General features: G+C 43.3%; 8 protein-coding genes and 1 pseudogene across 11 annotated transcripts; 6 read left to right on the top strand and 3 right to left on the bottom strand.

The window, feature by feature from the left end:
- Positions 1 to 21,864: 21,864 nt before the first annotated feature.
- LOC133889235 (uncharacterized) lies at positions 21,865 to 25,267 on the bottom strand. Its single transcript, XM_062329729.1, has 3 exons — positions 24,327 to 25,267; positions 24,151 to 24,251; positions 21,865 to 22,741 (listed from the first exon to the last, which is right to left on the bottom strand). The coding sequence occupies exons 1-3, from the start codon at positions 24,980 to 24,982 to the stop codon at positions 22,017 to 22,019; spliced, it is 1,482 nt and encodes a 493-aa protein (XP_062185713.1). The 5' UTR covers positions 24,983 to 25,267; the 3' UTR covers positions 21,865 to 22,016.
- A 3,608-nt stretch (positions 25,268 to 28,875) lies between these two features.
- LOC133888489 (uncharacterized) lies at positions 28,876 to 39,930 on the bottom strand. 2 transcript variants are annotated; one of them, XM_062328761.1, is made up of 7 exons: positions 39,685 to 39,930; positions 39,355 to 39,589; positions 30,565 to 30,719; positions 30,186 to 30,329; positions 29,949 to 30,055; positions 29,681 to 29,831; positions 28,876 to 29,307 (listed from the first exon to the last, which is right to left on the bottom strand). In XM_062328761.1, exons 1-7 carry the CDS (start codon positions 39,685 to 39,687, stop codon positions 29,221 to 29,223), a joined length of 882 nt encoding a protein of 293 aa, XP_062184745.1. In that variant the 5' UTR covers positions 39,688 to 39,930; the 3' UTR covers positions 28,876 to 29,220. The 2 variants fall into 2 exon arrangements, with proteins under 2 accessions (XP_062184745.1, XP_062184744.1); XM_062328760.1 differs by having other exon boundaries at positions 39,355 to 39,586; positions 39,685 to 39,918.
- Positions 39,931 to 52,792: 12,862 nt separating this feature from the next.
- Positions 52,793 to 58,233, top strand: LOC133889295 (uncharacterized). The gene is made up of 13 exons (XM_062329811.1): positions 52,793 to 52,959; positions 53,061 to 53,185; positions 53,964 to 54,084; positions 54,192 to 54,273; positions 54,367 to 54,437; positions 55,147 to 55,188; positions 55,336 to 55,460; positions 55,933 to 56,026; positions 56,562 to 56,824; positions 56,904 to 57,009; positions 57,090 to 57,195; positions 57,441 to 57,527; positions 57,939 to 58,233. Exons 1-13 carry the CDS (start codon positions 52,847 to 52,849, stop codon positions 58,044 to 58,046), a joined length of 1,443 nt encoding a protein of 480 aa, XP_062185795.1. The 5' UTR covers positions 52,793 to 52,846; the 3' UTR covers positions 58,047 to 58,233.
- Positions 58,234 to 58,350: 117 nt separating this feature from the next.
- LOC133889296 (acyl transferase 15-like) lies at positions 58,351 to 60,276 on the top strand. Its single transcript, XM_062329812.1, has one exon. The coding sequence runs from the start codon at positions 58,384 to 58,386 to the stop codon at positions 59,647 to 59,649; it is 1,266 nt and encodes a 421-aa protein (XP_062185796.1). The 5' UTR covers positions 58,351 to 58,383; the 3' UTR covers positions 59,650 to 60,276.
- A 4,078-nt stretch (positions 60,277 to 64,354) lies between these two features.
- LOC133888359 (transcription factor E2FB-like) lies at positions 64,355 to 67,876 on the top strand (annotated as a pseudogene).
- A 16,140-nt stretch (positions 67,877 to 84,016) lies between these two features.
- Positions 84,017 to 89,599, top strand: LOC133889302 (ATP sulfurylase 2-like). 3 transcript variants are annotated; one of them, XM_062329820.1, is made up of 6 exons: positions 84,017 to 84,720; positions 87,002 to 87,407; positions 87,486 to 87,746; positions 88,481 to 88,567; positions 88,661 to 88,830; positions 88,929 to 89,599. In XM_062329820.1, the coding sequence occupies exons 1-5, from the start codon at positions 84,188 to 84,190 to the stop codon at positions 88,784 to 88,786; spliced, it is 1,413 nt and encodes a 470-aa protein (XP_062185804.1). In that variant the 5' UTR covers positions 84,017 to 84,187; the 3' UTR covers positions 88,787 to 88,830; positions 88,929 to 89,599. The 3 variants fall into 3 exon arrangements, 2 of the variants coding, with proteins under 2 accessions (XP_062185804.1, XP_062185803.1); XR_009903899.1 differs by having other exon boundaries at positions 84,018 to 84,720; positions 88,661 to 88,884; positions 88,976 to 89,598; XM_062329819.1 differs by lacking the exon at positions 88,929 to 89,599 and having other exon boundaries at positions 84,018 to 84,720; positions 88,661 to 88,927.
- A 19,455-nt stretch (positions 89,600 to 109,054) lies between these two features.
- Positions 109,055 to 111,983, top strand: LOC133888357 (disease resistance protein PIK6-NP-like). The gene is made up of 2 exons (XM_062328565.1): positions 109,055 to 109,472; positions 109,534 to 111,983. The coding sequence occupies exons 1-2, from the start codon at positions 109,055 to 109,057 to the stop codon at positions 111,981 to 111,983; spliced, it is 2,868 nt and encodes a 955-aa protein (XP_062184549.1).
- Positions 111,984 to 127,868: 15,885 nt separating this feature from the next.
- Positions 127,869 to 133,038, top strand: LOC133889303 (RNA-binding protein involved in heterochromatin assembly dri1-like). The gene is made up of 7 exons (XM_062329821.1): positions 127,869 to 128,148; positions 129,002 to 129,378; positions 129,633 to 129,711; positions 130,140 to 130,231; positions 130,326 to 130,468; positions 131,335 to 131,412; positions 132,605 to 133,038. The coding sequence occupies exons 1-7, from the start codon at positions 127,956 to 127,958 to the stop codon at positions 132,648 to 132,650; spliced, it is 1,008 nt and encodes a 335-aa protein (XP_062185805.1). The 5' UTR covers positions 127,869 to 127,955; the 3' UTR covers positions 132,651 to 133,038.
- A 1,734-nt stretch (positions 133,039 to 134,772) lies between these two features.
- Positions 134,773 to 138,026, bottom strand: LOC133889304 (probable carbohydrate esterase At4g34215). Its single transcript, XM_062329822.1, has 2 exons — positions 137,302 to 138,026; positions 134,773 to 135,279 (listed from the first exon to the last, which is right to left on the bottom strand). Exons 1-2 carry the CDS (start codon positions 137,968 to 137,970, stop codon positions 135,058 to 135,060), a joined length of 891 nt encoding a protein of 296 aa, XP_062185806.1. The 5' UTR covers positions 137,971 to 138,026; the 3' UTR covers positions 134,773 to 135,057.
- Between the last annotated feature and the right edge of the window lie 5,842 nt (positions 138,027 to 143,868).

The raw sequence follows: 143,868 nt of genomic DNA, 5'->3' as shown, positions 1-143,868 counted from the left end.
AGACCTCTATAGACCAAGGGAGAGGCAACGGGGTCGGGATTGGAGATATAAAACAAAAGTTTTTTATAGTCATTTTGCTAGGAGGAGATTAGAGCCACCGAGATATAGGAATTCTTCATTCCACGACCCCTGACACATTTATTTTTAGTATTCTTCTTCATATGGTAGGAATACTGAAAAAGATTCAAACTCAGTTTGATGCCAAGGAAGGCTTTGCAAAGATGAACAAAAACACTAAGCATGGTGATTGAGTTTGGGTTTAGGTGGTGAAGCTCGATTTGGTACTAATCGAGTACATTGAGAAGAAACTTAGAAGAGGGAATAGTGAAACCGCAGTGAAAAAAGGACAAAAAAACCACAATCTCATGGTCAAATTGGCAAGATGGGAATTTCTCAATCGATGCTGGCTTCCAGTTGGCTAAATCATGAGGAGGAATGATGCCTTCGCCTTCAAATTTTGAGCCTTGATTCTTGCATCAACAAGATTGCCTAGGCCTCCATTAGCAATCTCATCTCATCTAATTGCTTGGGGGGGGGGAGGGTGCGTCGGCAGCCTTTGAGTTGGAGTCTTTCTCCGGCAATGAAGGAGAGGTGGCATTCCCGGAAGGGCTAGAGGCCATGGGGCGGAGATTACTGTGTGGCAGCGCGCGTTTGGGTGAAGAAAGGAGAAGGCTTGAGTGAAAAAACTGGCAGCGCAAGGGTGAAGAATGGCTATAGTCTAGGTTTGTATGGATAAATATTTAGAGTTCAATGTTTTATTTAGTAACTGCTCCCATCGCTATGGCACCTCGTTCGGCGTGAAAGACGGGATGATGGCATCGTGTGAATCTCTGCATGCCCATCGTGTGAATCTATACCTAACATTTCAAATTTAGGAGATGTTCTTTTAAACTCTACTCAGAGACGGATATCAGGAAGTCAAGTTTTTTAAGCCTTTCTCAAGTCTCAAGTGCGGACAACGGCAGGACACTCGACCCAATAGTGTTTCCACCCGATACTTGGAATCGAGCTTTTTCTTGCTCAATTCTTTTGACTGTAGGCTTGATCTACCTTACTTGACCAGGTTCAGACTTGGCAGTACTCGAGTAGACGCTTCTGAAAATCCTCCTTGCTGAGAAGAGTTAGGGGGCTACTATCGAATATCTAACTATGTTGTATATACGCATAAGTAGTATATCATATATAGATAGGATACCTTGTTCGCATTTTTAACGACTTCAGATATTACGGACCCGAATCTACGGGACCCAGCACACTCACTGATCATGAAAGCCCATACTAGGAAGGTCTCGATCGGGTTAACCAACTCGAGTATGACTAGTATCCAAGGTGGATTCGGTTGCCTTGCCTTGATCGACAAGATGAAGGACTCCTCATCGATTACGAAAGGATTTAGGGCAGTGCCAAGGCCTATATAAGGCGGGGACCCAGACCCTTGAAAGGAGAACTTCTACAAACCCCACATCTTCGATGACCTAAAGCAGTTTAGATACTCGGCGACCTCAACTCTAGTTTAGTTTAGATCCGATCTGCTCCTTGTAATAGGTCTAGTTACCTTGCTTGTACTCGAGAGAATACATAGGTATCAACCTTCATACAGGATGTAGGGTATTACTCTATCTGAGGGCCCATACCTATCTACATTGCGTGTCCTTTGCTCGATCCCTGATCTCGAAGGTACCATAGTAATTATGGTACATCACTAAAGATAGTAGTGACGGGTCACCTTAAAGTCCGTCACTAATGATGTAGTCATTAGTGATGGATAGAGAAGACACACGTCACTAAATGTAGCATCGAACGGTTCACTACCGGGGCCACTCATTAGTTACGGGGTGTGATGAGACCTGCCACTAATGGCTCACTTATTAGTGACGGGTGTCCTTATCACACGTCACTAATGAGTGATATTTACTGTTATTTTCTGTTATGAGTTGCTTGACTAAATAGTGTATGTCCGCTCATTACCACATGACATGCCATCAGTGCAGGTTCAAAATCGCTATCAGTGCCAATTCTGATAGTCACCGACTATCAGTGCCAGTTCTAGAACTGGCAATGAAAGTGCTATCAGTGCTGGTTCTTAACTGGAACTGGCACTGATAGCCGGTTCCAAAAGTTGATGCTCAGAAGACCAAAAAAATGGATTTTTTTTTGCAACCAACCAGCGACTGAGGTCGGAGCTACCCCACACGCACACGCTGTCGTCGCATTTTTTCATGCATGTGCGTTCCATTGGATTCGACCTCCTCCCTCGCGCGTACGTTCTTTATCATCTCACCTATCTCTCATTGCTGATAGCACTACGATATATTTTCCTTTTAACCCCTCCTGCCGAAAGTTTGTCATGATTATTTCAGCATCTAAATTACTTTAAATGAAAAAGTTTTCAACTACAAAATTATAGGTCTCATCGAAAGCTATAACTTTCATATAAAGTTTATCTCCATCCAACACCGTATGAAAAAGTTATGAATTTTGGAAAATCGGTTGTCATCAACTATCAATGCCGATTCATGACACGAATCGGCATTGATAGTCCCTTCATTATCAGTGCCGGTTGTGGCACGAACCGACACGGATAGTGACTTTTCAGTGCCGGTTCTTAGCGCCTCTGCCATTATTCACCCGTGGGAGTTTAACAACCGGCACTGATATATCTTCAATAGTGGTTTTTGCACAACCGACACCGATAGGGCGCTACTTATGACACGTTCTGTAGTAGTGGCTGGCTGCTCGACATAGGGGCAATAATTCTGTTGAGCACCAACCAAATCTTGGTGATTTGAAGTTAGTATTGTCCCTTGGCTTTTGAAGGTTTGCCTCCCCTTTTCCTCCTCCTATTGCTCATATGTGGTGGATTCTAGGGTTTATGATGGAATCAATAATTTTGCTAATTCTCCCAAATCTTGATACATGTGGATTGTCCCCTTGGCTTTTGAAGGTTTGCATCCCCTTTCCTCCTCCTCTTGCTCCTATTTGCTAGATTCTAGGGTTTGAGATGGAGTTCACAATTTTTCCTTATTCTAAATCTTGATATGTATATGATGCAATTATGTTAATTATATTCGTAAAAGTGAATTTAGTTTGTGTAACCTACATCTCCCGTTCAGGTGCCTTATTGAACCCCATCACTAATGATTGTCTTTAGTGACGGGCATCTACACATAATTATCACTAATGATTATACAATAGTGATGTGTGTTTTGGCTACCCGTCACTAAAGTGACCGTCATTAGTGACATGTCTCAACTATGATCCGTCACTAATGAGTTCAAGTGACGGACCACGAGCTCCCACATGCCTTAGGAGATGCACATTAGTGACGGATCTCATCTGTGACCTGTCACTAATGGTCGTCATTAGTGACATATTCAGAGTGATGGGTATTAGATCTATCATCAATGATGGTTATCACTCATCACTAATATGTTGTTATTATGTAGTGAAACCTGACAGCTAAAAGAAGAACAGATAGATTGTGAGAGCTAAATTTTTGCCCATTGCAAAAAGGGCAAGACGAATCACCATACAACATCCTTTGAGTACATAATACGTTCTTTATTTGAACAAAGACTACTTTATGAAATCTGGCCACATTCGTAGAGTCAATATTTTTCTCTAAGAGAAAAAACACGACCACATTAATTATTTGAGTCCACAGTACTTTTAATTTGGAAAGAGCCTTTTTCTAATTAAAACTTATCTACATGATTTTTCATTCAAAAAAAGGTGACAACTAACCTACTAAAAAGATCCCAACAATACCTGCCTACCCCCAGTTTGCTCCATGCACACTTTATCCTCACCGAAAGAGAGCCCAAATTAAAATACATAAAGAAAGGAATAGAAACTTCCAAGCAATGCAGTAGTTAGGGACATGGTGTCAGTGAGTATAAAGATGCACACACCTCGCTAGCTCCAAAACAGCATCTTGTTGACAGGCAACATGGATCTGGTGAAACCATTATTCTGCAATCACGAAGTCAAGGCATTGGAAGCAGTGGCAGAAAACATATATAGTACTATACAGATACTACCAGCTGCTATTTTTGTTTTTGTGCTGCAAGTAGAACGACATCATATGGCAGCAAGCCTGGCAAAAGTACACTATCTGTAATTTTCTTATGGCCGGCTAAATAATTTAATCTAATCATAACAAACCCAGATACCATTTTAAACTTAGTATTGATCTTGTCTGCTAGCTGATATTTTCGGTTACGCAGATCTTCAAGGTCATCAACTGTGAAGGCTCAGAGAGGGTGAATTTAGCAGCCCATCAGCTCACTGGGTCCATAACGGAATGGTGGGAGAACTATTGTGAGACATCAGTGGATGCAGATACCATCACTTGGCAGGAATTCTACGGAGAATTCCGAAAGTATCATATACCAGAGGGTACTATGGAGATGAAGGCTGATGAATTCCGTGACCTAAAGTAGGGATCAATGACAGTGAATCAGTACATTCGAAAGTTCATCCGCCTGTTCCGATATGCCCCGGAAGATGTGTCAACTAACAAGAAGAAGCAAGATCGCTTTAAGAAAGGGCTGATTCGTAGCTTATATGTCCAGCTCGTGCCTGTCATCTACCCTGACTTTAATACTATGATGAACAAGACCCTCCTCTTGGAAGAGGCCCGTGCACCTATAGAGGCAGAAAGAAAGAGAAGGTTCTTTGACCAGAAGCAGCAGGGTAATAGGTTTCAAGGGGCAGGACCCAACCAACGCCAAAAAGTCCAGTATCGGTAGCAACAGACTATGCAATATCAGACTCCGGGATCCACATCTCGCACCACGGTATCAGCTCCTCACAGTTCCAACACCGGGCAATGCCAACAGAGTAGCGCTTAAACACCAGCAAATGCCCAAAGGGCATGTTTCATCTGCTATAAGACGGGCCATTTTATGAGAAACTGCCCTAATGCAAACTGGAGCAATGCTCCGGCTAATTCTACCCCAGCAACAAGAGCAGGGCGAGGAGGGAACCAGTCCACAGGTCAGCAAAAGAACTATGGACGGGGCCGCGTCAATCATGTTGACGCTCAGGAAGCCCAGGAAGCACCGGAAGTCCTGCTCGGTGAGTTTCCTGTCAACTCAACCCTTGCAACGGTCTTATTTGATTCTGGAGCTCCACATGCGTTTGTTTCTTCTAAGTTTGCTGCACAACATGAGTTGCCATCCATGGTTCTTAAGAAACCCAAGCTTGTCCGATCCCCCGCCAGAAATGTCTTGTGTTGTTTAGGATGCCCCCAGGTTAAACTTCGTTTAAGTGGGGTAGAATTCCTGACAAACCTAGTGGTTCTGAGTTCCCATGGGATAGATGTCATCCTTGGAATGGATTGGTTAATATAGCTTGTGCCAGTAGATAGGTCACCCTGGTCAATCAAAAGGGGATCCAAGTAGAGTTTGAACCTAAAAGACCTAAATCTAACCCAATGGTATGTAACTTATCTGCCTAGTTGTTAGAGGATGTGCCCATAACATGTGAATACCCAGATGTATTTCTGGATAAATTGTCTGGTATGCCACCAGATCGTGACATCGAATTTGTTATTGATCTCTTACCCGAAACAGCCCCGATTGCCAAGCGATCTTATAGGATGACGATTAATGAACTAGAATTATTAAAGGAACAGATCAGGGAATTATAAGCAAGTAGTTTCATCAGGCCTAGTTCTTCACCCTAGGGATCACCAGTCCTATTTGTAGAGAAGAAGGATGGGAGTCAAAGGATGTGTGTTGATTATCGTTCCTTACATGAGATGACTATCAAAAATAAGTACCTGTTACCCAGGATTGATGACCTATTTGATCAGCTAAGAGGAGCCACGTACTTCTCCAAAATAGATTTGAGATCAGGATACTACCAATTAAAAATTAGGAAAAGTGACATCCAAAAGACGGCCTTCGTGACAAGATATGGGTTATACAAGTTTACAGTCATATCGTTTGGACTGACAAATGCCCCAGCCTACTTCATGAACATGATGAATAAGATATTTATGATAGAACTAGACGGGTTTGTGATAGTGTTCATTGATGATATTCTCATCTACTCGAAGAGTGCCAAAGAGCACGAACAACATCTGAGGGTAGCCATAGAAAGGCTAAGGGCACACCAACTCTACACCAAATTTAGCAAGTGTGAGTTTTGGCTCCAAGAAGTGGCATTTCTTGGGCATGTTCTGACGGTTGAAGGAGTACTAGTGGACCCTTCAAAAGTTGAAGCAGTGGTCAATTGGATACAACCAATCAATGTCTCAGAAATCCGAAGCTTCCTAGGATTGGCGGGTTATTACCGCAAGTTTATAGAGGGATTTTCAAAGATTGCAAGGCCAATGACCAAGCTTCTCCAAAAGGACGCTAAATTCAAATGGGATGGGGCGTGTGAAGAGAGTTTCCCAGAACTCAAAAAGAGGCTGACCACTGCCCCAGTGCTGAAATTGCCAGATATCCAGAAGGACTTCGTGGTCTATTGTGATGTGTCACGCCAAGGTTTGGGCTGTGTGCTGATGCAAGAAGGCAAGGTAGTGGCTTATGCATCCAGGTAACCGAAGGACCATGAGCAGAATTACCCAACTCACGATCTGGAGTTAGTAGCGGTGGTACATGCACTTAAAATATGGAGACACTATCTCCTCGGGAATAAGTGCGAGATTTATACAGACCACAAGAGTCTGAAGTGCGAGATTCACCCAATCAGAATTGAATCTGAGGCAATGAAGATGGTTAGAGTTGATAAAGGATTACAACCTGAACATCCAATATCACCCAGGCAAGGCAAATGTTGTGGCTGACGCCCTTAGCAGGAAGGTTTACTGTAGTAATCTGCATGTGCAGGAGTTAATGCCAGAACTGTTCACAGAAATGCAACATTTAAATCTGCACATGACTCAATGACAAGCTCACACTCTGGTGATGCATCCGACACTGGAGGATAAAATTCGTGAGGCCCAGGCAGAAGATGAGGAAGTTCTAAAAGTCAAGAAGAATCTTCGGTTAAATAAAGCGCCAGGGTTCAGGATAGACTCAGAAGGAACTGTATGGTACAAAGATCGGTTATGTGTACTAGATCGGGAAAATCTTAGAGAATTGATCATGGATGAAGCCCACAACTCCCCCTATTCCGTCCATCCTGGATGCACCAAGATGTTCATGGATCTCAGGACCAAGTATTGGTGGACACGAATGAAAATTGACATAGCAGGGTTTGTCGCTCGATGTGACACCTGCCAAAGGGTCAAGGCAGAGCACCAAAGGCTAGCAGGACTGTTGCAACCATTACAGATCCCAACATGGAAATGGAATAAAATTGGTATGGATTTCATAGTGGGTTTACCTAGGACCAAGAAGGGTAACAACTCTATATGGGTCATAGTGGATCGTCTAACCAAAATAGCTCACTTCATACCAGTCAAGACAAACTATAGTGGAGACAAGTTGACTGGCTTGTATATTGACAACATCTTGAGACTGCACGGGATCCCAAGTAGGATCATCTCCGATAGAGGCCCCCAGTTCACATCGAGGTTCTGGAACAATTTGCATACGGCCCTGGGGACTACACTGGATTTTAGTTCTCCTTACCACCCACAAAATGATGGTCAGACTGAAAGAGTAAATCAGATCTTGGATGATCTCCTAAGGGCTTGCGTGATAACCTACGGAAAAGACTGGGAGAAAAGTGTATCGTATGCAGAGCTCTCTTACAATAACAGCTTTCAAGCTAGTTTAGGAATGTCGCCTTTTCAGGCATTATATAGGCGGAAATGCAGAACACCTCTACTATGGTCAGAAGTAGGAGAGCGATCACTCTTCGGGCCTGCGCTGATCAAGGACGCAGAAGATCAAGTTGCTAAAATCAGGGAAAATCTAAGAGCAGATTAAGGTAGACAAAAAAAGTTATACGGACAACCGAAGGAGGGATTTAACCTTCGAAGTGAGGGACTATGTCTACCTCAAGGTGTCCCCAATAAGAGGCACTCGGAGGTTCCAAGTTCATGGGAAGCTGGCACCAAGGTATGTGGGGCCATATAAAGTATTGAGAAGGGTTGGAGCAGTGGCATATAAGTTGGCACTTTCGGCGGAAATGTCCGACGTGCACGATGTGTCTCATGTCTCCCAATTAAAGAAATGCTTGAGAATTCCAGAGGAACATGTTCCTTTAGAAATCATGGATCTGCAGCAAGATCTACAATATGAAGAGAGGCCCATCCGAATCTTGGATGTGGCAACTCGTCAAACTAGAAGAACTGCAGTCAGGTTTTGCCGAGTACAATGGAGTAATCACACCGAAGCAGAAGCTACATGGGAGTGCGAAGAGAATCTGATGAAGGAGTTTCCAACTCTCTTCGGTGAGCTTTCCGAATGTCGGGGTCGAGATTTCGTTTAAGTGTGGTAGGTTTGTGACATACTGAATTTAGCGTATTAATTAAATAGCAAAATCTAGTGCAAATTTAAAAATTTTATAGTAAGTTAAAGCCAAATAAAATCATGGAAGTATGTGTGTGAGTATTGATACTGGTATTAAAAAATTTCCAATTGAATTGATCCTAGTCCAAAGTCAAATTCAAATTCAAATTCAAATCTCTCTTTTGAATTTAATCCCTTATCCTTTTCCTTTTTCTTTTTCACGCTGGGTCGATTCTTCCCTCTCTTTGCTTTCAACCCACCAGTGGCCCGCTCTTCTTTCCCCTCCCCTCCGTGCGCTTGGCCCAACAGCACGTCGGCCGGCCCAACCGAACGGCAGCGCGCGTGCTGGCAGCGTCCACGCCTTGCCCGCGCTGAGCCAACCACGTGTCGCGCATCCACGCCCCACCCGAGCGTTTGGTTTCTTCCTCCAGCGGGACGCCGCACTTCGCTGGCGCAGAGTGCCCATGCCAGCGAGCCACCTACCCCTTTCCTCATCCGCCGTCCTCCTCGTCCCCCCCCCCCTCGTCTCTCTCTTCCCCGTAGCCCAAGGGGATGGCTTTGCACAACTTTTGCACCCCACCCGCGCGTGGCCGGCGCAGAGCGCCCATGCCGCGGGAAAAATGGTGGGCACCACTCCGCCACCTCACCATCGCACTGCCCACCGATGACCGCCCGACGTCACGCACACACTGCCCCCTCCTGTGCTCTGTCTCCCGCTATAAATAGCGCCACCCTAGCCTCTCTTCCCCTCCTTTCCCCACACTCCATTGCCGTTGTTGCGCATTCACGCTCTCACACCTTGCTGCCATCGAACTTCCGACCATGTGCTGCTAGGAAGCTTCAGGGCCCTTCCGCCGTCCCTAGGCCGCCATTCGTTCGCCATAAGCTCGACGGGAGCCCGCTTGCGCCAGCAGCCGATCAGCGCCGCCATCACCTCTTCGACGAATCACCGGCCACCGTCCTGCTCCTCGCTGTCCTTGAGCTCGGTGAGCATCCCAAGCCCCTGACGCCCCTCCTAGATAGCATGTAGACGCCCCCAAGCTCCCTCTTGGCCGGTTGTCGTGCACCGCCATATGTGTGACTTCCGCCGCCGTGCTTTAGCACGCCACCAGTGTGTTAGTACCCCGTTCGCGTCACCGGTTGTCGTACTGTGATGTCTAGAAGCCGTAGGACCCTCCTTCAGCACGGACTGGTGCCTCCCAGTATAGGGGAGCGCTGCTCGGTTTTTGGCCACGCCGGTGCCCCCCTTTCGGCCACTGACTAGCACTGAATTCGTCGACGTGTTCCTCGCTGCATTCACCATTCTGCGAAGGAGCTCGGTGTCAATTTTCCCTCGTGAAATCCCGTCGGAATCCCACGCCGGTGAGCTTCCCTGAAGCGCGCCGTCGCGAGATTTCTCATCGCCGGCCGCTCCTACCCCTCCCCTCCGCCGCTCGCGCTGCAATAGCCAACGCTGCAACCAGCGCGCTCTTGTGGGCCAACCAATAGCCGCGACCAGGCCTGGCCGACTGGGCCACGGCTCGACCCGAGCGCCATCGGCCTACCAGGCTGGCCCAACATTTAAGGGCCGCACCCCAGCGGGCCAGCCCAACACTGTGCAGCCCAGTACTGTGCAACCCAATACTGTGTAGCCCAATACTGTACAGCCCGACCCAGACTCGGCCCAATGTAGTCCCATCTCGCCCCAACTAGTACTGTTCATGTGGTCCCAGGCACTGTTTAGTGGGCCTCACTAATGAATAGTGCTATTTAGTATTTCTCTGATTTAATTTGGATTAAAACTTCCAGGAGTCGTAACTTCTCTGTTCTGGCTCCGATTTCAGTGATTCTTTCGCCGAAATTCATCTCAAATTGAGATCTACTCATCTGTCACATTGTGTTGTCCATTGGGGCTCATTTGATTTTTCATTTGGTATTAACTAGTTCTTTTCTAGTATAGCCGTTATTGATCGTAGTCATAATTGCAGAGCAATCAGAGTTCTGCGAGTGTTGCGTAGGAAGCATTAGGAGGAAGAGGATCCAGACTACAACCAAGACTCTGAAGAGAACTTCAGAGAAGGCAAGTCCTATCTCCTTGATCATACTGAACTTATGGTTTTCAAATAATATACATGATCAACTAAAACCGGACTTATTATCACATGTGCTATATATTGCATTTTCTTTCAAACTACTTGTAATAGTTAATCCTATCAACACTGTCATGCCTTACATGTCATCATCTAGAATACATGTCACCCTAGGAATACATGTTGTTAAATATATTAACAATGGATGGCGCCTTGATATCTAGCATGCTTAGGATGGAATACGTCTCCTCGGAGACATCGTTTTTAAAACACTTCTCCTCTGAGATAAGATTTACCGTTATCAATGTTAACTCATATACCATGAATACTTGATGGTTATGAATTCCGTAATGGATGTGAACTCCTTGACATCGTGTGAGATATGGTGGGAGATGTGTAAAAATGGGTGAAAACTGCTTTGGCGGGGGCAGGTGGAGTAGTACTCTGGACGAGGATGCTCCTTGGGGCTTGAGTCACCTTTTTGATGTTCATTGCCAGAAGATACCTGTTCTGGCCGATTAAGGACCGAGTCATTGCACTGTCATGCTTAGCCACCCCCGTGCAACCATGCGTCCTAAATGGGCAGGACTTGACTCTTCTTTCACCGGACTGGGTTGGGCATAATAGTAGGCGGTTGGGGAGCAGCGAGAAACCAAGTGTCCATTTGGCCCTGTATTGAATATTTTGAGAGACGGCATAGCCAATCTGGTATTCTAAACATGGTCTCTGGTACTTGAGGTGTCTCGTAGAAAAACCCAGTAGGAAAGGTGTTTGGAGGATCTCGATATGATTTTTTCCTCCGCTTGCAACGGTTGGAGGCTGAGCATATCGCATGGGTAAAGTTGTACAACCTCTGCAGAGTGTAAATCTATTCGAATAGCCGTGTCCACGGTCATGGACATGCAAAGGCAGTAACCCTGATGACTAGACTCTGAGTGAGTGTGTGGACTAGATATCCGTGTGATGAGGTTTCTGGCTCATTCCGCCAGAAGTTGTATGATACTAGAGTTACACCAGATGTGATAATAGGAACTGCGGAGTGAGGTGTAGCCCCTCTCAGGACCGAAAAACCCCAAATAAAGCTTGTTAGCCGGTTTTAAACTAATTAATATCAATAATATGTGGTACAATACCTGCATAAACCGCTTTACGCATAAAACTAAACCATAAAGCCTTATCCTTGAATTACCCATTTATGCATCTATCAACAACTTTAAATAGTATAGGGCTTGTTGAGTGCCTTCCGTGCTCACTCTTGCTGTCATTCAGATGAAGATGCGGATCCCGCCAACGCCAAAGGCGAAGACGGAACTGATTAGTAGTCTCTAGAGTCGCGTTCGCACCCTTGCTGCCTGTGGTTTGGGTTCTGCTTTCCGCTGTGCTTTTGTTGGCCATTCAGCCAGATTTGTAATATACACACTATAGTTTGTAACCTTTTGTACTCTGTAACCTTAGTATTTATGTTCGAGGTTGACTATGATATTACAACTGTTATACTATGTGTATCAGCTACTTGATCCAGGAACTGATACAGGTAGCACAAGAGATCCTGAGATTCGGATCTTACAGGTATAGTGACATATATCACTAATATAGCACTTTCTGTATGATTTCATGCACTGTCTTACTAATCTACCCTCTTATTTTATTTATCCAGTCTCCTTCATCTATCTATCTATAACTTCATCGAATGACTAGACATGGAGCAAAATACGCACCAGAAGCGGTAGGTCGATATGATCATAGAGTAGATGAGGAAAGCGTAGGAATGTCAGGAGTATGAGCAACAGCAGGAGAAACTACGGCTCAAGTGTCAGGTAGAGGAGTGTACAAGGAAGGCAACCAAGGAGTGCGCCGTGGCTGAGGCACGCAAAGCAGAGAGGGGAAGTAAGCAGGAGAGGACCTATTGCGCTAAAGCGGAGGGCTCGATGCCCTATGAAAGGGCAAATATCCCAGGTGCATTCAGTAGATAGCATCTATTGTAACCTGGTCTATTTTTATTCCCTAAGACATATTTGGTTTAGAAGCGGTACGGTATTAAGTTAGTCTTTAGGCGTATCGTATATGTCAACGTTTGTTATCGTTATCTCATTATGGTTATGGTTCATTCGCGCAGTAACGAAAAATCTCATATCGCATGTAATGTTTATCAGCGTAGGTAATGTCTATACCGGGTTATATAATAATCATACTTTATAACTATTATTGTTCGATAAATTAGATTTTGTATCCATCTAATGTTACTTCCCTAAAAAGTACCTACATAAATACATTAAATAAATAATAAAATATCAATAAAATTACGTTGAAACAAATTTACACACACTCACTCATCCAGTTCCTTTCTTTATTTATTCGCTCATGTCCTGATAAAACTATATTGTGCTATAAAACCAACCCGCTCACATTTCATAGCGAAACACGGCAGTGCGTGTGTTAAAAAACGACTAAAGAGAAACAACACGACCGTCACACCGAAAGCACCGACCTGATGCGATGTGAGCGGGGCCAGTCTGTATTCGGCGCCTAAATACAGCTCTGTTCACCATATTTGGCACCTCACGTGAGGTGCCGAATATGATGAATAGTAGTGTATTCAAGACCTCAGGTACTGAATACAGGAACTTTTCGTCTTCTTAGGTGCCGAAATCAATTTTTTGATGTTTGATGAGCTAAATATATATGCTAGATTTGTAAATATATTTATATATTATCTATTTTACTAAATATGATTATATATATTACATATTTTTAGATTTTTGCCGGCAATATACTCACAGTGAGACATGGTGGCAGGAAGCAGCATGTTGACCATCGGTTTGGCGAAGCTGGTCATCAGGCTTGATTGTTGTCGTGCGGCCCTCTTGAGCGTCAACTTGTCCTCCCTCTCTCGCCGCGTCGCGTATGAGGTACGTCGGCATCTCCACGTCGCGTATAAGGTACGCGTCGGTGTACCCGATCCTCCTTTTATAGTCAGAGGCAGGCTTGAGATAGAGCCGTGAAGGCCTATTTAAATCAATTCCAGTTAGGGATGTAATTAGAGGGATCTATATATTCAGTCTAGTTCAATTATATAACTAATTTTATAGTACGAGATAGAAAAATTATCTAATTAGTTAATTAAATTAAATTGAAAATTTCATAAATATCTACTGGTGCTCTATCCTCATCCCTAATTCTAGTGTATCTCCGATAACGTTGGATTTTATCTCCAGCTTTTGTACGAGCAAGGAAACTCACCTGCCTGGCATATGCAAAATTTTATTTAGCAAAATTCTAAACGCACACGTGAGATGTACCAAGCAGTAGAGATGACTCCATGTCCTCTGGGCCGGAGACCCCATTCAAAGTACGCCTGCCTGTGTGCTGATTTTGTTGAGCTTCCTGTGTTAGCCGAGGAAGCTTTTGCATGCATGCATCTAGGGAGCTGACGTGAACACAAGGATTACTTGGTGTTCTTACTTATCTCTAATCTTTGTGAGTTTGTATATCTCAAACCAAGTTTTCCATTCAAGATCAAATTGAATCTGGGTACGTGCTCTTTTCCAGGAAAGCTATCTAAGTGTCTGACATCAGATTAATTTAGGATCTTCTAGAAACATTTCAGGATATGAGGCTCATCCATAGTGAATTTTGTAAATATGTGAGTGAATAAAAAATAATATACATCGAAGTAATATTATCCCGCACGTTAGTCTTGTCCAATCTCATTTTTTTTAATAAAAATATTCATCAAACACTTGGAACTAAATAGTCTTTAATCTTTACATATATAGTGATGAACATCCAAATAGTATTCTAATTAATTATAAATCGATTATTTTCTTAATCACGACTTCAACAATTAATTAGAATACCGCTCCAGTAGTCACGGCACGTGTTTTATACCTAAGATCGGAACAAATATCTTTCTAACATCGAACATCATAACAAAGTTTAAGAAAAACAAGTAAGTAAAAGCAAGTAATTAACATTATATTACAAGTTCTTAAGTATATACCAAGTTAAAACAGTTTACATCAAAAGAGGGTTAGGAGGAGACTAAAACATATTCAACTTCTAACAACAAAAGAAAATACGCGGAAATAAAAACTGAAGATAATAAAAGGTAGGGGAAACTATATGCCCTTAAAATTCACCCCGAAGGTACGACCTTCAAGAGTAGGATGCACTACTCATTCATGTCACTTGTATCAGTATGAGTGAAGTAGTCAAAAATCAACTCCTCCTCACCTACAAAACCTGCAGAGTAGCCGAGTATGAAGGTACTCATAAGACCTAATCCATAATGAGTACTTATAAATAGTCTGACTCTAAGGATGATGTATTTAGACGTTAGCAAGAATACGACCACATGGTTCAGTAAATTCATATACGAAAACAAACTTGACATAAACATGTGTGAGCATCTATACTTGACTAAAGTAACAAACTAGCCCATAAACATCAACTAAACATAATATAAAATGAACCATAACAGTAACATCTATAACGAACCATATCAACATCTCAACCATACCAAACTACATTTGTAACTTTACGATTACTACAAATGGACAGAAGCATGCTTATGATCGAAAGCGCGGTATTTTGAAATATTTTTACACCTTACAAGAGTACTCCTTTACCTATACGACTTAAAAATTATACAGCTTGCATGACCACACAAGTCCATACAATTGGTACTCATATCAACCTTTTACAATAAGCTTCGACCGTTTGATCATACGTCGATGGGTACGGGGCTCATCCAGAACTACTCCCGGAGCCAACTGGATACCCCAACCGGCCTCATGTCTGACACCATCGACCCGCACGCCAAAAAGCCACAGCTACAAAGGTAATCAGCTTATCGTTCTCATATATGACATGTAGTAAGCACGAAAAGTGCTAAAGCCAACTGCAACAACGATTGGTGCTTAAACGATGCAAGCGGTCTACGGTGTCCAGGCCCCTCTCCAGATCTACCCAGCGGAACTCCACATCCGGGCAGAAAAAACACCCCCAACACCACCCATATCTCGCCTCATCCACCTCACTCATCCAATCGACACCATCAACCCATCATTATGATCATTGTACAAGTGATTAAAGCCTATACTCGCGAACGATAAGATATTTCATCGCCTACCAAGGATCTAAGCACTTGCTAAGCATCACAAATAACATTTTAAGTTATACGACATCATATTAAACCTAGGCTATAAGAATATGGATCAACAATTATTCAAGATAGGAGAATTAGTGCATCAACATAGGTTCTACCCATCATACATCTGACATCGACTCGAACTCATGCATAACATATATAACATATTTATCACATCATATCATACGAGATCCAAAGTATTGGGAGAAATATGCTTAGATGCTTACCTTTCTGCTCATATGTTTGCCTTATGCTACCCGCGTAACACTCGCAAAACTCTGACAGACTGGTGTCACATTCAACAACGGTCGCGACATGCTCCGGTTCTTCATTCACTAAAGAAGAACGGATGCAATGATGAGCATGAATGAAATGCACAATATATGCTATAATATGCATAACAACAAGCTAAAGGTGTAAGACATATGGAGGAATAACGGAACTTGTGATCTAAATAATGCTGAAAAAGTAATAGGAGGCCAGAGACTCTAGGTTAAACTCAAAGTATCTGGGTTCGGGAACCTTCAGGTGAGGGCTCTCGGTTAGCTATTTTTTAAATAACCTGGAACCTCCGGGTAAGTCCAGATACTCTGGATTGGGCCGGACACTCTGGGCGAGGCTCCGAGTGAGTCTCTCGGCTATTTACTCGGACCCTCTGGGTCAAGTCCGAATACTTAGGATTAGGCCGGACACTCCGGGTTGATCCAAACTATCCGGGTTCTGGCAAAGTTGAGTTCTAAAGTGTTTTCCCTAGCCGATTCAACTTGCATGCTAAATCTATTCCACCAAAACATGTATATACACTATACAAAGGGTTCTAGACTCAAATTGCACCCTAAATCATCATAGTACCCGAGGACAATTCAATGAGGTTTTCTCCATGTTTACCTGGAGTATTCGGGTCAATCCGGGTTGTCCAGAGTGGCTGCTTCAAGGGGAAAATCTTGGCTGATTTGATTTACGAGCCTCTCCAAACCAAAAAGGAACATGTTTGAGAGAGTTTATAGAGTCTAGAACTCACTCACCAACCTAGCAATACGATTCCTAACTCAAAACTCACTCAAATTCTCATTTTAGCTCCAAAGCTCAAGAACTCAGAACTTTGCAACTGAAGCTTCAAATTCAAGATTCATCCAACCAAAACATGCATCTATGCCATGGGAGCCTAGGAGACTCACCCAAGATGCTTTGTCGAGCTTGGGGACCGTCGGTTGAAGGAGGAAAAGCTCGGAAAGAGGAAGAACATCGGTGCTCTTTGTGCTTCAACCAAGAACACCAAAAGACATCAAAACCGCCTCGAATCCTTCGGGAAAACGAAAATGAATTGGATGGATAGATAGCTCATGAGCTCGTGATCGCGTGAGTACCACATGCATACCTTAATTCCTTCTCTTGAGGTGGGATTTTGGGCGAGAAGGTGAGAGGGGGCTTGAGAGGGAGAGCTCCTTGCCTTGGCCAGTTGAGGAGCACGAGAGTGAGAGAGAGAGCACGGGGAGAGTGAGCGAGCTGAGAGAGTGGTTGGGATGCTGCCCCTTGATAGATGGGGTGGTTGGCCCACCTGGTGGAGCCCACGTGTTAGAGAACAGGGTCCATTTTAAATATGAATTTCATTCTTTTCTCTTGCGAAATTCTTTCTCTCGCCCGATTGACTTTAAAAAAAATCACTAGCGTTCCCAAAATAAATTACCTCAAAACTAATCATGACACTAATGACACATAATTAAACTTAATCGTGTGATTATGAATTTGGGACGTGACACATATCATTTGACAATCACCATGAACACCCATATAAAGGCCGAGACTACCCAAGGAACATCATCATGACCTAAGTTTCACTTTTCACTAAATAGTTCTTAATTTTCGCGCATATCTGAAGATTGCTCTAGTGAGAACCTCCATTCAACACTAGAACATCCGGTGACAATACTTCGGTGAAACCATCCATTGAGCACTGGATCTTCCGATATGCACATCAACCGAAACCCTTCCCAAACATGTTGTTTGCATAATCATTTCATTCAACCATCCAATGCAATCATCAAACCATCCGATGAGCATGACTTTAGAAAACAAGAAAACTATTCCTGCACATTCATTCGATGCAATCATCTGATTATCCCATGAACACATAAAAATACGGACTTTCTCAATTCAATTCAAACTTTATCCCATCTTCGATCTTGCTTCAACTGAGCTACCTAGCGCTGAACTTGACTAGTGTGCATAAAAACACCTCTCTAGCTCTAATTAGGTCAAGTTAATATCCTCAACCCCTTATAGTCCAAAGGAAAAATGTTAGATCGATCTACTCTAAATGTTAATTCCAACTCCACCTGACACTTATACCTAAATAGTCTTTAATTTTCGCTCATATCCTTTGACAATCATCATGAATACCCATATGAAGTCCGAGAATAACCGAGGAACATCATCATAACCTAACTTTCACTTTTACAAAAAAAAAAATGTTAGTCACGATGATGGCATTGCCGTTAATAATTAAAACTTGAATTAAGGACTTAGATGCTTTCACTCGGATAAAAACATGATTATATGAGGTGTACACAGGACCTGCGAGAATACATTATTATGCATGAATCTTGATCATGCATGCCATCTTTTGCTGGGAAATTTCAAGATTTGCCACCCTTATGGGGTGGGTGGCAAATTTTTTACCACCCTAACCTATCTGTTAGTGACTAAAACGATCTCACGGACGCTTCTTTAGGATGGTAAAAATTTTAATGGACTTCTTTTGCTGGCTCCCCATTTATGGTGTATGCCATTTATGGTGGTTCATTGCATGTCAGGCAGGGTTTGTGATGCCAAATTTGCACTGTAGAGTCACAGGCAGACATGAACCCATGATATTTACACTGCCACATTATATTGTGGAGGACCATTTGTACCTGCAGATATCTATGCCTACATGTATGCACGACAGCACGAGCTTATACTGATGTGCTGGACCATAGGCCCAAGTGACAAGGAGCAGGTGAGCCATTTGATGCGCGGGGCCCACGCTCCAGTGTCTTAGCTTCTTAACTGTCTGCATATTCTCATGGAATTAATATGCCTAGGTCTTCAGGTACCTTGATTTTTACTTTTTACTAGCAGTTACCTTGATTTACTGGATTGGAAAATTTGTTATAATACTTTTTTTTTTGACAATGTGATTGCCGAATTTACCAAATAAATTTTCACCTAGCCTCATTAGTTCTAGGTGCAAAAGCTCCACGATTTGCAAGCATTGTAAGCCTTGAAAATATACAATTTGGTTTAGCAATGTGTCTGAAATATATATCCAGAGATACCCTTGTCTAGTCAATGATATCAAGTTAGCATATGCGCAGCACGGCCATTTGACCAAGCATGCAAGCTACAAATTACCATATGACAAGTGTATTAATGATGCTAGTTACGCACATCTTTTATTTTATCATTATTTTATCATAAATGTTAACCCTATTTTGCGATATATTGTGTTTTGTGTTTGATTGTATAAAAATGCAGAAATTCAGGAGAAATTGATACAATGAAATAGATCGTGAAAGATTCGGAGCAAAGGGAGGGAATTTCGAAGGACCAACAGCACAAGGAAAGCATTATCATGACATATTCAGAAGACCTGGGCCCTGAGGCACAGAACAAGGAGTTGCCGCATGGCACCCCCTCTGTTGCGTGGCACTTGCACAAGGCAAGACCCACATGACCCATCTTCTTCCATAAGTCAGTTTGACAAGACTTAGGGTTTTTGTAACCCTTCACACGGCATTGGCGGCGCATCGACCCCCTTCTCTAAGAAAGATTTTCTCTGGACCCTTATATAAAGAACTAATCCAACAGTGAGATGTTCCAGTTTTTCATGGGAAAAAGGTCACATTAGGGTTAGAAATCTTGAGGGCATCATTCACAGTGAAACCCGAGGTGGGACCACGTAGCACAGGAGTGTGCCGCACGACATCCCCCTATGTCAAACGGCCCTGGCACCCTGGCAGCCAAGTGCTTGCTGTCTTCAACAAGCAGCCTTCAGATAGGCTCTATTTCATCTTAAGCCATGTATTCTCGATTAATTATGAGGTAATCTCTCTATTCTTCACCGGGATGTTGGGAATCTTGCATGTAACTCTGTAATGGTAATCGTGTTTATTTAAATTGTTTAATCTATGTGATGTGCACTTCATTACCTGTATCTTGAATTCATTCTTATAAAAGGATACTCTAGTAGATAAGTGTAAACGTGATGTTTAAGTTTATATACCGACATCATCATTATAGTGCATTTGTAGATGATCTTGGCATGCCCTGTCTACATGACACCCTGGACAAGACAACATCTTCATCTACAGTGTAACCATTGAGCAGTGATGGTAGACACTTTAATCTAATCTTTGCATGCTTGTGAACCTAAATCCTAGGGAAGACTACTTTATCTATCTATTTACAACCCTACAACCATCCACCATATTTTTTAGGATACAATCACTTTACAATCAACCTTTATTTATTTATATATTTCCTTTAGCTAAAGGATTGGTCCACTTGTTCCACGGGTTCGATAGATCTTGAAATACTCTAAGTGAATTGCTACATTAACCCACGTGCTTGCAGTTAATCTAATCCTGCGTATAGCCAGGGTCAACATGCATGCATCATCAAGTGGAGATACTGCACATGACACCATCCTGCAGCTTGGACATCAATTGTGATCCATCTGGTTGCCAAGCACTGTCTTCATGTTGTTGGCATTCTAATTTAGCCTAGACAGATGAATTAGTAGGTTAATAATATATGCCTAATTTTGGGACATATTTGGGCATCTCCTAAAACATTAGGCTGACATGTCCCATCTAAGTAATCCATCAAAGCAGATGCCTATATATACAATTACAACTAAACAAAACAACGGTTTGACATAGAACAACCTCACATGATCAACATATAGGTAGCCCATGTGAAAAAAAAAAACCATGATTTTTGGGGCTCAAGGTTTGGTCTCCCAGCTCTTGATCTCTTTTAAAACCACCACTAGGTTAGATGAACAGAGCAGACAAATAAGGTGTGTCTTTTTCTTGTCAGATTTTCCTTCCTGAAAAAAAAAGGATTTTCCTTCCTAGCTAGACAAATTGGGAAAAGAAAAGGATGAGGATTGAATGAATTATTTTTCGTTGGATCCACCGCATGTAGTTGACCTGTGAACTATGAAAAGATGGTAAAACGTGATGGAGCTAACCACCAGCCATCAACATGTTCCAAAAAGGCCAGTGAGATTCTGCCTGTCTGTGCATGGATCTGAACATGGGCTCATGGCATGCATGAGAGAGGAACAACCACTACAACATAATAGGTCATTGGAGCTAGGTCATCAGTGCTGACAAATGACCTAAGTTAGTGTCAGTTTATAACTTTTCGTGCTCCATCAATGATCGAATTGGGTTGAACCTGGTTGAATTATAAACCGGTATTGATAGTATAATGTCGGTTTATAATTTGAGCCGACACTGATACTATCTATCAATGCCAGTTTATAATTTGAGCCGACACTAATCCAAAATCTTTATACACCTTGATTTTAGCTCATGCCTTAGGTCCGATCTGACTCATCTCTCTCTTTCTCGCTCCCTTATCTGTTTAGGCTCCCTCACTAGCTCGATCTCATTCTTTCTCTCTCCCTTATCTCTTCACGGGCCTCTCTCCCCTCACCAGTCTCCCTCTCTCTCTCCCCTCACTAGCCTCCTCTCATCCTTCCCCACTAGCAACTCCGCCCCTTGCGAAATCCATGGCAGGATCTCTGGCCCTTTTTCTTTTTTATTTTCTAAAAAACATCAACAATGGTGTTATTAAGCCGGCATTGATAGCTCTCGACTATCAATGTCGATTATGCAGTGTCGGTTGTAAAACTGATATTGATAATAAATTATAATTGGCACTATTGACTCTTTTTGTTGTAGGGAGCTGCGGAGAAGGTCCACTGCAAGTCAACTCAATTGGTACTGTTGACCCTTTTTGTTGTTGGGAGCTGCAGAGAAGGTCCACCTGCAGCTGTTGACTTGAACAAGCATCACAGCAAACACACCAGGGGAGCTGCACTTCCAAACTTACCAAACACAACAAATCAGCATGTACGCTGGCAACGCTGCAATGACAATAAAAGCTAGAGATTATATTCAATCATTAGCTAAATTAGCAACTCGTCCTTTTTTCATAATATATATAAAATACATATGTGTAAAACAAAATATTAATTCCCAGCATTTATAATATCATTTTTAAGTAGTAGTTGTTCACATAAGAAAAAAGAAAAACAGACGTGACCTTGGGCACTCTTTTTAGTACAAACGTATACGAACTTAGAAGATGCATATACTCTATGTGGTTCACTCAAGATTGAAGCACGCGGTAGATGACGACGAAGCAAGGCAGGATGGCCCTCGGGTTGGCCACGAACAGCTCCTCGAGATTCCCGTACACGCTGCTGCTCGCCGCGTCCTCGCCGGCCTCCGAGTCGAACGGGCCCTCCTCTGCTGCCTCCGCGGCGTCGCCGTCGCGACGGACGCGGCCGGCGATGACGCGGCACACCAGCATGGCACGGCATCCCCCGTTAACGTTCGCGGCCTGCGCCGGCGCCGAGGCGCCGCAGTCGTGCGCGCGGCCGCTGCTGGCCGTGGTGCGCACGCCGAGCGGGTGCGCGCCCACCCACGGCGCGAACCCGTGCCGGATCGCCGTGCACACGCCGCACGCGGCCGCGGCGGCGTTCGCAGGAGGAGGCGTCGCCGACGACGACGGCGGCGGCTCATTGCCAGCGCCCGTGGTGGAGTCGGCGGCGCAGAGAGAGGTGGCGCCGTTGAGCCCCAGCGCGCACGCGAGCGGCGCGGAGTGGAACCGGAGCAGCTCGTTGCCGTCGGCGGCGGCGCGGGCCGCGACGGCGCGGCAGCGGGAGCGCACGGCGTCGCGGTAGGCCTCGAAGCGGGCGACGGTGCGCGGGGCGTTGTGCACCTTGAGGATGCGGTCGATCTGGCAGATGGGGCGCTCCCGCTTCTGCCAGCTAGACTTGAAGATGATCTCCACGATGTTGCGCCCGGAGTCCTCCGGCCCCAGCTCCGACACTGCATGCAAATCCAATGAAGATGTGATCAATTTTCACGCAGCACATCTACACAATCGGAGTGAGCTGGTGTTTGTACCCTCACACACTAGACAGTGCAATCAATGCACTGAAATCCATCAACTAGTGAACTAGACTAGACATGGCATTCCAATCAGGGCATTGAAGGGAGGAAGGCAATGGCTTTATTTTTTGTCCTGTGAATCTGTGATATAGAGGACACTTTTGTTGACCTAGAGCATGTCAAAAGCATGTATACAGTACAATAGTACACACATGTATCCAATGCAACTCATCACTCAACTTTTCATGCCAGTCCATCAACTTTTCGTGTTTGAGCTATTCATCACACAAGCAAGGTTTCGTGTTCTTCTTTTTCCTTTTCTTTTCCTAAAACGCAAAAAAAAAAAAAAAGTTTGCACGTCCAACCAGACAAGCAAGAGAAATGGATTCCTGAACCAAACTGCTACAGTAATGTGTCCATCAACTTTTCATCACACAACCAAGGTTTTGTTTTCTTCTTTTTCCTTTTCTTTTCCGAACACGCAAAAAGAAAAGTTTGCACGTCCGAACAGACAAGCAAGAGAAAAGGATCCCTGAATCAATCTGCTACAGTAATGTGCCAACCACTATAAAGAAGATTGTGGTGATGGATACCATGTCAACTGATGATGCTGATCAAATCATGTGAAGTAGTATCTTTCATGTGATTAGCTTAAAGGCACCATGGATGCATGATTAATGTAAGAGAGCTTCAGCTCATCTGCTATACTACCTTACCTTGTGCAAATGCGAGCAACTTGCATTTGTTTGTGTGATCCAGTTACAGATAAATATACTGTGATTTGGGAAGATGCACTGCTTGCACACAAGACATTAGCTTGTAACCCACAAAAGACAAAGGCAAAGATGAAAAGGAAGCTGGGGGTTAACTTTGATGAGCAGCATCTTGTAATCCTCTTTTCTGTTTGTCTCCTCTCGTCCTCTACCTCCACTCCACTCACATGGATGGATGTGCACACAGATTATAGTAGTACTATATAGGGAGTACTATGATAAACTAACCAACAACTGTTGTTAATAGAATATAGTATAACCTAGTGGTAGTGATTGCTTAGTTGGTGTTTAGGGGGGTTAATGCTATCATTTAACCATGATTAACTCATCATATTGACCAAGGATATAGATATTGGAGCCGACACAGATCTCTAGCTAAACACTGTTTTATCTTTTCGAAAAGAAAAAAGGTTTTACAGAACTATTTGGATCTTCATGTCAGAGAAAGGCAATTAAGTTTATTCACCATGAAAAAGAATCAATGAGGAGTGGAATTTAGATTTCTCGTTATGTGGTTGAGTGCAGAATATATCACAGAGCGACGAGTAGAGATCGAGTAGCTAGATGAGATACCGGCATGTCGAATGGCCTGGTGGTGCTCCAAGCTGTCGGCCTTGGTGAACACCTCCCGGCACTGCGGGCAAGCACGCAGCTCCCTCGGCCTCGGGTACCGCCTGATCATATTCATCATTAACACATGATTAGGAGCGAGCTCATGATTAATTATCTCAATCACAAATCAGGCATACCTCGACATTGGCTCGACGTTGATGGCGCGGCACTCGTAGCAGCCGGAGAGGCCCCTCAGGGAAGAGTGGTGGCCGCCGGCGACCGACGTGGAGGACGCGGCGCGGTGCGCGCGGCGACCGGTGAGCGGTGCGGTGTCGGAGGCGGCGGCGGAGGACGCGGCGGAGCTGGCGGCGTCGACCACGTCGCGGATGGCGCAGAGCGAGGCGCCGCACACCCCCGCGCCGCCGCCGCGGAGGCGCGTTAGCGCCGAGGGCGCCCCCGGGTCGTGCACGCGCGCCGCCGCCGTCGCGCTCCGGCAGCTCAGCAGACCCTTCAGCTGCTCCCACGACGACGACGACGGGGTTGCCGCCGCCTTCTTCGACGGCACGCGGTGCTGCTGGTACTGGGGGTTCTTTGCCGTGGCGAGCCTGGGGCTCTTCTTAAGCGACGCGGTCGGGGTCATAACGCGGTGGCTTCCGGCGCCTGGCGGGGTTCTTGGCGGCGGTGGGAACGATGCTTGCGGTGACGGAGGAAGCTTCTTCTTGCGCTTGCTACCTTGGTGGTGGTGGTGATGCCGTCGGCTGTCGGAGTGGTCGCCGGCCCCAGCGGCAGCCTTGGTGGCAGAAGAGGTCGAGGAGGCGGAGGGGGAAGGGAGCAGGAGAGTGGCGAGAGCCATGAAATCTTGTGATTAGTGTGTATCACTCTTACCAGTACTACCGATGCTAATTAGCCTTGTGATCTCTATATGCAGTGTGTGTGTCTTCTATGAGATGAGAGGAGGAAAGGTAGAGAAAGTTGGACCTGGTAGAGCTCAAACTCATGAGAAAGTCTAACCCTCCCTCCTGCATGTCTCTCTCTCAATCTCTCTCCCTCTCTCTCAAACAATCTCTCTCTCTCAAGGAGGAGAGAAGCAACATGGGAGAGAGGGTGACCTATATGAAGGCTCAACTGCTGTTTAAGGGAAAAGGGACAGAAGAAGCTAGGTAGGTATTTGGATCTGAGCAATTGTTTTTTTAAAAGAAAAAGGAAAAGGGTGAAATGCAACCTAGGGTACAGGGCAGTGTGCTTCCATTTATTCTGGTGCTGGGTGAAATAAGAGCAAGGAATCAACCTGGGAATCTAAAGTAGTTTTTTTATATGGGAGCAAAAATAATTGGGAAAGCAATATATTTGCACCCTTTTTGTGAACTAGTGTACACTTCTTACGAAAATTATACTTGTAAATCATGTTAAAATGTATAAACCGGAAAAAAGAAGTGGCATATGAATTAGAAAGAAGAGACCATGTTATCTTTGGTATTGAAAGAAACTAGTTTTTTTAGAGAGAAAGAAACTAGTTAGCTCTAGCGAAGTTTGTATGGAAAAGCAACCATAAGAAAATAGCTAAGCAAACAATTTGCAGTTAAAAGAAGGGACTGCGATCTTTCATATGTCTTAGTCACATTTCTGAGCGGAAAAACTCATCCCTTTAAACGTAAAATGTTATTGCTTTTTACGATCACGAATATTTCACTGCTCATGATCGTAAAAACTACGCCAGTGTTTATGGTTGCTAGGTGATTTTTATGGTCACATGTCTTTAACGTAAAAAATAATAAGATTTTACGGTTGCAGAGACAGGTTTTTACAGTTAAAAAGTGACTGAGATATAAGCAAAATCTCATGCGACTGAAAACTAGTCATTCTATTTAAAGAATTCTCCTATCCAATGGTCAATCCTTCCCTATTTTCTCTCATGTGAATCTTTGTGGGTTATTAACCCCCTTTTTGTGTTGTGGTTAGCAGCAGTGTCCAACTTTGTGTCATGTTTAGATTAAAAAATAGCTAAGCAAACACTAAACCGCCTGAAGGTTAGTAAATATACATGATCATACCGGACCAAGTTAGGATCACTAAGTATTAATCGTAATATTATATTTTGAACTGAAAATATCTTATGCAGATATCTGTTCATAAAATGGTGTTCTTAATAGGAGAATCGTGTTTTAGTTGTCCCCTCTAACAAAAATTGTGCATGATTTCTATAATTGCTATATGTGCAACTGGTAGGTAGAAACACGAGTCATCGGTCCAAAGTCCTCACATATGCATAATTAGCTGCCAACAGGTGAGAAAATAAGTTCGGCTATATGTGTATCTCTAGATGCAGAGGCTAGGATAACTTTTATTCCTTATTCTTAAAAAAAGGTGAGAAAATAAGTTACTTTCTCACTCTTACAACATGGGAGAGGAAGCACATCTGTTCATAAACCGGAAATTACGCAAACACTTAAATAATCGTCACGTTTTGAAGGAAAAATTGTTTTAAAAGTTTTTTCATTTTTTGTTCCACTTTTTGCAACATTTATAAATGAGCAAATTTTAAAAACCTACAACTATTCTAACATATGTTACAGAAAATTACTACTTCTGGTATCTATTTTAAAAATCTACAACTCTTTTGACACATGTTGTTGTAGTTTTTTGCAACAAGTGTCAAAATAGTTGTAGTTTTTTAAAATAAGCACTGGAAGTAGTGATTTTTTGCAATCTATGTCAAAATAATTATAGATTTCTAAAATTTACTCTTTATAAATGGTACTGGATGTCCATGTCTACAATGCTGATGTTGTTACACAAGCTCACAAGGAGCACTACCAATTTTGTCGCCATGCAGCCCTAAAACATCTGTTTGTTCAATCCATTATTGTTAGTAACATTTTGTTCCATTTTAATGGAAAAATGCACTTTTTCTTGCTTGACACTTCACCAATGAAGTGGCAAAAAAATTAACTATCGGAAACTGCATGCTTAAAAAAATTTGCTAAAAGAATATAAAATAAATACTTTTGCCTGGTAAACACAAAAATAAACTCGATCAGGCACTGAGGTGGAGCACAGACAATAAATTGTCAATTTTCCATGATGGATTCATCACGGCCAGATCTCAATGTTTTATGATTGATCCAAATTGTTTCTAGTGGTGGGACCGAGAGAGAGTAGTGGTTGTGCCTGGTCATGCATGGCAGGGTGTGCCTTGTTGTATTGTGGAGTAGCTAGTAGTAGAATTGACAGATACTGCTTACTGGGTAATCTCTTCTCATCTAATCTCGTCTCCCGTGAGTTAGTGGCTGAATATATACTAATTTGCTGTGCTATTCTCAGTTGCTTACCTATCTCCAGTTGCTTAACTACCCTCTCACTTCATCGTTGTCTCGTCTTGCTCACTTCTCTCTACGTATCCTGAGATTATTCTTATCTATTGATTTAAGATGATATCTCTGCAGGAAGAAAGTGTTGTTTCTCACTAGTAATTTCGATTGGCATCTAGAAAAAAAATTGGATTGGAAAAGCTGGATGTTGACAAGACACATGGCAACGGATTGGTATTTGGTAGTCCTCCTTGTGACCTTGTCCAGCAACATCAACAATATCGTTGACATGGACATCCAACCATCTATAAAATGTTGATTAGCATAATAATTTTGCAAAATAGCACAACTTGTAAGTGGAATTTTAGACGAAAATGCCTCGAGAATCCGTACGACAGTGAAAGTTTATGTTCGTACATGACATTATATTGTGATGATCAAACTTCAATATTCAGTTCAAGCAACCATCTCCCATTGAATGCTTATTTGGAAGACAATATGAGGATTAGTGATGACATGCAATAATTAACTACGCGGAAATTTGTTTCATCTTGCTTCATCATTTGTTAAGAAGAACTACGTGGTAGGTATGAGGCATCTTCAGGATGAGCTAGCAGCTGATTTGCATGGCACCATATTCCACAACAGATACCCAACCACAATGCAATGCAGGACCAGCTCTCAGAATACAGCTACAGAGAAAAGGAAACAAGAACAAAATAAAATTGCATCCCAGGGGCCACTGATAACCGACAATTTCAATCCGTAGATGATCAATCTGCTAATCTTGTCTACAATGGGGTTCAGAACCTGTTCTTTGAAAGGAAAACAACAACAAAACCAATAATTGAATTGGATTGGATTATTGTTCACTCCTACTTGGATGATGTACGTATCTCATCTGTATCCGGCATGCTTGCACTGCACGCACTGACTTGCTCTGTAGATGGTGATAAGAGAAGGCAGCACAGATCTGTGCTGTGGAATAACTCCTTGGTGTGAGGAGTAAAGGTGTATGCAGGTGATCCGCATGTATGTGACTAACTCTTGTATCTGAACAAGCCTGGTTACCTGTAAATGCATCCCTTCTATGCTGCTCATGGACCACAGCACAGGACAGCAGATCCAGCCAGCCAACTGCTCCCTCATGGGCTCCATCAACCGCCCATTTGCACTTTGATGGTCATCCATCTCGTTCATCGTGTAAAAAAATTTGTTCTTTTTTCTGAAGTGATTTGTGGCAGATTAGTATCAGTTTAAGAAATTTAGCTTCAACTAAAGCAGTGCTCCTCTGCCAACCTCTAAGTTGCCTTACATTGTTCACATCTGAAGGCAACCAGGTTAGCGGTGCTCCAAGAACAAGCTTAATAGGAATTTTGTAGGGCGTGCCTTGACAGAACAGTTGAGTGTAATGCAATGCCAACTTTGAATAGTGATGTGTAAAGCAATGCCAACTTTAATCCTCAAGAACAAAGGTGTTACATTAAAAGCCAACAATGGCAGTACAAGGGTGTGTCCCAAGGGCATTGTCTGATTGCAAGGACGAATGGTAATAATGTAGCAAGAACAATACAAAGTTGCTTGTACAATGTACCCTTGAGTTCATACAACTGACACTGTGAAAGTTCAAGTTCCTGTTTGTTCACATGAGATTGTCAAAGATGCCACCATCCGCCTCGGCCAGCAAGAAGAACAAGCACCACATACATGGCATATTGGCATCTCACATTCTCAAGGGCACTTACTGGAATCTGGAATCGCCACGACAGTTCGACTGCAAAGATCACGAGTCCTCATCACTCTCATTGCTGAAGACTGAAGAAACTTTTGTGGCAACCTTTGGTTTCTTGCTAATATTGCCAACTGGAGCCTGTACATGCAAATAAAAGGTGGTCAATTTCATAATTAGAGATTGCTGTAAAAAAATGAACAATTGATAACTGTTCCCGAAATGACTCATTTTGGAGCTACCATGACACAATAGTATTACAGGTTTAATGGAAGACAAAAGTGAAAGCCAGTATCAGCATGTAAAAGGGCAGTCATGAATCTGATTCTGTTTTCTCTATTTCTGAGGAATTAGGAGAAAAGGTCAAAACTGGAGTCTAAAACTTCAACCGGAATTTTTAGTATTTGCCACTCAATTCACCGGCACTGCAAGATTTGCCAGTTGACACTCAGTCTCGTGTTACAATCGGGAGGCAAATCCTGGAATGTAAACATATTGAATGGCAAAAGTTCACCTTGGAAGGAGCCATTCTGGAGAATCCAAACTTCAATGTTTTCCGCTGATCCTGATTAGCAGGGGCAGCCACAGTTTTTTGTGCAGCACTCTCTATTGGGGTCTCTGACATCTCTTGCTTTTGCTGCTGCTGTTTCCTATGAGCATCCGCCCTGAAGCTGCATTAAGGAAATTACAAGTTCCACGTACATCCTAAATTCCTAATGCATATCTTAAGAATAACTCAGTATATTCATGGACCAATCATTTAGTCAAGTATGAATGGATACAGTTGAGCAATTTTTGCCAGCTCCTTCTCTTCTCGTTGTTGTTCACGTTTCTGCCTGTCATCACGGCTACCACTGCTGCTCTGCATTTCTCTCATCTCTTTAAACCTCTGCACAACATAGATATTCAGAATGGTTCTGATGAGCATATATTGCAAAAAAAAAAAAAGGACATGCATCACAAAAGAGAAGTAAGCACAAGCATTATTCAATGCACCACGCATGCAAAAAATAGATTACCTTTCTATGATTGTGATCATATGAGCTCAAATGACTCTCAAATTCATACGCCAGCTTGTATTGCTTATTGCAGAGGTTGCAAAAGAACACCTTCTGTATCTCGTTGACCTCACTGCGGATTTTTTGCTCACGTTCTGCTATGACCTGGATTGTCATGATTTGCACCAAGGAGGGAAAAGAAGCAACCAAATAAAAAGTGCACGAAATGCTCAAGACTCTTGACTGGTGATGCTAGCCATTCCCACATCATGTAAGCACAGCTGCTTACAAGCTATATAGTGCTTCCAACTAGATATAGGTTTCCCTCATGTCAAGCATCAACGCAGAAGAATCTTGGAAAGAACATACGGAAATTAGCATAATGTATTTGATTGCATACCTCACGCTTCTTTATATGTTCCTCAGTCTCCTCAAGTTCAATATTCAGTTTCTTTCTTTGCACATTCTCTTCCGATGTGAAGAAGTCATCTTCCTCTTGCTTCCCAACACCTAATTTTGCATCTCTGATGTCAGCTCTTATTGGCTCTAGAATACCTGCATGACAACAAAGAAAGATATTTCAAGAGGTGTAGAAGCGTCATCATAGTTCGCTGAAAATTACAAGGTCAATCTTCGGCAATCAACACTGCTACGGGTGTAGAAAGTGACATATCCCAAAAGGAATTTCTATGCAACTAAAGCTCTAAGTGTAAGTAAAACAGAAATATAAGTAAATGCAAAAAGTATATCAGCATTTTTGCCTTCCCACTTTTCCAGAGGGCCTTTGTAGTAGAAGGAAACAGCAAATTTTGAATCGTGTCAAGTATTCAGATGGAAACATTACTCCCTATGCAGCAAGCTATAAGGCACATGTAAGGCTTAAGAAGGTTTTAACTGAAAAACAAGATAAGGACAACAGAAAATGGCCATTCTTTCCCTGCTACCGATAATTTTGGAAATGGGAGAGTGGATAGTGCCACTTATAAATAGGAGAGGTAATAAGATGAATGATGGTAAAAAAAAAGGTGGTTAAAACTAGTTGTCGATGTAAAGAGTATAGGGGTCGCCCACCAGGATGGCCCGCGACGACCGGTTTTGTCATTATACGCTTTCGTTCTCCAGCCCAGACCCACCACGCGACCAGTCGGCGCCAGTGTGACCACAGCACTGGCCTTCGAAGGATTTCCCGCAACGCGGGGCAGGTACTCGTCTAAGACAGTCAAATCTCATTTAATGTCGCTACTCACGTCATTTTCCTTCCCCAGACAGTTCACCCCGGCTGAGACAGCATGACCGGCGTAGGGCTACCATGTCCCGTCCCGCAACATTAATTGTTGCAGGACAGGCTCGCAGACACAACAGGGGGCGTGGAAGGCGCGTATGGGAAATCGGCGATGGGACTGTGCAGGCCGGATGACCCGGGCGCGACAAGCGAAGATGTGTCCGATGGATGGGACGGGCATTGCAGCGCTCCAAGGCAGACACAGCGCATACGTATCCTGTAATGATAACCTATGTAGATCGTCTAGGTAGGCATGGGTCTATTTGATGGGCCTACATGTAAGACTCCTTTCCTCCTGGGCTATAAGGGGACGGGAGTCCACCTTGGCAAGAAGAGACCCAAAAAAGAGAAAGAGGCAAAGGAGAAACCATACTCAATAAGAAGAATACACAGAATGTAAGGTTATTACCCAAGGGGGGCCTGAACCAGAATAAACTTTGGTGTTCTTAGATTAGCACAGCCACATCCCCCAGAATACAAATCACGTACCCGTCATCCGATACACCCCGAAATCACTGTTAGGGATTAACCCTCGACATTTGGCGCGCCATGTAGGGGGGCGCGTTTTCGAGTTCTGGTAAGTGCTGTTAAATTACTTTGAGCTACCCATGTTTGAATCCCCGACAACCGGTGAGTCCCGCTCTGAGGATCCGGGTCGCTACGAGGTGTTCTTCATGGAATACGACTCAGACAAACCCGATATGTTTCAGATTCAGAACATTGGATCAGGATCTGAAGGCTTTGGGATTCAACAAAGAGCATCAGAGGCACCCATGTTCTCAGCGCCGACAGGGGCTCACGGACCGCAAGCTCCGGGGGAACCGGCCTCATCGACGGCAGCCACACTCGGAAGAGCACTCACCGCGTCGGGACGACCAACAACCCATCCCTGTGGCGCAAACCAAAACCATTGATCAGGTATGATCCGATTAGGTAAAAGAGTACCCAGAAACTAATCGGGTGTGTTGTTTCTTCGAGCAGGTTCAACCCGAGGACCAACAGAAGGGTCCACACTTTACACTTCTGACATGGGTGACAATCACTTCCCGTTGGATACCAGGATCTTAGAAAGGTAACCCTCTCCTCCCCCAGGACTAACCACTCATCGATAGGAAGAGGGAATCCTTATCCTACCTTGCAGGATTTCAAAACGGTATTGGTCGCTAAACGACGCACGTTCCTCCGACCAAGAACGAACGAGCACAGGATCCTGCATAGGCAGGTACATGGTTCAATTCTGTTTTTCTAATTATTAAATGCATAGCGGAGTATGAGAGCCTCTTAACTGAAACACGAGCATCATCCGTGCGGGAGAAAAACGCTTGCTAGCGATGAGGGACTCGCTACTAGGTGTAACCTTGATACCAAGGGGTTTTCAGTACCCAGACCAGACGATGGCGACATACCACTCCGAAGTGAGAAAGCTAGAGCAACGCATCATCGACCAGGAAGTCAGGCACCTCCCTCGCAAGGACTACCTCCTTGGCCGATGAGCTGGTCCTGGCCTCTTCTTGCGAACCCACCCTGGTCGGAGTCTTTGAAAAAAGATTCACACGACCACCCACCGCGGTCTCGGACCAACGTGGAAGGGATGCTTTGTTTGGAAACGGAACACCAGAGGCAACACCTTTGGAGGCAACGCCTCCCTCGGTGTCGTCGCCCTCAGGTGGCCATCATGTGGTCACCCTGTCGATTCGGGTACGACCTGGATGGATCAGATCTCGGACTACTTTTAGAATCAAGCAACCCCTGACGACTTATCAGCAGAAAGGGTCACGCGGACAGACCACGAGAATCCTCCATGATAGAGGGACGCCTCTACCACCTAGGGAGCAACGACTCTTTACTGAAATACATCGCTTAGGATGGGGGGAGCACAGCGTTCCCTAACATCCTCGGAGGCACGCGTTGAGGCCAAACCTCGCACTGCCCTCCACAATGCTTGTGAGCAGGTGAAACGGTGCGAGTCGTGCCAGTACCACAACCGAAATACCAACCTACCAGCTCAGGCACTGCAACCCATACCACTCTCTCGACCTTTCGCTGTCTGGGGGCTTGACATCGTGGGACCGTTTCCTAAAGCCTCAGGCGATTCTAAATTCCTACGCGTGGCAATCGACAAAATTCACGAAGTGGATCGAAACCGAGCCCGTTAGGGAGATCACCGTCACAGCAGCGATTAAAATCCATACGAGCGCTAGTAATACAGCTTGGCATAGATACAGACAACGGAACCCGATTCGCCAGTCAGTGGTCGCACGATGGTCGTCTCGGATGGCCAGCCAGTTGAGCCCGACTAGATGGCCTGGTGAAGACAACGATGAAAACTCGAGCGAAGAGTTCTGCGAACGTGCTCTATGGCTCGAGCAGCCAGGTCCTAACAGGGCCTCGGGCGCGACCGCGACCACCAAGCGTGAGGCTGAACGCAGGTCGTTGGCGACCTTCAGTTTCCCGGCCTCACGGGATCGGACTTTGCTAGGGGGTCAGCCGCAAATTACACAACTCGCGAAGCGCCAATTCTGTGTATAAGGCTGCTCGACGACGAGCCTGTTTGTCTATTTTGCAAGACCTTCCGGACGAGTGTGGAACATGATTTGTAAGTGTTTCAAATCCAAAAAACCATGCTTTCTGTGTTGCAAGACTTCACGGACAAACACGATATCGCACCAAATTGTAAGCATTTTTGTTTCAAGAACTTGACTGCCTGGTCAGCCATTTCTTCCACCGACCAGACAATGAGGGGCTAGAACTATTAGGATATGTGATTTGTCTTCTTGCAGCCAGGTTTGAGCTCTGTTTAGCCCACTCACTCATATCGATGGGACGTGATCCAAAATTGACCACTCGCACGCTGCGAGGGGAAAAACGCTGAGGGTTAACGATCATGATGTCGCCGCCCAATCACAGAAAAATTCCACATAAAGACAAGCATCCTTCATTACAAAGCGACCACTCAAGTAAAGCTCGGGAGCTGTTTCCGAACGACCTCAGGACATTCCTCCTAGGACCCAAAAATACCCCTAAGCGGGTCGAACCAGACGGTCCAAAGGCAGAAACGAACGGCGTACAAAAATGAGTCGACACAGGCGTCGAGCTCCTCCGTGGTCATCCGAGTACCTTCAAAACCGGCACCGACTACCGGCAAGAGGTCCAGGTCAAGGAAGTGGTCGCGGACGCAGGCAAGGGCAAGGCAGGCGCTGGAAACTCCGACCTCAAAAAGGTGATCACCGACGGTCTCGCGAATCCTCTGCTCAAGGCCACGTGCCTCTTCGGAGGCCGCCAGAAACCACTCAATATGACCGGTCACGGTGTTCCTAAGTGTCGGGTGAACCTGAACACCGATGGACTGAAGCAATGAGTCGAAGGGGGTAAAGGCCCGACTGAGTTGGTTATAGAATGTCACTCGCCGCTCGTCGCTCTCCTTGGTCATCAGCTCTAGGTCCTTCCCGGCCGCGAACAAATCCTCCCGACAACAGCGAAGGCGATCATAGATTCCTCTCTATGCAGAACGCTTTCCCTAGTCACCTGCTCTAGATCCCTCTGCACCGCGAGTAGCTGCTCACGGCAGGCTAGTCAAGAAACAGGTAGTAAGTCACACAGGAGTTAGTTGGTCAAATCCTGCACAGGTAACTTGGACCAGCATGTGGCTTAGGTGGTCAGAAATAACACACCTTGAAGATCGCTCGGCGTACTTGCTCGCTCGATCGCAAACCCCAGCTCACATTCGGTCGCCACCGCTAAAATACGCCGGTCGACGGGATCATTGGTGGGGATGGTCGGGGGTCCACCGAGAGCTTGGGAGCTGGTCAGCGGAAATGGGGGCTCGGTACGAGCGGAAGTTCAGACACTCCAAGGACTCTACGACCACAAACGACAAACCCATCAAAGAGCGAAAAACGGGACGGGGGGCTTCATTCAAATATATTATAGAACAAAAGTTACAATTGGAGTTTTTACTCGGTGCCTTCCACCCGGAAGACAGACGTCACGTGATCCACCGCCCCTTGATACTCCCGCTGTAGTCTCTCCTTAGCCTCGGGTCCGGCGACCACGGCTCCCTCCCGGACAAGGTCCAGGTTGAAGTTTGGGAAACAGCTGCGGTAGCACCGGAAATGTACTCCGCAGTCGACCTCACCGCCTGCGCCACGTCCTTTGCACTCCTTAGCGCCAGGGTGGCAGGGAGCTCAGAAAAGTTTTCTGCCAGGACCCTGATGGCGTAGACCCAGGCCCGGGCGGTGCAGTTGTCCTTCGGCTCGGTGGTTCCCAGCCCGAGGCTCCCCAGGGGATCTGCCAACGTCTTGAAGGCGTCTTGGAGAATGCTGAGGGTTGTTTGTTCGTCCTCCTTGAGCCGAGAGTGCTCGACGGAAAGCGTGGAGTGCTCAGCGGAAAGTGCAGCCTTCTCCCGCTGGAGCTTGCCACATCGTTGCTGCAGCAAGCGCCCAGCCTCTCTTTCCTGGGCCAGCTGTTTTTCCAGCTCGGCACACATGCTGGCCAGCACTTCCTTCTCCTCGACCAGTCTGCGAACAGAAGAGGGGATACGGCTGACCAGAGCAAGCAAGTCAAGGGCCGGCACGGGCTCTTCGACCGGGGACGTGGGGACAGGAGCTGCCGCCGACGCTCCAAAGGACGAAACCAGAGCTGGTGGAGGGACTGGAACGTCCTGCGGGGCGCCGTCGGAGGAGTCGTGACAGGAGCCACAGTAGCTACCATGGGCATGCGGCAAACAACAGAGTTACTGAATCAGGAAGAAAAGGAAATTCAAGGTATCTATATCTGCCCAGAGAAACTTACCGCGACAGCGGGGAGCTAAGCACAAGTATGTTCCTCACGATGCCACCGGACCGACTGGTCGGGGGAGGCAACCCCGCTATGGGCGGCCAGTACTCGGGGTCCTGCGAGCGCGTTTGGACGACTCCGCGGTGGGCGAGTCCCCCGTCGGAGTAGATACTCGGTCCACGACGGTCTGGTCAGGGCGCATCTGGTCGGCGCGGGCCTGGTCGTGCGGCCTCGGGTCGAACCTAACCTGGTCGGGTCGCAGAGCCGCTGCCCGCGATCGCCCCCTGACCCTGAGTAGACTAGTCGCCTCCCTGACCTAACGAGTTGATGTCATGATCGGGTTGGTGGGTGTCGGGGAAACAATAGGCGACGGTAAGGGCTGGCGGCCCTCACATTCAATCTCCTGAAAGACCTCCTCGACCTCGTCAACTATCAGTCGCAAGACATCTACCTCGGGAAGACGCTGAAAATGACTTGAGCCATAAGACCCTGACCAAGGAAAAAGCTTGAGTAGGAAACTCTGAAAAATGCTAAACATACCAGTCTAATTCGAGCCCTCTCCGACGGGGGGAACTCACACAAGGGGACACACAGAGGGCCACCCTTCCTGGCAGCTGCCGCTATCAGCGACCTGACCTTCAAGTCGATGACCTTGTTGGGAAGATCTGATCAAAAGGAGTAAGACACCGCTCGACCAAACACCTAGTGGCAGGGGGGCAACTGTGATGTTACCTGCAAAGCTCTTCCGTGTTTCATCGTCACTCCCGGTGTACATATAGACCGCGTGTGCTCTCCGCCGTAAGGGACACAGTCGGCGCTTGATGAAGTCGCAGACGACATCCGACCCCGACAGGCTGGCTTCCGCGAGCGTTCTAACCCGGCCGGCAAGGGACAGTAGTTCGGCGGACGGCGTGGAAGAGCTCCCCCAGCTCTCTGCGAGGTGCGCCGGCGCTTCCGGCACGCGGAGGTTGTCAAAAGAATCGTCGGTCGTGAGGTAGAACCACTCCTCCCTTCATCCCGACCACGACGATTTGAGATTCATCTCTAGATAGGAGCTCGCGACACCATCACAGAGACGGAAGACGCAGCTCCCAGTGACCGGCCCGTGCTGCACCCTGGCCGTATAGAAAAACTAGAAGAGATCAAGGCACGGCTCGATCCCAATGAAGTTTTCACATATGAGCGAAGATGCTCAACATGATGATGTAGTTGGGGTTGAGATGGAGGTGGCAGATAACGTAGAATGAGATGACGGTGCAGAAAAACTCGGAAAAGGAGGGGACGAGACCCGCCAAGAAGAACGAGGCGAAGATTACGATCTCTCCTTGGCGGGGAGCAAGGACCTCCCCCCCGCCCCTAGGACATCCCGAAGATAGGCGGCGCGGAAGCAGGCAATTCTCATACATCTACTTCAGCTTCGCGGTGGTGCACTTGGACTTGGGGAAGTCAAGGCTCCTTTCCGGTGAGCGGTAACATGGGAGCACAGCGGTGGTTTTGGCCAAAAGAGACGGGAGGAGATCGGAGGCAATGGGCTTTGGCGCTATGACTTGGAGTGCGAAGGGGTTTCCAGGGGGTTCCGCCTTTCGAGTTATAAGATCGACTCGGTTCCGCCGCCTCAAATTTGAGGGCCGTTTGGGGAACCGAAATTCCCTCGAAGTCTCGCGGCCGTCAAGGTTTCTCTCTCCCACGATCCTCTCTATGGACGGTTAACCTCCCCTCGGGATGCGGTTTCCTAAGCCAACAACAGTGGACCATGTCGTCAACCACTCCCTGGACAAAGCTCTTGTTCACCAGGGACCCAAGTGGTACGAACAAGTCTGACCACGCCCTTATAAAAAGCAGCTCAGATCATCATATCCACGAGGGAGCTTGGAGGCTACTGTTGATGTAAAGAGTATAGGGGTCCCCCACCGGGATGGCCCGCGACAACCGGTTTTGTCACTATCTGCTTTCGTTCTCCAGCCCAGGCCTACCGCGCGACCAGCCGGCGCCAGCGCGACCACAGCACTGGCCTTAGCAGGATTTCCCGCGACCAGGCAGGAACTCGTCTAAGCCAGTAAAACCTCATTTAATGCGGTTACTCACATCGTTTTCCTTCCCTGGCCAGTTCACCCCGGCTGAGGCGGCATAACCGGCGTAGGGCTACCGTGTCCCGTCCCGCAACATTACCGTTACTCACATCATTTTCCTTCCCTGACCAGTTCACCCCAGCTGAGGCGGCATGACCGGTGTAGGGCTACCGTGTCCCGTCCCGCAACATTAATTGTTGCGAGACAGGCTCGCAGACACAATAGGGGGCATGGCAGGCGCGCGTGGGAAACCGGCGATAGGACTATGCGGGCCGGATGACCCAGGCGTGACAAGCGAAGACGTGTCCGATGGATGAGACGGGCATTGCAGCGCTCTAGGGCAGACACAGCGCATACGTATCCTGTAATGATAGCCTATGTAGATCATCTAGGTAGGCATTGGTCTATTTGGTGGGCCCACATGTAAGACTCCTTTCTTCCTGGGCTATAAGGGGAAGGGAGTCCACCTTGGCAAGAGGAGGACCAAAAAAAGAGAAAGAAGCAAAGGAGAAACCATACTCAATGAGAAGAAAACAAAGGATGTAGAACTATTACCCAAGGGGGGACTAAACCTGGATAAACTCTAATGTTCTTAGATTAGCATAGGTACATACCCTAGAACACAGATCACGCACCCGTCGTCCAATACACCCCGCAATCATTGTTAGGGATTAACCCTCGACACTAGCCTTAGACCGATAGTAGCAAGCTGACTGTAATCCATCCTGACCCATAACTGAACAGCCAAGGAGATCAAGCATGGCAGCATATGATTGCCTTAACATGATCATGCCATTAGCTTTAGTCTAAAGCAATAATGAATTGATGACTGATGAATACATCAGGGAACAGCTAGAAACATTTATCGACATAGCAGACTGCATACAACGTGCCCCGGCCATCCCCGGCCATATGAATTTACTGATTCTATCCCAATAAAGCAATAACCCTCCTCACTGTGAATTCTGAATTGTGATAGCAACCGAGACGAAATCATTCGTGAAGAGAGCGGGACAGTAGAGTGGCATGTCAGAGAAGGGAGCGTGGTAGTAAAAGAAGATACCTTGCTCGTTCTTCCCGAGCCCCTTGCCGGTCTTCCACCCCATCTTCTGCAGCAGCCTGAATCCGACGTTGGAGGCGGTGAGCTGCGTGTGGACGGACGCCTGCTCGAGCCCCTCCGTGTCGAGGTTCTCCGTAGGCCGGTGGCTCATCGGCAGCCGGAACTCCTCCAGCTCATCCTCCTCCAGATCCAGGCCGCCGCCGCCGCCCTCCGCCTCCTGAACCGCCTTCCCGCGCTGCTTTTCCCGAGAACCGCAGCGAGCAAGACACAAAGATTAGAACCCGAATCAAGCAAGCGCGACGGTGGGTGGGTGGGTGGCCGTGATGTACTCACCATGGCTGGCAGGCCGCGAGCGTGGGAGAGGCGGCCCCTGGGGCTTCGTCGCAGTCGGAAGTGGGCCGCGCGGGTAGGAGGCGGCCTGGGGCGTCGATCTGGGAGGGCGGCGCGACGGCGACGAGCACCGAGGTGAGGGCAGCGACGAGGGGAGGAGAGGAGCGGAGGCGGCGGCTGGAGGGTAATGGGAGACGAAAGAGGTGGGTCGGGCCCACAACTCGGACCGGGTGGGATGGAGTTTGTGAATGAAATTTACAAATGTTGCAATGCATTTTTCTCTCGTTTACAAAACCATTTGGACAGTGGTATTGTTCACAATTAATACAAGAAAAAAGTTCTAATATGAATATATTCTCTACTACTTAAAAAGCATATGTGGGTCGGGCCCACAACTCGGACTGGGTGGGATGGAGTTTGTGAATGAAATTTACAAATGTTGCAATGCATTTTTCTCTCGTTTACAAAACCATTTGGACAGTGGCATTGTTCACAATTAATACAAGAAAAAAGTTCTAATATGAATATATTTCTCTACTACTTAAAAAGCATATGATGCTTCTTCCCGCGGGTCTGTCTCTAAGTCCTACCCTCCCTTCCACTCCCTCTGCTCAGCACCGATAAGTGGGTCCTCTTCGTGCTCTGTCTCCGCTCCTCCCAAGCCCCTCCCTTCGTCCTATCTCCGCTCCTCCCGAGCCTTCCCCCCATTTTGATCTCCTGGCGTTGCATCATGCCGTCCTGCTGCCCCCGCCCAACCGCGTCCACACCCTTCCTCCCCGTGCCGCCTCCTCCCTTCCTCCTCGCGTTACCTCCCCCGGCCATGCCCCTGCCCACTCGCACGCTTCCGCCTCGTTGCCTGCCATACCGACACCCTCCTCCCCTCCTCCGTAACCTCATCCTCCTCCGCTTCTTAGGCCTAGCCCAGACCACACTGCTCTCCAGCTGTCGCTGCCAACTTGGCTCGAGCCAGCGTCAGAGTAGGGGAGTGCTGCAAGAAGTGCATGATCAAGAACCGAGAGTCCATCGTGCGCTCATGCGTGCATAAGCAGGCCTAAGTCCACAACTCGAGAGGGAGCTGCAGCTTCTGCAGGAGGATAACGAGCAGGTACACCATGGAAGCTGCATAAACCCTCTTGCTCGCAAATCCATGATCCATATCCACCTCCTCGCATGTGGTCAGTAGTGGACCGGGTTTCTGGGATCCCAAGGTTGGGGTTACCGGATTTCTTGGTCGGGTTGTGTGATTGTATCATTAGAATTTGGGAATTAGGGTTTCGAGTTAAAGTGTTTGGTTTGTGTTTAGGGATTGGCTACATATGATTTTGTAGATGCGATCAATTCGGGATTAATTTTAGGTGTGGAATTGGGGAAAGGTGGGTCATTGGTGACATTCGATCTCTCTGTGAAATTTGTTCTGTTTAGGGTCGGGCTCCATCTGATTCGCAAAATAACATTCTATTGTGTGCTTTTCTTCGGTTTGTAGTTAATCTGTTCTAGCTCCAGGGTCAAGCAAAATGTAGATGAACAATTTCCTATGTCGCTACAGAGGAAGGGGAGGGGAGGGTGCAGTGGCTAGTTGCGGCACCAGCGGATGCTCCGGCGACTACATGGTGGTGGTATGGCAGGTAGGGGGGAGGGGCAACACTGGAGGAGGCGCAGAGGAGGTGGTGGTGGATGAAGACGCTGGAGGAGGCGTCAGAGAAAGGGGACGGCGGGTGAAGACACTGGAGGAGAGGATGATGACGGGGTTGCCAGTTCTGCTAACGCACAGCGATAGCGGCATGGAGTATTTCCCTATTGTAGTTTGCATGGTTTGAAGCATTAATAATCTTGATTTTTTAGTGAATCTAAGGAATTGTGTGTGCTCCACTCTGCTACAGTACTACTCTGTTTGTGATTTTACCGTCACGAGTAGATAACAAATGAATATTTGTGACATGATCTTCAAACACATTAAGACAAAGTTGAAAAGAAAATTGTTCCGATTCCATATTGAAAATGTTTAGAGTTGAATGAATAATTCACATGCATCTTGGAATTTAACTAGCCTGATGGTTGTCACTAGCATGTTGACTATGGTGGCATCTGATGGTTGTCATTTTAATTTGGGATTTTTGGGAGCATAGATGTAAAATTCAGCTTTTAGGGGTTTGGAGCATCGTTTGCTACATCTGAAGGTGTAGTTTTTTCAAGAATATGAATATATCCATATAGCACAATTCTTAACTGAGTCTTCTCCATATATTTGATTGTGTTGTTTAAATTTCATTCATTTGCTAGCCCTAGCAATTTCATTTAAATAAATAGTATGTTTCAAGTGCCATTTCGCATATTTGTTAATGCTATCAGCATTTCCATATTTCTCTGTATCCAACAGTAAAAGTAGTATCTAACATTTACAATGATCTCTCTTGGTTTGTTCTTCACATTATGTCCTTTACAACGCAATTTTGTTAATTTCTGTGCATTTTAAATTTAGTTTCCATGTATTGTTGATCTTATGGCTAATTCGAAGGAGCTGTGGCCAAACTCCATGAATACTTTAGCATGATGCATTTCGTATGGCTGTGTAGAGAGGTTGCTAACTCTTGCTGTCCAGTAGGTGTTTATGGATATATGATGACAGTCAGTGAAGGGGTTTGGATCAGTCTCCCATCGGATTTTGTACTTCATATATGTAAGTGGTTCGCATATAAGTTGTTACAGGGTTTCACGTGTTTCAGGGTTGGCTGGTATGATGATACTGGTACCATGACAGATATTGAAATCGTCTTCCAGGTGAGGATTTTTCTCTTATGCCAAGTTCAGTTGTATGATGTTATCTTGGTTAGTTATTTTGCACATGTTTCACCCAGTCAGCAATTTTTTTGCCCCATCTAGACTACCGTCGTTCATTACAAGGACGCTTATGACGAGCGACACCTTTTAAAAAATTAAAGATAACTCCATTATATCTGATAGAATGCCCGTAACTTTTTAGATGTTGCTAGAACAAGTGCAACATGAACTAACAATAGCTCATAAGTTATCGTGTGTAAATTTTTGGCTCTCGTTATAACGCACGGGCACAATATTAGTTTATTTACAAGATATATAATTTGAATATACTATTCCAACTATTTGAATGCATTACTTCAAAAAATCACATAAGAAATGTTGAACATGTTATCACACTCGTGGAGCATGCGTTTTAGAAACGGTGAATTAGTGTACACATTAGGTTTCATAGATTGTTGAATCAAGTATTCATTTAATTGTTGAGTGACAAAATTATAGATAGAAAAAAGAAAACTACATAAAGAAAAAAATGAAAATTTGATTCATGGGGTTTATAGGTTCACTGACCATGTAATGATAGTCAGTCGACTATTGGCCAGGTAGGGAGCCCTTGAAACAAAGTACTTCCGTATTTCCTTTCTTTCAATTTATGTAGATTAGAAGAAACAAAATGAGGAGGCCGCTAGGTAGTAATGGAACCCTACATGCCATGTTTATAAAACCTAGCCACCGGAGGACAAGTCGGCATTGTGGGGACTTGTCTTGATATATCTCTACAAATGTTATTCTAGATCTATTTGATTTCATGTGGTAGTCTTTCATCGTTATGCCACACAGAGAATAATATATAACGCTTCCGAGCCACTTTATTGTTGGGATTATGAAGTCATTGCAAGAACCGAGTCTCCAGGAAGATTAACAAGTATAGATCATTCATCAACTGTAAGATAAAAATAAACTTTTTTTAGCAACAACTAACAACATAAGTCAACATGAAACATAAACGTTTTTCATCACTCTACTGCAGTACGTGTCTTCGATGGAAATAAGATTCATCCACTTCATTACTCTATTCTCGTCTTCCTCACGCTACTCTTCGATGGCAGGGCGTGCTGCTACCTCCTACTGGCGATCGCGGGGAACATAACGGAGGGTGGGGGACCTTGCCACGCATGACATCATCGAGTGCCGAGGTGTCCCAGGGAGAGGTGGCGACCTTGACCTCGACGATGGCCACGTGGTCAGTTCCTGCCTCAGACAATGGCGTCGAGAACCAAGCAGCTAGCCTTGCAACATATGGCGGTAGGTAGCAGCTAGAACCAGGATTCAACTGTGACCGGAGATATTAATGCCCAGCGCAACAAGCATACAACTCGATGCAGACTAGCGTTGCCGTAGTAAAACTCAACAGAGCCTAGCGCTGTTGCTGCCATCATCGCCACCGTAGACCATAGATCCCCTCACAATGGAGACCCAGACATGGTCGTGGAATAGCTTGATGCCGCCATCGTTCATCTCCATGCCATTGCATGAGGCCATCGATTTTGACGGCCGAGACCCAGCACTGCCATTGCTTACTAACAACGCATCGCATCGATTGAACTTTTTTCAGAGAGAGAGAGCGCATCGATTGAACTATGCTGCAATAGGCTGTTAAAAGTCCAATAGATAGTCCAAAACTTAGCCCATGTGCATCCAATATCCATATTTACTTTGGACCCCAAGTACATGGATGTCCACATCCAAAACAAGTCCAGTCCAATAGAATCCAAGAAGGTATGTACGCTGAATTATACTTGTAAGTTAGCAACCTCATCAAAAACCACCTATGCTTTTTCAATAAATACAGGGCCAAAAACCTTTGGTCTAAAAATCTATCTCAAGTTCTCAACTGAATAATCTCTTCCCTTTTTAAAAGGTTTCATCGCAATGAATACTTGCTTCCATAAGATTATATATCATACACACGCATCATATAGATAGGAAGGCAACAGATACAATTGTTCCACATAAAATAGAGTATCTCATCCCTCTTAGCCAATGAGTACCCGAGCTTAGAAGGGCTGAACTCTGGACTCTGGACTTAGAAGAAACAAGACTGTTTCTTAGAAGGGTTGAACTCTGGACTTCATTATTCCCTCTCAACCAATGAGTACCTGAGCTTCCAAAAGCTTATTGACAGAGCCTTCATTATGAAGAAGAAGAAACAGAATTTAGGAGAGGAACGCAAGCGGATGATGCAGGGTCACTCTTCAAGCAGCATCCGTCCCCGCTTCAACCCACCACCCACAGGATAGGTATACCGTCAGGGAAGCTAGAAACAGCAACAGAGGGCACCCAACCAAACTTTGGGATCTTTCAGTCAGCCAAGGCAGCAACAACAACGCTCCAACTACCAGGCCCCACGCCTAGTGAACCAAAACCAGCAGCAATATGGTTGCATTGGCCATAGATTCAGTAAGATTGGCCCATGCTTTAGCTGTGGGAACTTTATGCACTTTTACCAATAAATGTCCCAAGAAACAACAGTGTCGGACCAACAACCAGCAGCAAAATCGCCCTAGAGGTGAGCCACAGCAGTAGCCTCATCAGAAATTCATGAGTGGGTGAGTCAACCACGTTGCAACGGAGGATGCCCATGACACCCCAGAAGTGGTACTTGGTATGTTCCCCGCCAACTCTCACCCTGCTACAGTTTAATTCAATTCTGGAGCAACACATTCTTTTATTTCAACTAAGTTCGTAGAAAAGCATAATCTGCTGATAGCCATAATGAAAAATTGGTTGATAGTCATGTCTGTAGGCGGAGAAATAAAATCGAGGCAGGTATGCCCTAAGATAATCCTTGCCATTAAAGGGGTGGAATTCCCCACAAATCTTAACGTCTTGGAATCTAAAGGGATATATATTATTCTGGAAATGGATTGATTGGCTAAGTTCAATAGAGTGATAGGATGCACCATCAAGATAGTTCAGTTGACACACACATATTGCACCAAGGTGGAGTTCAAAGCCACGGTAGAATCAAGAGAGAATATCAAGCTCAACCATGCCAAAGCAGTGGAGGAAGTCAGAGTAGTTAGCAAGTTCTCGGATGTCTTCCCTGAAGAGTTGCCAGGTATGTCCTTAGACCGAGACATTGAGTCCGTTATTGAATTAGTACCTAGCACTACCCCATATATAAGAGACTGTACATAATGGATGCCAACCAGTTGGCTGAGCTCAAGGAGCAAATCCAAGAGCTATTAGACAAGGGGTTTATTCACCTGAGTACCTCGCATTGGGGAGCTCCGGTTGTCTTCGTGCCAAATAAAGATGGAACTCAAAGAATGTGCATTGATTATCGTGCACTTAATGAGGTGACCATTAAGAATAAGTACCCCTTGCCTCGTATTGAAGATTTGTTTGATCACTGAAAAGGAGCATGCGTCTTCTCTAAGATTGATCTTCGGTCAGATTACCATCAGTTGAAGATTCGAGCATCAGACATTCCCAAGACCACTTTTGTCACCCGTTATGGTCTGTATGAGTTTACAGTGATGTCTTTTAGATTGACCAACACCCTAGCATACTTCATGTACCTCATGAACAAGGTTTTCATGGATTATCTGGACAAGTTCGTGGTTGTGTTCATCGATGACATCCTGATCTTCTCGAAGGATGAGGAAGATCATGAAGAGCATTTGAGGATGGTTCTGCAGAAGCTCAGGGAGAATCAGTTGTATGCCAAGATGAGCAAGTGTGAGTTTTAGTTGAAAGAAGTCTCTTTCCTAGTTCATATCATCTCAGTAGGAGGAGTATCCCTTGACCTTGGGAAAGTGAAGGAAGTTCTAAATTGGAAGACACTGCAGACCGTTTTAGAGATCTAGAGTTTTCTGGGTTTAGCAGGATATTACCGTCGCTTCCTATAAGGCTTCTCCAAGATTACCAAGTCAATGACGGAACTACTAGAGAAAGAGACGGAATTTAAGTGGATCCCGTTCGTGAGACCAGCTTTAATGAATTAAAGATGAGATTAACCACCGCCCTAGTGCTAATCATGCTCGACACATAGAAGTCGTTCTCAGTGTATTATGATGCCTCGCGCCAAGGTTTAGGATGTGTGTTAATACAAGAAGGCCATGTAATAGCCTATGCCTCAAGACAGTTAAGGAAGCATGAGGAGAACTACCCTACCCATGACTTAGAATTAGCTATCGTAGTTCATGCACTCAAGATTTGGAGACATTACTTGATATGGCAAAGATGCGAGATCTTCTCGGATCACAAAAGTCTGAAGTACATCTTCACTCGAGCCGACCTCAATCTCAGGCAGCGTAGATGGCCAGAACTCATCAAAGATTATAATCTTGGAATGGCGCTTGGGAGGATGGGGGTCGATGAGATCGAGGTGGGCGGCGGTAGAGATAAGAGAGAGAGCGAGGAGTATTGCTAGGTTCGGACTTAGAGATTTTTTAGGCCACGGATGGGACACAGACATGAACGTGGGACGACTAAAATGGATTCAATTCAATATTCGGGTCCGGCTTTGGCTCCCAGGTTCACTATCAATTTATAACAAAGATCGAGAGTGACACAGTCACCGTCAGTTTTTGTTATCAACCGGCAGTGATAACAACCTATCACTATCGGTTCCTTTCTAAAACCAGCAGTGATACTATTTTCTTATGAATTGACAGTGAAAATAGTATCACTGTCGATTTTAATTGATCTGGTAGTGATGATGCGGCAAATAAGATCATTTCTATAGTAGCGATTGTTGTAATATAGGCGATAAATAGAGCATGGATATTATTCCATAGAGGCAATTATTATAGCAGTAATTTGAGCTATCTATATACACAATAAAGTAATTGCACAACTGAAAAAGGACAGCAACTACATTATTCAACATGTGTACCTTAAATAGCTGAATTGCTGAGCAGAGCATATGAGCAATTATCCCAATAGACTGACAACAGAATATAAGAAGGTAAACATTTGCTCTCAGATTTTTACATAACAATTGGCCCTAAGACTCAAGTGTCTTGCTCCCATATTGTTCTACAAGTTTCATCATTGATTGGGCTATAGTTAAGATCTCAACTAGCAAATAGAGTTTGGACATAATATCAAAGTAAAGCACTGGACAATGAGCTGCAACAGTACAGAGGGCCTCCCATTGACTGTATTCTGTAGTTTCAGAATTAACACAAGTATTCATGTAGTGAACCCTACAAAAGATTGCTATCACCATATTCATCCAATAAAGACAAGAATTTGCCATCTCTGTATAGTGAATAACAAGCATCAGACTACCATCAGCAGCCCGCAAGTTCATTGCCATCTCTGTATAGCTAATAACAAACATCAGACTACCATCAGCAGCCCACTATTTTAGTGCATCACAGCAGCTCATACATCCAGAGCACCACAACCCTATTGCTATTGTTCTTGACTAATAGCCCAATCTCAGACTAATTAATCATCACAGAGCAGGAATAGACAGAGGGATTAGGAGAAAGATTACTCATAGCGAAATTTCGATCAAAGTCGAAAAGAAGTGAGGCTAGGCACGACTCAGAAGCCGCTGTTCCAGAAAACCTAGCACCCGCCGTTGCCGACGGAGAGAAGGAGATCGGAGATACAAAGCCTCTCCACACTGCCACTGCACGCGCGGATAAACTGCAACCGTGCAGCTCCGGCCACCAACAGATTTCTCTTCCCGGCCCCCACAAATCAGATCGGGCACCCGACAGATCAGGGCTCAATTGCACCAGAGCAGGCCGAAAAGGAACCAGTGAGGAGTGAGAAAATCACACACACAAAAATCTGAGACCCAGAGGAGAGGAGGAGGCACATAAGAAGGGGAGGCTCACGCAGCACCGCCTGGCCGACGAATCCGCCCCGAACCGCACACCCGAGGGAACCGGGCATGGCCATTTCACCGCCGCCGCCCCAAGCTCTCCAGCCAGCCTCATCCTTATCCATCTGAGAAAATCCCAGCTGAACACCCTAGAGCTGATCTGCCCCTTTTTGAACACGACGACAGGGCCCAGGCCAAAATAGCCGATGAGAAACAGGCTGGCCAAACCAGCTCCCAAATATACAGCCCAACAGTGAAATTTCTAACAAAAATACAACAGTGATAGTCTTCTCCAATTTTGATGAGAACTTTCCGAATTGGACGATACAAAGCAAATATGTAATATATTTTTACAGTGAAATCCCCATCGAGTATCTCCTAGCCTTCCCAAGCCCACCTCTTGATTTAAACCCCTGACGGGTTTCAATTTCACCCCATTCCAATGATTCGATGTAATTGCTCTCGATCTTTTCTGAGGGGAATTGTAACTGCACTCATCTTGTATGAATATTAGTGTTAATATTTTGATAAATTCGGGATATAGGCATATAGCTTAGACCAGGAGTCCGGGAACCAATAGAAACCAGTGCTTCTTTCTTCTTTCTTTAGTAAGGATAAGCACAATTATGCGCAACAAAGACGTTTATAGTTAAACAAGTAAACATTGTAGAGAGAATCAACCCTAAGGCATCGCCTGCCCATCCTAGCAAGCCAGGCCTTTTCAAGCCATTGGATCAGTGGAGTCAACTGGAATCAAGTGGGAACACAATGGAAGCAATCAGAAAAAAGACATTACCAGCTACCTCGCTTGCGCCCACAGCGTACTCACCAACGCGTCGCCCTGGCCTTGCCTTGCTCGTGCACACGCCGCAGCTGCCCACAGTTAAGTTATTGTCACTATTCATTACTAATTGCTCACAGTAATGATTAGTTGTGGATAATAACATATAATTTTAAGTTTTGCATAGCTAAAACTCCATGATAGGCGAGGCTAGTCCGAGTCGGGTTGGACTCGAACGCGAGCTACTTCCTTTAAGGGTTGAACCTAAGCTCTGGGAAGCACCTAGACCAATTGTTCCATCGCGTAGCTTGATTAGTTCTTCGGCTTCGCCGGCGGCAATAACCGAACCGACCGGCATTTACAACGACGGCAGCATGGGACGGGGCGACGACGACGTGAGTTGTTGCTCGGCCTGCTGCAGCTGCGTCTTGTCAGTCATCGTCGCTGCCGCCTTGATTAGTTCTTCGGCTTCGTCGAGCCCGTGAGCGTCACCGTGAAGGACGCGTCGCTGGCGCCCAACGGCACGGCGCTGGCGTACGACTTGTCGCTCACCGTCGCCGTGTGCAACCCCAACTGGGTCATGCGCGCCGAGCACGCGGCCCCTTTGGACGCCGAGCTCCGCTTCGCCGGCAGCCGCTTCGACAGCGTGCGGGTGGCGGCCGCGGGGCGCGCTTCGAGAGCGACGAGATCCGCGTGGCCGCGGCGGGCGAGAGCGCGGGCGCGCTGCTGGGGAGCGACGGCGTGGCGGAGCTGGTCAAGGAGACCACGACGGGGGCGTTCGAATCCTTGGAGCTCAAGCTCTCCGCAGAGTTGAGGTACCGGCCGGTGCACCTCGGCAGGTACAGGCTCGCGGTGAGCTGCCTGCCCGCTGAGGCTGCCGCCGCCGGGGACGCAGACCATGGTGCTCGACAAGGAGATAAAGTGCCATTAGCAGAATATCTAGCTTCAAGATTTGGCCATCATACATTGATGCTTCAAGATACATGTGTCCATCAACCTTCAAGAATATATAGCAGAATATATAGTTTCAAGTCAATTGATGCTTCAAGATTTGGCCACCATCCTCCTACTTCTATCTTTCATACGTTCCACCCACTGTGCCCTTCTCCCATCACATACATGTGTCCAACCGCTCATCGTTGTGCCCCCGTGACGCCTCCACCCCCGAAACTCTTATTTTGAAGGCGCCCTCAAGATAATTAGCTAGCAAACACTTTTGTCTTTAGCTGTCCAAAAACCAATATAGGAAACTTATTGCCTTTCCTACCTTTCGAAAAAGAAAACATTTTGACTTGAAACTTTTTCTAAGTTAGAACTAGTTGACTTGAAACTCTTTCGGAGTTGGAAGATTTTGACTTGAAACTTTTTGAACCGGAACTTTTTGACTTGAAACTTTCTGAATCGGAACCTTTTGACTTGAAACTTTTCATCTAATTTTTTAATTGATTTTTTTTTCTTTTGACTTGAAACTTTTTGCGAATTTAAACTTTTTTAGTTAAAACTTTTCGAAATGAAACTTTTTGACTTAAACTTTCTGAGTTGGAACTTTTGAGTTGAGATTGGAAGTTTCTAAAAATCGAAAGTTGTAGAAACCACATGGCGTCATCCAATCCATGCGCATTACCTCGTTACACGGCGCCGGCGTAGGACCACTCGTTCGCCGTCGCCGTGTGCAACCACAATTGCGCCATGCACGCCGATCGAGCACGCGGCCCCGCTCGACGCTGAAGCTGCAGACGGCGACGGCCGCGCCGCGGGGACAAATATGATCCAAGCTAGCGCCATTAGCGGAATGTATCTGCCAGATGGTCACTAGATCGGTTTATCTTGCATCTGCGTGTTGTGTTCTAATTTTTTTTCCAGTAGATTAGTTGCTCCTTTTTCCTCGCTGATCGTTTACATTGTACGAGTCCATTACACACTTTTGGATATATTGATTAGAATTGAACTGCAAATATATAAACGATAGATCGAGTCAATTTAATTCTGAATTGCAATGAATAGGGTCTCTCAAAATTGATGACCTGCAAGCTAAGACTATGTCGACAATGAATATAATGTTCCGGCTAAAAAAAATGATCACCTCTCAACCGATGTATGATTATGGTTTGGCCATCCTGCTCTTACTCCTATCTTACCACATATTTCACACACATTGTTAGCAACCCTCCTCCTAACCCATGGCACGTGTCCTGTCGCGCCATGACGCCTCCATCCCTCTAAGGTCAGGTCTTCAGTAGGTGAACTCTGAACCCTAACTAAGCCTCCGTAGGAGACAATGTAGATAGCACGGAGCATGAATCACAATGTGAATTGTATCATCAAGATTCTTCTCCAGCGGCCATCCAATCTGTCTTCTTCCTTCTCCTAATTGTTCATCCCTGCCGCACGAGCTAACACCTTATGTCGGCACCGTCCTCTTGCTCCCATCTTTGATAGCAGGAGCTGTGAGATCCCCCACTACAGGCTGCCGCCACGCTAACTTGTCTTCGACGAACATTTAATTTGATGCCCCCTCCCCAAACTGCCCAACCCGTGGTCCTCCTCCTCTTGTCGCGGCCAGCGATATCCCCGCAGCTTCGCTGCCCCGCCATTACATCCGTCACCACCATTAGCCCTGTCATCTCCAGTGAGCCCCACTCCGACCCAACTCCAAACCCAAACCTCGCCGGAGCCTTGTCAGAGTTGGGGAAGACGATTCAGAGCGCGAGTCGCAGCACAAATCGGACCAACCCAAAATCAAGATGCGTCCACGAAGGGCCCAATATGCGGCCTCGCAATGCCGGCGAGGTTCGTTGGCAGACAGCTCGCCGGCGCAGCAGCGGTGTAATGCTGTTGTGGGAGATCGGCCGAGCTGGTAATTCTGAGGAGTGATTATTGAAGCTAAAACGAATTTGCAGCGACGTAAATAAGCGGCAGTGATTAACCGAGGGGCTTGAGTCTTTGCTCGTTGCTTTTGTTGGTTGGTGATCTCCTTCCTATTCCTGAGGAAAGCAGTAACAAACGCCCAACCATGATCTACTTTGTTTTTTTTTTTTTTTTTTTGCCTGGCTCTCTACTGCTTTTTTTTTTTTTAAAAAAAAGGCTCTGCTACTGCTTCGATCGTTAAATGAAAAAAAAAATGCAATTTCCGTTGAAACAAGATGGTAGATAAGTGCTGAAGTGACTCGAACAAATTATTTGATACATGTTGCATAAGTGACGAAATGCTTCAGCCTTATCAAATATCCGAAAACAGATATTAAACAAACTGAAGCTACTCCATCACATTTTTTCAAGTTTTGAAATGAAAAGGACAATCAACCCTTGGCTTGGGTGGTTAGTGGAGGTGATTATACCCTTATCTACTAGCGATCAAACTCTAGATTTGCTCTAAGACGGATTTTTTTTCATCGGTAAGCGATGTATCTGTCGACAACGAGTCATTTGTGGTGAATTGGTCAATCTCTAAGTTTAACATCTCTAATCATCAGTAGACATTGTGTGAATATGTATGTATAATGATATGAGTATGTACATGTGTCTACGTGTCCAAGTGGGTTTTAAAAAAAAAGTTCTGAAAAGAAATGGATGGAGGAAAAGCAGAGAAGCCCATCAGAAACTTCTTCGGTATTGCCGTATTGGGCCATAAATCAGGCCCGATAGGAATCCTGTGCGGATCCGAATCAACGGACCTTAAGCTACAGTTGGAGTGGGATCCGACCCGTTTGTTAAACCCTCGCTCGTTCCCCTCCATCCAACTCCCTCATCTCCCCGCTCCGATGGAGCCGCCGCCGTCGCCGGCGATACCCCGGGAGGCGTGGGAGGGCTGCAGCGTCCTACTCGACATCAACGACGGCGACCGCCTCGCCTTCTTCCGCCTCACCCCCGCAGCGTACGTACTTTCCCCTTCCTCCTCCTGCCTAACTTCTCTGCTACCTTGAAACCCCACTAGATCCGCTCACGCCTCTCCTCCTCTCTGTGATGTGGTCGCAGGACGGTGAAGATCGGGAACAAGACCTGCTCGCTGCAGCCGCTCGTGGGCCGCCCCTTTGGCTCCCTCTTCCGCGTCGGCGCCAAAGGACTCGTCCCCTGCGCTGCCGCCGCCGCCCCGTCTCGCGGTAAGGATTGTTCATTGGAAGCCTCTAACCGACGAACGTTCACTGGTTAACCAACTAGCTAGCACTTTCTAACTACATGAGCTTGTCAAGCGTGCATCTTCTAATCTAAACTTTTTTACTTGGTAATTTGAACTGCCAACTTGAATTTTAGATCTTCCAATTCAACGATATACATTTTGAACCTGAAAACTCAAGCTTCTCAATCTAAAATTTGCAATTTTCAACTCAAAAGTGATAGAAAAAGTTTATTGTTCATTAGTTAGTTGGCTAGTGAACCTTCACTAGATAGCAAGTACCTTTTGGGTGCATCGGTGATGATCCTTTTTTGGAGTTCAATTTTTATTTTATGGCATGTAAGCAACGACTGAATCACTATAGCATCCACAAACTTGCCTTTTTCAGAAGGAAACCAACTCAGGAATTACAGAAAGTTTGATGCTTTCTGGCTTTGCTTAGAATTTGAACTAAATCCTAAGAATTTGGATCCCAATCCCTCCTTTCCAACCTGGCCCTTAGTGCAGGGAGCTACCTGCCATGCTTTAAACTCTCTCTGCATCATTAGGCCATATGTACAAATCACGTAATGGAGCGAGAGCCTGTTTTTTCTGTTTCCTGCGGACATCCTGCTGCAGGGATTCTTATTATTAGGACTCAACAATATCTAACAAATGCCCTTTTTTGCTCTTTCTCTCCCTCCCTCTCCATTCTGTACTCATCGTTATACTTTACACATTTTGATTTTCGTAACAATGACTCCCATTCATGATGATTCATCTAGATGATAGCACGCGAGATGGTGCTGATGGCCAAGCGCAGGACGAAACTAGGGACAATAGGTCTCTGGTTGATAATAACACAGCTCAAAATTTATCGAGCGATGACATAGAGGCAATGAAGAGGTGAGAATTTGATCATATTTGACTTATATTTCATTTAGCTGTGCCTTATTCTCTGTTCTCTATGATTTCACATCCAAAGTTACATGTGATTTCATTTTCCAAAACAGGGATGGTGCAAGTGGTGATGAGATTGTGGAAGCTTTGATAGCAAATAGCTCCACATTTGGAAAGAAGACTGTATTTTCACAAGTTAGTACAATAATGTACAAACTGTATTTTCTTTGCTCTCTTGAAGTTTGAAGAAAATTGATGATTTGTTTTCTCAAACCATTTCGATTACAGGAGAAATACAAGTTAAATAAACAAAAGAAATATGCACCTAAAGTTCTTTTGCGACGCCCCTCTACCCGAAGGTACCTTTCTGTTACTTTTGTACAGTAGAAAATATGCCAAGTCTTTTTGGATATGTATACCATCAATTTGCATTACTGTACTACTGCCATGTATTCATGTGTACAACCAGATATATTAATATTTATGCTTTAGATACTTTCTCAGTGTTTTCTCCAACAGATAATGGTACATGATGATTTTTTATACTACTATTAATACAACCAGTTCTATGCTATGTACTTGGAACTGTTGAATAGGAAGACAAAGGAAGTATAAACTAGAGAGGGGAAAGTACTTTTAATTTCTGGTCTTTAACATGTGAGGCCATTATATTAGTAACCAGTTCTGAATTGTTTTAGTGTTTTCCCATTTGACTGAAAGTAGGTATGGCGTTCTTGGAGCATAATAACTTGTGGCAGGGTAAATGTTGCAATGCAATGTACTTGTTTGGAAGGGGAAGGGTTGAAGTGAGTCCTAGTGGACCTCCTGGTTTCCATATTTGGTTATGAAACTTTGCACTGCCAAAAGTTTACAAAATTTATTGGATTTTGCTTAACTTATTTTGAATGGTGACATACTTTTTGTAATAATTTTTTTAACTCGTATGTTGCAGAGTGCATGACTCTTGAAAAATTGTGCATGGCTCCTATGCCAGAATTTATCAAGTTTAAATTTAGTTTGATTTATCTGGAGGATGGGCATAATTTTGTGATCCTTTTCATATTGCAGCATTTGTGAGACATATTTCAAGAAAAGTCCAGCTCGAATAGGGTAAGTACTTTTCTTTCTTCATTAGTGCCTGTTGTTTTTTCCTTGTCATCATATTCAAATTTTAGGGTTTTTCTTGGGCTTTGACGTGTACATGACTTTATTGCCTACAACTCATTTACTTTGTGCTGTTCTTTCTGTGGTTCCTAGGTTTATGCGAGTTGACACACTCTCTCTCTTGTTGTCTATGGCAAATATTGGTGCATATTCAGATGTGCTTGTGGTTGATATGGTTGGAGGTTTAGTTGTTGGAGCTGTTGCTGAGCGCTTAGGAGGTAAAACTATGTTTCTCTGTTATTTTACTACTGCGATACCATTAGATTAAACTAAATGGATTGAGTTGAATACAGTCAGCTATATCGGCTATATGCAGATACTAATTTTTTTCACTTTTTCTCAAAATAGAAAATACACAATTCTTCACTGAGTTATGTTTGACTAGAACGCACCACAATTTTTTGTGGCAAATCACTATATGATAGTGTAATTTATGCTTACGTGGTCTGCGCAATAAGCCAAAAACATATGCTGTGGTATCTGATCCTTAATTTGCGCACGTCATACTGCTTTTTGCCACAGATTGCAAGTGATCGCTAAATATGTAAACCGGTACCTGCCAACTTTAGGCATTTGTCAAATTTCTAGATGTTAAATTACAAATATTTTTTTGTGTTTTCTTATAATGCATCTTTTATGTGAATTTGTAAAATCTTTGTTGATAATATCTGTTGTGCATTACATTTACAGGTACAGGATATGTGTGCAGCACATATCTTGGCAAAGCACCCAGCTCCATAGACATTATAAGAATGTACAATTTGAGCGGGGACATGGCCAGCAGGTAAATCTCTTTTGGCACTATATGGCTTTTCATTACAGAAAAGGGTGGTAATAAATTTGAGAATTTTTGGAATAACAGGGTTATGGCAAAGTAAGCTTGTAACCAAGTTAATAGCATTTTCCCATCCAAAGTCCAAACATGAGTTATTTAATGCATTTGAAATAAATATTTAGACATCATAGAATTTAAAGTTGGACCTTTCGCTGACCACTATTATTCTATTAGGATAATTTATGCGCGAACTATTTTGTTCATTGAATTGAGATCTTGTTAGATTGTATAAAATCATAAATAGTGTGATATAAACTGCATTTTCAAGTTAACTGGTTATTTGAGAACTCTTGTATCACAATCTAATTTTATATAATCATTCGCTTTTCTTGGTCAATACTGTCATGTAAGAGGTATTATTATATTCTTTTTTGGAGTTATAGAGATATGTATGAAGCAGTTGAAATTATGAAAGTAGCAAGCATCCAATCTGTAAGTCAAGTTACACTATGTCTGAAAATATTATGATAAACTTTCCATTCAGGATTGTTCAGGCACCACTTAGCAACCTATGCTTGTTGCAAAATTCTGGTAATACCCCTTCTGTTCTCAATGGTAGCACTGAAGGGGAGGCAGTTGAACCGATTGTAGTATCTGCTGAGGATACACAGTTATCTCTGGCTCAGCAAGGTGACACAGCAGTATCAGATGAGAAGCCACAATTATCAACAGAACAACCAATTGATATGGAGGTCTCTGAGCCTTCATTGGATGAACATCCTGTTCAGGATGTAAACTTTTCGTTAGGTAAGCAGTTGATGAAGCTAAGGTAAGAATTTTCTAATGAATCTAAGGTTTGATCTCTGGATGCTGTGTTAATCTGTAGATTGCAAGGACAATGATGGTAATTCAATAGCTTCCAAATCACTTAAACCCGGGAAGGCACCATCACCAGAGAAGTTGGAATATTGGAAAGAACATGGCTTTAGCAGGTAAAACAAGTTATAGAAGAAAGCTGTTCTGCTATTGTAGTACATGCTCTCATTAACGTGGTGGTTTCTTCTTAATGCAGTTTGATTGTTGCTGCCCCGGGCCACGAGGTTGAAAGTTTGGTTGCTGATCTGCTTCCACTATTGTCTTATTCAGCTCCATTTGCTATCTATCATCAGTATCTTGAAGTAAACATTCCTTGACTTTGATACAGAAGCATGCCAGTTCCCTAACTTTGGTTTGTTGCGTTTATGCCTAGAGTTTGTACTATCAAGAATCTAAATTGAAGTTCCTGCAAAGCATTATAGATATCCGTTTCATACCTGAAATTATTAACTTATGTGGTGAATTTGTTTCGTCTTCATTTCTGTTTCCTCTATAAAATTTGGTTTTCATTGTTACTTACAGTTTGTTGTCTTATATCGCAATGCAGACTCTTGCGACGTGCATGCACAGCTTGCAAGTATCAAAAATGGCTATTGGATTGCAGATTTCTGAACCCTGGCTTCGTGAATACCAGGTCAGTACATTCACAATGAGGAATTTAAATCAGTGATAGCTGTACTTCAGAATTTTGGAGTTTTATTATCTATATGCTTAAATGTGCATTTTAAGACTAAATTTTGTTTCCATTCATGTAACCGCTGTGATGTGTGATTTGTGCTGAATATGCTTATTATAGTGCTATAGGCAAATCGTAGTAACAATTTTTGTGGTCTGTTATCATCATCGGAGCTATTACCAATGATTAGTGGTTACTTGTGCATCTCTGTCATTTTTTTTAGTTCCCCCACATGATGGTCTGCACTGTTCTATTTTTTTTTTTGTTTGCGAGGACACTGTTATTTCTAATTTAGTGTGTCTCCATCCCTTTTAAAAAAAGTGATATAGGAACTAACAAAATTCTGGTATTGCTTTTTATGCAACACAGGTCCTTCCATCGCGCACTCATCCACACATGCAAATGAATGCATTTGGTGGTTATATTTTGAGCGGCATAAGAATACATAATACAGATTGTGTAATAGAGAAAAAGTGAGTGATCAATAAGGCTTCCGTCCATTGAGGAGAAGGAAAGCACACCATTTTGTATTTTTTGCGCTAGCTCAAAAGGTGGGCAATTTTGTAGCCCAGAGAGCAGTCAACTTGCATGTCGAAACCAATATGTGTTGTCAGATAGAAGTATGCGAATCCTACAAGTTCATGCAATTAACAGTAGTTGGAGATGCTGTTTTGTCCAGTGCGAGATATTATCATAAACCCATTGGGCAAATAAATAAGATCACAGTTCAGTTTGGCGCCAATATATACAAAGCACAAAACAAAGCTAGGAGGCAATACCACCCGGCCGCCGTGTGGTAACAACACGCACAACAATGAGTGGCGTCGTTGTGACAAAGTCCCCGTCGGTGGTCGTCGTTCCGGCGGCATCGGTGGCGGCCACGCTGCCGGTCGGCGACACCGTCGCTCTCTCCTCTTTCGACAAGTGCGTTGTTCCTTCTCCGACCACGTTGCTGCTCACGTTCGACCGCCCGATCCACGAGCCCGGGGAGACGGTAAAGACGGCCCTGTCACGCGCGCTCGTGCACTACCGCCCCATCGCCGGCCGCCTGGACGGTGAAGGCGGCATCGTGTGCACCGGAGAGGGCGTGACGTTCGTGGGCGCGTCGGCCACCTGCGCCCTGGAGGAATTAGCCACGGGGGTGGTGCAGCTCATGGACCTCGCCGTCCGCTACCCCGGCCAGTTCTGCCGCGAAGCCGAACCCTTGCTGCTGGTGCAGGTGACGGAGTTCTCCTGCGGTGGCTTCGTCGTCGGGGTGACGTGGAACCACATCGTGGCCGACGGCGTGGGGATGGGACAGTTCTTGCAGGCCGTCGGTGAGCTCGCGCGTGGGGTGTCGCCGCCGTCCATCGTTCCGGTCAGGCACTGGGATGACTCGCTCCCGGGTCTCCCACCGTCGATGGTCGCCGCGCAGAAATCCACCATGAACCACGGACCTCATGACCTGGCCCGCCTCGACGTCACCGTCCCCTCGAGCCTGATCCGCCGCGTCAAGGACGAGTCCGGCGGCACGGTGTTCGAGGTCGTCACCGCGGTGCTCTGGCGGTGCCGCACCCTCGCGGCCATGTCGGCAGACGGCGACCCCGAGTCCTTCGCGCCGCTCGCCTTCCCGTGCAACGTGCGCGCGCACGTTGGCGCCAAGGACGGCTACTACGGCAACTGCGTCACCGTGCAGCTGGTCCCGGCCACGAGCGTCACGGTGGCGACCAGTGGCATCGGCGACCTTGTCCGGATGATCAGGCGCGCCAAGGAGAAGGTACCTGACCTGCTGTCCAACAGCAGCAACGGCGGCGCAGCACCCGACGGCGGAGCAGCAGAGGGGCAGGCGCAGCTCGGGTGGTATGACGCGCTCGCCGTGGTGAGCTGGCGGAACCTGGGGTTCGACGCGGCGGACTTCGGCGGCGGGGGGCCGGCGCGGGTGATGTGGCCCGCCGAGCGGACGGTGGTGCCGGGCTGCGTGGTGTGTCCGCCGTGCAAGGCAGGGAGGGACGATGGGGTGAGCGTGTCGTCGCTGTGCGTCAAGCAGGAGCACGCCGGCGCCTTCCTGGAGGAGCTTGCGAGGCTGGCCGCATCAACGTGATGAAGCGGATCCAGCCAAGGGACTAAAATTTCGCATGAATTCCAGTTATTCCCGAGGTGAACGAAAAAGGTCCAATTTCGGTTAAAAATTTCGGAATTTAGTTTTTTGGAATTTTAGTTTGGTAATATAATTAAAATGAATGCCCCGGCCAATGCAAGTTTCAACGTCTAGCGCAGTGGTTAACATCTTTAACTCCTGCAATGGAGGCGAAAATGAAAACTGTGTCGCTACGGACAGCTTTATATAGGCATTCCAAAAAAAAAAAATTAACTTTCAATTTTCGGAATTTCGTTCAGAATTCACGAATTCCAATGTTTTGGCCGAAAACAATTGCAAAACAGAACGCGAATCCCTGGATCCAGTAATGTTAATTATTACACAAGCCTTTTCTTTTCATGTTACAAGTGGATCAACAAGCATAAGGATTTCTATGTTCATGTTCATCCGAGCTCGCCACAGGCAGAGGGAGATTTTCAGAAGATACATGTTAATAGACCATGGAATTGGTCATTAGCTCATACGGAATCGATCTCCAAGTTGACGAATTAAGTAATCATATATGTAGTTGCTGCTGGCTTGTATACTTTTTTTTTAGATGGGATAGTACTACTTTGACAGTTCCTGAATAGGCAATGTTTAAGGACTTTGCAATTTTTAAACAATACACCTTTCCAAAATGGTACCCACATGTATGTTCGTTCGATCAGTTTTCATTCGAGTAGTAAATTTCTATGACATTGGTGAGCTCTCTACACACCTAATCCCATGCATGCATGGTTACACATTTAATAATACCACAACATGCTCAAGCAAATACCAGGTTTATGCCTCTCACAAATTCAGCCTAGGTAGAATTGTGAAAGGTTATCTCGAAATTTGCAGAATGAATGCAATGTACGCAGAACAAAATTTGAAAGCTAGAATGACATGTATTTACCAACAAAAGGAGTAGTATCAGAGACACATTTAAAAGTTTTCCGGCAAGTTGAAAATTCAAATAAATATGTTTGTCTGGTAGAAGGTGCATTGAGTAGCTCTTTGAAACTTGCAACTAGGTGATCCCCCCCCCCCCCCCCCAAAAGAAACTTGCAACTAGGTGTGCGAATCACATGTTCATGCTATTGACGACAGTAGTTCGAGATGCCGTTTTGTCCACTGTGAGATCGATATTACCACTATCATAAACCCATTGGGTAAATAAATAAGATCAATTTACTTTGGCGCCTCCTTACCTACAGGGAATGGAAGCGGATGGGAATGGTTGGGAAAACACTATAATCGTTTTTACTTTCATATTTTCTCTACTAGGCGGAAACGAAAATAGGAAAACCGACGGTTAAAAAAACGAATCAATCCGAACAAAAATATACTGGTATCGGACGAAAACCAGTGACTAAAATCGGAAAGATCCAACCTCAGAACCATGAGTTTATGACTTGAAACGTTGAAATAAAAATGAAGTAGGATATCAAATAAAAGACAACGCCATCCACCATCGATATCATGAACTTGCCCTCACAGCAGCCTGTTTTGAATCAGACAAATAAAATCACAAGCTCTCATTATAAGACGCATCAAGTCTGAAAACTAAAAGCTTCTATTTTTCTGAACGAGATGATCGTATGAACACAAATGGACTAACGTGGCATGGTGGCAAAATAATTGATAGATGTGTGTTGCATATGCTACTAAGGGCATAACCCAATGAGGCAGTTCTGTTGTGTCAACATACGTCCAAGTCCAACACCAATACGAGAGCAAAGGCACGGGATGGCAGTGCCATGCAAATCCTTAAGCAACATATCTCCCACAAATCTGAAGCCAAAAGAGTTCAAGCTCAACATCACCTTACTACCACCTTTCTGCTTCCCCTAAAACACAAAATCAAACACCTGCCCGTGACCACATTCCTCAAACCCCACCCAGAGCCTTGCGCTTGCACGAATAAGCCACCAAAACTCTAGACAAGCTCTAGATAGAAGATTGAGTTCCATGACCATCTCGCGAGGCACGCCCTGCTACTAAAGCAGCAAACTAACCCTCAGAAATTCTATGCATTGGTCTTTATTAAGTATTATACCCTACTATAAAAACTATTTTTCGAAACACTCAGGGTATCTTTCCACATGTGGCTCGTATGACAAACCGAAATGAGCAGTTGGCGGGGTCCTCTGCGGTTTTAGGCTATGTGGAAACAAATTATCATAGACGGCTACTTACGACAGACGCCTATGGTAATGGTTGATTTATAGAGACGGACGACATAAGAAGTCGTATGTGTAAAAGGTCATTTTTAGAGATGGCTGCTTATGATAGCCGTCCATGGTATTTTTAGAGGTTGTTTCTTATGTGAACCGCATCTGGTAATAGGATAATTACCACAAACGAGCTACATAATTCATAAATTTTTTATACGAAATCGGATGAGGACAAACTTTATATGAAAATTGTAACCCTCGACGAGATATACAACTTTGTAGTTGAAACCTTTTTATTTGAAGTTATTTAGATGTCCAAATAATCGTTTGAAGTTTCAGACAGAAGAGATCAAAAGGATTGCATATCCTATTAGCATCACTAGTACTTCTATGGTAGGGTTGGTAAGGACTATCGCGTGAGCTGAGAGCAGAGATGGCCAAATGGGCCATTCGGGCCTACCCGACACAGGCCCGACTCGGTACGGCCAGGCTACGGCACGGCTCGGTATGGCCCGGCTATGGCACGGCCCGAACGGTCCAGCTACTGTAACGGGCCGTGCCGTACCGGTCAGCGTGCCTCCACCTCGGCCCACGGCACGGCCCGTCGATTTTGGCCCGACGGCACGGTTGGCCCGATGGGTACGGTGCCACGGGCGGCCTGTCGGCACAGCCAGCCCGAAAAAATAAAAAATAGCTACAAAATTAAAAAATATATAGAAAATAGATAAAAATATAGAAAATAGATAAAAAAAATAGCTACAAAATTAAAAATATATATATAAAATAGCTGGACCCATGCGTGTCGGGCCGGATCGTGCCGGCCTGAGCTGGGCCGTGCCCATGCCAGCCCGACTCAGCCGTGCCGGCACGCCGTGCCGCGCGCTTGGCCCAGACACGGCCTGTGGCTTCGTGCCGTGCCGGCCCGGCCCATCTCGACTCGGGTTGTGCCGTGCCTGAGCCGAGCCTACAATGTCGTGCCTCGGACCGGCCCAGTAGGCATAGCCCATTTGGACATCTTTAGCTGAGAGGTCCCAGTTTCAGTCCATTTGGACATCTTTAGCTGAGAGGTCCCAGTTTCGAGTGCCACGAACCGCACGTGCTCTTATTTCCAACCTTGTGAACTTGCAATGGTGCGGCCACAGGGGTACCTAGTCGGGCAAAAAATTAGTTTTTTTTGACAAAAAACATCGATTCGGGGACCTACTACCAGAGGCGATCTTCTTAAAGAACTGCTTATGGAAATGGGAATTACCATAGGAAGTTTCTTAAGTGAATCACCTCAAGTAATCGGTTTCCACAGACTGTCTTTTTTGCACCTGTGGAAATCGTCCATTTTCACAGACCTTACCAGAGGCGGGTGGCTAAACGACTCTGTAAATGGGTTACCACTTGCTTCTGAAAACTGTTTCTGTAGTAGTGGCAGAAAATAGTTGAAGAAGCTGTCAACGGTGAGAAAAAATACCTTTGCTAGGTAAGCCTTATAGAATCTGTAACCTTGAAAGAGCAAATAACTAAACATCAGAAATCTTAGACTTCCAAAGCTTCTTAAATAGAGCCATTTGTGAAAGGGATTAAGGGAGAAACCCTATTAGTTGAAGGTGTTGAAGATGATGCTATCAAGCCTGACAAGAATCAACAACGGGAAAATGTTCAGAGCTAGTTTCTGTTCACATACAACCATAGATAGTTTTAGTTTCAGAATCAACAATAGAGAAGTGTTCATAAGAGATATAGCCATGTTTGTTTCAGTTCACATACAAGTGGATATTTGAAATACTAGAGATAAAGCCATCTTTGTTTCAGTTCACATAGTCATGTTTGTTTCAGTTCACATACAAGTGAGTTGTGGATATTTCAAATTGTTAGGTAACTGCCACACAACAAATCAGACATACAAGTGTATGCATCAGTCTTAAATAGCCATTTTAGGTAACAGCCACTCTGCAAGACATACATGTGCATGCTAACAGGTGCTAACTGACAATCTGACATCCTGTTGATTCAGCTCAGACAAAATAGAACTAAATAACACTAAACGGATTATACTAGCCATAACAGTGGGGTTTTCTTTGCCGATGGTATGCAGCAAATTCAAGAGAACATTTGTCTCTTGGTACCATAGTCTACTATCTACACATAGAAACTAGAAGCCTACAATTGATACAGGCTTCAGCTCAGACAGAATAGAACTAAATTAAACTAAATTAGCAAGATAGAAGACGGCGGCACCGACAGTGATCTGTGATGTACCTGAAGAGGAGCTATTGGCGTTGACATGCGGCGCCGGCAGTGCCAGAAGCAAGCGGCCCAAGCCCAAGTGCTTCCCCGGTGGTCTAGAGCTGGAATGACCTTCTCCGATAGGCGGCATCGATAGCTTGTTGGGCGTCGACGGCTCCATGGTGCATGACGGCCGAACGAGCCAAGGAGGAGAGACAACGAGGCCAAGCTAGCAGTGTTCATTGGGCGTCGATGACTCGTCGCCTCTGTGGTGCAGAACAATCGGGCAGATGGACGACGATGACTCGATAAGGGCGGGTGGACGGATCGGCGTGGCCACGCAGGGCAGACGGACGATGGTGACTCAGCGAGGGCGGGTGGACGGGAGTGTTGGCGGTGTTCCCCAGTGGAGGTGCCCGGTGGGTGGAAAGGAGTGACGGGCTGGCACTTGGCGGAGCAGAGGACTTACGATGGGGCTGGGCTTGACACATGGACGAATGAAGCATGCTGCCTGCTTGTCTTCAAAACGGGTAAATCCTGAATAAAAACAGGATTTCACAAAAACGGGCGGGATGAGTCAGCATCCGTTTTTGGCCCCGTTTCCAGACGTTTCCACCCCATTTCCGTCCTATTCCCACGTAAAAATTGGAAAACGGAAACTGCCTGGAAAAGAGGGGAAACAATTACGTGAAGAGACTAGATTTTCCCGTACCGCTTTCATCCCTATGTATGTATAAACCAAGCTAGCGGGTCGTGCATTAACCACGTGAAAAACAATGAGTGGTGTCATTGTGACCAAGTCCTCACCAGAGATGGCCAAATGGGCCATTCAAGCCGACTTGGCACGGGCCCGGCTCGGCACGGCCCAGCTACTGTAACGGGCTGTGCCGTGCCGGCCCGCGTGCCTCCCCTCGGCCCACGGCATGGTCCATCGGTCACCGTGTCGTGCCGGGCCGGCCTAGGCACGATTTCGGCCCAATGGGCACAGTGCCACAGGCGGCCCGTCGGCACAGCCAGCCCGAAAAAATAAAAAAATAGCTACAAAATTAAAAAATATATAGAAAATAGATAAAAATATAGAAAATAGATAAAAAATAGTTATAAAATTAAAAATATATATAGAAAATAGAAAATAGCCGGACCCATGCGTAAGTTTGCTACATTTCCCCTTCAAATTAAGATGCTTTCTTTTCTTGTTTATTTATTATTAGCTTGGTGCCAGGTCTGCTGACAAAGAAGTTCATCGATCTACTTGAAGGAGCAGAAGATGGAATCCTTGATTTAAATAAAGCAGCTGAGACATTGGAGGTCTGGCTTAGTATAACAATAAAATACCCTGTTTTGCACTCTGTCCTCAGGATCCTGGTCTTATTTCATAATTTGGGGGTGAAGTTTCTTGATGTATTGTATTTTTCTTAATTCTGTAGGTGCAAAAGAGGATATATGATATAACAAATGTTCTAGAAGGTGTTGATTTAATTGAAAAGACGCTTAAGAATATGATTCGCTGGAAGTGAGTGTCACCTGTTTCTGTTTTCTAACACATTTTACAGTTATTTTAGCTTTTTACTCATGAAATAAATATATTGAAAGGGGATTTGACATGTCGAAGCCTAAGGAGATAGAACGCCAAATTTCTGAATTGAAGGTACACTATGCTACTTGATTATTTAATCTCTTCTTTCTCTTATATATATATGTTAGTTCTTAGATTATTTTTATACTATTTTTTTAACTAATAGAGGGAAATTGCGTTCTTTATTTTTTTGGTGTTGTGTTTGGTTCACAAACCAGGAATTCTGATAATGGGAATCAACTCATGAACTAAGAGTAGGTTATACTGGCTTCACTAGAACTACCCCCCCCCCCCACACACTCTTTCTTTGTACAGTTAAGCTAATAGAGCAGTAATTGCATATAACTAATTATTTTGGTATCTTTTTTCGTTATTGTGTCATTTGTACGCAAACAAAGTGTATTGGGCCAAGATACAGACTGCTAAGTTCGTGCAATTGTATCTTGGCTTAACTAATATTTGTTTTTGACTATGCTAAGTAAAATAGATAAGTCAGAATTGTTACAAATGTTAAGGGTAATATAGTAATCTTCTAGTCTAGGATCCCTCTTGTATTCTTATATATTATCCTCATAGGCTACTATTGAATATAGGTTACAATTCCTAACAACAAATTTGTTGACGTTAAAGCCCGCCATGCTGTCTGCTTTCTCGTATTGTTTTTTTTGGTCACATATATAGGAAGACAGATCAAATGACAAAAGGGGCCTTATCTCAATATTCTGAATAGCATGTAGCCTAAGTGAATAAGTAAAGTGTTTTGGTAGTGGATAGTGTATAGCAACGATTTAGTGGATGCTACCTACTCGGTTATGTCTGTTAAAAAAGAAAGAAGCCATCAGCCCATCTTGAAGTAAACATCCAAAGGATTCAAGCCAATACAAATTCATCAAGTATCTTACATAACTTCAAAACATATTCTGTGAACATATTTTCTTTTTTGAGGGCATTCTCAAGTTCAGAGTATTGGCAATGCGTTGCAAGTTGACATACCCATCTTCTGACAGTTCGCATGTCATTATATTTGAACATTAGCATTTTTCTCCCTCAGATTTCTGTAAACTTTCATTTAATTATATATTTATAACTACCTGGTGGGTTTTGATAATCTGCAGGAAGAACTTGAATCTCTTTATGATGAAGATGACAGGTTGGATGATGAAATAAGGTAAGGGTTTTTCCATTAAAGTAATAAAATATATGAGATGCTTCCTGCCTCTTCCTTTTTCCCTTTCTCCCTTTTGATTAGCAGTTGCTTGTCTGCAGGGAAGCACAAGAGAAAACTACAAGCCCTCACCGTAGATGAGGATAAAAGAAAGTAAAATTCTCATCTCTTGTATCTGAAATTATTTGTGTTGCTACATTCAGCTGGCACCTTCTGTCTGTCTGATTAGGTTCTTGTATCTTTTGAAGGAAGATATCAATAAGATTCATCACTTTCAGGTTAGAACTCCTCAGACCTTATATTTGTCTCTTATTCTTGCAAATTTTACAGTTATGTCAATGAGTTCCCCATTTACTGCAGGAATCCACTCTTATTGCTATAAACGCTCCTCATGGAACCTCTGTTGAAGTTCCAGACCCTAATGCGGTACACAGTCTTGATTCACCATTAGGTACGTGGTTGTGGACTTGAAGGTAATGGATCTATGTGGTTTCTAACACTTATTTCTTTACCAGGATCTATACTTGTACGGAACCTGGGTTTGCAAGAGAAGCAATACCGAATTCTCTTGAGAAGTTCAATGGGTCCCATTGATTGTTATTTACTAAGGTAAGCTTCTGTCAGTATTTTAATTGTAGAATTCTTACCTATGATGTATGTCTTGAAAATACTAATTGTTAGCCAATTTGTTATGTTTCTTACCAGTGACCATCAGAAGATACTCAACCCAGACCACCAGGTGGCACCGGACAATTCAGAACCTGTGGTCGCTACTGGAAGTTTTCAAGCTGTGCAGCAGATGGATTGTGATCTAAATTAGGTACCTGAAAAGACACAGAGCAATGCTGCATGCACTCATACAGCAGAGTCATCGAGAAAGCATGAAATCATAGCTGGCGTCCTTAGAATTGTTCCAGCAGATGCTGATGTAAGGAACTCTATTAAACGACATGAGAAATCAAGGCTGTCTCGTCAACACGACACTTATGATTCCTGCTTTTGCAGGTTGATGCTGATTACTGGCTCGCTTCTGACGTTGATGCTAGTATGACAGATGCATGGGGCACTTAATGGACGGATCGTCTGACTTAGGGCTCTTACTCTGTCTCACATAGACAAAATATAATGACACCACAGTACACATCCGTATTGAGGAAGGAGCTGGATCAGTAGGACACCTTCAACTATGTTCATGTCGCAGTAACTGCAAATTGCATTCTCCACGGTCCATGCTCTGGTCCGATTAACCAACAAAGCACAGGATACATGGTAGGCAGTAGATCTTGTACATTTGCAGCATGATTGTAGTTGTTACTCAGCTTCATCGATAATTCAGATAGGATCAGCAACTGCAGTAGGTCTCAGCTTAAATCACACAGGCCTTCACCTTCCTTTAAACGGACTGTGTGTGTATATCGGGTTAGAAGGCAACACAGTCCGGAAGAAGGCCTTCAGTGCATGTTATGTTTAGGGGTGTAATCGGATCAGATGTGGATGTATATAACTTATTATGTATTTTATCGTATATTCTTTTCGGAGTCGGAGTCAGATACGTATAGTGCCGAATAATTATTTATTCATCCTGTATCATATCCTTTCTTTGGAGTTGGAGTCGGAGCAGATTGTGCTCTAAGCTTTCGATTAGTCGGATAAATAAAAAAATTCACTTCATTTGCATTCCTTACACAACATATTAAACAATACATGAGTGCAATCAAAGTAAGAACAGAGAGAATGATCGTTGAGATACGAAAACAAGAGCATTTAATATTATTTATGTACAAATGTATGATAATTTACCTATATATTATCATATTTTTAAGTGAAATCACATTATACTTTCTCGTAGCACCTAATGTTCAGATACTTCGGATGGATATCAATCATCATATATCCTATCTTTTTTTTTTTCGAATCCAGAGTCGGACACAGATAGTGTAAGATAGCTATTTTTTATCCTATATTTATTTCGCAAGCCTTTAGTTGGTCGGGTGGATGGAAAATGTTTATCTCATTTTCATCCCTAGTTATGTTATCTGGTCTTCACTTTGAAGGTCAGTAATATTGTATATCCTGACTATAATTGTCGATGGAATAGGATCCCCTGACTTCACTTAGGTGATTTCAAATTGTTATGCTCCATTGGATGTAAATTGACGGACCAGATTTTGATGCTACAGTACGTTTTGAACAGTAAAAGTGCTGTAGTTTCTACAGTAAATGTGCGGCATTATTTAACGTCCGGTATTTTACTATACACCCGTGACTTCACAAGCGAGAGGGTCCGGATCCCACTATCAATTACAAATAGCATATCTATAGTGGCAATAAAATTGCTGTACTTATTGGTATTTCCCCCCCTTCCGTTTCCTAATTCACGCGTTCAACAGTTCGTTGGTACCTAAAAAAATATCAATAGAACTTATTTTATTTCTCTCTTGTGGATATCCAAGTTTTGTACCTAAATGAAAAAAAAAATTTACACTGGGTGCCACTATTCTTTCTGGTACATTTTGTTTACGCATTGATGTGATATGGTCCTGGTTAGCTCAAGTTGTGCTGTGCTCGAGTTTATAACTGTCGGTTTGAAGCTCAGTTCATACTTGCAATTTCCCTCTCAGTTCAATTTTGCCTTATCATGTATCTTAAGTACCATCATATTTTTGTTATAAATAACGGGCAGGTTGATCCTGATGTGTTGAAATATTGACATGTTTTATCACTAGGTTTACAAAAGAAGTATGTTTTGTTCTTTTTAAGGGGGAAACAGTATCTTTTACTGGAAATACTATTATTGTCTGCAAGCATATGCCAGTTGCATATAGTTTACCGCAGTACCAAGGATTGACAAGAGATGATCAGAGAGTTTGAAGAAGCAGTGTTCGGTCAGAAACCGTCACTACTTATTCTGGTATCACCACGTTAAGACATCATGGAGCTACCCCGCAGTACCAAGGATTGACAAGAGATGATCAGAGAGTTTGAAGAAGCAGTGTTCGGTCAGAAACCGTCACTACTTATTCTGGTATCACCACGTTAAGACATCATGGAGCTACCAGCTGCCACTCTCCTATAGCTCCCTAACCCTCCTCAATTTTTTGCAAGAGAATAAGTGGGAGATGAGGTGGAGAAGGAGAAGTAAGAAGATCAGCCTCTTTTATGATTTCGCTGTGTCCACCATTGGCTTTTGCAATACGAATTAACAGAAGGGCTTGACAACTTCAAATATGAGTATTGTAGCCTGACAAAGAGTATGAGTCTGGTGGCACAATTTTTTGCACAACACTTAGAATGTCAAACGTAAATATGAAATTTTCAGTGGAGTCGTTAATTTGTGTTGGCGTAATTTTTTGCACGACACTTTAATTGTGAAGCTTCAATCCGAAATCTTTGTTTTTTTGTCCCTCGGTTTGGTCAAGCATGTGAGCTTTGATCAAGCTAAGTATGTGAGCTTTTTGATGAAGCTAAGTATGTGAGCTTTGATGCACCTTTTTTTGAGCTGGGTACGTGAGCTTGGATGATGTTTGACTTCACGCGATGGCCTGCTTCTCTGATGCACGGTCACAAGGCTCCTTTTGATGGTGTTCGCACAGTTGGGACTGCTGGGACTGTTGCTCCCGTGATGATCGAAAACCCACGCAGCTGTCCTCGCGACAGGCAGGTCGCTGCTTTCACGTGGCGACGTGTGCAGTAACGTGACGATGGTGAGCCCCAACGCGCAGCAGATCCCCACGAACTCCAGCAGCGACGGCGTACGGTCAGTCGGCGCGGAACCGAGAGCCTCCGGTGCGAGGAAATTTTATAACATACTTGTGTGAAAGACTCAGATTTTGATCTACGCTGTTTCTTCTTTGATTCAATAGATGGCTCATGTGTAGAAGAGAGTAGGAGACTGTATCACACGAGAAGAACAGTTTTTAAAAATAATTAGATCTTATAAAATTTTCTTCCTCCTCCTACGGTGACACATGATTAATCGGGAAGAAGAAGAAAAGCTAAACTACACTAATCCTATATGGAAAAAAGAAAAAGAAAATAACGATTCTGTTTTGGTATTATGAAGAAGAAAAGCTAAACTACACTAATCCTATATGGAAAAAAAGAAAAAGAAAATAACGATTCTGTTTTGGTATTATGCACATGTGAATCCGTCGTCCATATAGATTTAGGACCTGTTTGTTTCAGATTGTTTCTGATTTCTGCTTCTGTAAGAAGGTCAGAAGCCTAAATAAACAGGTTTACTAAAAAGTAATTTTTATAGAAGTTAGAAACTTATTTTTGATGAAATAAATTAGAAGTTAAAAAGCTAGCTGAGAGTAGTTTTTCTGAGAAGTAGTGTGCTGAGAAGTTAAAAAATTGTTATAAAATCTAATAGCTAAAATCCAAAAGCAATTTTTCAGAAAAGCCAAAAACACAATTTTTTAGAGAAACTAGAAGCAGAAATCCAACAAACAGACCTTTATAAGGGGTTTGTCTATGTCTAATTGCATCTGGATTGATTTCCTATAAAAAATAAATATCTATTATATTGGTCCCACCTACACATAATATCTAACCCGTTAAATTTTGTTATCAACATAGTCCAACCTTGTATTGTAGCCTAATGATTCGATCTGGTGTACATGTTTCCTACAAATGCCAAAACAGAGAGAGTGCCACCACATTAGAGTATGCGAAAATGACAAAGAAATGCAATCAGGAACCTCCTGAAAGCAGGAAAGGCCAAGAAAAAAGGAAGCGTATAAGTCTTCTTTTCTGATAATTGGTGCACAAACTCATCGATTACCTCATCGATCACCATTAGTGTGTATATGAGATCACCCCGAAATTTGGAACTACACCATTCTTTTTTACCAACGAACTTAAATAGTGTACATAGATTTACTAGATAGAACCTTATTACAATGAGATCAAAACACTTCCATTGTATTTAATGTATATAACAGCATGTTTTTTACGATAATTCACTCAACTACGCATCTATATCTATACTCATATATAATTCAACAGTCATAGCTGATTCGGACGATCTCCACCGTTCACCCAAGTTAATCAAATGATCATCTTGCAAAGTTAGATCCCGTTTCTCATTCCAAAAATATATTTAATCTCTTATTTACCTTCTATATATTCTAAAAATATATTCAATCTTTCATATTTGTCTTTTATTCTTTTTTGGATCGCTATATACTAGATTGATTTCACGTGTGTAACACGTCTATAGTTACTAGTACTGTATTATTAATGTAGAGTAATACATAAACATGTAAAATAAAACTTTAACTAGAAAGGAAGGGAGGCAATAGATACATGAAATGGACTGTTTTTATCTCAGGTCATTTTAAAAAAATTCTCTACATGCATTTGCAAATATTTGTTCAAAGAGTAAAACTATATAGTAGTGTCATCTCCCATGAAGGGAAAACATTCGACAAATCAGCTTGTGCTCGTGCATCACCCGCCCGTTGGAGACCATCTTTCCTGAGAAGTGCGATATTTATGTTTGAAACGACAATTAACACTTGAGCCACCGTTGGAGTTTGAATTCATATGATCTTATTACTTCTTCAGTTGCTCTATTATGGAAATTGGCTATTCAAAATTTAACATTTTGTAACAATATGCTGCTGTGATATACCCGATTTTAGCTTTCACATTAATCATACACCATCATGTGTAATTTGTACTGCGTTGTAGGTTTATGCTAGCCTGTCGTTCCATTCGACATATAACATTAAAAAACCCATGCATTGTTTTCTTTTGTTACGAGTTTCCCTCTCTACCCCGGGTGATCAATTGTAGTTAATACATATAACATTAGGCTAATTGTGTCACTTCTGGTGAAATATTCCATTGTTGTGTCCTGTAGTTCTATTTGAAGGTGCCCAATTAGTCATTTGGATAGTCATTTGGATGGTCGTCCTGGCTAGTATTACCGTGCATTCATATAAAAGTTGATGCTTGCTCTGCACTTCTTGGATAGTTAGGCAAAGTGAGCATTCTATTTAGGGAAATTAATTATGAGAGTACTATTGACCGGCATTGTTGAGTCACTGTTGGTTTCATAGCCCTGCATTCATGTATCTAGAATTTTAGAGAAGCATTTTTGTTGTGTATAAAAAAAGGTTGAACTTAAGTTTATTTCCAGTTTTTCACCTTTTGTTTTCCTCCAAACAGCTCGGCAAACGTGCATAATCTATGGTTTTGCCCTTGAGATCCTACAGAAGTTTAAAGCATCGGATTTTCCTAATCCTCTAGAGTACCAGGTTTGGCCTAGGAATTTCAAGCTTCTCAAGACTGGTTTGCTGGTTCAACGGCTTGTTCCTTTAAAGAAACTAGGCAGAATGGCTCGCTTCGCTGCGCCCGTCTTGAATAAATATAATGTTGGAATGTCGTCTGATTTTCAGTGTGGAATAAACAACCACTGAGCAACAGTTTGAGTAAATACAAATTATTAGTGCATCCATCAACAGATCAACTAATAAAATCTGGGCCAAGTCACAAATCTCACCCACAAAAATCAATGACTACATTGCACAATATAGTGAAGATGTCTGCTATTTCACCTTTTGAGGAGCACTCTCATTCTCCTCATGTAGCATATCAGGGTGCAAAGACAACATTGCATCAGTTTTCAGATAGCTGAGGGCAACTGAAGAAGCAAACTGAAATTTAGAGGAAGAAAAAAGGAATATATGAAAAAAACCATTTTTTATCAAATATTACCATAATGTTCTTCAACAGTAGAGATCAGCATATTGCAGACCAAATCAAACTCTTGGGTGTTACAGCAAGGCTGTTCATCAGAACTGCAAAATGGAATGGCTGCAGCTGCAGTGCTCGAAACTTATGTTTACCGGAACCTGTAAAGCAAATTTCTTTGGCTACCTATCATGCCTTCTTAATATGGCTTTGGTGTTACAACTTCCAATAACTTTTTATACACAATATGCCTATTGACATGTATGGGAACTCATGATTAAATACAGTCTAAACTGGAAAAAATATCATAAACATCTATTTAGCAACAGAGCACCGAACACACATGGATTTTCTCTGTTCAAGTGTTCATAGCTATTCTCAAAAATAAGAATTCCTCCATTCATGAGTCATTGTATTGGGATCATATCGTCTAACAAGTCAGATTAGCATCAATATCTGAATGAAGAAGCGAAGTTGCAATGATTTTTCAAGAAATTACTGAAACAAACGAATGACATGCAATGTAATAGCCGAGTGAGACCTGAAATATCATATGGCCAATATTATCATAGCAATGAGGATACATCACTTGGGCTGGCTAATTTGGGTAGAGTAAACATGAGCTCCAAAAGATAGCCACATAGATATATTAGGTTGACTGTTGTGAGGAACGGTGACGTACTAAGAGGGAGAATGAATTAGGACAATTAGAAACTAATAGTTCCAAAAACTTCACAAGATAAATCTATCTCAATTTCTATCTAAATATGCTCTAGATTTATCTAGTATATCTACTCCACCACTCAAGAGAATTACAACCTACTCTAGCAAAGTAAATTATAAGTATGTAAATGCGGAAACATAAATAGGGTAGAGAGACAAACTCGGCACAAAGGATTTTTATCCTGTGGTATCGATGGCACACAAGCCACCCCTAGTCCACGTTGGATCTCCACAAAGAATATGCTTCCGGTTGCCAAGTCCCTTCCGATCACGACTCTTGAGATACCAAGTCACCAAGACAAGGGCTCAAGCACGATGAGCCACCAAACCACCAAAGCGAGGTCTCACCACTAACTTCTCTTTCGGCCACTTATACGCCATCTTTATTTTGGAGCTTTAGTCACAAAGACAAGGGCCTCCGCGTCCTCACACAATTTTCTTGCCACCACTCCACACCAAGTCAGAGGGTCAGCAAGTTACCGGCGAGTCACAAAGACTCTAAGACGTCAGGACGGTTGTATCACTTCTTAATCCACTTTCTAGGTTGCAGCATCTAGTAATACTTTTCTCTGAGCCTATAAGCACTAATCACTCTCAAATGGTGTGTTTAATTTACTTGTATGAACACTTTAAGTACTTTGGTGGCTTGGATATCTTCTCAAGTGTATATGAGCTTCCTCTGGACTCCAGCACTTTTAAATGGATGAGTGGAGGGGTGTATATAGCCTCAACCTTGTAGACTAGCCATTATCCCAACGGCTCAACTTTACCGTGAACACCGGATTGTCCGGTGATAACAGTAGTACAAGCACTAGACCATCTGGTGTGTACATATGAGAAAAATACCCGTTGGAGCTCCACTTACACTTCTTCTGATCACCGGATTGTCCGGTGTATACTTCATCTCCATCGCCGGACTATCCGATGTGTATACCTTAGCCTAACCGAGCCATCTTCTTCACTGTTCAATTGTCATGTGCTTTGATCTTCTGATCACCGAACTTTTTGGTGTATAGAACTTTGTCTTCTCTGGATTTTTCACACACTCTGTTAAATACTCTGGTAAAACCTCTGGTGTGCACATTTTCATCACCGGACTATCCAGTGAGTTGATCTTCGATCTTTCTTGGTTGTAAAGCCTCTCTGCAATAAAATGTCCCGATGTGCTTTTTCTTTGATCACCAGACTATCCGGTAAGGTCTTCATTTCCTTTTTCTGAGAAAGATACTCCGGCTTTGGTGGTTTCTTCATATGTTGTTCCGGCTTCGGTAGCTTCTTCATGTGTTGCATCCACGAGACCTACTAACATATATTCTTGACAAACATATTAATCACATCAATTGTTTTGACCAAGTCTTTTAAGGAGATTGGATGATCAGTTTTGGTATTGATCCTTTTGATGTTCTTCTTTACTTGTAATATGAGTTTGGCCATCTTGGAATCAATTTTCTCAACGCTTGATGTGCTTTGATCATTGTTGGGGGTCGTTGTTAAGGACTCCTGACGGCCCCTTGGCTCGGCTAGCCCATTTCCATGGACCCGCGCCTCCTGAAGGCCACTTTTGGACTTCCGAGCTTTGGAGTAACCATCTCTCGGAGCCCTGTCTACCGAAGTCTCCATCTCCTGGAGCCATGCCTCCCGAAGCCTCCATCTCCCGGAGCCCCCATCTCTGGGGCTCGGGCATGCTTCCCAAAGGCTACGGGGTGAGTCATCAAGCCTCAAGAAAGATCTGTCAGAAGAGGAACACCGGTCATCCTTTGCCTGCAAGGATGTGACCGACATTAAGTACCTAGGCTAGTGGAGTCCAGACACCCCTGGCAGCGCGGCGCTGTGTCGCAATTGGCGTCTGGCTCACCCCTCAGGGTGCAAGTACCACAATAGTTATAATAGTAGATATTTATCTTCTATGTAGGGTAAAAAGGAGTTATCCAGGATAAGGCCATGTAACTCAGTCGGGTCCTGGATATTTTGCACATAACGATAACTTGTACGCTAAGCTACGTAGAACCCTATAAATAGGAGGCCATGATCGTCTGGGAGAGGGGAGAGGGCAACACACAGGACACAAAACTGCACAAACACAAAGTCACGCTGTGATACTCCCCCTAGATCGATCTATTTTTCTACTATCAATATATTTGTGGTGTTCCTTTCTCTCAAACTTTATCTCCAAGCTTGAGTCTCCTCCTTAAAAAAACTCTCATCGTACTTGCTGGGGCAAGACGATATCTTGCTCCAACAATCATCCTCTTCATAACTCTCTTCATTTTTGATCACCATCATCTTCGCTTGAGCTTGACTCTTGCTCTTGTCTTCTCATCCTTGCCTTCATGTGTTGGTATTGAGCTTGCTTACTTGTGAGAGCAAGATTCTTGGTGTCAGATGAGGTAGAACCTTCAACCCCCATATTCATGGTCATCTCATGGACGGTGATCTTGTTTAGAACTTGGCTAGGAGTTATCTTGCTCATGTCATGGTTGTCATAGATGATAGGGACAATTAGCTTGTACTTTGAAAGAAGAGCTTGAAGTATTCTTCTCAACACTTGAGCATGTTCAATTTGCGTCAAATCTAGCCTATTGATCTTATTGATAAGAATATTCAAACGTGAGTATATGTCATTAGCACTTTCATGAGATAGTTGTTTGATGTCATTGAGCTTAGTAACAAGCACATGATATTTCTTATTGCGCACATTCTTTGTGTCTTCATGTATTTTAATGAGACTATTACAAATATCATGTGTATTGATGAGAGAATAAACACGATTAAATGCACAAATATTTAAAGATGATAAAAAGATACTCTTTACTAATACCTCTCCTTGTTGGTGACATGTGGTATCATCCCTTATTCGGTGACTCTCCAAACATCCAAACATTTAGCTTGCAAATAACAAATCATTAGAATTTTCCATCGGAGAAAATTAGTGCCATCGAAATGTGGAGCACTATGTGTATTCATCCTAATTTTGGATGTCACAACTCTAGGATGTAAAGCCTATCAAGAGCATGAAGCTTTGATACCAATTGTGAGAAACAATGACGTGCTAATAGGGGGGGGGTGAATTAAGACACTTAGAAACTAATGGCTCCAAAAACTTCATAAGATAAATCTATCTCAATTTCTATCTAAATGTGCTCTAGATTTATCTAGTGTATCTACTCTACCGCTCAAGAGGATTGCAACCTACTCTAGTAAGGTAAATTGTAAGTATGTAAATACGGAAACGTAAATAGCGTAGAAAGACAAACTCGGCACAAGGGATTTTTATCCCGTGATATCGGTGGCACACAATCTACCCCTAGTCCATGTTAGAGCTCCACAAAGGATATGCCTCGATCACCAAGTCTCTTCCGGTCACGGCACTTGAGATACTAAGTCACCAAGACAAAGCCTCAAGCACGATGAGCCACCAGGCTACCAAGGCGAGGTCTCATCACTAACATCTCTTCCGGTCACTTATACGCCATCTTCATTTCAGAGCTTTAGTCATAAAGACAAGGGCCTCCACGTCTCTGCACAATCTTCTTGCCGCTGCTCCACACCAAGTCAGAGGGTCAACAAGTTACCGACGAGTCACAAAGACTCCAAAGCGCCGGCGTACCTCTCGGTACACGGTTGGATCACTCCTTGATCCACTCTCTAGGTTGTAGCATCTAGCAATACTTTTCTCTAGGCCTAAAAGCACTAATCACTCTCTAATAGTATGCTTAATTGACTTAGATGAACACTTTAAACACTTTGGTGGCTTGGATGTCTTCTCAAGTGTATATAAGCTTCCTCTAGACTCCAGCACCTTCAAATGGATAAGTAGAGGGATATATATAGCCTCAACCCCATGGACTAGCCGTTATCCCAACGGGTCAACTTTATTGTGAATATCGAATGGTCCGGTGACAACAATAGTACCAGCACAGAACCATCTGGTGTGTACATTTGATAAAACAAGCCGTTGGAACTCCACTTACACTTCTTCTGATCACCAGATTGTCTAGTGTATACTCCATCTCCATCACCGGACTATCCGATGTGTATACCTTAGCCTAACCGAGCCATCTTCTTCACTGTTCAATTGTCCAGTGCTTTGATCTTCTAATCCCCAGATCTTTCGGTGTGTAGAACTTCGTCTTCTCTGGATTTTTTACACACTCCGTTAAATGCTTCGGTGAATCCTCTGGTGTATATTTTTATCACCGGACTATCTGATGAGTTGATCTTCGATCTTCCTTGGTTGTAAAACCTCTTTGCAACAAAATGCTCAGGTGTGTTTTTTCTTTGAACACCGAACTATTCGGTGAGATCTTCATTTCCTTCGTCTGAGGAAGATACTTCGGTGTACACTGCTTCTAAGTACTAGACCTTTCAGTGAGTATAATCTCATCATCACCGGATTATCCGGTGAGAACAAATTCTCTAGAACATGTCCAATTCAGTTCAAACTTTATCTCGATTTTGGTGGCTTCTTCATGTATTGCATACATGAGACCTACTAACATATATTCTTGACAAATATATTAGTCACATTAATTATATTGTCATTAATCACTAAAATTATAATCATAATCTAATAGGATCATTTTCGCTACAATTATACACAAAAGTTGGTATCATGACATAAACATGCTAGTAGACTGCATATAACTTAAATCATACTGCTTAAACTGAAGCAAAGCAGAATTGAGGCGCCGGCTAACAATGAAGTCACCAATTGATGTCCCCGTTAATTTGGTCCTTAAACCCTGAAACTCAGCTCATTGGTGTCATTGTCAAAAGTGAGCATTGGTTAGAATAATTCTTGCCACATGTGCCGGCACATTACCAGTTGGGCAAAGTAAAAGAATTTTTACATGAATAATAAGATCTGCTCAGCATGAGCTCAACATGGGGTTTGTTTGGCAGCCTTGCGGTTCATAAATTTAGATTCTGCTGCATCTATCTTCATATGACGGATCTTAATTGGCAGTAGCACACTTAACTAGCTCGGCAACTTGATTAAACTTTTGGAAACAAAAGCACCCAATGACTTTACAAAGCCTAAGCCTTCAATTTCGTTCGGAAGCAGCTAACATCACTCATTTTGGTCATCCAAAATCCCTAAATCTCTCCAATCCAGCACTAAAATAAGAGGTTTTAGGATGGGAAAAAACACGTACATTCAACGGCTTCTGCCGGCAGTGTCCATAGCTGCCATCCGTTGCAACAGTTTGTCCACACCCCGTGGTGCCACCCGTTACGCGGGTCTCGCATAGTAAGTCCACTCGTGGCCACAAAGCAACGCGATCCGGGCGAGAAAGGGTGGCGACAAGTGTCAGGGAGGTAGATCCAAACAGTGGCAACTCGGATCCGGTGGCGGTAGCGTGGATTCGGGTGGCGGCGATGCGAGAGGAGGCGGAGGTGAGGATTTTTGGCTCGGCGATTGGAGTTTGTGGAGGATGGCATTGGTTTACTCTGGACTCACTGAAAAAAAAACACGTACTTTTAACAGCTTCTACCAGCGGAGTCTGTAGCTGCCACCCGCCGCAGCAGTTTGTCCACGCTTAGTGGTGCCGCCCGTGACGCCGATCTCGCGCAGTAAGGCCACTTGTGGCCATAGAGCAACACAATCCGGGCGAGAAAGGGCAGCGACAAGCGTTGGGGGAGACAGATCTGAGCGGTGGCGGCTCGGATCTGGTGGTGACAGTGTGGATTCGGGCGGTGGCGACACGAGAGGAGGCTGAGGTGAGGATTCTTGGCTCGGTGGCGGGAGTCTACGGAGGAAGGCGCTGGTTTACTTTGGAACTCACGCGAGGTGGGAGGTGGCGCCGGGGCCGGGACCGGGACCCACCTGTCATAGACTTGCTATAGGAGCTACAGTAGTTCGGTGCCCGAGGAGCTCGCCGATTCCTGGCTCTTTAGGATATAAGTTATATATATTAGACATTTCTGCACACAGACTGCGTCAAATAATACATGAAGCATATGATGGGCAACATGAAACTGGGAGGAACTCAAAGTCCATGCAAAGGCTCCGCAGTGCTGTCATGTCCCTTGCGTGTAGATGCCTTGATGAAGCTTCTGATGAATGCCACTGCACTAGGCGGATGGCTTTCACTTGAATCTCCATATCTACAAAATGTTGTTAGAAGCTTGCTTCAATGTTGACGATGGCACTGTAGTAGATAAGATTGATGAAGTGATGGAGCTGTTAAAGAAGACTTGGGTTATTCTTGGAGTCAATCAAATGCTCCACAATCTTTGCTTTACCTGGGCATTGTTCAACCATTTTGTCATGTTAGACCAAGCAGATAATGAGTTACTTTCAACTACAGAGAATCTGAGTTAAAGTTGCAAAATATGCTAAAATAACAAAAGACCTAGATTATTGTGATGTATTGCGATCTAATTTAAGCTCGATAATGGATTGGATTGAGGAAAGATTGCTTACTTACCATGAAACTTTCGATAATATGTAATTTGTGCTGGTTTTCTGTTACATATTACACCGACACTATATCAGCAACGCCGTGTCCTTTTCAATTCAAACACTAGAGTAAAAGCAGCTTATAATCAACAGGGGTTATATAGTACACCATATTTCTAGTAGGACATGTAAGCAAAAATATAGCGAGCTCAAGCTATTAAAAAAGAGTGAATTACACAAAACACTAAGTTTTAGAGTCATGTTGTCGCATTGCGCTAGGTTTTAGCTCTTGTTGCACATTACGCAAAACAAAGCCCTATCAATGTCCTAATCCTCCCACCAGACCCTAAGAAAAGGTAATGTGAGCTTTTCCCTACCCATCCCAGTCCGAAGTGGAGGGAAAAGCTCACATTACCTTTTCTAAACATTAGATTTCGAAAGAATTACAATTTCATTTACATAATGCTGGGAATATATTTGTTGCATGGTGTTACTTTGCTCTGCCGCTCTTACGTCATTGGTATGCATGGTAAGTTCCTCCAATAACGAGTGGGATTTCCCAGGATCTAAGAGAAAGAGAGAAAATGCCCAGGTAATTGATGTTTCACTGGTGTATCGTTGAAAATTGTCGATCGTAAATGTCATTTCCAACAATGACAGAATTTTCCTGACCGAGAAAAGAGTCCGAGGAAGAGGAAAAACTCGTTGCAGCAGAAAGCCTACTGATTCGCCGGTTGTGCTACCTTTCGTCCCGGCCCATTGTGGTTGTGCCAGCCTTCGGCCCGGTCTATGGTGGAGTCGTGCCAACTAGGGCAGTCCAGTGCCGTTTTTGCGATTTATTTATTTTTATATTTCAATATCTACAAAAGTACATGTTAATTTCAAAATATTACAATTTAGGCTATTGTCTCTCCGTTAGAAGAATGTCAATAAGGTGTCACCTTTCCAATAGATGATACCTTTTATAAAAATAAAGATATCGTCCTTCCAACGGGCGACAGCTTAAAAAAAATTAAAAAACACTGCATTTCATTATTTTTAAAATTCAAAATACTATCAAAATAGTCATAAAAATTTATGAAAAAATATGTTGTAGAGATGCTATAATCTATCTAAAAAATCAACTCAAACCAATACTTTTACAAAGAGAAATAAAAAAAAGACAAACTTTATTGTACACAGTTCAGACTGTGTACAATGAAATTTGTCTTTTTTTCTCATTGTACAAATTATATTTTTGTTGGATTGTTTTGTGAGAGTTAGGTCATAGTATCCTCTACAACATATATATTTTTTATGATTATTTCGATAGTGTTTTGAATTTTGAGAGCAATAGAACACAGTGTTTTTATTTTTTTTTATTTTTTTTAAAGTGTTGTCTGTTGGATGAGCGATAATTTAGATGTGTAATATTTTGAAATGGATATGCACTTTTGCAAATATTAAAAAATAAAAACAAATAAAAAAGGCCAAAACAAAGAGAGTACCACCTCTCATCACCTCATGTGACCATGACAAAGAAATGCAATTAAGAACCTCCTGAAAGCAGAAAAGGCCACGCAAAAGGAAGCGGGTAAAGCAAACACCGCATGAGATCATGACAGCGAAATGCGATGAGGAACTTCCTGAGAGCAGAAAAGACCACACAAAAGGCAGCATACCAATTTGTTTTCTGATACAGTAGTTGATTGGTGCCCAAATTAAAATTAAGCGTCACCTCCCTGCTGATTCGCTTTTGACCATGCGATCAGAATTGCCTTTTTTTTGGCTGCGTCAAGCCAGCATCGTGACAAGACATCGACTGCCACGGAATCTTTACTACTCCACCAGAGTGTGTACAAAACCCATAAAAAAAAAATCACAAGTGACTGCAATTTTACGCCGATTTGCAGGACGTGTAGTGGAGCCTCTCGGTTTTGGGCTTTTGGCTGAGCAAGTATGATTGCATTGGCCAAGAGGAATGGTGAATTGCTACAAATGTTCTTCCATCGAGCTTTTAAACCTACATAGATTTACTAGATAGAGCTTTATTAGGCTACTCCAGTCTAGTGTTTTAAACATTAAAATAGCTCTCTAGGTAGGATAAAATATAATGTGGCAAGTGATTAAAAAAAGATAGAAAAAACTAGTGTCTTCCATAAAAAACAAGTTAGATATAAAATTTAACATAAAGAAATAGCTAAGAAATGCATTGAAGCTGGGCACATAATCCGAGAGATAAGACATATGCAAAACAATGTATCACGGTGAATGCAGTTTGTACAAGTAATATCTATATTTATGGATCGGTCCCACTAATAAATACTGGGCATTGAAAAGTTTATATTTACGCTAGTGTCAAAATGATGTGAAAGATTAAGACATTGTTTATAGAAAAAAATACAAAAATCACCCGAAAGTCACTTGGATTTTGACTTCCCAAAAATCGTTTTGTTAAAAAAAAACCCCTAAAGGTTTGATCTTGTTGCAAAAACACCCCAAAAAATTTAAATATTTAAAAAAAATCACAAAAAGTTCTAAAAACAACTAGAGACAATTCCAAGACTTTTTTGTGAAATTTGTTTTCAAAAATAATATCCTTTGCATCATATTTCATGGAGAGGAAGTTTGAAAAAAAAAGAAAAACGTGCAACTCATTTATTAATTCGAGTTAAATACATAGTTAATTATTTACTAATCCAAAAATTATGAAACAAATTTTTTTAGTCTTCTTACATGATCCTCTATCTTCTAAAAATACATGATATGTTGAAATAGTTATTGTAACATGCATGATTTAGTAAATGTGTTGTAGATAGATTAATTCATAATTAATCCATAACACCCCAAAATTAGTGAAACCACTTTTATTAGTTTACTTAAACAATTATTTGTGTAGGAAAAATAATGATAGACATGACAAAGTTAAAATAACATTAGTTAATAAATGAGATGCACATTTTCTTTTTTTTTCCAAACTTCCTTTCCATGAAATATGATGCAAAGGATATTATTTTTAAAACAAATTTTACAGAAGGTATTAGAATTGTCTCTATTTTTTTTTAAAAAAAAATTATGATTTTTTTTTATTTTTTTAATTTTTAGGAGGATTTTTACAACAAAGTCAAACTTTTGGGTTTTTTTTAACAAAATAACTTCTAGGAGAAGTTAAAATTCAAGTGATTTTTTGGAGGTTTTGCATTTTTTTTTTATATTGTGAGCGGCCTTACAGTGAGATCAAAACACGTGCATTGCATTTAATGTTTACAACGACATCTTTTTTGCGATAATCTGCTCAACCACACATACTGTATTAACGTAGAGTAAGACCAAAAACATGTAAAATAAAACTTTAACTACAAAAGAAAGGAGGCAGTAGATACATGAAATGGGCCATTTTTTAATCTCAGGTCATTTTTAAAACTTTCTCTACATGCATTTTCAAATATTTGTTCAAAGAGTAAAACCATATACAAATACTAGTAGTCCCATTAAGGGAAAACATTTGACCAATCAGCTCGTGCTCGTGCTCGTGCCACCCGCCGACACCGCCTCGTGGCAACCGCACCGCAGCCATGGCCACCACCAACCTCCTCACGCCTCCCCACCTCCACCACCCCTCCCCCGCCGCTCGCCTCCGTGTCTCTGCTTCGCTCGCGCACCCGCTCCTCGTCTCCCGCCTCCGCCTTGCCACCGCCTCCCGCTCCCGCCCTTCCCCACGCCGCCGCGCAATGTCCGCCACGGTCCGCAGCTCCCTCATCGACCCGGACGGCGGCGCGCTTGTCGACCTCGTCGCCCCTCCCGACCGCCGCGCGGCGCTGCGCGCGGAGGCGGAGGCGCTCCCGCGGGTGCGGCTGTCCCCCATCGACCTCCAGTGGGCGCACGTGCTCGCTGAGGGATGGGCGAGCCCGCTCCGCGGGTTCATGAGGGAGGCAGAGTACCTGCAGAGCCTACACTTCAACTGCATCCGGCTCCCCGACGGGGGCCTCGTCAACATGTCGCTCCCCATCGTGCTCGCCATCGGGGACGCCGAGAAGGAGCAGATCGGGGACGGGCCAGACGTCGCGTTAGAAGGGCCGGACGGCGACGTCATCGCCGTCTTGCGCAGGTCCGTGCTGCTCCTCCGTTTCTTGTGGTGCCCATTTTATCTATCTATCTATCTATCTATCTACTATTTGTTCGTCTCTTTTATTTTATTTTTTGTTTTTCTGTGTTCCTGATGATAAAGATGCTGCCATTTTGGTGGTTATTTAGTTCCATCAAACACAAAGGTCACAGCTTTTGTGTACGATTAACTGCGACGTTTGGCTACAATTTTGGTGGTGAAAAGTTTTGTTCTCGGAAGAAAATTTACAATCCGATGAAAATTTCGTGGAGATTCGTGGAACAACTTTCATGTATGATTAACTGCGATGCATGCTTGTTACAATTTTGGTGGTGAAAAGCTTTCATTTTTTGAAGAAAAATCGCAGTCTGATGAAAATATAATGCCATTTGTGAAATCATGTTTTGATACATATTGGTGATTTGGCCTATGGGCGTATTGGACTAATGTAGCAAGCATTGTCGGTGAAATAATTTCTATCCAACCCAACCAACTTATCACATTTTAAATGTGAGAAAATTCTGTGCAAGCATCTTAAACTTTGGTGTCTGTTCTTTCTAGTCCACGTTTTGACAGGTTTGGGGACCATAGCAGCACTAGCAAGCTCAATGGATGAGAATTTTTTGGCAAAAAGTTATTGTCGTCAATATTTTGTGGGTTTGGGGACCGTAGCACTGCACCACTAGCAAGCTCAATGGATGAGAATTTTTTGGGCAAAAAGTTGTTGTCATCCTTGACGGCGCCGTGTGTTTCCCATCTTGTCGCTCTCATAGTTAATGCATAAGGATGGGATCCCGATCCTCTGCAGTAGAGAAGGCAATGCATTTACTGTAGCAACTGGAACTAAAATGTGGTTACTGTATCATCTGATCAGATCCGTTGGTTTCTAATCTGACGGTTGAGAATGGATCTAATGCAGTTTACTGTAGCCCTCTGCAGTTGCTAGTTGCAACTGCAGAGGATCCCGATCGATAAGGATGCCCTTGTGATGCGTACTTTACCATGTGGCTAATGAGCAACTTGATTTTAATATCTCTGTGAATGGTTATCAGGTTATGTGACCATTGATCAAATGGTACTGTTCTCGATATAACTTAACTTGGCACGTTGGAACAAATATATTAACAAATAATAAAAAATAACTTGATTTAAAACTGTTGACCTTCGTGCTCAGTAATTATTAGTTAATTATGAGTGCAATGATGCTTTGCTATGTTGATGTGACCTCATCTAACATCTGATGATCTCTTCATGGCATTTTCTTGCCCTTTTTTCCGGAGCATGGAGCACCCTGTCACCACCATCTTGTCACTCCTATCCATCAGTATTTGAACTATATCTATTTAAAATGATCTAAGCATATTTGGGTCCCAATTAGTCCATTCTTTTCTCATAGTTGTGAAGTATAATTATAATTTTATGTGTTTACAACCTACTTTTTAAAATTTTTTCCATATAAGCTAATTATTGCTTTTCCTTCAGGCTAAATTTTGAGCAAAGATCAATCTTCCCTTCCCTTATTTATCTGTTCAGAAATTATGATCACAGAATGAGACAGACATTAAGGGATGTGGCGTGCTGATGAGGAATATTCTGAAGTGATAACTCAAAGATGCATCTAATGTTGAATATGTTTCAAATTTTGCTTTTCTTCTTGAAAACACATAATCACAACTTCCTTGGTTTGACAATTAAATGAGACATATAATGTATTTGGTTTTATTAAAGCATGAAGGTATATACCAGCGCAGATATTGTCTAAAAAAATGCATTTGTGTGCTGATACTTCACCGCACATGGGTAAAATTGGTTAAGCTCATTAGAGCAGAGGTACCAGGGGGCTAGAGCCCATCGAAAGCCGGGTGTAGAATTTCCCCGATACAAATTGTTAGTGTCATATTCTGGGTTGCTCTTGCTCAGTTTTAGGATGATTCACGTCTGGAAGAAAACTCATTTCTCTTTGTTGTGCATATAAAAGTAGCTTTTTCTTTGGAAAGCTTGTACACCATGAAGTGAAAATCACAGCTAGTTATTCACGGTGTCATCGTCGGCTTTTACAAAGCAGTTCGATGTTACCTCTTCTTATTTTTGTTTTGCGACCTTTTCTTTACTATGTCACTAATACTACTGTAGCCATGCGTTACATTATATATCATGTTAATGCAACGTAGCTGAAAGTTGAGAAAATTCTCATGGCTAGCGTAGCGTGCTCTTTGTGGTATTACTTCTATGGCCAGTTCCTTTTAAAACATTCGATTATGATGTGTACATTTCTGTTTCTCAGAGTTGAAATATACCCTCACAATAAAGAAGAAAGAATTGCAAGAACGTGGGGCACAACTGCACCTGGTTTACCCTATGTCGACGAGGCAATCGCATCAGCTGGGAACTGGCTGATTGGTGGTGATCTGGAGGTGCTGGAACCCATCAAATATAATGATGGTCTTGATCGCTACAGACTTTCACCTCGGCAACTTCGGAATGAGTTCGACAAGAGAGGGGCTGATGCTGTGTTCGCCTTCCAATTGAGAAATCCTGTACACAACGGGCATGCACTGTTGATGAATGACACTAGAAGGCGTCTCTTGGAGATGGGTTACAAGAATCCCATTCTACTTCTGCACCCTTTAGGTGGTTTTACGAAAGCTGATGATGTACCACTGCCTGTTAGAATGGAACAACACAGCAAGGTATTTGTTTTTCGTCTTAGCTGTTTACTTGTTCAGTTGTTTGTATCAGGCAAATTCCTAAAGTTGATCATGTGACAGGTCTTAGAAGATGGAGTCCTTGATCCCGAGACTACTATAGTGTCTATATTTCCCTCTCCAATGCATTATGCTGGTCCAACAGAAGTGCAGTGGCATGCAAAGGCGCGAATTAATGCTGGTGCCAATTTCTACATAGTAGGCCGTGATCCTGCTGGGATGGGCCATCCAACAGAGAAGAGGGATCTGTACAACCCGGACCATGGGAAGAAGGTCCTAAGCATGGCTCCAGGTTTAGAGAAACTGAACATATTGCCCTTTAAGGTATTTGATTCATAGAAATCTCCTTGCTTTAACGTTGTCCTATTCGTTGAAAGGTCAGAGGCCCCTAAAGAACCAAGAGATGGACTGAGCATTTCACTGAAATCAAACTCACACTCATGTCTATTTTTGTTCCATTAACCTCCACGGTTGTGAGTCATTATTTAATTCCACTTTTCGATAGCACCAACTGTTTTCTTTTCTCAAATTCTTGATCATTTCCATTAAGCATCTTGAGTGCAAATACTAGAATATTCATTATGAATAGTGTATGAATTTGATGGTATTCATAGAATGTTAACTTGTTCGAAATTGTTTCTCTATTTATGTTTCCCAGAATCTGTGTTGTTTGAAGGGCAGTTCTGCCATGCTACCATTATTGGAGCAGAGAAAGAAATGACAACCATATCATATAATTATAAATACAAGATATTACATACTTATTTTTTATGGTAGAAAGTTACTTCCATTTAGCAGTGATTTAGTTGATCTGTGCTCTCAATTCCAAGCAATCTGTGTATTTCTTTTAAAGGTTGTGAAGTTATCATTTTCAGGAATTTGTATAGTTTCATACATTTAGTTTTGAAAAACTTGAATAAAGAAACCAGCTGTTGATTTAGTGTTCCATTTTATTCAAAACTTGTTCAGCTGTTCATCTTCTCTTAACTTGAGTGCACTCCTGATTTCTTATTACATGCCACTTCCTGTTATATTTATATTTTAATCATATTTTGAAGGTAGCAGCGTACGATACAGTGGCAAAGAAGATGGCCTTCTTTGATCCTTCTCGTAGTCAAGATTTTCTGTTCATCTCAGGAACCAAGGTAGGCTCATTAGTTTTAAGCACATTTTTTATGCAACGTTTTGTAGTAGATATAGATTGGTCCTGCTAAAAATTAAGCTTACAAATCAACCAGATGCGTACTTTCGCCAAAAATGGAGAGAATCCTCCTGACGGTTTCATGTGCCCGGGTGGGTGGAAAGTCCTTGTCGACTACTACAATAGCTTGCAAGCTGAAGAAGCAACTCTGGCTCCTGTATGAGACAAGCTATTGTTTGACTATGAAATTTTTCAAAGACGAGAAAGGTAGATTCTTGCCTAATAAAAAGAAAAAAAGAGAAGAAAAGAAAGACAATAAAGGTTTGTAACTTTATTCATATATTATCAATCAATTCTTTTGTCAGGGATGTGTGCAATCGTTTGCCAATTTGGTTCTCCATGGTTTTGGCAGCTGTCCATGAACAACTTATCACAACAATGGACTCGAAAAGACTGCAGATAAGCAGGTAATGGTGGAAGCTATCGAACGTTTTTGCAGCCAGACAAATTCAGCTTATGCAGTGATGCGATGCGTACTAGATTTTCTGGTAAGCTGTCCCAGTTACAGGAGTTACAGGAACTAAACCTGAGGTTTCTCAGTGAGGTTAACTGCGGTAGGATTTCCTCGTCCCTTTGTTCCTTCGAATCCTCGATTCTAAGGATCAGTCGTGACGAACAAAGCCTCTCTTGACAGAAGTCGTGCCACAAGTGATATGTCATTAATGGTGAGTGCACCAATGGCTCGCACTTTGTCATTGTCTTGAAAGGTTATAAGCTTGGGGCACCTCTTGATGACAAGATGAAAACGTTGCAGGTCATAAGTTCGTTTATGCCTATAATGGGAATAAAATGGGCACAAATTGTCAATGGTGATCTCCCTAAGCCGAATTGCATTCTTCATCACCTATGAAGGAATTGTTGTCAAAAATGGAATTTTAGATAACCTCAATCGAGTTAGGGATGTAGAAACTTTAAAGACATTCTTCAAGATAGTGGATGTGGTGGTTTATTCATAGATATCTAGATGTTCAAAGTGATGCCGGAAGCAGCAATCGGGAATAACCATCCTCTTTTGTCGAGCCACAGACAAAAGGCATGATGCTTAATAACATACAGTTAGAAACACCGACAGTGTCAAGCACGATTCTCATGAACCTTTCAGACTGAGTGAACTCATTTATTTCATCTAAGTGTGTCATCCTCAATGATTGATCAATTTTGACATGCTTGCTGGATCCACTCTGACCTTATCATCTCCACATCTTCCACACATTTCACAACCTGGGCTTGGCACATAAAAATGAGTGTATGGACATGCTACCATTCATGTTTTATTCCCAAATATATGTCATTTAAATACATGACATTTCAAAGAAAAAATATTAACCTAGCGAAGACATGTACTGTAACCAACATATTCTCTATGCATATTGTAGAAAATTGTCATTTAATATGGAATATGTGGAACTAGCGGAAAAAATTCAGATCCACAATTGCAAAATCAAATTAGTTGTTCTACCAACTAACATACAAATAACTAGCGTTCTTATATGTTTTTAACTAATATTAAAATAATAAAAAATTGTAAAAATATTATCCGTTTTTGGAAAATTGCAGAAGTAGTACCTTGTTGGAAGCGAGATGTCGATATGCCCCTTGTCGGTATATGTCTTGCCGATAGTAAATCTTGTCAGTAGGACACTATGCCGGGATGACATGTTGACAAGTGGGATGCCGACAAGACGCCTTCCCAGTGCCGACAGGACACTCTGTTGACGGCCCATATGTCGGTAGGGGCTGTTGGCGAGCCATACGCCAACATGTCCACTTAATTTCTGCTTTCATAATTTTTTTTATTTTTGAGGAGAATCTTTTTTTCAAAAGTTAAATGATTGTTGTGCGGAATTCATATTGCATGCACAAACAAATGAAGACAGTATCATGCAAATAACATAAAAATATATAGAGTAGAAGTTCTAAATAGAGTGATCAACCGTAGTGATACAAATAACATAAAAATAGCACGTACTAGAAGTTCTAAAAAGAGTCATCAACCCTAGCAATACAAATAATATAAAAATAGTATATCAAGGGGCACGTCCTCCTCTGACCCTCTTGCTGGGCCCTCCTCTACATGGTGGCCCCTAAATTATTTTCTTCTATGCAGAGGTTAACTCATCCGCGTTCACATTTTCATTATGAATTTTCTCTCTTTTGCTTTAATGTACATGCATCAACAACATTAGACATTAATTCATTTTCTCATCTTTTGCGTGCATGTAAGGCCACTATGTCATTCAATGGATCATTTTCTTGGTGATCTGCATGCAATGATTATTGGTTCCACAATTTATGAGTTTTGGGGGAGAGAATTAATTAAGCTCCATAAATATGGAGGAGGGGGGGGGGGTCCAACTATCAAAGTCAGCCGTAGAATCCAGACGTGTGGACAATAAAGATCGTTCAGATATGCTATAACCCGTTCATTTTATAGAAAATAAACGGTATAGAAAATGCCATGCTCTTCAAACTCCCTAAAGACAGGAGTTAAGGTCATGTTTGTTTTTTTATTCTGATTATGGATTTTAGCCTTAAAAGTAAAAGCAAAAATAAATAGTCATAATATAAAAGTTGATTCTCACAATCCAAAAGGCAAGTTGTACTATGAAATCATATAACCCATAATCTGATGGGAATAAGTTTCCACAGATTCTGCAAACTGGACTTGATTCTTATAATCTAGAGCTAAAACAAACATGCCCTTATAAGCATTCGGTTTTAACAGAGAAGGATCAAGTAAACCTTAACAACCAGAAGGATAATCAAAACCAAAACCATTCCTTCTCCGATGCATTATTTGGTTCCACTCTCTTGTCTTTTGAAAAATGTCAGCTGCTTAGCTTATTCATCAGCACTTCCTTGTGTTTCCCCATTATTTTAGTATTGCCCACTGCAATAGGTACCTGCAAGCCTGAAAATGACTAGAATTTGGTTCAGCTGGACGTTGACTATCAAAACAAGCTATGTTGGGCGTCTTCCGAATGTTTTGGCACAAAGTTGCACATCCAGTTAGATCAAACGCAAGCAACTTGCAGGGAAATACAAAATGCAACCTCCAAACATATCAGCTACATTTTCTGGACTGAAAACACGCAAACCAAGGCAAAACCCACCACTTTCCATAACATATTTTGCAACTGCGCAAAATGGAGTTGTTACAACGTCTTTTACCCTAACTTCTAGGGTTTCCCTCCTCCTTGGCGGCGCCTGGGAGTCCACCAAAAACCTACCAGATCTCGACCTGTTTCCGCTCCGGAATTGATTGGGAAGCTTCTCTCGTCCAATATCATCGCTTCTCCAGGTGATAGTGGCACGATAGTGATCGATGGCTAGTGCGAATTCGACGTCCTCGAAGGTAGGGGGACTGGCGAAGGGGAAGAAGGCAGATTGCGATGATGGTGGAGGCGACGGTGTGACACCATCAAAGCAATCGCTAGATGAATTGCTGCGGAGTTTGGATCTCAGAGAGGAAGAGGTGGAGGATGTCATCCTGGAGGAAGGTTTAGAGGATCTGGAGGCGGATGCAAGATGGTTGGCCCTTCTTAGAGTTCATACCACGAAGAAGTTCAGTCATGGGGCATTGTTCGGCAACATGCGATCTGCATGGTACTGTGTGAAGGACGTGGAATTTAGGGCGCTAAAGGATGATATGTTCTTGGTCCAATTCCATTGTTTGGCGGATTGGGAGAGGGTGATGGATGGCAGACCGTGGATCTTCTGCGGTTGTCCGGTGTTGATGGTGGAATATGATGGCTAGTCGGAGGTGTAGACATTGGAACTCAAATGCTTCTAGTCTTGGGTGCAGGTGCATGATCTCAAAGAAAAATCCACACGGGAAGTATAGCATCCCAACTGGCACGGTGGGTGGGCATTGTCATTCGATTGGATGAGCTCTTGGTGAAAGGTCATGGCGATGGGATTAGGGTTCGCGTCTGGATTGATGTCGACAAACCTCTCACGAGGGTGGTGAGCTTGTCTTTAAACAAGAAGAAGATGTTCTTTCGTTTTATGTACGAGAAGATGCCGGTGTTCTGTGGAGTGTGCGGTCTGGTTGGTCACGTTACGAAGGAGTGTGGTGATGGGGTTCACTCGGAGGAGGTGATTGGGTTTCCGGCGACGCTCATTGAGCCAGAGTTCAGAAAGAAGGAAGACTGGATGGGGGGAGGAAGAGGTCATGGGAGTAGCTGTGGACGTGGTGGTCGTGGGGGACACGGGATGTCAAGGAGTAGTTTTGAGTCAGAGGAGCTAGAGGAAGATGATGACATACGAAGCACTACGACGAGCCTAGAAAAACGTCTTGCGATGAAGGCTCATGCAGGCCCTTCATGCAAGAGGAGAATAGAGATGGATGGTGGCGTTGAGGGAAGGAGGGGGGATCTGCTCACCTTGACAGATTTCCCTCACGTTGAGGTGGAGAGTGCGGTGCACATTGATGCTTTGATTGGAGATGTCACAGCACAACATAGTGGCGACAGTAAGCAACAGAAGAAGGAAGGAAACACGACATCAAACAATAACTTGGAAAAATTGGCGAGCTCCTCTGAGGGGCGCCGCCGGGCCTAATGTATTGTCTAAGTTGGAATTGTCGGGGTCTTGGGCAAACCCGTACAGTTTAGGAGCTGGTCTGTGTTGTGCAGACCTACATGCCCAAACTCATTTTCCTGTCTAAGACTCGCCAAGATTGTGAGTATGTGAGGAAGATTGTTTGGTGGTTTGGAATGAAACATTGTTTTGTTGTGAAGGGAGAAGGCAAGGGAGGGGGACTTGCGCTGTTTTGGGAAGAGGGGGTAGCTGTGGAGTTGTTGTCCTATGGCTTGCATCATATTGATGTTCATATAAAGGAGGGAGATTCGGGGATGCTTTGGCGTGCAACTTTTGTGTATGGTGAGTCGAAGATGCAAGATAGACATCATATGTGGATACTATTGAGGAGGATAAAGGGCCATTCGAAGATGCCGTGGTTAATGATGGGTAACTTCATTGAGGTGATGTGGCAAGGGGAGCACTTCTCTCAATCACGTAGACCGGAAAGGCTAATGCTGGACTTTCACGAAGTTCTCTCCCACTGTGATTAGCATGACATCGGCTTTGTAGGGCTTCCATGGACATACGACAATAAGCAGGATGGCTTTCTCAATGTGAAGGTGAGATTGGATCATGCAGTTGCAAATCAGGCTTGGTCTGATGCATTCCTGGAGGCACAACTACACTATTTGGTGTCTTCCCGGTCTGATCACTGCCCTTTGCTGTTGAGGCTGAGAACTCCGCTAGGACGGACAAGGGGAAGGAGGGTAAGGAGATATGAAGTTTTGTGGGAGCGAGAAGAGGGTTTGTATGAAGAAATAAAAACTACATGGGAGCATTCTCGACCGGTGGTCAACCTTGGTGACGTTGGGTGCAAGCTTAGGAACATGATGTGCACTCTACATGCATGGGGGAAGGAGCACGTAGGAAATGTCACGGCGGAGATTGAAAAAAGATGGCTGAGGTTGGAGGAGCTCAAATCGATTAACACTGATGAGGCGCGCTTAGAGGAGAAGTGGTTGAGCAAGGAGATGGATGAACTCCTCTATAAAGAGGAATTGCTGTAGCTTCAACGATCCTGTATTGCTTGGCTTCATGAGGGAGACTGTAATACTAGATTCTTTCACCGAAAGGCTGTATGGAGAGCGAAAAAGAACAACATTACACGGCTGAAAAGCGGCGATCAGTGGATTGAAGAAACTAAGGAGATGGAGAAAATGACGTGGGGGTTTTTTTTATCTCCCTGTATTCGAAGGACAATGAGGTGGATCTGGTCCCCCTTTTGTCAGTTTATGACCATGTTATCACAGATGATATGAATGTGGATCTGTGTAAGGATTTCATGGATGGGGAGATTAGTGATGCCCTCTTCCAAATCGGTCCCTTAAAAGCGCTGGGGCCAGATAGATTTTTGGCAAGGTTCTTTAAAAGGAGCTGGGATGTGTTGCGGGTTGATGTGATTAAAGCTGTGAGACAATTCTTTGATAATGGTGTGATGCTGGAGGGTGTAAATGACACTTCCATTGTGTTGATTCCGAAGAAGAACGATCCGGAGACACTGAAGGACTTTCGTTTTATAAGCTTATGTAATGTGATTTACAAAGTGGTGTCAAAATGCCTTGTTAATTGACTTAGACCCACTCTCGATGGGATCATCAGTACGACACAAAGTGCTTTTATTCCAGGAAGGCTTATCACAGATAATGCGCTCATTGCCTTTGAGTGTGTGCATGCTATGCAAAAGAATATGGATGAGAGAGGTTAGTTTTGTGCTTATATATTGGATCTTGCTAAGGCTTATGACCGGGTGGATTGGCGAACTTTAGAAAGGACCATGATTTGGTTGGGTTTTCAGCATCAATGGGTACGGTGGATTATGTCTTGTGTCACCACTGTGCACTACTCTATTTGTTTCAATGGGGAGCAGCTGCAGGAGTTCTCTCCGTCCCGTGGTCTTTGACAAGGTGACCCATTATCACCCTATTTGTTCTTGTTTATTGCTAATGGCTTGTCTTGTATCCCAAAGAAGGAAATTGATTATGGAAGATTGAAGGAATTGAAAATCTACAGAAATGCACCAAGGCTTCACACCTTTTGTTCACAGATGATAGTCTTCTTTTCTTTAAGGCAAATGATAATCAATCTAGCATTATTTTGGAGGCCTTGCAAAAGTATGAACGGTGCACGGGCCAGCTTCTCAGTCGTGATAAGTGTTCTCTCTTATTTGGCAAAAGCTGCAGCCAGGAAAATCAGGTGGTGGTGGCTACAAGCCTCAGTGTACAACATATTGGCTTTGAGGAGAAATACTTGGGTCTTCCGGTCCCGGAGGGAAGAATGAAGGATAATAGATTTAAGCCAATCAAAATAAGTATGTGAAAAGGATGATAGATTGGTCTGAAAAATGCCTCTCATCTGGAGGAAAGTAAACGTTGATCAAATCGGTTTTGCAAGCCTTACCAACTTATGCAATGGGATTTTTAAGTTCTCGGCAGGGTTGTGTGAGGACTTGATGCAAATGATAAGGAATTTCTGGTGGGGAGATGAGGAGAATGTTAGGATGGTTCATTGGATTGCTTGAGAAAAGATGATAGTGCCGAAGTGCTATGGTGGTATGGGGTTCAGAGATCTTTGCGCATTCAATCAAGCCCTCCTTGCTCGGCAGGCTTGGAGGCTAATCCAATTCCCGAAGACCTTGTGTGCCCGTTTGTGAAAGGTGAAGTATTTTCCTCGGGGTCAAATTCATGACACGGCATTTCCATCCAGGGACTCACCTTCATGGCAAGGCATTGTTCATGGGTTGGAACTGTTGAAACAGGGCCTCATTTGGAGGGTGTGCTCTGGAAGGAGTATTAGGATCTGGCGTGATAACTGGCTACCGAGAGATAACACGCTCAAAGTCTTGGATATGAAGGAAACATCAAGGTTACACAGAGTAAATGAGCTTATGGTTCTGGGTACAAAGCAGTGGAATGAGGAACTTGTTTAGCCGATCAGTGGCCTCATGATGCGGCTGAAGTATTGAAGCTAAAAGTTCCAAATCGGGAAGAGGATGACTTTCTCGCTTGGCATTTTGACTCACGAGGTTTGTTTACAGTCCAGGGTGCTTACTTACTGGCTATTAGGGACTGTACTCAACCTCCACGTTTGTTGGCTGTTAGTACTCTTGGAAAGGGTGAAAACCATATTTGGAAGTGTATCTGGAGCTCTTTGGTCCCTCAAAAAGTTAGTGTTTGGATGGAAGCTTGCTAGGGGTGCTCTGGCTACGCAGCTGAGTCATTGGCGTCAGACTTTGGCTCCTTGCTCGACATGCTCCTTGTGTGGCTCCACAGAGGAGGATGGCTTCCATGCTGTGGTAAGGTGTACCAAGGCTAGAGTATTACGGGAGGTGATGAGTATGCACTGGGCTCTACCTTCTGAATCAGAATTCGCCTACACTGGAACGTCTTGGCTCCAGGTTCTTCTGGATTAAGTTCATGAAGAGACGCGGGTTTGCATTCTTCTTCTTTTTTGGTGAGCCTAGCACTTGAGGAATGATGCAATCTATGTGAAGGGCGAAATCACCATTTCTCATTCCGTTGGTTTCCAGAAGAACTATCTTGAGACCATGTTGCAAATCCGGCATGGCTCTGAAGGAAAAGGCAAGGCTTTTGTATCTGCCTCAAGGCCCTTGCAGGCTGGTGCTAGTACTTCCTGGCCCTTGCAGAAGGCTGCTGATCTATCTTCATGGATTTCGCCTCCGGTTGGCTAGGCGAAGGTTAATAGTGATGCTAGCTTTGACAGGCGGTCTGGCGCTTCTTTTGCCGGTTGTATTATCAGGAATTGCTATGGTGAGGCTTTGCTTTCCGCTTCGTCTGGACTATCGGTGAGCTGCAGCGAACTGGAAGCTGAAGCGCGGGCGTGTCTGTTTGGCTACAACCTTGCAGTTGAATGGGTGAATATGCCTTGCATCTTTGAAGGGGATTGCACGGTGCTGCATGCAGGTTTGTCATCTTCTGAATGGGATTGAACGAGCTTCCGTTATGTGCTCAAAGAAGCAAAGGAGATCACTCGGATGCTATCGGATAGACGCTTCAATCAAGTGAACAAGGAGGGGACTAGAGTAGCTCATGAGCTAGCATAGGTTGCTAAAAGGGGTGTGGCAGCTACGGTCTTGCGGCTTGATTTGCCTCGATGTATTGAGGAGCTTCTCGTTGGAGGTTGTAAAGACATTAGACCTTTCTAATAAACTCCCTGCTCCATGCAATTTTTTTTTACAACTGTGCAATGGAACAAAAGATGATTGATTAATCGTTTGATAACAAGCACAAAACTCACAACCATAAGATCCCTCCACTTTCTTTTCTTCAAGATGTCTTTGGTCAAAATAACACCTCTATACAAAAGCCTTGAGAACACCTTGGTTCTCATAGAAACTTTTGACACTTTACAAGAATCTAAAAGGGGGCTTCACTAGTGTAGCCAACAAAGTTTGGTTAAATAGGGACTTATTGAGAACCTTCCAGATTCAGAGTTTCATAAACCCTGAATCTCAAGCCACTGATTCAGGTTCTCATCCAACAAAGTCCTTCTGAAATCAAAACTGGGAAAACCAATTTGAAAAGCCTTTTGGACACCAATATTCCTGGTCCTGCACACATATTGTGAAGCCTGGCACAAGAAATACTCCCAGCCACGGGACATCTCCCAGCATGGGGTCCTCCGAAAATGTGGTTCGCGAACCATCGCGAATAATTTCATTGCTGCAAGTAAGGTGTAGGAACAAGATTAGCGACTAGATGTGGGTGAGTATGCGCCTTAACAAATTTCTTACGAAATCGATGACCTTCTCCTATTTGGATCACCCAATGCACCTCAAAACTCAACGGAAGCAAAAATAGAGAGAAGTTTTAACAAGAGAAAATCGAGACAACACGACTCCACAGATGATGTATGAACTATATGTTCCATTTAAGATCAATCTATGCGTCTTAGCACTCTAAAGATCACAACTAGCAAAGAAACAAGAAAAGATGAACACTGTACAATGAAACTTTCTAAGTTGATTGTCTAGAGGCAAGGGAATTTAAGATCCTATCATACAAGTGTTTGTATAATAATTTTATAGCTCTAGCAATAAGAAGAATGACCTTACAAGGTGCTGAAATTTCAGCCTAAAAACTAAAGCAAAAATCAAATCCGAAACCGAAAAACTTGAAAACTTGCAAGGGAACTAATAGAAAAAAACTAGGAGAACGTGAGCACAATAATATGAAGAAAAATAAACTTTATTGCAATAGAGATCAGCCTTATTTTAGGCAGATTAAAAAAAATTTCACTCAAAACTCTCACCTAATACATATGCTAGACACTCATCTTCCTCCCCTCTAAAACCCTAGCACTAGGCTCTCAAATGAGTAGCACAATAGACTCAAGTGGCTGGTTCATTCTATTCCATAGCCCTACCTCTCTATTTATAGGATTAGGAAACTTGACCTCCAAATTTTCTAGCTTTTTCCTAAAATATCCATCTCTTATAGTATACTTTTACCTACTACTGAGGACATTTTAATCCATTTTCTTCTCCATTTATCGAACGGCCGTGGCGCCTTTATGACTTAGCTTCGCCTCGACGCAAGCTTCATGATGGTGCCACATATTCCTCCGGTCTTCCCATGATTTTGAGGCCAAACCGTGAAACCCTAGCACGTTTCTCAAAGCATGACTAGCCGTCACTTGCTTCCACCTGAAGCAAGCGCTCTGATGATGACACGTGTCCTACGTATTACGATCTTGACTGCTGGCAAGTCTCTCCCGCTCCTGATCGCTCAGGCCGCCTTGTCACTTGCACCGGCACCTCTTTCGCTTGAGTTTGTCAATACACCATCTTCATCCTCTGTTTCATGTTTTGCTTGACCTTCATGGGTATAGTTAGGATCACACTTGACTCCTCTCGACCCTCCTTGATCGTCCAGCACTAAGCACCCGTTTAGCCCCGATCACCCGTTGTTGATCGCCAAGTTTCATACGTCACCTGCACATCTTGAAACAAGCAACAACATTTCTCCACACTCCAAAACATCTTCAGGTTAGCATAAAATTAAAAACTTCAACTCAAAGCACATCCTACAGAAAATGTGAACATCGGATGTTCCAATGTCTTCTACTCCTGAACGCCGGACCATCCGGTGAGTGAAACACTATCTGTTCTAGAAAACTTTTGCTCTCTGCAAGAAAAGGTCTGGTGAAAGCTTCCGGTGATCTCATGTCCATCACCGGATAATTCGATGTGTGCCAATCCACCAAACGACCCTTCTGCAACCTCTCTGCAACAAAAGGTCCGGTGCATTCTCTGGTGTTCACAATCTCAACATCAGACTATCCGGCGTACATAGTCAAACTTGGCGCAAAAAAATCTTCTCTCTACAGAAAATACTTCGGCGCTCTCAAAGTCCATCACCGGACCATCCGATGTTTGCATCCATTTCTGCTTCAGCTCTGAAAATGCTCTAGTGCTCACTTCACCGTAACACCGGACTATCTAGTGTGGTCAAAAAACCACACCGGATGTTCCGGTGAGGCATAATTTATTGGACCCTAAAACAGTCTGTTCCAATTCAAACTTTGGTTAGCCATAAATACCAACCAAAATCATTTCAAATCCAACGTTGTTAATAACTCATCACATGCAAACCAAGGTATATTTCAACTTGGTTTCTCAATCTCTCCCTTGATGAGTGTATTGACAACCCTCAAAACACAAAGATTTGGGTTTGAAGAATTGAAGCACGTCCAAGTGACTAAAATCGAGAAAGAGCAAGAACCATGTCACTTGGCATAAGAAAGATTGCAAATGACCGAAGAGAGGCAAAGACAAACCAAAACCTCAAAAGAGCAAGAAAAACTCAAAAACTCACAATCATAAATGAGCTTTTACAAGTATACCACAAAGTATTTGCGAGAGCTAGAAATATTAAAGAGACAGTGACACAAGAACATGAAACTTGACAAGCTAAACCCGAAGAATTGGTTAGCGCAGTTAATTTTATAAAGCCGAATCATTTTAAAAGTGACCACCACATAAGCATCCACTCGTGACAAATACAAGCATTAAGAACTAGCCAATTTCAATCTCAAACTAGGCAAACAAGTGTTCATGACAATAGGCTTTGCAAACGCTCATATATAAAACCAAGACTTATATTGATCAAGTGATTAAAAGGAATTAAACAATTACACACATTTCTTTGAATTTCATTTTATCCTCAAGTTGCCTCTTATCCAAGTAAAGTGTCGCGCGACTAGGTACGGCAAACACCTTGAGGCTTCAAGACAACCGTATTTGATCACATTTTAGCACAAGAGATTTTATTTTTCATGATTATTTGATTTGCACAAGTTATCAAGATGGTCACAAGATCAAGTTAAGTAGTGCCTTTGCGGCAAAGTAACACATGTTCCCCCAAAATTCTATCATGAGCTAAATATTTAACAAAGACAAAAAAATATAGTGCAATATTCCCTAATTCACTGTCTTGAATACAAAGACCTAGAGCGAGATATTCATCAAACTAGACTTAACACAAGCGTTGACTAAGCCTAAGCAATTACGAATATGGTGATCAAGAATGTAGCATTCCATAGCCTACATAATTCATAAAATTACCAAATTTTATCTTAAGAAAAGCAAGCTTGCTTGAAATATATCATATCAAAGCATCAAAAAGAGCCTAAGATTAAAATATTTCTCCACACAACTACTCAACTTAGTCCAAATTCAAGTCCAGCAATAAAAAATACTAAAGACATACAAGTCAAAACTCAACTACTATGATTATCTTATATAATGAAATGTAATGCAAATGCAATAAAAGTAAGATAGAGTATGTATAAAGGACAACTTTCGCTCACACAATGCTATAGGGATGGCACACACTAAGCTCTCCTCTCAAATAGGCAAATCTTATAGCATCTAGAGGCTTAGTGAATATATCGGCTAGCTGGTGTTGGGTATCTATGTAGCTCAACTCAATGTCACCCTTCTCATTGTGGTCTCTAAGAAAGTGGAATCTCACATCTATATATTTGGTTCTAGAGTATTGAACTGGGTTGTTGGCTAAGCTTATAGCACTGGTGTTATCACACAAATGTGGCACACTCATGAAATTTAACCTAAAATCCTTCAAAGTAGCAACCATCCAAAAAATCTATGAGCAACAGCTAGCAGCAACTACATATTTAGCTTTAGCAGTAGACTGCACAACGCTAGACTATTTACGAGAAGGCCAACACACAAGAGAAGTACCCAAGAAGTGACTAGTACCAGAGGTACTTTTCCTGCCAATTCTACAACCAGCAAAATCTGCATCCGAAAAAGCTCGAAGAGAAAGCGAAAAGGAAGCAGAAAACCAAAGACCATACTCGAGAGTGTGCTTGAGGTACCTCAGAATGCGTTCAAAACTTAGCGGTGAGACATCCTCGGTGAAGCCTGGAAGCGAGCACATAAGCAAATGGTGAAGTGGATGTCGGGTCTTGTCACCGTCAAGTACAGGAGAGAGCCATTCATGCTCTTGTACTTCTGCTAGTCCACCTCCTCCTCGCCTTCATCTGGATAAAGCACAGTCAAGGTAGCCATCGGTGTTGTCAAGGGCTTCACATCACTCATGTCGAATTTCTTTAGCAAATCCTTGGTGTACTTCGTCTGGTGGACGAATGTACCTTGCTTGCATTGCTTGATCTGCAGCCCAAGGAAGAAGTTGAGTCCGCCCATCATTGATATCTCGAACTCGCTGCTCATAGCTTCTGCAAACTTGAACACAAGTGCATAAGAAGAGCCACAAAAAATGATATCATCTACATATATCTAAACAAGTAAGAAATCATTGTCATACCTGAGAGTGAATAAAGTTTTATCAGCTGACCCCATCACATACCCATGCTCTAGCAAGAAATATCTAAGCCTATCATACCAAGCTCTAGGTATCAGCCCATACAAAGCCTTTCTTAGCTTGTAAACTCTATGTGGGCTTTTTGGGGTGCTCAAAGCCTGGGGGTTGCTTAACAAAGATCTCATCCTGAATGAAACCTTTAAGAAAAGCACTCTTGACATCCATTTGGTACAACTTGAAACCTCAGGATGCCGCAAATGTAAGAAGGATACTAATGGCTTCTAGTTAGCTACTGGTGCAAAGGTCTCTCCAAAGTCTATCCCCTCTACCTGAGTGAAACCCTGGGCCACTACTATAGCCTTGTTTCTCACTACACACCCATCCTCTGCCTATTTATTTTTGAAAACCCATTTAGTGCATATGGTATGAACATTAGGGGGTGGCTCTACAAGGACCCAAACTTTGTTTCTCTCAAAATTTTCAAGCTCTTCATACATGAAATTGACCCAACTCGAATCAGATAAAGCATGTCCAATATCATAGGGCTCAAAAGAAGCAACAAATACAGAATCAGTAAAATGAGCATGAGAGGCAGATTTAGACCTCATTACCCTCTCATTGATGTCACCAATCATTGTCTGTGGAGGGTGTCACCGATGAATGTATTATGGGGCCTCACGCTATGAGTGTACCTCCCCTTCAAACACTGCTGGCGCAGGCTCGAAAGCAGCTAAAGTGGAAGTAGAGGCTGCAGAACCATCTACTGGAGTAGAAGAAGCATGAGCTAGTTTTGAAGCAGGTGTGGTAGAGGAAAATAGTGGATCATCCTCGTCATCACCAAGAGCTGGAAGATCACCATCTATAAAGATGCTCTCTCTCATCTCCTAATTACCTACACACTCACAAACAGAACTAGCACAGGGGGTTGACTCATCAAAAGTCACATCACAGGATTTCATGATTGTGTTAGTGTCAAGATTGTAAACCCTGTAAACCTGACTATAAAGAGAAAACCCTAAGAAAAAGCCATAGAAAGAAAGCGACTTAACTTGTCAAGATTTCCACACTTTAGGATGAAGCACTAACATCCTAAAACTCTCAAATGTGAAACCTTCAGCTTCCTCCAAAATGCAACTCATAAGAAGTCAAATTCAAGATCGAGAGTGTGGAGCAGAAAATTGATGCTCAATGCCATGCTCAAGACAGAAAATATCAAAGAGATCATTCTTTAACTCGGTGTCGTTATCACTGTGAATTGCTTTCAATGCACCAAGGAGTTCTTTGAACAATTTCAAAGTCAAATTCTGAAAGTGTGAAAAATATTTTATCCTTGCTCACAAGAAAGAAGACCCAAAAGTAGGGAGAGAAGCCATCAATAATAACAAGAACATACCACTTCCCGCCCGCCGAATGAACCTGAGAAGGACCAACAATGTCCATATGGAGAAGTTTTTTCGGTCGTTCAGTCATCACCAGATTAATTGGTGGGTGTGAGGCAACAATCATCTTGCCATGCCTATAAGGAGCACAAACAAGATTCTCCTCAAACTTGAGCTTGGACAATCCTCGGATCAATCCTAGGGCACTCAAATGAGTAAGCAAATCAAAACTCATATGCCCTAGTCTCCTATACCACATCCAAAGCTTAGAAGAAAGTTGAGTAATCAAACAACTAGAAGAGCTAAGAGACTCAGAAAAATTAGCTCCAAAAACTCTCCCAACTCGAGAAATCTTATAAATCAAAACGCCAGAAGAATTGAGAACTAGAGAAGTATCACGTTTGAAACACACTTCTAAGTTCTCATCCAACAATTGAGATACAGAGAGAAAGATGTATCCCATATGCTCCACCAAAGCTAAATCCTTGAGAGTGAAACTCTCATTCACCCTTACTATACCTTTGGCTTTCACCCTTCATTTCCGATCATCTCTGAATGTGATGTACTCGTGTCACTTCATGGGGGTGAGGCTGGAGAACTATGATAAATCATCGGTCATGTGGCACGAACAACCAGAGTCAATGAACCACTTATTCTCTAGGCCTCCACCTTTCACCTACATGTGAGAAGAATAATAGGTGGATAGCTCAGTAGTGGGGTTAGTCAAAAACCTCTTGGGAATCTAGTATTGGGTCATCCATCCTGAAGTGGTAAAAATAGGTGCAGGTAAAACAGGCCTAGTACGCTGAGGGCGAGTACCACGATAAGGAAAACGTGGTCCGCCAAAGCGCTAAGACTCAAAGCCTTTTACACGTGCACCAAAACTATATGAGTCATGACAAAATCCATGTCGGGCAATACTTCTAGGAAGAGATTGAAAAGTGCTAGTTACTCGTGAGTGGACACAAGGAAAAGGCTCATGTACACCAACAGAGGGGTGGTACATGTCCTGAGTGCTCCACTCCCACTCACGCTGCTCATCTCTCTTACGACGAAAGCAAAACCCAACCAAGTGACCCTCTCTCTGGCAGTAGGTGTAGTGGTAGCGTCTCTCGGAAACTCATCTGCTAGTCACGCGGGGCTCTCTCACAAGTTCTCTCATCTTAGGCTGTGGAGCTCTGTTGGGTTGTGGTAAGAATTTCTTCTTTATGGGTTGAAGAATGTGTTTCTTAATGGGTTGTGATGTGGCATTGATTTTGGACTTCTCAGCTTCTAGGGTAGTAGGTGTGGTGAACACAGTCTTACTCTCACCACTGTAACCACCCTCTTAAAACCCAACCCAAGAGCCAAACCCGTCTTGTCAGCACACATCTTAGTCTTGGCCAAGATCAAATTCATTTTCCCTTTGCCCTCTGAGCACTTCTCCACCAGAGAAAGGAGATACTCATTCTCAATCAAAATCTTTTGAACTTGTCCTCTAACCCAGCTGAGTTTGTCATGAAAGATCATACAGATGGAACAATTTGGTTGCACATTCTTTGAACTCCCAACACTCTCCAATCTAGACTCTAGCTCTTTCAGGCACTTGTTTTTTGGTTCAACATCCTTTGCAAGCAAAGGGCAATTCTTATAAGCACCTAAGAGAGTAGACCTAGACTCCTCCTGAAGGATCTTCTTCTCGGCACTCTCAAGCCGACTGGCGACTTGAGTATGCACATTATGAAGCTCAGCAAGTTCAACCATGACAATCAGGTAACTTTCACACTCCTCAACATCGAGCCTAGACCTAAGAAATGCAAGTTTAGTAGAGACAGACTTATACTTAGGTCTAAGATCCTTCAACTCACGCACAAATTTCTTAAGTAACCTATCCGGGCTAACAAGAGCATCATTCAATGTATCGTTTTGGATGGAAAGCTGATCGTAGGAAGGCAATACCTCGGAAGGATCCAGCTCAGGATCATTGCCGTCATTGTTGTCGTCCGCCATGAAGTAGAGGCCGATGAAGTCCTTAGCCTTCTTCTTGTTCTTTGCTTACAGTTCATCCTCCTTTGAGCTCTTCTCCTCGCTAAAAGAGGTGTTGATGTTGCTGAGAGCAGCCACGAACTCCCTAGAAGCTATCTTGGCCGCCTTCTTGGCCATCTTATCGCGATTCTTCTTGAAGAAGGGCTTTTTATTCTTCTTCTTGTGCTTGTTGTAGTCGTGGTCACCGTCCTCCCTCTTCTTGATCTTGGGGCAGTCCGCCTTGAAGTGGGTAGTGTCATCACACTCAAAGCAGGCACGAGAATCACCCCTCCTCTGGTCTCGACGATTGTTGCAGAAGCGGGTGAACTTCTTCACAATCAGCGCAAGATCCTCATCATCCAGCGCGTCCACCTGCTTCTTTGTGACAGGAATCAAGAAAGACAAAGCAAATCCACTCGATTAAGTGCTAGCACAAGAAAAGCCAACTGCAGACTGATTGCCACCACCATGTCTGGAAACTAACATCATGTTTTGAGACAGCGGGTTTTGCGAGACCGATCCGAGCTACCTTGGCTATCTCGATGGACTTGAGCTTGCTGAAGAGTTCATCACAAGTTAACGTGTCGTAACTTGAAAACTCTTCATTGCTCGAGATCTTCACTTCCCATATGCTACGGTCAAGAGCATAGAGAAGCTTGATCGCTCTCTCATGGTCAGAATAGGGCAAAACAACAGTTGATCGAAGATTGCTAACAATCCCATCAAAATGAGCAAACATCGCATCCAAAGACTCTCTGGGGCCTTACACAAACATTTGGTATTCTTGGTTGTATGTGCTTTGGTGTCTAGTCTTAATCTGATTAGTGTATTCATGAAAGACACTTAGAGTATTCCAGATCTCTCGAGCAATACGGAGGTGCTGGACACTATCAAACTCATTTCGGCTCAGGCTAGTAAACAAAATATTTATGGCCTTATTGTTGGCCTCATACTGTTCGATTTGAACTTGAGTCGTGCGAGTAGCAGGAATCTCGTAGTTGGAATTAACTACTTTTCATATTGCGCTTTCTTGGCTTAGAAGATAAGCCTTCATGCGTACCTTCCAGTATGAAAAATCACAGCCATCAAACAGCGGAATTTTCCCACTTCCCTCCATATCACCTACGGATCACAAAGCCGGTTAAGGTCAATAAGTGATCAAACCGGCTCTGATATCAATTATAGGAACAAGATTAACGACTAGAGGGGGGTGAATAGATGTCTCAATAAATTTTTTGCAAAATCGATTATCTTCTCCTATTTGAATCACCCAATGCACCTCAAAACTCAAGCAAAAACAAAAATAGAGAGAAGTTTTAACAAGAGAAAATTGAGGCAACACGACTCCACGGATGATATATGAACCATATGTTCCATTTAACATCAACCCATGTGTCTTAGCACTCGAAAGATCACAACTAGCAAAGAAACAAGAAAAGATAAACATCGAGCAACGAAACTCTCCAAGTTGATTGTCTAGAGGTAAAAGAATTCAAGGCCCCATCACATAAGTATGTGTATGCAAATCTTATGCCTCTAGCAACAAGAAGAATGACCTCACAAGGTGTTGAAATTTCAGCCTAAAAACCAAAACAAAAATCAAATCCAAAAAACCAAAAAAACTTGAAAACTTGCAAGAGAACCAATAGATGGAAACTAGAAGGAGGCGAGCATAATAGTATAAAAAAATAAACATCATTGCAGCAAAGGTCAGCCCTATTTTAAGTAGATTACAAAGATTTTTCACTCAAAACTCTCACCTAATACATATGCTAAACACTCATCTTCCTCCCCTTTAAAACCCTAGTACTAGGCTCTCAAATGAGTGGAACAATAGACTCAAGTGACTGGTTCATCCTCTCTCATAGCTCTACCCCTCTATTTATAGGCCTAGGAAACTTGACCTTCAAGTTTTCTAGTTTTTTCCCAAAATAACACTCTCTTGTAGTATACTTCTACCTACCATCGAGTGTATTTTAGTGTATTTTTCTCTTCATTCATCAGACAGTCACGACGCCTTTACAATTTTGCTTCACCTCGACGTAAGATTTGCGATGGTGCAACGTACTCCTTCAATCCTCCCACGATTTTGAGGCCAAACCGTGAAACCCTAGCAAGTTTCTCAAAGTGTGGCTAGCCGCCACTTGCTTCTACCTGAATCAAGCGCTCCGATGATGACGCGTGTCCTTCGTCTTGCGATCTTGACCGTCGATAAATCTCTACCACTCCCAATCCCTCGGGCCATCTTGTCACTTGCACTGGCATCTGCTTTGCTTGACTTTGTCAACACGTCATCTCCATCCTCCGTTTCATACTTTGCTTGACCTTCATGTGTATAGATAGGATCACCCTTGACTTTGCTCGGCCCTCCTTGATCGTCCGGCACCAAGCACCCGCTTAGCCCCGATCACCCGTCGTCAACCACCAAGTTGCATCGGTCATTGCACATCTTGAAACAAGCAAATATATTTCTTCACACTCCAAAACATCTACAGTTAGCACAAAATCAAAAACTTCAACTCAGACCACATCCTGGAGAAAACGCGAACACCGGATGTTCCGGTGTGTTCTGCTCCTAAACACCGGACCATCCGGTGAGTATAGCACTATCTGTTCCAGAAAAAATTTGCTCTCTGCAAGAAAAGGTCCGGTAAAAGTTTCCGGTGACCTCATATCCATCACCAAATAATCCGGTGTATGGCAATCCATCGAACCACTTTTCTGCAACATCTCTGCAATAAAAGGTCCGATGCATTCTCTGGTGTTCACAATTTCAGCACTGGACTATCCGACGTACATAATCAAACTTGACGCCAATAATCTTCTCTTTGCAAAAAATACTCCGGCTCTCTTAAAGCCATTACCGGACTATCTGGTGTTTGCTTCCATTTCTGCTTTAGCCCTAAAAATGCTTCGGTGCTCACTTCACCGTAACACCGGACTATCCGATGTGATAAAAAACCATACACCGGATGTTTCAGTGAGACATAATTTTCTAGACTCTGAAACGGTCTGCTCTAATTCAAACTTTAGTTAGCCATAAATAAGATCACACACGCACAAGCTTATACCAACCAAAATCTTTTCAAATACAACGTTATTAACAACTCATCGATATAAACCAAAATACATTTCAACTTAATGTTCCACAAAGAACAAATCCTTAACTTTCACTAAACCAAAACAGAACTGGGAGTCCCCATAAGAATGTTTCAGTTTGAGAACAAGTTTCTTGATTAGCCACACGATATTTCTTTCTAAGCATGTCCTGCCACAAATAACCAGAACTATTACACAATTTAAATCACCATTGATTCATCAGCAAGCGTTGACTCATGGCATTGATCTGTTTCCTACTGTAGTAATGTCCGATGATGAAAGTCATCCTTTGCTCTCTGCCGGTGACCAGGTAGCTGTCTTCGCAAAGGCGACCGGACTGATTTAGTAAGTTTGGAATGGAATCCGTTGCCATGAATGCTTTCGCATAACTTGTTCCATGGATGCAAGCTAGCGTGCACATGCTCGATCGCACATATCCACGCGCCACCTTCGCTTTACTAGTCCTCGAGTGCCTTGCTGCGTGGCATCCATTTGCTTGGTTTCCCCGGCCCATTTCTAGCACGTCCAAAGTTCCAAACACGTCCAGAGAGAGGGAGAGAGATGGCCGGCACTGCTCAGAGCGCCGTGGACTCGCTGCTGGGCCGCCTCTCGTCGGTGCTCCTGGAGGAGGCGCAGCTGCTGCGCGGCGTCCGGGGCGACGTGGAGTTCATCAAGGACGAGATGGAGAGCATGAACGGCTTCCTCCTCGACGTGGCCGCCGCCGAGCGCCCCAACCACCAGGTCCGGGCGTGGGACAAGCAGGTCAAGGAGCTCGCCTACGACTCCCAGAACTGCATCGACGGCTACGTGCAGTGCCTCGCTGACACCCCAGGGGCCGGTGGCGCCGGCGTCCTGGCCACCCTCCGCCGTGCCCCGCTGCTGCTGCGCACCATGCCGGCCAGGCACCGCATTGCGATGCGGATCAGGGAGCTCAAGGCCCGGGCGCGTGACCTGGGCGAGAGGCCGAGAGGCGGCTCAGGTACGACGTCACCGTCCCGCCCGTGGCACCAGCAGTTCGCGTGGCGACCACTGCCGTGAAGGAGGAACAAGACGACGCACGGAGGCGAGCTCTAGCGAACGCCACCGACTTCTTGAACGACGACGTCCGGGAGGTGATCGGCTGGCTGACCAAGCAGCTACCCCGTGGCCATCCGCAACGGCGCTCAGAGTCATCGCCATTGTACGAAGGCAATACCAGGAAGACGAGTACCCACTCGCAAGGAAGTTGTACGAGCATCCGTCCGTGTCGAGCAGCTTCAATCTCAAGGCCTGGATCAATGGCGTCGAGAAGTACACGCCGCGCAAGGCGACGCTCCAGTGCATACTGGAGCAGCTACCCCCACTTGCTGGGGATCATTCAGAAAAGCCGGAGCCGGAGGGCGTACCAATGGGCGGCGACATGGATGAGGAGGAGAAGTTGGTGAAGAAGCTCAAGGATCATCTCAAGGGCAAAAGGTTCTTGATTGTCGCCGCTAACGATCCGGACGGGTCGATAAGGACAGAGATAGAATCTGCTGCTTGTCATTTCTCTGCCGATGGCAATGGCGACTCCCTTTCAGCTGGAAGTGCCATCATTGTGACAACATGGATCCCACCTCGTGCATCTGTTCCCTACAAGGTCAAGAACTATCTGCACATCGACACCCTTTTCCATGAGAAAGCCGTCGCGCTGGTCGGTGACCGTTGCGACGGCGACCTGCAGGAGATCATAAGAAAAATTCTGATGAAGCGCGGCGGGAATTTCTTTTCCATGGAGATGTTCCTTCGTGCCCTGTATGTCAATCCCAACAGAACCAGGGAAGAACCGCAGCATCTGCTGGACAACCTGACATTTGGGAGCATCATTGCTACACATATGATACAATTCTGCTACAACGACCTACCCAGCCATTACAAGAGCTGCTTGTTGTATCTGTCCATTCTCTTTGAGAGGATGTCTCTGCAGTCCAGCTCTCCCCAGGATTTCAGAGTCAAGAGGACAAGCATAGTCAGGCGATGGGCTGCTGAAAACCTCATCACCAAAAGAGATGGGCTGGTTGCAACAGATGAAGCTGAGCGCTGTTTCAATGCACTTGTGGTTCTTGGTCTGGTTTGTCCTGTCGACATTGGCGCTGCTGGCAAAGTGAAGAGCTGCACGGTGCATCATCGTGTTCTATCATTCATTACCAAGATGGCCAGAGATGAGGGCTTGGTTGACACAGACCTGCCACCTGACTTGGCTTGCCGCCTTTCCATCCGCAATGGAATCAGGCTGCAACACCTCCAACTCCTTAAGAAGAAGAAGAAGATCAAGAATGTAAAGGGTGCTCAACAATCCACCACCTGCTGGAACACGCGCAAGCCTCCCATTCCAGCAGATTCAGAGGATTCTAAATGTTCCGCGGACATGGATTACACAGAAGTATTTCTCGAGTCGCTGCCAACATTTTCTCCATTAGGATTGGTGGAAGTGCTGGACCTAGAAGGATTCAAAGGCTTGAAGAAACACCACATCCAAGACATCTGCGACAAGGTATTTCAGCTCAAGTATCTGAGTATAAGGAACACGGGTGTAACCGAGCTCCCAAAGGACATTGAGAAGCTCAGGTACTTAGAGACGCTTGACATCAGGCAAACCAAGATACGGACATTGACCGCAAAAGCCATCGTGCTACCGAAGCTAATGCATCTGCTCGCCGGCCACATTGAAGATCAACAAACAAAGGATGATTCCATCAGATCAGGCAGATCATTTTCCACTGTGCATATGCCTCGTGGAATTGGGAGCATGACAGATTTGCAGATTTTGTGCCATGTTGAAGTTTCCAACAGTGCTGACGAGTTGATGGATGTTGGACGGCTGCAGCAACTAAGAAAACTGGGTGTAGTTCTCCGTGGCAAGGAAGCCCGTCTCGGTCATTTTCTACGGGTAATTGAGAGGCTGAATGAATGTCTCTGCTCTTTGTCAGTCCGAATTGAGCTCACTGACAGCAGTGAGACTCCTGACCTGAACATGGTGAAGACAGCATTTTCACCCCCCAAATCTCTTGAGAGCCTCAGCATCAATGGCAACATAACTGGGCTGCCTAATTGGATTAAGGAGCTTCGCCAACTTGTCAAGATAACTCTATGTGGCACCTCCTTGATGGACAATGCCATACGGATTCTTGGTGAGCTCGTTAACTTGCGCTGTCTCAGGCTTTGGCACAAGTCATACATAGAAATGAGGCTCGCCCTCAAGGATGAAGAGTTCCAAAATCTCAAGTATCTTATTGTTGAGGTCTCTGACATCACCACCATCCACTTTGGGAATGGAGCTGCTCCTAAGCTCGAGAAGATAGTTTGGGCTTTCACGGAAATGGTATCTCTTTCTGGACTCAAAGGCCTTCCAGCTCTGAAAGAGATTGAGCTCAATGGTGACTGCAAGCCGTATCCAATCATACAAGACATGGCAGCACATCCAAACCATCCTGTTGTCATACATAATGCAATCCGTGAGGCTCTAAAGTAATTACCGTAAGTGTTTGTGTTGTGTCCGTCTGTTGTCGTTCATGCTACTCATGGTTACTCTGATGTATGTATGAGTTGTATCCCAATAAATGCTGTATGTACTACACCACTGTGCTATGCGCTTTAGATTCCTTGCACCCCTGATCAATAAAAAGTTGCATAACATTCTCTGTGCTCTGTGCTTTACGTTGGTTGAGAGGTGTTTTAAGTTTAACATGGTACTGATCAATAAAAAGTTGCATAACAATCTATCGAAATCACTAGTTTAGTAAGTTTTGCTTATGTCATTTGCCAGTGTAGATAGCCTTTCACCCCATTCAGAGCATACCCGGTTTCCGTTGCAGTAAGTGTAAATCATGTTGTAATGTGTTGTCTGCAGGATTCTTCGTTAGATGTTACTAACTACACTTCCAAGGATCTGGGGTGCTCCAGCCCCACTACTGCTTCCTGAAAGCCCCCTGAGCCTCCCTAAACAATTTTTTTTGTTATGAATGAGAGAAGGAAGAAAAGAGAGGAAGAAAAAAAAGAGGAAAAGGAAGAAGAGGAGGGGAGAGAGGTGCATGAGCTCTTCTGCATCCGCCACTAGCTAACACAGGATAGTTTTATGTCTTATACATTAATATATATAACTGGCTAGTTCAAAGCAAAGTCATACTGAGAAAATGCGCTGGCATTAGTCATTACTGCATGGGTACTGGTACATGTATTGCTTGAAAATTAAGTGTGCAGCGTTGTTTTCTCCATTTTTTTCAAATATACAGATGAATTACGAATAGCTGATTTTAACTACAACTGGTAAATTTCGCAAATCCAAATTGCAAACAACCAGAGCCTCAGGTGTTAATACAATAACAGTATCTGCTCTCTGATGGCCGGCGCCTATATATCTCTACCTGGCCGGCTGCCTGCCTCCGCGCGCACAAAACCTCGGTCGCCTACTGCCACCCGCCTCCAGTTGCCAGTAACCCCATGCTGCACTGCCACGCCGGGCGCCCACCGGCTGCCTCGTCAGCCCAACGGCTGCCACTCGCCCACGCCTGCCTTGCCTTGGCGCCGCGTTCGTCCTGGGCGATTGGGGGATTGGAACTAGGAAAAAATCTATATTGCCTTATTCAATTATGCTCGAGTCTGTTTATCTCTTTGAACCACAAAATAAGATATCTCACCTCTTTCAATTATTTAAATCAGTATAATTTATCTTCTTAACTGGTTTTGATGGTGAGTTCATTTTACGTGACGACAACTTAACCAGCCCAGTTGACATTGATTTGCTAATATGGTATTAAAAAATAAAAAATTATAAAATTTCTAAAAATACTAGAGACAATTTAAGACCTTCAGTGATTTTTTTTAAAAAATAATGTCCTTTGCATCATATTTTATAGAGAGGAAGCTTCGGAAAAGAAAAAAGAAAAAGCATACAGCTTATTTATTAACTCATGTTAAGAAAAATATTAACATGCTAACACGTATTTTTTATGTGTAAGATGTATCTTAAGAGGATCTATAAAATTAGTTTCACTTCATTTAGAGTTTTATTAATTTCTTCATAATTTTTACAAAGTACACAAGCATAAAGTTACAACTAGCACCAACTTGAGATTTTTATTTTATTTTATTTTGCAAAATAAATTGAGACTTGAGATTGGCGACAATAATTCAGGCAGTCTGTTTCATGGGCTCTTGTCAAATGGCAATGTCTACTAACCCTGTATGATAGACTATGCTCAACGTCTTCAGAAATGACAGTCCATGAAACAAGGTTACTTAAATGCCGATCTGTTTCACTAGAGATCACCAACGACCAATCAAAATCATGTAGATGGGTCAATACTTCACATCACAATTACGAATATATTGGATAAAAGGAAAGCGTTATCATTGCTCATCCAAAATGAGATTGCAAGTTTTGTGACAAATTGCTTGGTAAATAACCCATAATCCACACATATATGTTCCTGATCACATAAGAATAAGTCCACTTTACTTCCTGACGTATCATGAGAGTCCACTTTATCCTTTAAAGTATGTTTCGATTCACTTAACCTTGTAATCTTGCAATAGCTCACAACACCCCTATAGCTGGTTTTACAAGTGGTTTTGCCACCACATGAGCCACATCTCTTGGGCTTTGCCAACTAGCTGCCATGTCACAATCATCTTCAACCTCCAGCCTCCCCTCTCTCTCCTGCCTCACACAAACATGGTTGGGGGGGGGGGGGTGATGAGGAGCAGCAGGATCAGCCAATGCTCTCTCCCCATTGTCACACCCCTAGCTCATATCCGGTTCATCTGCCTACACAAGTGAATACAATAGAGTGGTGAATGTCGCGGTGTCACTTAATGGCATTTCATCGGACAACTTCCGTGCGAGGGAGTGAAGATCTGAGGATGCACAAAAGTGGAAGAGCAAATCGGGACTAGCCGATTTTAAAAATGGGGACTAGCCAGAGACAGTTGCTGGTCATAGAATAGGCGGAGGGAACCAGAGAGGCGAGAGGATGACCGGAGGGGAGGTGTGAACAAAGGAGGCAAGAGGCGATGATGATAGGAGATGTGAGACCAAAGAGGAGGAGCGTGCGCTTGAAGGGAGTGGCCGTGAAGAGGGATCGATGAAGGAAGAAAAGATGGTATGCAATTTATTCATACTTCAATATTAGTAAATTTCTTATCATGGATTTGTCCAATCTTTTACCAGCTTGGATCTCCGTACTTTTGGCAGTTCTCCAAGAACAACTTTATCACAAGAAAAAGAAAAACTTCAAAAGACTGCAGAGATGCAGGAAGTGCTAGGAGAGATTGGATATTTTGGAGGGAAAACAAATCAAAACTATGCAGTAATGTCAAGCTCACCACGTTTCAGTTATATAAACTAAGTGTGAGGTCTTTTAGTGAAGTTAACTGAAGCAGGATGTTTTCTTCCATTCATTCCTCCTAATATTGGATTCTAAGGCTCACTAGCGATGAGCATGCTTCTCTAGAAAAAATGTTGTGGCACAAGGGATATGCCATAAGTTGTGAGTTCACCATGGACTCACACTTTTATATCATCGTGAAGGGTCATATGCTTGGAACACCTCTTTAATGCTAATTTGAGAATTGGAGAGTAAAGTGGGCACAATTAGAGATATAGAGTTGTTGAAGCCTAGCGGAAATCCTCATCGCTTTTGGAGGAATTGTTGTAAAAAAAAAGAATTTAAGATAAATTCAATATAATTATGGATGCAGAGCATTATAGGCCATTATTTAGCATAGTATCTGTGACATTACATCCTATGACATGGAGATTCTCAAGTGATGCAGGTGCCAACAGTTGAGAATAACCCTCCTCTTTCATCTGGCCACATATAAAAGGAATTATGCTTGACGAGATACTTTTACGGGTATTTAGATGTCATGGAACATGCTTTATTATCTTAACATGTTCCTATTCTATGACAATTGACCCTAATATGTTTGGAATTAGTCTTTTATTTTAAAATTACTTAGTGAGCTAGTATATCATAGCTCATTGTTAACTATGAGTCTCGATCATCTGGCAATTGTATTGATGCCAAAACAATGCAATTTCGGACAACTAAGTCACTCGTAGTGAATTACAACTTAATGCACTAAATACTTAGGTAAAATCTAAAAACTACACATGAATACTCTAGTCTTATAGCATACACACCTATGTTGCTTATGAAAATATAAAAATACTTGCGAGTTTGAACCAATTTGCTTTTATGAAATTTGCTTGCAACAAAATTGTTCTTATTTTTTAATTGAGAATATGTACAGCTAGATCTGATATTGCTTTTGAATTATTCTAATTTGTTCACAAAAGTTGTTGAACATACGATCTAAATTACCTTAACTGCTTCTTAATTGCTCACGGATCCATTCTAATTTGCTTACATTTTTTCACAGAGTTGCTTACATAACTGCATTTAAGAGCAGACGAACAAATGAATTTTTTATCAAATGTTTTCTCTGTTTTTTTGCCACACATTAAAGTGGGTCACAAATAAATGTTGCAAGTTCAGATGTAAAAAGAGTCCAAAAATAGAATTAAATGCTCATGTTTAGATATATTTGTTTACTAAAAATAGGTGTGCAAGCCATAAGTCTAAAGTACGCACGTGTATTTTTTATATGTGTCCAAATATTTACTAGTTGTATGGAATAACCAAGAGACAACCACTTTAAAGGCACAAGTGTATTAACATATCAACACTAGTACACAAGAATACACTCATCTAGGTAGCTACTCCAATTCACTCCTCTCTTTATCTCCTACACTCTACTTCTCTTGCATAGGCACTCAAATCTATTAGTTGGTTGACACTTGGAAAATTTTCAAATTTATTTAACTATTCTAGTGACTTGCTTGAAAATATCTCATGCTTGAAATATGAAGGGTAGTCTAGAATGTCATATTGCCTTCTCTCAACTATTTTAACAATTAACATCCCATCCTCATTTTCCACAATCAATGCTCATGGGAAATGAATATTTTTTCTTCCAAGTGATCATTGTTAAAAAACCGAGTCCTTATATATACTTGTAGATAGATACAGTTGAACAAACTATAGATTGAGTTGTTATGCCAAACTAGCTGTAATCTTGTTGTCGGTTGTGGTATTATTTGTCATCCAACAACTCTATGTAACCAGAGGCTCGATCATCAGCACGGTTGTGTGCAACCCTATCTTCTCTCTTACCCTGTCATCTAGGTCAGTGTGTTTTTTCATGGTAATCAGAACCTGACACCAGTAACACCATAACAAACAACAACACCACCTCCAACCAGACCATCACCTCCTTCCGCGCCATTGTTGCTAGCGAAATTCTTCTCACCCTGTCATTTGGCCATCTTGTCAGTGTCAAACTAACGGTGATGAGGACATCACTCATTCAAATACGTGCTAACACTACTTCTCAAGAGATACAAGGACCAATTATAAGAGCACGTGCATAACAATTAAACTATCAGGTGAACTCATTTATCGTTGTTCATACTTTCTTGGATGGGTTGCTACTAAATTCTTATGATGTTTTGTTTCTTAGAAATATGGGAGAAGCATCACAAATTTGCCTAGACGTCATCACTCGAAGGACAAGTCTACTTGAACCCTAAAGTGTACTCGGAGTCTCACGTCAATAAAATGGTCATAACTTTTACATACAGAGTCCAATTGAGGCGTCCTTGGACTTGCTATAAAGCTTATGATGAGCCTTTTCCAATGGATATACTCCTTATAGATTAATCATAGTCGATAAAATAAGGTGCTATGTCACTGTTGTGGGTCTTGTCGGGTCTTATAAGCGTGTAGAGGTTAGAGTCCAGGTTGTGTACATCTCTTCCCACTGCTGCACAACTCTAGGTTGACCTCCTCATATCCCCTCTATATATATACAGTAGCCGTCATAGTTTAGACTCAGATTTTGCTTAGATTATTCTGTTTTAGACAGTCTTGCTGCTTGTTCGGTTTGTGAAATCCCAACTCAAGCACTTTATTGATAATTAGCAATATTCAGATTGTATCTACCTGTTTTTACTTGTGTTCTCGATTCGGTTGTAGAAAAAGCTTTTTTGGTAAGATTAACCACGTCTTGGCACGGTTGATAACCACAGAGTAGTGGTGTACTGGTTGCGAGGGTTTTTGATCTATTTTGGTTGGAGCCTTTGGATCATCAGCATCGACACTCTATCAATCAACTTATCATATAACCTTCAGAAGATCGGGCATAGTCCCATCAAATGTTATCATAGCTTTGGTTGTCCGTTAGGTAATTTCAGTTATCCCCTTTGTTTAGTCATATCCACTACCTAGAGTCTAGAAAATTGCCCCACAAAAAGATTTAGATCTTTATTTTTCTGCTGTCCAAACCACTTCGTGCTTTTCGTATTTTTGTTTCCAGTTTGTGCCTTTCGCATTGTCGGTGTCTTTGTTGCTAGTCGAGTCATCTTATTCTAGTTTCCAATGTTGAGTCTTTGTTGTTTTCATTGTCGTGTATCTCAGCTTACCCTTGGCTGCATCTGTTACAACTAGGGTATTTTCTGTTATAGTTGAGATTGTGACCACTAGTCATTTCGACCACCTACTCGGTTCGACCACTAGTCGCGTAAACCACCTCTCGAGCTCGACCACTAGTCGCCTTAACCACCTACTTAGGTTCGACCACCAGTCGTATTCGACCATCTACTTGAGTTCAACCACCTAGTCAAATTCGATCACCTTCTTGGGTTCGACCACTAGTCGGATTCGACCATCTACTCAATTTCAACCACCTAGTCGAATTCGATCACCATCCTGGGTTCAACCATCATAGACGAAACAAGGGTATCCAAAGTTCAGAGAGAGAAAGAGATAGTATCTTTTTATTACCTTTATACCTCTGCTCTCTGAAAAAAGTTTGTGACTCACTCACCTCATTGGACCTCAAAAAGGAAATATAGGAGTTTTAAGTTTGTGTAACATTCGCAAAAAAAAAAAAAAAAAGAAAGGAAAGGAAAGAAGAGGCAAAGAGTGTAAAAAAAGAAGAGTAAAAAAAAGAATTCAGCAGAAAAAAGAAAAAGAAAGAAAGAGAATTCATTTTGCTTTGCGAATTTTGTTCCTCGGTGCTTGTATCTGTCCTATTATTTTCAGTTTCTTGAGCTAGTTCTAGGAACACGTTCGAGGTAGTAACTGTGATGAGTACTATGGACTTTTATTCAGCTTTGCTAATCTAATTCATTAATTGTTATTCCTTACTATTAAATATAATCTATCCAAGCTCCACTATCTCTCGATCATAATAGTTCTCTGACGGAGTATTATCGGACCCTCATTGTACAGCGAGTGTTAAGGACTCAAATGGAGCAAGCGGAATAGCTACAGTGCCACAATTTATTTCAGATGTTCCTCATCATCAAGGATTACCGTGTTTGAGTCATTATTAATGGAGGGAGCTACAACAACTTAGTAAGTTCAGATTTGATCAAGAAGCTTGTTTTGTCAACAAGAACCCATCCTCATCCATACCATATTCAGTGGTTCAACAACAGAGGTAAGGTGAAGGTAATGCAAACAACTAGGGTGCATTTTTCTATTGGTTCATACCACGACTGTGCTGATTTCGATGTAGTGCATATGCAAGCATGTTTACTTTTGTTAGGATGACCATGAGAGTTTGATACTGATGCAACATATCATGGTAGAAGTAATAAGTACACCCTTATGCATAAAGAAAATAAAATAACTTTTCTACCTTTGACTCCTGTTAAAATTGTGAAATGTAAAAAAGTGGTAGCTGAAAATAAGAGAAAATAGCATGAGCATGAATCTGAAAATCAGCAAGTAACGAAACATATTTTTCCACCCAAAAAGGAGAAAGTGATGATAACTTCTAAGTCCGATGGAATTAAATTGAAAAGGTATGTTATGCTTGCCACTAAATATGGTCTTCCTAAAATTTATGAAAATGAATTGCCATTCTATACTTTGATATGCAAAGATGCCTTAGTGTCACTCGAGGATATATCTAGCTCTATGCCTCTTGCTATTGTTAACCTTTTATAGGAGTTTGTAGATGTATTTCCAGCTGAGGTACCCCTGAGATTACCACATATTCGAGGGATAGAACATCAAATTGATTTGATTCCAAGAGCGACCTTGCCAAATCGTGCCGCATATAAGACCAATCCGGAGGAGACTAAGGAAATTTAACAACAAGTCTAAGACCTTTTGGACTGTAAGTATGTATGAGAAAGCCTTAGTCCTTATGTTATTCCTGTTCTTTTAGTTCCTAAGAAAGATGATAGTTAGCGTATGTGTGTTGATTGTAGAGCTATCAATAATATTACTATAAGATATTAACATCGTATCTCTAGGCTAGATGATATGCTTGATAATTGAGTAATTTTATAATTTTCGCTAAAATTGACTTGCAAAGTGGATACCACCATATTAGGATGAAACTTAGAGATAAATGAAAAACTACATTTAAAACTAAGTTTGGCTTGTATGAGTGGTTAGTAATACCTTTTGAGTTAACTAATGTACCAAGTACTTTCATGCGATTGATGAACGAAGTTTTACGTGCTTTCATTGGAAGATTTGTGGTGGTTTATTTCGATGATATCTTGATTTACAACAAGTCACATGAACTACACTTTAAACATCTATGTGCTGTTTTTAAGGCTTTGAGATATGCATGTTTGTTTAGTTACCTCGAGAAATGCACATTTTGTACGGATCGAGTCTATTTTCTTGGTTATGTTGTTACTCCAAAGGAATAGTGGTGGATGAAGCAAAAAATCAAATCCATAAAGAGCTGGCCGACTCCTAAGACTATCCCACAGGTGAGAAACTTTCATGGTCTTATGGACTTCTATCGACGTTTTGTGCGGGATTTCAGCACCATTTCTGCTCCATTGAACGAGTTGACAAAGAAATGAGTGATTTTAAATGGGGACCCGCACAAGAAAAAAGCATTCAAGTTGTTGAAAGAGAAGCTTACACACGCTCCATTGCTCCAACTTCTGAATTTCGGTAAGACTTTTGAGCTAGAATATGATACTAGCGGGATTGAAATTGGAGGTGTGCTAATTGAAGAAGGTACATCCATTGCTTATTTCAATGAGAAATTAAGTGGGCTAATTCTGAATTATTCTATCTATGATAAAGAATTATATGCTTTAGTTTATGTGCTTGAAATTTGACAGCATATCTATGGCCCAAATAATTTGTTATACATTCTAATCATGAATCATTGAAACATATTAGAAGTCAAGCTAAATTGAATAAATGACATGCTAAATATGTAGAATATATTGAGTCGTTTCCCTATGCCATAAAACATAAGAAAGGAAAAGAAATGTAATTGCTGATGCACTTTCTAGACGTTATATTATGTTATCTCAACTTGGTCATAAGATTTTTGGATTAGAGACTATTAAGAACTTATATGTTGCTGATTTAGACTTTAAATAAGTGCTTGAATAATGTAAAGAAGGAAAAATATAAAGTAAATATGTGTTGAATGATAGTTTGCTCTATCGTGCTAACAAGCTATGTATTCCAGCAAACTTTATTCATCTTTTGTTGTTATATGGGACGCATGCAGGAGGATTGATGGCATATTTTAGAGCAAAGATGACTAAAGATGTGTTGGTTGTCTACTTTTTTTTGCCAAAGATGAGACGGAATGTCGAACGCTATATGTCATGCTGCACTACTTGCAATAAAGCTAAGTATCGCTTAAATCTATATGGTCTTTACATGTCTCTTTATGTTTCTAATGTACCATGGGAGAATATTTCTATAGATTTTGTTTTAGATTTGCCTAGGATAAAGAGGGGGATGGATAGCATATTTGTAGTTGCGGATCAATTTTCTAAAATAGCACATTTTATACCTTGTCACAAGAACGATGATGCTATAAACATAGCTGATTTGTTTTTCAGGAAAATCATTTGACTATATAGAATGCCTAATACTATCGTCTCATATCGTGATGCAAAGTTTTTGAGCCACTTTTGGAGATCACTTTGGAACAAATTAGGGACGAAGCTGTTATTTTCTTCTATATGTTATCCCCAAACCGATAGACAAATAGAGATCATTAATCACACATTATCCATCATGTTGCAAGCTATTTTAAAGAAGAAATTGAAGATATGGGAAGAGTGTTTACCACATATTGAATTTGCTTACAATAGGACGATACACTCCACCACTAAGGTAAATCCATTTCAGGTAGTGTACGAATTTAATCCAGGTGCTCCTATTGATTTACTACATTTGTCTACTTCTGAAAGACTTAATTTGGATGCTACAAAACATGCTGACTTTATTCTTAAGCTTCATGAAACAACTAAAAAGAATATAGAGAGTATGATTGAAAAGTATTGGATTGCTGGAAGTAAAGGTAGGAAAGAAATAAAATTTGAACTGGGTGATTTAGTTTTGTTGCATTTGAGAAATGATATGTTTCCAAAATTAAGAAAATCAAATTTGATGCTTAGAGCTAATTGTTCATTTAAGATAATTGAGAAAATCAATGACAATACATATAAATTGGGTCTACCTGCAAGTTTTGGGGTTAATCCTACATTTAACATTTCAGATTTAAAGCTATACTTGGAAGAAGAAAATGTGCTTGAGTCGAGGATGACTCCAATTCAAGAGGGGGAGGATGATGAGGACATCACTCCTTCGAATATGTGCAACACTACTCCTCAAGATATAGAAGGACCAATTATAAGAGCACGCGCGTGACAATTAAACCATCAGGTGAACTCATTTCTCATTGTTCATATTTTTCTAATAGGTTGCTACTAAATTCTTACGGTGTTTTGTTGTTTAAGAATATGGGAGAAGCATCACAAGCTTCTCTGGATGTCATCACTCGAAGGACAAGTCTACTCGAACCCCAAAGTCTAATCGGAGTCTCAAGACAGCATGTTAATAAAACAGGCATAACTTTTACATACATAGTCCAATTGAGGTTTTCTTAAACTTGCTAGAAAGCTTATGATGAGCCATTTCTAATGAATTTAGTTTTGACCATAGATTCCTTATAGATTAATTAGAGTCGATGAAATAAGGTGCTGCGTCACTGTTGTGGGCCTTGTCAGATCTTGTAAGTGTGTCGAGGTCAGAGTTCAGGTTGTGTACGCCTCTTCCCATGGTTGCACAACCCTAGATCAACCTCTTCACGTCTCCTCTATATATACATAGTAGCCGTCATAGTTTCGACTCGGATTTTGCTTAGATTATTCTATTTTAGATAGTCTTGCCACTTGTTTGGTTTGTGAAACCCCAACTCGAGCACTTCATTTATAATTAGCAATATTCAGATTGCATTTACTTGTTCTTTCTTGTGTTTTCAATTCTTTTGTAGGAAAATTCTTGTTGGTGAGGTCAACCGTATCTTGGCACGGTTGATAATCACGGAGTAGTGGTGTAATAGTTGCGAGGGTTTTTTATCTGTTCTGGTCGGAACCTTTGGATCATCAACGTCGAAACTCCACCAATCGACTTATCATATTACCTTCGGAAGATCAGCATACTCCCATCAGATGAGAACCAACTTTCTTCTATGGAAGGCACAGATCCTCCTATATTTGTGTGGCTGGAAACTACTTGACTACATCATCAGCAAGACTCCTTACCTGAAGATATGATCAGCCAGACGAACGGCACCAAAACATCTCAAGCCAAAATCGGTGCATGATCTATGGCTTCAACAAGATCAGCTAGTACTCAGTGTGCTATTGTCATCTCTTTCTAAAGAGATGCTATCTCAAGTCCTCTTGATGAAAACATCAGCTGAAATCTGGGAAGCCCCAGAGACGATGTTCTCTTCCACCTTCAAGGCACGAATAATGGAGAACAGACTACAGTTATCCACTACTATGAAGAATAACCTCTCTATCACCCAGTACTATGCCACGATGAAGAGCCTCACCAACACCCTGGCATCCATCGGGCAACTGTTGAAGAACGAAAACATTGTCTGCTACATCCTCGGTGGACTTGGGAACGTGTATGATCCTCTCATCACCTCTGTCCCCACCAGGCTAGACAACATCTCGATCATGGCTCTCTATGCTCACATGTTGAACTATGAGATACGGAAGGAGACAAACAATGCTGATCAGCTTTAGTTCTCTAGTTCAACTGCAAACAATATTGTGTGCAACAACCAAGGGAAAAGGAACTTAGGTCATGGTGGCAAGGGTAGTCGCGGTCAAGGCTTTTTCAACAACAACACTGGTGCATCACATAACAGATTATGACCTATCTATCAGGTATGTGGAAAGGAGGGGCACACTGCAATGAAGTGCTACCACCACTTTGATCATGCATATCAGATGGGAGACAACCACATCGCCGGATCTGTCACAACTCTGGGCTACAACATGGATCCAAGCTGGTACATGGACTTAGACCATCCCCAACCATATTCCCTTCATTTTGTTTCCTTCCCGATTTCCCTCCCTGTTCTCATTCCCTTTATTTTCTCTCATCTCCAACAGCTTTCCTTCGAAGGGATTCATGAAGGGAAATGAGATAGGATCTTGTCCTGTAGGGAATGACCTTGGGAATCCCTTCGTGATGAAAACTGTGAAGGGAAACCGTTGGAGTGTTGAAGGAAATGAAAATCCCTTCGTGAAGGGATTCTGAGCCCTGATGGGAATTAGTTTGGGATGGTCTTAGGAGCTATAGATCACATCACCAGAGAACCAAACAAGATATCCGCGAAGGAACGCTACTACAACAAGGACCAGGTTCATGTTGCCAACAGTGCAAGTGCGACTATTTCTCATATTGGTCATTCTCATTTTCATTCATCGGGTAGATCTCTAAAACTTAGGATATTCTCCATGTACCTAAGATCTCTAGAAACTTTCTTTCTATTCATTGTTTCACAAATGTTAATGATGTATTTCTAGAGTTTCATCCATCTGATTTTCTTGTAAAGGACCGTGAAACAAAGGCTCGTGTTCTTCATGATAGATGTGAGAATAGACTGCAACCCTTGATGTCAAGCTCTGCTCATGCCACCGTGGGCAAGAACATCCTTTCTAGCGTCAAGGGAACACCAGAATTGTGGGACTTGTGCCTTCGACACCCCTCTCCTTCAGTTGTGAATCGAGTTCTCCAAGACAACAACATTCCAGCAGCTACCAATAAAGGTTATGGCAATGTATGCAATGCATGTCAGCAAGCCAAAATTTGTAGTTCGAGTCATATGTCTGTTTCATCTCTTGAAATTTTGTTCTCTGATGTATGGGGGCCTACTCTCACCACATCCAAGGGAATAAATATTATGTGAGTTTCATATATGATTTCAGTAAATTTACTTGGGTGTTTCATCTCAAAACCAAATCTGATGCGGTGGTGCCTCTATTCCTTCAATTCCAAAAATACATAGAATGATTTCTCAACAAAAATGTTATGTGTATTCAGTCTAATTGGGGATGTGAGTACGATCTTTGCATAAAGTTATGCAACAAATTAGAATCAAACATCAAGTTTCTCACCCACATATCCATCAACAAAATGAGGTTGTGGAAAGGAAATGCAGGAACATCATAGAGGTTTGCTTATCTCCATTTTACCAAGCATCCATTCCACTCAAAGCAATGGGATGAAGCATTCCAAACTGCTAGCTTTCTCATTAATCGATTGCCTAGCCGTGTCATTGACAACTCTACACCTCTTGAGAAAATTTTCAGTACAAAATCTGATTATTCCTTTCTCAAGACTTTTGGGTGCGCATGCTAGCCTAATCTCAGGACATATAACTCACATAAGTTACAATATCGATCTCAACGATGTGTTTTCATCGAGTACAGTGACATAAGGCACATCTTGTTACCAAAGAGTTGAAGCAACGCTATGGTTTGGACTACGAGGATACTTTTAGTCTGGTGGTTAAACCAATGACTATCAGGCTCATACTCTCCTTGGTTGTTTCTAAAGGCTGGAATATCAGACAAGTAGATGTTCATAATGCATTTCATCATAGAGTTCTTGAAGAAAATGTGTTCATGTGTCATCCACCAGGGTATGAAGACTCAAGGTAGCCACATTATGTTTCCAAGCTTGATAAGGCTCTATGGACTAAAACATGCGCTAATGGCATGATATTCAAGGCTTAATGAAAAGTTACATGAATTTGAGTTTGTATTGTTACAAGCTCATACATCCATGTTCATTTATAACAAAAATGGTATTGTCATCTATATGCTTATTCGTGTAGATGATATTATCATCACCGTCTATTCAGCTCAAGCCACGGATGATTTGATCAATCAGCTCCATATTGGTTTTGCTATCAAGGACTTAGTCACATTGTACAATATTTACTTGGTATTGAAGTTGCTCAACAAAAAGGTGGTGGCTTTAATATGACACAACGCAAATACGATTGTGATGTATTGAAGCGGGCAAACATGGAGAACTGTAAGCCCTCAACGACATCTATGGCATCAATTGAACGATTGTCAAAGTTCCAAGGTACAATGTTGTTAGATCATGAAGCTACCAAGTATAAAAGCATCGTGGGTGGGTCGCAGAACTTGATGATTACAATGCCTGAAATTTCCTTCTAGGTTAATCGTGTTTGTCAATACCTACATTCTCCCAAAAGTGATCATTGGTCTGCTATGAAACGGATACTGCGCTATCTTAATAACACCATTTGATTTTGGCTTGCACATTCAGCTGATTCTGTTTTGATTATCACATTCACAGATTCAAACTGGGCAAGATGCCCTGATGATCGTCGATAACCCAGTGGCCTTGTTGTGTTCTTTGGGAAGAATCTCGTGTCATGGAGCTTGAGGAAACAAAGCACAATATCAAGGTCAAGCACTGAATCCGAATATAAAGCAATGGCAAATGCTACATCTGAGACGATTTGGCTTTCAGTCATGGTTGAGCCACAAAAATGAAAAATAAGTCATTCCTAGAATACTACGTCACTATGAGCTGCAAATGCATCAATGAGAAACTTGAACTATGAGAAAACCTAGCAAGACACTTTTCAAATACTCCACGGTTCATATTTCTTAGTGACCAAGTATTTTCTTTTACATTATGATTTATATCTTGTTATATTATATTTGACGCATTGCAGATACTTCGTTTTAATAATTTATTTGAATGTGCACTATATCACGTAGATGTTTTATCTTTTTTTTTAAAAAAAAAAATTTAACACTAACACCCGATGAATGATATAGCTTCTTTAGCTCTTATAGGACTTTGAGAGAAGCCACGGACATGGTGACCTAAAAACCTTATGAGGAGACAAACTGAAAACTGGATCTAATGTGAATGACATGGTGTGAGGTCGAGCTCACTTGGAGTCACAGCCCAGCCAAAAAAGGAAAAACAAACCTGTAGCGGTCCATAGAAAAAACCCCTAAAAACAAATGAAAAACAAACCTGTGGCGAGAGGAGAGAGATACAGTGCTACTACACTACTACAGTTAGAATCACTCTTGGTCCTATATACTCCACTACCCACAAACAAGTCTAAAATTGGACAACTGGACTGGCATGAGGTATTAGGAGTCACAACTTCACTTCTAATATGTTTCAACGATTCATAATCAGAATGTATAACAAATTATTTAGACCATAGATAATGTTACCAAGTTTCAAGCACACGAACTAAAGTAAGTCTAAAACTGGCCAACTGGACTGGCATGAGGTATGACGATTTTAGCCTGACCTAAGCACGACACGGCATGACAAGCCGAGCCGTGCCTGGGTCGACGCCTCGGCACGGCTTGACCCGACTAAGCCATGCCAGCCTTGCCCTGTCGTCGCCCTGCCACCTTGCCCTGTCGTCGCCCTGCCATGCCCCACCGTGCTCGCCGACCGACCGTGTTGCATCCATGCCCGAGCCAAATTAACATGGCATGGTCTCTCATGAGCCGTGCCGTGAGCCAAGCCTCAAGTACGTAGGTTAACACGATAGTGTCTTTTAGTTAGATGGGTTTAAGACCATCTCCAACCATATTCCCTTCATTTTGTTCCCTTCCCGATTCTTTTCTTCGTTCTCGTTCCCTTTATTTTCTCTCATCTCCAACAGCTTCCCTTCGAGGGCATTTGCGAAGGGAAAGGAGAGAAGCCCGTCCTGAAGGGAATGACCATAATAATCCCGTCGTGAAAGGATCCGTAAAGAGAAACCGTTAGAGCGCTGAAGGAAAAAAAAATTTCTTCACGATAGAATTTTAATCTCCCAAGGAAAACTATTGAGACTAGCCTAACGGACCGTGAGGTAACTGGACTGTGTCTAGCGTGCCCGTGCCGGCCCGTCAGGCCCTTGGCCAGGTCTGCACAAGTCTGTGGCGGTCGGAGCCGAATATACCCGTGGGTCTGGTCTGGGATCCATCGTTGCTCGGTTGTTCCCTTCCCTTGTCCCCCAAATCACCCCAGACCAAATCCCACCAGCTCCTCCATTTCCACCCTCTCCCAAACCGATGGCCGGAGGCGGCGGCGCGGGCTCCTCGTCGGGCGGGAGGGAGGGCGACTGGGACTGCGGCGGCTGCGGCAACCGCAACTACGCCTTCCGCTCGCTCTGCAACCGCTGCAAGCAGCCGCGCCTCCTCGTCGATCCCCACACCCCGCGTGACTCCAAGTGGCTTCCCCGCGCCGGGGACTGGATCTGCACCGGTATCACTCCTACCTTCGCCCCCTTAATCACGCTTCTCTCCTTATTATGCTTCTTAGGCGCCCCCAGATGTAGATGTTACATTTTCCTTCCTTCTACACTAGCGTACCGTCTCAAAATTTTCTTTTTGTATGTCCACCTCGAATGAAGTGAAAAATGGAATGAAAGAAGGGCATGTTAGGATGTGATGTTGAGATGGTAAGCTGACATGCTTCTTCCAATCTTCCCTTTACCTGGGGGATGTTAGTAAACTCAAGCTGATGAGTCATGATCCATGCCCCGCGCACTGCATCCATAGTTTAGACGGCCTAGCATTTGTCATCTTCTTCATCATCTATTTGAGCTCGCAACATTTAGATTCCGGCATAACATAGTATATGGCCGTAATTTCACACCAGCAATTGTTGGAGCCTTCTTCTCTAGACTTTCTGTTGTCTGGGAATTTGGAGAATATGCTAACGAAAGGAGCTACTTTACTTGATTAGTTTGAGCACACACTATATCTCTCTTGGAAATTGGCACTGCTGTCAATGAACTTGGTACTATGTTCTGACTTTCTGGAAACAGTTTTTGCATGAATTTTGTTTGTGTTTCAATTATTGCTGCTACCTGTCAGATCTTTTTGAATTATTCCTGCTGTTTACCTTTTTCATTGAATGCTTATTTCTGTAGATATGAGATTAGAAAACTACCAATTAGTGTGCTGAGTAATGACTAGTGTCCGTGTGTCTATTCCTTTCTATGGGTTTGTGCGGGATGGCTGCTGCTGCTGGTGGTGGTGGGTGTGCGTGTGCTTCGGTGCGTTGTCTTGCTGCCTGCTGTGCTGGTTGGTTTATGCGGCGAATGGATGAATAGGTTGCAGTAACAATAATTATGCATCCAGAAATAACTGCAAAAAGTGTGGCCTGCCCAAGGAGGAAGCAGCAATGCCAGCATTTCAAATGGCAGGGATGGCTATGCCAGCGTATGCAAATTATATTGCAAGATTACAAAGCATTGCTGCTTCTGGCTATAAGATGAACTTTGGGATGGCTGGCAATTCACCGTTGCAGCAGCAACTACTTGCAAACGCAAACTGGTCCTATGGCTTGGCTGGTAGATATGGGATGCAATCTTCTGGTTGGCCATTTGGCAGCAGCAACACAAATCAGTTTGCAGGTGTTCCAAAAGATTGGCGTAATGGTGACTGGCTCTGTAGCTGTGGGTTTCATAACTATTCATCTCGTACTCAGGTAATTATGTGTTAAACTGCTCCAATTTATATCATAGTTAGTCTTACCAATTATCATCGTTGTTCTACTTTTGTCCGCCCTCTCAAATTGAATGCATTGTTGTTTCTACCTTTTGTCTTCACTGACATGTTGAAGTATCTCCCCTTGCTATTCATCCATGATGTACTTGGATGTTAGCTCCAGTTTTAGGTTGCAGTATGTCTTTTTTTTTGTAAAGTGAGCGGTTAACTTCCTTCTTAATCTGTCTTTTGCAGTGCAAAGAGTGTAATGCCCCTGTACCATCAGGCATGCCCTCCACAACAATGAAAAATACAACATCAGACGCATCTTCCAGTAAGACAGTTATTTTCTCAGTTCTAACTTATGTTCTTTACCTCATTCTCTTAACTCATGCAAAATACCAACTCCAACATTGAAGTAATAGTTTGGAACTTTGCATGTTTGCCAGTCCAAAAGGGTGGATTCTGTGATTTTCAATGCAAATTCATGAGTACTGCTCTCACATGGAGGACATCTATGGGTTATTGTAGGCAGATGTCTATTTTAAATTGAAACCCGCCTTTTCATGGTCAACATAAGTAAAGAGAAATTAAATCCATGCTCCATTTCAGTTTTGTTGATTTGGCTGTTAGTCACATTTACGTATTCTTTGGTGTGCTTCATACCTTCATGTAGTATCACAGTGCCAAGTATCTTGTTAATTTTACAATTGGTATCAACAGATTTATATTATCTTGATTCTCAATCTCTGCTTGTTTCAGCATTACGAACTAAGCGGTTGGCATCTGAGGAACTTGCCAATGACTGGGATAACAAAAGACTAAATCCAGGAAATGCCAGTTATCCGCTTTCAGTATGTATTTGTGGGCCTCTTTCATTGTCATCCGTAAATTGCCTAAATCTTTCATGGTACTGATTTATTTTATTTTATTTTTAAATGATTGAAGACTGCAGGGTCAGATAACTTATTTTTGGGTATTGAGCAAGGAGCTGGAAGCAGCAATGGCCAGGCAGCTTATTCCAAGTTTGACAATGGGAGCTCAATGGCATTAGCATCTGGGCAAGTGATGCCTGGTCTTATGGGAAAAGGGTAAAACTTCATCCTAATTCAAAGAAGCTTGTGTTACAAATCAAATACATTTTCTGAATTGTAATCTTTTTATAAACTTCATCAAACTGGTGTGGCGTAAGTATTTAAGGGCCAACAGCCAAGTGATACCAGAAAAAAATCTTGTTTGATGTTGATTGCATTAGAGTTTCTCGGAGATTTTACTATGTGGAAGATGTTGATCAGGGTAGAAATATGTTTTTAACATCTTTGCTGTTGTGAACTTATGGTGCTAATATAGGAGTGGAATATGATACTAACATGCTGAGAATAACTTAAGTGTAATACATTATAGTAAAAACCCAAGTGGATATGTATCGGAAGGTTTGAACTTTAAATAGTTTTGAATAGGAATAGCTGCTGCAGAAAAAGAAAACTGAAAAGGAAGTTCTGAATCTGGTGGAGGTTCAATAGGTCGGTTCAGGGGTAAAGGAAATGGCACCTTAATGAATCTGGTGGAAGATTTTGAGAAAACAAGGGGTAGTGAGAAATAAGGCAGGGCTTAGATATGAAATTTGTGGGGTGGTAGACAAAATTGTTTCCTAGTTATTGTATCAATTGGCATGACCATTATGTTGTTAGCACAATATGACTGAAATGGGTGCATGAACTAGAAATACCCTAGTTGTTTTTAGTAAATCTCAGAATAAGTTGTAGATCTGAAGTTTCATGACTTGCAATAAAGGTTCAGGCATTCAGCCATTGTTGAATGGATGCTTTATGAAAATTTCTGCTTTGTGCAAATATGTTTCGCTGACGTAGTGCTAGACTTGCATGAATAATTTACTTTCATCTGAGAAAAGCTTTGGTTAGCTAACTGTAGTGCATATTCTCATGCACCTTACCAGGGCAAAATGGCGCGAAGGAGACTGGATGTGCAGCAACTGCAACAATCACAATTATGCATCTCGTGCATTTTGCAACAGGTATTATTTTTGCGGGTTTGTTTTGTTCAATTTCACTGGTCAAGCCCTCATCTATTGTTTAGTTCAACAAGCATGCTATCTGTTGAATTAAACTTGTGTGCCTTTTTTCCCTTCTTTGATGATGCATTCAAAATTCACATTTTTCTTATGCACAATGTTGTGTGAAATGTGCTTGCATTATTATGATTGAACAACTCGCGAGTGTACTTCAGAAATGGAGTGCAGCAGTGCACTGCTTCATGCACCAATCTAACATACAATAACTATTTATAAGTCTGCTTGGATTGTCATGTTTCCTGACTCAATTAAGGGTACCAATTAGCATCATGCTCTCCATCGGCACAGTGTGTTGCTTTTACAATCTCATACGTTGCGCATGCTTGTGACTTGTGATGTCCATAGTAATGTATATGAAGCTATCATATCAAAGAGATTATTTGTATTTGGTGCAACATGTTTAATTGTATACTTTGTGTTATTGCTCCTATGTGGCTGCAGAGGTTTACCTATTAGTAAATCTATCTTTGACACTGGAGCAAAATGATAATCGTTCTATCATTTTTATTTGAATTATCTGAATATCTCTATTCAAAATCTTAATGAACTTTACACGATAATCAATTCGCAAATGCAAATCCAAAACAGGGAATAGAATTTGTTTATGTATACGACTTAAGATCTGCATATAATATTTTCACTAAATGCTTTACAAAACTGCAATTTAATACTTGATTTTCTTGTCCTTTTTGAAGAAGCCCAAACAAATTAGTTTTGCTTGTGTTACTGATTGAATTTTAAAAAGTTCTAGTTTAGATTGAGCAAAAAATAGGCCTTGTATATAGCATTGGTTTTTAGACACCAATATATTGAATCAGTCAGATTCATACCTTCCAGTAATTCGCTGAGCCCTTTTTAGGTTTGGTTCATAGGAAATCTAGGCATGAAGTTTGCCCTGAGTTTACGGACAATTCACGATGACCCCGATCAGATTTAAGTACGAATTTATGATTCCATCAAAAGAAATTGGTGTTTCACCATCAATCCGCCATTAACTCATTCCTATGATATCAACTCATGATTATGCTTCTAATAGCATTTCTCCAATCATACTACTCACTGCTTGCTGTTCATTTTTCCTACTGAAGCAAGTTGCATAGTGGTTCTGACTGGGAAGAATCTCGTTGTGTTTCAGGTGCAAAAATCAGAAAGAATCTTCAGTTCACCCTGGTGTGCTATAGCTTCTCTGCAATGTTTTGAAGTTTTGCAATATTTTGAAGTTTCCAGGATATGTTACTGCCGGTTTGTAGCTCCCCTGCCAGGACTGTTCAGCTAGTGCTTTTCATTCTGCAGTTTTGCTGCTCCCAAATGTTTGCGTCTGTGTCACTAGTGTATGTTGAAGTTCCTGATTTATTTATGTTATAAGCGCTTGAATAAAATGTTTCCCGATTTTGGAATAATTGAATTAGTTATGTAATGAATCAATGGTGATAGACTTAATGTTGTACTTTTATCATCTCATGTAGTGTTGTACCAGACTGTAATGTTGCTTCATGTTTCCTTATTCCAAATTCAAATTTCATCAAATGGAGAACGATATCCAAATCAATTTGGTGTAGCTTTCGGATATTGAGATCTTGCTTCATCGTTATTATTGCTTTATACTCAATGCCTGAAACTTGACTCTGGGGTGAGTGACCAAGAGCTAGGTCTCTGGCAAGTAGAATGTAGATGGTAGATTGAGTGAAGCCGTGGTGCCCGACCTCCCGCAGGATGGCAAGCAGAGCTCGAAGAGGATGTCATCATTATTATTATTTTTTATTTAATATAAAGATACGTAGTTCTTATACGTATTGAAAAAAAGAAAAGGATGTGGCACACTAGATCATCCGCCTCCACCATCCCATCAACTGCCGCATGCATGCCACCATGTAACACTTGTTACTCACTTAGTCACAAATACACGACATGTTGGACGAGCTTCTGGTCGAACTTTTAAAGATTTTGTTTTGATATGCACTCTCACTCATAATATCATATTTTTTAGTGAATTTTATAAATATATTTCGATAGAAGATAGTGGTCGAATATGTTTTAAAGACCGCGTCTTTGTCCAAAGCATCAGGTATTTGTGTCGGGGGAGTAATTAACTAGCAATCAACGATAACTATCCAGTATAAAAACTTGACTTACAGGAGGTGATGACAAGGAACAACAGTTACAATGGCGCAAGCTTCATCTTGTTCGTCTCCATTCACTGCTTGATCTCTTTCTCAGGCTCTTAGCTAATTCAGTACCGATCGATCGATAATTCGATTAGGGCTTTCGATGCTTAGGTTCACCGGTATTTATGCCAGTAGAAAGAGAATCGAAGGCGTAGGCTACCTGAAAATTCAAACACATTAATCGTGTGAGCTCGATGGTTCAGATGGTTAGTTCTATGACATTGTTAGCTGCCCCGGGAAACTTGGTCCTTTTTGGTAGAGAGAAATGTATGTACCAAGATATTTTCAGTTAGTTTGGAGAAAAGCTCAGATCTGAAACTTTGCAGCCTCGTATTGATATCGGAATGCTGCATTGTTCTGTCATCACACTCAAAGATATTTGCAAATCGTGTCTCTACATTGCTCCATAGTACTATCTTATCTTTTTTCTAAGAAAACAAAAGGACGCGTTACTTGGTTGTGAAAAATAAATAAAGAAGTTATGGAAGTAAATATTGTTGTATTTATCGCTACTGCATTGTTCATTCTAATTCCTACTGCCTTTTTACTTATTATTTATGTAAAAACAGCCAGCATAAATGATTAATTGGAATTCCAATTAATCATTGAACAAATGAAAAAGGGATTAAAGAAAATGAAAACCCAGGTCTTAAATGAAGGATTTGGTTGGAATCATAAATTGTGGTGGAAAGAAACCATTGATTTCAATTTCGTTTTACAATTTTTTCATTCACCGGCAAAAAGACCGAAATTCGCGAAATTTCAGTCTTTTTTCCCATCTGCTCTTTGAGTCCCACATGTCATTGAAAGAAAATCTAGGAATTAGATATTTTTTTCTCCTCCGAAATTCTCAAAATTTCAGCGAAATTTAATCCCTGGAAAGAACTACACACTTTTTTCTACAGCACTTCAGATTATTTCTATTATATTCTTTCTCCTCCTTCATATTGACCTTTTCAATTTTTGCCAATAATTGACGAGATACAAAAGGATTCCTTTTTTCAGTAGCACAGTTGATTATTCCATTTTTTTCATTTTAAAGAGTGGATCCTATGTCCACCACTCGACTCAAGACCACATCAACTTCATACCATGCATACACAGAGCCATGATCCTGAATATTTTCGATCATTGAACATCACCAAAGTTTGTGAATACGATCCAATTGGGCAATGACTGCCATTAGAATCCCACAAATGATGCTGATTTGTAACCCCATAATGGAGGCTGTCTGTTTTTTTCCAATGTAATGTACAACACTAGAATTGTTTGAGCTAAGTATCTACCCTGTAGCGTTTATTACATTTTTGTAGTGCACCTATGGGTACAACTCCTCTTGTACAATGATCTACACTCTACAACAGAATATTTCAAAGAATGATGGTATTTGTCACAGACTCTACAACTAACAGGTTCAACAGCGTCATCGACGTCGTTGTCTTGAATCTGTGGATGAGTTGAACTTTAAATAGGCTTGCGCCAACATGTCACCCAGTAGAAGTTGAGCTTCTGTGGAGAGGTGTAATTGATCATCTCGGAGTGGCAATCCCATAGCATCCACAAGAATGACATTAGGAAGGTTGATATTTTTCTGAGCTTCCCTGACAATATCAGTGTAATTCCCCTCTCCTGATGCAAGACCAACCTGAAATGACGAATCACTACATAAATTTCTTATTTCTCACTCTAGATAAACTGATGTGATAAAATACACTATTATTTTCACAATCTTTCTATGAAAAGACAAATTTGGATTGGAGAGTTCAGAACGCAAATCAGATGTAAGTAGGTGTAGATCAGTAAAGAGTGTGGGAGGTAAGCACTCAGAACACTTCTTTCTTACAAGATTTGTAGAACTTCACCAAAATATAAAAAATGTGGAAATGAATGTGTGAACTGCAATGTATAAACGAAGTTAGTCCTAGAGGCACAGAAACAATCATATAGAATGTTTATTTTTTCCCTGACATTATATACACCGAAGTTTCATTAGGGCAGAGTCTTGTGCTGGACTTCGATTGATATCCCAACTAAAGTCCAGCATCACAAACAACATGCGCATCGATCACTGGTTGCCAGGTAGATCGCTAGCGCCTCAAGAATAAACATAGGGTGACTAGCAAAAGGATCCTGACTCCTGGTGGTAAAATGCTCTTCTTTCACATTTGGATTACCAAACCTAATAAAAAGGATCTATAATAGTTTTGATCAGAAAATGTTGAATTGGTCACCGGTCCTGCTATCTTCTCATAAAGGCCATAAACATAAACATTTTGAGTCAAAGGTAAGAAAAATGATAGTGACATAAAAGACATACCTTGTTATTAGGTAGTATGTACTTATAATGTGTTACTTGGAGGAAGACAAGCATATTTAAAACATAGTTTGTTAAGAACCAAAAAATTTCTCAAACAGTCTCTATGTCACCAATGCTAACTTTGGAGTTTCTTTTTCTAATGACTTACTAATTAAGATTAGTTTGGTGGTGTTTGGCATGCTGCCATTTTGTATGACACGAGTCACTGACTTTTCATAGGACGTTTTGTTAGTGGAAGGCCTGGTAGCTAAATGAATGTTTTCTTTCTAAGTTACAATGGTTCACTGGAGGGTGCCCCTAGATAGCTCATTCACAACTGGAGTACTTCCAGTGGGTCAAGTAACATGCCATTACTTCCTATGTTGAGACTTTAGTAGCACATATAGTTTGAGTCATTCCATCCTTGTGTGGAGGTTTTCATATGTACAAGATCTTGGTGATATTTCACATCATCTCCATACCTATAGCTAAGATATGACTGATTGATTTATGTAAACTCTGCAGATATGAGATAATGATAACTTCCTTGCCAAAAAAGGAGGAATATGGTAACTACAAAAGTTTTACTCGTTTCAGAGTCTCAGTGTGCTTCTGTGTTCCATTTCCAAAATGAATGATGGTCAAACAGATGGGAGCTTTCTACTAGTACTACAAAACTTATGATAATATTATGCATAGTGATCAATACTATCGTTGGGTCATGTATCTCTTAATATTTTGCAATACTTTCATGTGGACTGAGTCCTATAAACTCAAAGGGACATACTTTACCAACTGGAGTATGTCATAGACATGGTCCTTGGACCTGGCTTGATTTCATATAAATGTAAGAGAGCAGTGAAGATGAACTGGCAAGTCCAACAGTCCACATACTTGGCCAATGGGCAAACTATTGATATTGTAATTATCAAGCCAGCCACTTTATGCATAGTTCACACAACCACCACACTGACAAGCAACTTACGCAACTCAAAAGTTTAGGATTGCACTGATCAAGATGAATTATCTAAATACAAATGCACCCAAATCCAAGTCAAAGAGTCATATTTAGTTTGCCCAAGTTATAATTTCTCTATCAATGGAATTGCTTGGAAAGAAACCAAAACGATATATCACCCCCCCCCCCCCCCCCCAAAACCATAACTAGAATTTCAATCAAAATTCTCCAGAAAAGCACAGGGATGACCCAAAATCACGCCATCAAGCAGTACTCATGCAGATATTAGTCAAAAGGAGCTAACTTTAAGCTCAATGACATCAAATTAGACCATTTTATAAAACAATTGGGGGCTGGATTCGAGCTGACTCCACCGAACCACATGGATGGGGAAGAGAAATTATTGAGCTGACCTGGATGACGAGCAGGTTGGGGATGCCGAAATCGGCCCTGAGATCGGCGATGAGGCGCTCCATCTTGCCGCCGTACGCCGTGGCGTCGTCCAGCTCGATGGTATCGCTCTCCCCCTGGAACCACAGCACGGCGCCGAGCGTGCCCCCGCCGGCTTCCACGGCGGCGCGCGTCCTGGCAACGGCGGTCTCGTAGAGCGGCTGCCCCCTGGCCCACATCCAGATCCTGGTCCCGCCTACGGCGCACGGCACGAGCCCCAGCACGAGTCCGGAGCCGGCGGAGGCCGCGTCGAGGAGGCGGTGCGCGAATGGCATGGCGGGTCCGAGCCCGCAGGCCTTGTGCGTGTCGATGTCGGCGTGGAGCGGCGGCGCGGCGGTGACCCAGCGGCGGGATGCGGCGAGGCGGAGCACGCGCGGGTGCGGGCGGAACGGGGGCGAGAGCGGGGACGGCGCGGCGCCTCGGCCGGCCATGTTGGACTGGCCCGCGAGGAGGAAGAGGAGCTTGGGGCTGCCCGCGTACGGCGAGGAGTCGGGGAACGGGAGGAGCGAGGAGAAGCCGCCGGGCGGTGCGAGGAGGAGGACGGAGAGCAGCGCCGCCGCCGCCAGGGCGCCCAGCAGCAGCGGCCGCCGCGCCGCCGGCTTCATGGTCAAACAATATTTGGAAACCTGCATGGTAGAGCTGATGAGTGGCGGTGGTGAGTTCAGACTGCCTCGGTGTGATGTGAAAGACCGTAACTTGGCCGTGTCTAGAAATTTTTGTTGTTTGGTTTGAGTATTGGTGGAGTAATAGTTTGTCTTGCGGTACCAAGTACGACGAGCGAATTTTAAGGAGGAAGTTTAAGCTTAGAGATGTAGTTTGAGAGAAGTAATACTATGAATATATTGAGATAGAAAAATGTATTATTCTAGAAAGAGTATCACAACGTGATTTGGTGTGTTTTCACTTTTGTATTTTTTCTTGTCTTGCTTGTTCTCTCCCACTGTATCCATCCTTTGCCTAGAGGATCATAACGTCCTATTTATAGGGCTATGCGTAGCTTGACGTACAAGTTATCATAATTTACAAATATCCGGAATGCGATCAAATTACTGTGTCTTATCCCGAATAACTACCTTCTATCCTATCGGGAAGATAAATGTTCGCCGTGGTAATTATCGTGGTGCCTACCCTTTGAAGGGGGCGAGCCGGTCGCAGATTGCGGCCCGGTGCCACATTATCAGAGGTGTGAGGATAGCCTTTATCACGCTGGGGTGTCAGAGTGGCGTCCATTAGTTTAGGCCTTTAATACCGGTCACTTCCTTGCAGGTAAAGCACGACCGGTGCTCCCCTTTAGGCAGATCTTTCCTAAGGCCTGCTGACTCACCCTGCTGCCTTCGAGAAGGCGATCCAATCAGCCCGAGGCGGGGGTCTCGGGAGGCATAGAACCGGGAGGTGAAGGCTTTGGGAAGTGGGACCCCGGAAGGCCGAGGATCCGGGAGGTCGTGTTTTGGGAGGCTTCGGGAGGTCGAAGCGGCGAAGCCAAGGGAAAGCTTCGTAAGTGTGAAGGGGTACCGTGAAAGGATCTAATGACATCGGAGATCGAGCTTTTAACAGAGGGTTCAGAGATCAAGGCTCTGGAGGGACCTCAATGGTGATCTTCAACCATTATCCTCAGACTGGTTTATTTTTCCCCAACAGTACCCCCTCATTCTCGGGCCCCGATGTTTCGGAGGGGGGAGAGGATGTAGAGGAAAAAATCAACCCCAGCCTAGTATAGTATCAAGGATGCCTGATGGTAATTCTCTATCCTTTGAAGTCACTAGAGTAGAGGTTTCGTGTGGGTTTGGAGAATCCCACACGTTCGCCTGGAGGGACAAGACGTGCCACTGCCGCGTTCTGACTGGATAATGCAAGGGGTCGTTTAAGGTCTTGTGCCCGTGACCCTGTCACGCACCAAAAGGGGTTTGTGTTATTAATGTGACGGGACGTCCGCGTGAGAAAATGAGGCATTCGTCGTGGAGCGCTGTCACGTCTTGGAGGGAAACCGAATATGGCCATGGCCCCCCCAGGTGTTCAATGGGAGGACACGACGATGTTCGTCCCGCTTCATCTTCCAGACCTACGTGGCTGCGTGGCCCAGGTATAAAGCCGGGGTTACCCGGTTGGAGTCTCCACAGCCCCATGAGCAAGCAGTTAACCTTGACTTGAGTATGGCATCGTCTTCCTCATCATCCTCCTCAGAGACATCGATGATCTCGACGGCTCCTTCGGGAACGGTCGTGTCTCCTTCCGTATCGGAATGCGAGGGGACCTTTCAAACGAGTGACCGCATGCGTGCGTGCTTCCGTGCCTCCAAACCGTACTTCTTCATCCCTTTCGAAGGAGATGGCTAGTTTTTCTGACGATCGGGGCACCGAGCCTTCGTATAGATCATTGCTGATTTTGTTTCTTCTGGGGGAGAGGTGGCCTCGAGAATCTGGTAGTGATGGATACGTAGGGTAACTAAGGAGAACCGGGTGGAGCAGTGGTGACCTCGTCGTCCCTGGTTACTGCGTACTCCTCGGGCCTGGGACTGGTAGGGCCTCCTTCCTAATTTGTTCCAGATTTCTGACTTAGCGAAGTCCCTTTGGAACCTTTGGAGACGAACCCCGAAGGTGGTCCCTAACCCTTCGGGTTCTTTAGCGACTGTCTAGGTTGACAACAATGATGTGTCGGAGGCGCAGCCGAAGGCTAGGCAAGAGAGGTGGTCCGCGATCCTCCCTGGCCCTTAGGCGGTCTGCGACCCCCTCGGCCCTTAGCCGTTGCCTAGCTCCGGAGGTATTCCGTCCAGAGCCTAGCGATGGTGTATCAGAGGTGAAGCCGAAGGCTAGGCGGTCTGCGACCCCCTCGGCCCTTAGCCGCTGCCTGGCTCCGGAGGTATTCCGTCCAGAGCCTGGCGACGGCTTGTCAGAGGCAAAGCCAAAGGCTAGGCGGGAGAGGTGGTCCGCAACCCCCTCGGCCCTTAGCCGCTTCTTGGCTCCGGAGGTATTCCGTCCAGAGCCTGGCTATGGCGTGTCGGAGGTGAAGCCGAAGGGTAGGCGAGAGAGGTGGTCCGCCACCCTCTCGACCCTTAGCCGCTGCTCGGCTCCAGAGGTATTCCGTCCACAGCCTGGCAACGGCGTGTCGGAGGTGAAGCCGAAGGCTAGGCGAGAGAGGTGGTCCGCGACCCCCTCGGCCCTTAGTCACTGCCCGACTCTAGAGGTATTCTGTCCGGAGCCTGGCAACGGCGCGTTGGAGGCGAAGCCGAAGGCCATGCGGAAGAGGCGGTCCAGACCCCCTTGGCCCTTAGCCATTGACTGTCTCCGGAGGTATTGCGTCCAGAGCCTAGCGACAGCGCATCGGAGGCGAAGCCGATGGCCAAGCGGGAGAGGCGGTCCGCGACCCCCTCACCTCTTAGCAGCGGCCTAGCTCCAGAGGTATTCCGTCCGGAGAATGGCAACGACGCGTCGGAGGCGAAGCCGAAGGGTAGGTGGGAGAGGCGCTCGGCGACCCCCTCGGCCCTTAGCCGCTTCCCGGCTCTGGAGGTTTCCGTCCGGAGCATGGCGACGGCACGTCGGAGGTGAAGCCAAAGGCGAGGCGGGAGAGGCAGTCCGCGACCCTCTCGGCCCTTAGCCGCTGCCCGGCTCCGGAGGTATTCCGTCCGGAGCCTAGCAATGGCGTGTTGAAGGCGAAGCCGAAGGCCAGGCGAGAGAGGTGGTCCACGACCCCCTCGGCCCTTAGCCGCTGCCCCTAATTGCGGTCTCTGCAATGGATAGTCGGGGGTTCCACTATGTTTCCCGTGCCACGAGTTGCGAGCCTTTATTAAACATTAGTATAACACTAATAAAATGACATATAAAATGTGTTTTTAAAGGAGATGGTAGGGTAATGATTTTACCTTTTACCATACGTGTTCGAGTCACATGATCATACCTTCCCCTGTAGGGAGGGGGATCTTTATACCTCTTTGATCTGTGTGCGGTGCTCTTTGGAGACCAGCGGGTTTCGTATCCCTTCGGCAAGGAGGCATTAGCCTTCAAGATGCCAGGGTATTTTTCCCGTTAGGTCCTTTCAGAACCTTTTCGCCCGACGGAGTTTCCGAAGAAACATCTCCATCGCAGGGGTTTTCGGAAGTCTCTCCGTTGTGCAAAGGTTTTGTAAGGCTCTCCGTTGTGCGGAGGTTTAGTAAAGCTCTCCATTTTTGCCGATGGTTTGGTAAAATTCTCCGTTTTTACCGAAGGTTTGGTAGAGCTCTCCGTTTTTGCCAGAGGTTTGGTAAAGCTCTCCATTTTTACAGGAGGTTCGGTAAAGCTCTTTGTTTTTATCGGAGGTTTGGTAAGACTCTCCGTTTTTGCCAGAGGTTTGGTAAGGCTCTTCATTTTTACCAGAGGTTTGGTAAAGCTCTCCGTTTTACCGGAGGGTTTTGTAAGGTTCTCCGTTTTTGTCGTAGGTTTTTGTAAGACTCTCCATTTTTGCCAGAGGTTTTTGTAAGACTCTCCGTTTTTGCCGGAGGTTTTTGTAAGACTCTCCGTTTTTGCCAGAGGTTTTTTGTAAGACTCCATTTTTGTCGGAGGTTTTTGTGAGACTCTCCGTTTTTGCTGGAGGTTTTTGTAAGACTCTCCGTTTTTGTCGGAGGTTTTTGTGAGACTCTCCGTTTTTGCCGAGGTTTTTGTGATACTCCTTGGCTTGTATTAATGTCGAAGGTCCTACACACTATCGGAACTACGCAATACCTTCCAGAAAACCTAGGCAGTCTTGCCTTCCAGGTAACCTAGGCATGCTATGCCCGCAGTGTGTAGGCTTGTCGTGCTTCCAAGGAAATGCTCGGGTGCACCGCAACACTGTCCACCAAGGATGTGCCCTGGCGTGTGGCATTAATATGACCGAAGCTATGCAATGCCTTCCAGGACACCCTGGGCATAATCTGCCTTGCAGGTGACCTAGGCATAAGCGGCACTCGCGGTATATAAGCATGTCATGCAGAGAGGATTCTTTGCGACAGCATTCCTCAGAGCACCGCATCCTCACATCAGGGCAATCCCCTGATATGCGACGTCCATACACTATCGAGACTACACAATACCTTCCAGGAAACCTAGGCAATCTTGCCTTCCAGGTGACCTAGGCATGCTACGCTCACGGTGTGTGGAGTCCACTTCCTACCAGGGCAAAGCCTACCCTCCGGGAAACCTTTTCAGGTGACCTTGGGTTTAGGCAAGCAATGCTTACTAGTGCATGGGCTTGTCACGCCTCCGGAGAAATCCCCCGAGGGCGCTGCAACTACATTACCAAGTAAGTCCCTTGATAATCGGCATCTACACAATATCGAGGCTACACAATACCTTCCAGGGAACCTAGGTAGTCTTACCTTCCAGGTGGCCTAGGCATGCTACGCCTGCGGTGTGTAGGCATGTCGTGCAACGAGGATTCCTTGCGACAGCATTGCTCGGAGCACCGCAACTCCACCACCGGGGACATCCCCTGGGACGTGGCTTCGACACCCGAGGCTATGCAAATGCCTTCCAGGGCACCTTGGGCAAATCTGCCTTGCAGGTGACCTAGGCATAAGTGGCGCCCATAGTGTGTGGGCCTCATTGTCTACCAAGATTACGCAATGCCTTTCAGGAAATCTAGGTAGTCTTGCCTTCCAGTTGATCTAGGCATGCTACGTCCATGGTACGTGGGCTTGTCACGCCACTCAAAGATGTCCTACGGGTGGCGCCGCAACACGGTCTATCAAGAAAATCCCTTGATACGTGACAACTACACTTCCAAGGCCACACAATGCCTTCTAGGAAACCTGGGCAGATCCGCCCCCCAGGCGACCTAGGCACGATACGTCTGCAGGAGCGTAGGGATTTTGCATGGTTATACTAAGTTTTGCAGTCTACTATTGGCAATAAGAAGCTAGTTGTAGCATAAAACATAGTTAGGTTATATAACTGTTCATGCTAAGTTTGAATGTAACTTAAGTTCTACTGCTTCTACCTAGTGGCTATCTATTGAAAACAGACTTCTAGCAGTAAGGTTGGAGGCCTCCAACAGACTCTAACCTAGCCGTATGAAGGACGGATTACTAGGTAAGCTACTTGGTGGTTAATAGCGAGTGTACCTTTGTAGGAATAAGGCCTCTATTGCAAGGTCTGGTGTCCTCGAAGCCTGTGGCTAGGCTGGGAGAGGCGGTGCTTGCCCCCCTCATCCTTTAGCCGTTGCCCAGCCTCGAAGATTATCCATTTGGGGCCTGGCGACGGCGTGTTGGAGGCGTAGTCGAAGGTTAGTCAGGAGAGGTGGTCCGTGACCCCCTCGGCCCTAAGCCATTGCCTGGCTCTGGAGGTACTACATTCGGAGCCTGGCGATGGCGTGTCCATGACTCAGTTCTTGTTGCTGGTTGTGGTATCGTCGGTAGGGTTGGTAGCATTGGTGCAGGGTTGAGGGGCCGGGGATTTGCCCAAGAGTTGGCCCCAGGCCTCCGGACCCTGCGTCGTCCTTCGCCCGCTCTTTCTGCGGTCATGTATTCTGCTTGCCTTCCGAGGTATTCCTCCTAGAAGGTCATGAGGGTGCAGCAGTCGTTG

This window comes from Phragmites australis, chromosome 13, assembly GCF_958298935.1.
Source record: "Phragmites australis chromosome 13, lpPhrAust1.1, whole genome shotgun sequence".
NCBI classification, from domain to species: domain Eukaryota; kingdom Viridiplantae; phylum Streptophyta; class Magnoliopsida; order Poales; family Poaceae; genus Phragmites; species Phragmites australis.
Note: the sequence above shows the minus strand (reverse complement) of the source record. Positions and strands in the feature narration are given on the sequence as shown.

Excerpts from the sequence above, each read along its gene's own strand:
- LOC133889235 (XM_062329729.1), bottom strand. The coding sequence starts at position 24,982 with ATGGCTCTCGCCACTCTCCTGCTCCCTTCCCCCTCCGCCTCCTCGACC. Across the intron at positions 24,252-24,326 it reads AACGTCGAGCCAATGTCGAG|GCGGTACCCGAGGCCGAGGG; the intron begins GTATGCCTGATT and ends GAATATGATCAG. Across the intron at positions 22,742-24,150 it reads CCAGGCCATTCGACATGCCG|TGTCGGAGCTGGGGCCGGAG; the intron begins GTATCTCATCTA and ends ATTTGCATGCAG.
- LOC133888489 (XM_062328761.1), bottom strand. Across the intron at positions 30,330-30,564 it reads AACATATAAAGAAGCGTGAG|GTCATAGCAGAACGTGAGCA; the intron begins GTATGCAATCAA and ends ATGACAATCCAG. Across the intron at positions 30,056-30,185 it reads ATGATCACAATCATAGAAAG|AGGTTTAAAGAGATGAGAGA; the intron begins GTAATCTATTTT and ends TATGTTGTGCAG.
- LOC133889295 (XM_062329811.1), top strand. The coding sequence starts at position 52,847 with ATGGAGCCGCCGCCGTCGCCGGCGATACCCCGGGAGGCGTGGGAGGGC. Across the intron at positions 55,461-55,932 it reads TGTTGCTGAGCGCTTAGGAG|GTACAGGATATGTGTGCAGC; the intron begins GTAAAACTATGT and ends TTACATTTACAG. Across the intron at positions 57,010-57,089 it reads AAAGAACATGGCTTTAGCAG|TTTGATTGTTGCTGCCCCGG; the intron begins GTAAAACAAGTT and ends TTCTTAATGCAG.
- LOC133889296 (XM_062329812.1), top strand. The coding sequence starts at position 58,384 with ATGAGTGGCGTCGTTGTGACAAAGTCCCCGTCGGTGGTCGTCGTTCCG.
- LOC133889302 (XM_062329820.1), top strand. The coding sequence starts at position 84,188 with ATGGCCACCACCAACCTCCTCACGCCTCCCCACCTCCACCACCCCTCC. Across the intron at positions 87,408-87,485 it reads GAATGGAACAACACAGCAAG|GTCTTAGAAGATGGAGTCCT; the intron begins GTATTTGTTTTT and ends ATCATGTGACAG. Across the intron at positions 87,747-88,480 it reads TGAACATATTGCCCTTTAAG|GTAGCAGCGTACGATACAGT; the intron begins GTATTTGATTCA and ends CATATTTTGAAG.
- LOC133888357 (XM_062328565.1), top strand. The coding sequence starts at position 109,055 with ATGGCCGGCACTGCTCAGAGCGCCGTGGACTCGCTGCTGGGCCGCCTC. Across the intron at positions 109,473-109,533 it reads GAGGCCGAGAGGCGGCTCAG|GAGGAACAAGACGACGCACG; the intron begins GTACGACGTCAC and ends ACTGCCGTGAAG.
- LOC133889303 (XM_062329821.1), top strand. The coding sequence starts at position 127,956 with ATGGCCGGAGGCGGCGGCGCGGGCTCCTCGTCGGGCGGGAGGGAGGGC. Across the intron at positions 129,712-130,139 it reads AACATCAGACGCATCTTCCA|CATTACGAACTAAGCGGTTG; the intron begins GTAAGACAGTTA and ends TGCTTGTTTCAG. Across the intron at positions 131,413-132,604 it reads TCTCGTGCATTTTGCAACAG|GTGCAAAAATCAGAAAGAAT; the intron begins GTATTATTTTTG and ends GTTGTGTTTCAG.
- LOC133889304 (XM_062329822.1), bottom strand. The coding sequence starts at position 137,970 with ATGCAGGTTTCCAAATATTGTTTGACCATGAAGCCGGCGGCGCGGCGG. Across the intron at positions 135,280-137,301 it reads CCAACCTGCTCGTCATCCAG|GTTGGTCTTGCATCAGGAGA; the intron begins GTCAGCTCAATA and ends TCGTCATTTCAG.